The 144,179-nt window shown below is 38.2% G+C and overlaps 1 pseudogene; it reads right to left on the reverse strand.

Moving 5' to 3' along the window:
• Window positions 1–45,906: 45,906 nt before the first annotated feature.
• On the reverse strand, window positions 45,907–111,739 carry LOC123596375 (annotated as a pseudogene).
• Between the last annotated feature and the right edge of the window lie 32,440 nt (window positions 111,740–144,179).

The following is a 144,179-nucleotide window of genomic DNA, read 5'->3' on the forward strand; positions in this document are numbered from 1 at the left end:
TTCTTAAGTTTAATTTGCCTCTGCAGATCTGTTCTTTGTAAAAAATAAATCCCTTAATTTTAATCTGTGTCTCTATTTGGTCCATCTTCAAAAATTCTCAGGTTTTAACTACATACTTATTTTAAAGAGATTATTTTCATCCCTCCTGATGTATTTATTGGTTTCCAATTTATTTAATATCATTTTCGGGATTTCTAAAGGGTAATTTAAAAGTAACATTTATTGATTTTTTAGTGATTATAAATGTTATATTTGTTGGAGAATTTTGGAAAATAAAGAAAAATAGGGAAAAAAAATCCTGGAAAGGTTCATGTTTTCATTTTGATATTCTCAAAGAATTCTTTAGGCAGTAGCTTTATACTGCTGAAGGAAGAATTACCAAATTTGTGATTCTCAAAGGTGTAGATTTCCTAAGGTGTTTTTTTTCTCTTCTACCTTCTTTTTTTTTTTTTTTTTTTTTTTAATTTTAATTTTTTTTTTTTTCAACGTTTATTTATTTTTGGGACAGAGAGAGACAGAGCATGAATGGGGGAGGGGCAGAGAGAGAGGGAGACACAGAATCGGAAACAGGCTCCAGGCTCTGAGCCATCAGCCCAGAGCCTGATGCGGGGCTCGAACTCACGGACCGCGAGATCGTGACCTGGCTGAAGTCGGACGCTTACCCGACTGCGCCACCCAGGCGCCCCTCTCTTCTACCTTCTAAGGATATATATATATATATATATATATATATATATATATATATATATTTAACTGTATTTGAGCTGTATTTAACTCTAGCTCATGCTCATGCTAAGAATATGAACTTTCATTTTTTTCTTTACTCTTTCATCTCTAGCTAGATATTCATCCTTTACTCAAAAACAGTCAGAATCTCTTTAGGATTGAAAAATAATAGATCTCCAAAGTCTTTATTGGTTCAGGGCCATTTGAGGTCTATTTTTGGTCCAAGAGAGCATTAATGCAGGTGTCTTTAGATTTTCCTCTTTGCTTGTTCTTCAAAGTGTTTTGCTCTTCTAGGCGGTGTGGAACCACATAAGTCCACCCACAACTGAGTAGCTCCAATGCTTTTAAACCTGAGAGAGTTTAGATGAATAACGTTTTGTATCTTATTTTATGGCCGTATTGTTGGCTCTGCTTAGATGCTGTTAAGTGTTTTCAGTCACTGTGGTTGAATTAGACATTCACTCAATCATTTTGTTTGTGGTAGATAGTTAAAATAGAAGAAAGACATATAGGGCATTATAGCCATGATCCAAGCACCTTGAATTCCAGATGATGTCTGGTGTATCTCTAGTCTTTGGGCTTCCCTAAAACTTGGCAGGAGCTAGCCTATTTTTTTTTTTTTTTTGCCCGTGTTTGTTGCCATTTTAGAGCAGACATATTTATAGTCACCTCCCAATCAAACTTCACATTGAAAAGTTTCTATTTAAAGTTAAAGACAGTTTCCTATTTTGTGACTCCTTTGCCCTGCAGAGCGTGTGTTGTGTAACTGTAGTGAGTGGTGAAGTCTGGACAGATTGAGGTGGCTCTCTTGCGTGTTCTTCCTGTAAACACTGCTTGAGCTGGCCAAAGCCCTAGAAGTGGGAGCCAAGACAAAGCATCAGATACTTCATTAAATTGAGTCTGCTGTCCAGGCTGGAGGTTACCTGTCACACCTCAGGCATAACTGTGATGGTGGGCCGTGGGGCTGCTGGACAGCACAGTCTTACTGACCTAACACTTTGCAACTACAGACTCTATTTTGGAAATGAGTAATTGGCCATAGCTTCTTTTCCTGTGTGTCAGTGCTATGATTTCTAGATCCCTAGATTCCAAAGGGCAGAAAATAGAAGAGAGGAAAAGAATTCCCAATTATTTTACGAGGCTTACATTAATTGTGGTTAACAAACCTGATAGATATTAGAAAAACAACAACAAAAGAAAACTGCAGACTAATATTCCTAATGAATATAAACAGAAAAATCCGAACAGAATAAAATCCAGTGGTGTACATAAAAGGATAATAGAATGACCAAGTAGTGTTTATCCCAGGTTATCCTAAGGTTGAAAATTTGCCATTCAATCAATGTGATTTCCTATATTAAGAGAATAAATAGAGGCCCCTGGGTGGCTCAGTAGGTTAAGAGTCAGATTCCTGATTTGAGCTCAGGTCGTGATCTCATGGTTCATGAATTGGAGCTCCACATTGGGCTATATGCTGACAGCATGGAGCCTGCTTGGAATTCTCTTGCTCTCTCTGCTCCTTCCCCACTCTCTCTATCTCTCTCTAAAAATAAATAAATTAACAAGGACTGGAGAGTGGGCTGCACAGATCAAGAGACATGAAGGCTGCTGGGGAAGACAGCTGGCTTGGCACAGCAGGGCCTCACTGAAGTAGGGTGGGGTCAGCTGATTCCAGCTGCAGGGCACATACCTGCTCCCTAAGAATAGTGGATGGGGGGGCGCCTGGGTGGCGCAGTCGGTTAGGCATCCGACTTCAGCCAGGTCACGATCTCGCGGTCCGTGAGTTCGAGCCCCGCGTCAGGCTCTGGGCTGATGGCTCAGAGCCTGGAGCCTGTTTCCGATTCTGTGTCTCCCTCTCTCTGCCCCTCCCCCGTTCGTGCTCTGTCTCTCTCTGTCCCCAAAAAAAATAAACGTTGAAAAAAAAAATTAAAAAAAAAAAAAAAAAAGAATAGTGGATGGGGCTGGAAAGACCCCTGGGTCATGGGAGAATTGGAATTGTCACTGTAATGAGGGCTTAGCTTTTTTTTTTTTTTTAATAAAAGTGATTCCTATCCCTTTCTTGATTTTCTCAATGATAGGGGACCCTTGTTCTACTTTCTGTCAGAGTACCCTTTCACCCAATAATCCTTACCCTCTAACCCAAAGAAAAACCCTCCTGAGAATAAATCCCATTCAATTAATTATTATTGTTCTGAGTAGTATTCCATTTTATGAAAATCCCACATTTTGCTTATCAATTCATCTGTTGATATGCATATTTGGGTTGTTTCCAGTTTGGGACAATTATGAATAAAATTTCTATGACCATTTATGTAAAAAAAAAAAAAAAAAGAAAAGATCTCTACATTTAAAACTGCAAAACACTTCTGAGAGAAATCAAATAAGATCTAAATAAATTGCGACATACACCATGTTTATGGGTTAGAAGACTCAGTATTGTTAAATTGATTCCTAACTTAACCTATAAATTCAAGGGAATCATGGTCATAATCTTACCACAGTTTTTTGCAGAAATTGATTATCTGATTCTAAACTTTCTATGGAAATGCAAAGGAGGTAGCACATCCAAACATTTTTGAAAAAGAAGAGTAAACTTAAAGGACTCATATTACCTGACTTGGCAACTTACTATAAAGAAGAGACAAATAATTTAATGGAACTGAATCAAGAATCCAGAATTAAGATCTACCCTTTATGGTCATTTGATTTTCTACAAAGTATCTGAAGGAATCCAGTGGAAAAGGGTAAAAAAAAAATTTTTTTAGTTTATTTATTTATTTTGAGAGAGAGAGAAAGAACAAATGGGGAGGAACAGAGGGAGACAGAGAAAAAATTTTTAAAAAGTGGTGGAACATTAAAAAAGAAAGAAAAGAGCTTCCACTCTTGTTTCACACCAAACACAAACACATAGTTTTAGAGCTGAATGTAAAAGCCAAAATGATGACGTCTAGGGAAAAAGGAAAAACAACACATAGAAGAGTATCTTTGCAACTTGAGTTTAAAAAAAAAGACTTTTAAAAATAGCATACACAAATTAATAACCATGCAAAAATAGGTAATTAGACTTCATCAAACTTTAAAACTAGTGCTTACCAAACCACACCTTTAAGAAAGTGAACGAGCAAGCCACAGACTGGGAGAAAATATTTCAAAATATGTATCTGACAAAGGATTTGTAACTGCAATATATACTTACAAAAATGCCTCCAACTCAATAATAAAAAGACAAACAATCTATTTTTTTAAATGGACCAAATATTTGAATACACATTTAACAGTGGTATGCAAATTGCCATGGGAAAATGCTCAGCAACATGAGTCATCAAGTAAATGCCAATAAAACCACAATGAGCCAGGACTACCCAACCACCAGAATAATAAATACTGAACGAGCTGACAACCTTAGAATTGACAAGGATATGGAGCAACTGAAATTCTCACACAATATTGGTGAGGGCGATAAAATGATACAATCACTCTGGAAAAGGCTCTGGTAGTGTCTTAGACAACTAAGATTATTACTACATTATGACCCAGCAGCATATGTCCAAAAAACGATTTGTATAAGGATGTTTATAACAGGCTTATTCATAATAGTCAAAAATTGGATAAAGCTCAGGTGCCCATCAACAAAAGGATGGATAAACAAACCTTGGTATATTCATACAATGGAATATTGCTTATCAATAAAAAAGCAATGACTTACTGATACACACAAAAACATGAATGAACCTAAAAAAAGCCATCATGCATACGTACTGTATAAAGGACAGGCAGGATGCTTCCCCTGACTAGGCAGGGGAATAAAAACTTTCTAGATCTGGAAGGATGATGATGTTTTATATCTTGACAAGGGTCTGGATCACACAGATGTATATATTTATCAAAACCCATCTGATAGTATACTAAAGATTTGGGCATTTTACTGTACATAAACTTTATCTCAAGGAAAAAGTTAAACAACAATTGAACTCGAATTAGTGATCTACATACCTAAATGTTTAGGTAAAGTATACTGAGGTCTGCAAATTTAAAATGCATCATAGAAATAAAGAAGACGGAGCCTCCAGGTTGGTGAACCTGCGTTGATTTGGGGGCAGTGGCACACCTGGACAGGACACAGAAGCTCTGTGCCCTTTCCCACACCTCACCCTGTGCTCTTCCTGAGTTAAATCTTCTTATTTTAAACTACATGTCTCCAAACATGGGACTGCCTGGCTGGATGGATAATGAGTGAATGAAAGAAGGGTGGATGGATGGTTGGATGGATGGATGGATGGATCTGGCTCTTCTGGAGTTATATCCTCTTATTTTAAACTGTATATCCCAAACCATTAAAAACTATCCAAAAGAATAATCCAGAAAGAAAGAATTGAGAATCTGGACTTCATTACAATTAAAAACTGCTTTGCGAGGAGTTCATGTTGAGAGGGTGAGAAGATAAGCCACAGACTGAAAGAAAATACTTGCAAAACCCATAATCTGATAAAGCAGCATTTTCCAAAATATACCAAGAACTCTGAAATTCAATAGTAAGAAAACAAACAACCCAATTAAAAAAAAAAAAACAAACAACGAAGGCCTTTATAGACATCTCATCAAAGAAGATACAGATGTCACATAACATATGAAAAGATATTTCATATCATATATCATCCGGGAAAGGCCAATTGAAGCAACAATGAGATACCACTACACATCTATTAGAAATCCAGCACCCTGACAGAATCAAATGTTGATGACGATGTAGACAGAAACTATCATTCATTGCTGATGAGAATGCAAAAATGGTACAGCCTTTTTTTGATACAATTCGGCAGTTTCTTACAAAACTAAACATAACTCTTGCCATATGATCCAGCAACCACTCTCTTTGGTATTTGCCCAAAGAAGTTGAAAATGTATCTCGTGCAGAAACTGGCGCACAGCCTTATTTATCATTGCCAAAATTTTGAAGATGTTCTTCAGCAGGTGAATGAGTAAATAAATGGTGGTATGCCCAGACAATGGAATATTATTCAGCTCTCAAAAGAAATGAGCCATCATGCTACCAAAAGACATTAAACAGTCACCTGGGTGGCCCAGTCAGTTGAGCATCTGACTTCGGCTCAACTCATGATCTCATGGTTTGTGAGTTTGAGCCCCACGTCCAGCTTTGCACTGACAGCACAGAACCTACTTCAGATTCTCTACCTCCCTCTCTCTCTGCCACTCCCTCACTCACACACACACACTCTTGGTCTCAAAAATAAATAAACATTAAAAAAATTTTTTTCATTAAAAATAAAAATAATATTAAAAAAGACATTAAGGAACCTCAAAATGCCTATTACGAACTGAAAGAAACCAATCTGAAAGGTAACATGCTGTATGATTCCAACTACACGATATTCTGGAAAGGGCAAAACTGCGGAGATGATGAAACCATTAGTGGTTGCCAGGGATGGGGGACTAGGCAACACCAAGAGTGAACCCTCCCATAAACTATGGACTTTGGGGAATTATGATGTGTCAATTTAGGTTCATCAATTGTAACAAATGTACTACTCTGGTGGGAGAATGTTGATAATGGGGGAGGCAGTGCATGTATAGAGGCTGAGGCGATATAAGAAATATTTGTATTTCAGTCTTAATTTTGCTGTGAACCTAAAAGTGCTCTAAAAAAAATAAAAGTAAAGAACATGAATAGATGGATGAATAGACGGAGGGGTATTGGATAGTATGTGAAGAAGCCAATGCAACGAGATGTTAATTGTAGAGTCTATGTGGTAGGTATTTGGGTGTTCATGGTATAATTATTTTTCTTTTTTGTATGTTTGAAAATTTTTAACGATTAGGGAACAAAATGTCTTTGCTGCTAAAGTCCTAGATAAAAAGACTCTTAGTTGGACTTGAGAATATGAAAAGCAGCATTTTGTGTGTGTGTTTCTGTAGATTAATTGTAAATATTGCATCCCGGAGAATTTTTGCTTTTAATTGTTGATAATGTAATTGCTGCTCTGTCCCAACAGAGAGAAACCCGATGAGACCGGGTGGATTTTCTATACCTTATCACATGAACAATAGGCAACTCAATAGCCTCAGTTTGCCCCAATTTGAATTTCTGAGGCATATCTTATAACATTTTTACCTCAGAATGCTGGCTGAATATCTAGAACAAAATAATGTTGGTTACAGATTGCTATCATCAGATTTGTTACAAAAAGTCTTTAGAAATATTCAGGAGGACATGTTATCATTTATCTGCTTTTAGCCCCAAATTAAAAATAAAGAAGGCATTATTTAACTATGTCCCTCAGAAATGTTTCTCTTGAAATCGTTTCTGGCTTTCACCAAAATACAGTATAATAATTTCAACAATAGTACTTTTCAACAAAAGTACGAGAACTCAATGAGGTCCTGTGATTTAGTTTGCTTAATTCTACCTACGAAGTAAATGAAAATACATTTCTTCTAACTTGGGGGACAAAATACTAGCACAAAGAAATCAATCATAGAGAGCAAAGAGAAGAAAAATATCCTGAAAGGGTGTTCCACAAAGCACAGATTTCTTCTTCCTCTTTTTAGCCATATTTCTTTCATGCTGAAGAAAAAAATCTCCAGGAAAGAACAATAAGTGGCATTTCATATTTGTGGCAATGAAATATATTACTAGTCAATATGGACTAATTTAAACAAAGTTTCATTTTGAGGTAAAGAAAATATGAGAATTTTATAAAAACTTACCAGAAGCATTCCTGTCCCTGACAGTGGCTAGGAAGAAACCCATGAGCCTGATTCAAACAGAGTCTTCAGTGTCTTGGGGTCAGGACAGGACAGGACAGGCGGTGTCCCTTAATAAACATTTTCACTGAACTTTACAAGGCCATGAAAACGTTGGTGCTTCCTGATGCCAATTCATTAACCAAAGTTTACTAATCTACCTGGAATTTTAATTAAGATTTGTCCAAGAAGAATATGTACTTCCAAAGGAAAAAAAAAAGTCACCCCCTCCTGAAGAATCAAGAAGGAAACAGGAAACTGAATAAGTTCAGTTATTTACTTTTTCTATCACATGCCCTTCTGTAAATACTGCTAATATATACAGCTTTGAGCAAGCAAAGGCTGTTCCCTCTGCTCAGCACACTTGAGATTCAGCAGGTGGTTTATAGGAGTGACGTGTCTGAACACAGGTCAATTTCTATAGTGTTCTTTAACAATAAGTCAGGCTGAACACATGAAGAGTTTGGTAAACAATTAACTTTCCAAGGTACTGTTTATCTTGGGACTTTGTCTTGGTTTTTATTGTATTGTAAGTAGCCCTTTTGCTGTTTACTCCACCAGGAGATCTCAGTATTTTCTCCTTATTCATTATTATTTTTTTTTATTTTAGAAGCATTAACTAATTCATTAACTAATTAAGGAGTAAGAGCAACACTTCTGGAGGGACTTTAGCAATAAATGAATACTCCTGAACTGAGGCCTTTCAGTGGAGGCTGCTAAATTCGTATGTCCAGAACATTATTTACAGGTTGAAAAATCTTGCTCATATGTGCTCTTCAGTCTTTCAAACACATGAAGATTCTGTGGTTAGTTGGCCATTAAAAAAATAAGCTTTTAGAGCAACTAATGTTGCTGAGTAACATGCTTTGGCAAGTGCTATTTAACATTTCTTGTCTTGGTCATTTTTCATGGCTGTATCATTTCATGTGTGTGACTACCCAAATCTCCACAGCCAATGCTGATCGTATTTGTTCTGTACCTCCAACAATTTGCTTTCAATTGAGTATGAAATACACATTTATACTTTGAATTTCTACATTGAGATGATCATACTTTGGATGTATTGGATTAAATAAAATATATTAAAATTAATTTTGCCTTTTTCTTTTTGATCTTTTTTTCAGTTTGTTTACTTTGAGAGACAGAGTGTGGGGGAGGGCCGAGAGAGGGAAAGAGAGACAATCCCAAGCAGCCTCCACACCATTAGTGCACAGCCCGATGTGGGGCTCCAACTCACCAACTGTGAGATCATGACCTGAGCTGAAATCCAGAGTCCGACCTTTAACCAACTGAGCTACCCAGGTGCCCGTCTTTTTGATCTTTTTTAATGTGATTTTTAAAAAATTTAATATTATGTATAGACCTCTCTTATTTTTACTGAATAGCACTACTCTATTCTTCCTTGTATCTCTCATCCAGGATCAAAATCTGATACCATCTTGGATTTCTCTGTTTCTTCAAGTCCAAGGCTGTTTTTCATAATTTCTCTCAGATTCAGCCCATCCTTTCATTGCCATTGCGAGGATTTAGCCTTGTGATCATCAACCCTGGAGAATCTGTCCCCAAATTCTCATTCTTTCCCTCTTATTTTATCTCTTCTGCTCTGACATCCATTAATATATTCAAAGTGTGTTTCTCTGGCATTCTTCTGGAATCATAGCCACATGCGTATAGGAAGTCACATTTTTATATCTTCTTATTTAATAGATCTATCAGTAGATTTTCCATGTACAATTTTCTCTTCCATCTGATGCCTGTGTACTTCTTTTCTCTATTCTTCTTCTTCTTCTTCTTCTTCTTCTTCTTCTTCTTCTTCTTCTTCTTCTTCTTCTTAGGGAACTACTCCCAATATGGGGCTTGAACTCACCACCTGGAGATCAAGAGTCACATGCTCCACTAACTGAGGCAGCCAGGAGCCCTCCATTCTGCTTTTTTTTTTCTTTTTTTAAATATTAATCAATTTGTTGAAGTATTTTTATTTTATGTACAAATAATTACCATTAAGGTAGGAATGTTGGATATCTGCAGTGAATCTTGGATTCAAGGGGGTTCACTTAATCCAACCCACTGAGCCTCCATCCTTTTTGCACACTGATGGAAACACTGGTGGAATGTGTGGAGGCAGTATTTCCGGATCAGACAACGAGGGTTTGAGCAAATGCGGCAAGAACCGGAACCCAGGCGGGATTTCCTGGGAGGGCTCCAGTAGAGCTGCTGGTGTCCCATCTTGCTCTCGGGGCGCAATGAGCAAAAGCCTTTTCTTAACGATTTTTATTTAAAGTTGTATATAAGATTACTTTATTCCTTCATCTTCTAAATTGTTTCTTCCGTGTATCGGCCTGAGCCAAAATCAAGAGTTGGACACTTAACCCACGGAGCTACCCAGGCATCCCATGTATTTTGAATTTTCCATTTAATATATCAGAAATTATTCTAAGAGATGAACTTTTAAAATAAAGTTATAAGGATTTGTTCTCTTGAATGCCATGTTAAAAACAGGTTTTTGGGGCGCCTGGGTGGCGCAGTCGGTTAAGCGTCCGACTTCAGCCAGGTCACGATCTCGCGGTCCGTGAGTTCGAGCCCCGCGTCAGGCTCTGGGCTGATGGCTCGGAGCCTGGAGTCTGTTTCTGATTCTGTGTCTCCCTCTCTCTCTGCCCCTCCCCCGTTCATGCTCTGTCTCTCTCTGTCCCAAAAATAAAATAAACGTTGAAAAAAAAAAAAAAAACAGGTTTTTTTTCCTGTGCTGTGGTCACTTGCTTTAATTTTTAACTTTCATTTAATTTTTTCTAGTTTTTATTTTAATATTAAATTATTATTAAATTTCATGTTATTTTAAAGTTAAAATATTTAAAAAGCTTACGCCACTAGATGGTGCTGTCATCACAAAGAAATGAAATATATACATATTTAAAAATTAATTTGCACATTTTAAGGAAAAAACTCAACTACTATAGAACTGTATAAAGTAAAAAGTATAAACTAAACTTCTAAGAGATATTCCCCAAAGGTAGTCACTGATGACATGGGGATTTTTCTTTCTTCTCAATTAGTTTATCTATATATCTGTATATTTCTATATATTATTTTTCTATATATTCTTTTATAAAAACTATCATACTGTATATTGTTATTTTGAAACTTACTTTTTTTTTTTAACCTAATCATATATAATGGCATTCTTTCCATGTCAGTACATATGATTAATTTCATTCTTCAATAAAATTTGAGTGAACTGTTTTAAATGGTGAAAACATTGTTATAATTATTCATACTTTCTTTATTTGTATAACTATTATAATTTTTTAATGTTATATGTATTTTTTATAATTTATTTCACTTCTCATAGTATATAATTTAGATAGCTTCTGGATTTTTGCGTATCCACGCAACCACCCTTGTACATTCACCCTACTACACAGTAGGTATAAAGTCAATGTTGACATCAGTTTCTCTCAGAAATTTATAGGCATGATCTCCTATGAATTAAAACTTCTAGTATTGCTGTTGAGGACTTAAACCTAGTATTTTTAATCTTGATTCCTCTTAAACTCTTGAATCTCATCTGTTCTCTCTCTACCATCTTCCCCATTTCTCTTTCCTCTGCTTTATGGATCATTTCTTTTGGACACCCTTGATAATGTCCCTAGGTGCCATTTTTGTTTCCGAACATTGTTTTGGGCCCTCAGTGAGCCCTTCCAGTCTGGAAACATGTGTCCATCCATTCTGGAAAATGTCCTTGCATTAGTTCTTTGATAATTTTCTCCTCTGTATGTTCTCTGTTTTCTCTTTGAAGACCTCCTATTATTTGATGATCTGTTTCCTAGACAGATTCTCTATTTTCTTAAATATTTTTTTAACTTTATGATGTTTATTTATTTTGAGAGAGAACAGAAAGCAAGCAGGGGAGGGGCAGAGACAGAGGGAGACACAGAATCTGAGGCAGGCTCCCGGCTCTGAGCTGTCAGCACAGAGCCCAATGGGGGGCTCGAACTCACAAACGGTGAGATCATGACCTGAACTGAAGTTGGACGCTCAACTGATGGAGCCACCCAGGTGCCCCGACAGATTCTCTGTTTTTAAGAAATATGTTTTCTCTGCTTTTATTTTTGTCTCTGTCTCTCTTTTTTTTTTTTTTTTTTTTTATTTTTTGAGAGGTGGGGAGGGACAGAAAGAAAGGGACAGATAGAGAGAATCTCAGACAGGCTCTACACTGTCAGTGCAGAGCCCAATGCGGGGCTCAAACTCCCGAACCTCGTGAACCAAAATCAAGTGTCAGGTGCTTAACTGACTGAGTCACCCAGGCACCCCTATGTTTGTCTCTTTGTTCTACTCCTGCTTTGTGCCCTCAACTTTATTTTCAAACTCTTCTATTGATGTTATTTCTGCTGTCATATCTCTTTTTTAAAAGTTTATTAATTCTTATTTGCTACTTTATAAATGATATTGAGAATGAAAATGAGGAGAATCAGACTGCAGCACTAAAATAAGGTTAAAATAATGTTTTTGTCATTTAAAAATTTTTTCTTAATGTTCATTTATTTTGAGAGAGAGAGAGAGAGACAGAGTGTGAACAGAGAAGGGGTCAGAGAAAGAGAGAGACACAGAATTCGAAGCAGGCTGTAGGCTCTGGGCTGTCAGCACAGAGCCCGATGTGGAGCTCGAACCCATGAACCATGAGATCATGACCTGAGCCGAAACCAAGAGTAGGACACTCAACCAACTGAGCCACCCAAGCACCCTGAGCATCCAACTCTTGATCCCAGGGTCATGAGTTCACACTCCAAGTTGGGCCTGGAGCCTACTTAAAAATAAAGAAAAGAAAAGAAAAGAGAATTCTTGAATGTTATTTATGTGCTTTAGTTTCCTTATTTACAAGTATATAGAGTAAGTATAATAAATATAATAAAAATATTTTTTATGTTTATTTTTGAGAGAGATACAGAGTGCGAGCAGGGGAGGGGCAGAGAAAGAAGGAGACATGGAATCTGAAGCAGCTTCTAGGCTCTGAGCTGTCAGCACAGACCCTGATATGGGCCTGAACTCACAAACCTGAGATCATGACCCAAGCTAAAGTTGGATGCTTAACCGACTGAGCCACCCAGGCGCCCTAAAAATACCTATTTCATATGGTAGTTTAGAGGAATTCATGAAATAATGTATGTAAATTGCTTAATAGAATACCTAGCAATTTATCAGGGCTGAATAAATATTAGCTATGATTATTACTCTTCTTTTTCAAATTTTTTAGAACTTCATAAAGACTTATAATTTCATTACAGAGTTCATTAAAATGTTCTTTCTATGAAATTAACTGATATGTTTTTGTATCTTTATCCTATTGTTAAAATGTCTTTGGAGTGCTTTAATGCTCAAAATTACTTAGACTGAATATATTAAATAAATGTTTGCTTAGACCTACAATCCTTTAGAGAAAGCCCATGGGTCTGGATGTGTTTTGTACAGAAAATCTTCTGTTTCAGACATGTTAGCAGATTCAGGTACCCTGTGTTATATAACACTCCCAGAGGAGGGATAGAAGAACATGCAGGTATCAAATATTTCAACAGTTCTACAGTAATTTATGAGTATTTACACTAAGAAGAATATAAAATGACTAAAAGTAGTCTCAATACAGGTCATGTTTCATTACCAAATGAATCAGGTCAGGTCATGTTTCAGTGCCAAATGAGTTATAGAAAAACATTCAATTTTCAGAGTAGTTATTTTTTTAAAAGTTTATTTATTTATTTTGAGAGAGAGAGAGAACACAAGCAGGGGAGGGGCAGAGAGCAAGGGAGAGAGAGAGAGAGAGAGACAGAATCCCAAGCAGTTTCCACACTGTCAGCACAGAGCCCAATGTGGGACTCAAACTCACCAACTGTGAGACCATGACCTGAGCTGAAACCAAGAGTTGGATGCTTAACTGACTGAACCACCCAGGTGCCCCCAGAGTAGTTATTTGACCTCGGAATTATAAATAATGGATTATAGACCAGCACACATTCTTTGTATCAGTTCTGGGGATATAGCTGTGGAGATTGGTCCATAATTAGTAGTTGGTGTGCAGAAATGAATGGACTTGTCCAGTAAGATATGCAAAAGGACTAGAAACCATCAGCATGAGGTTCTTGCTGGGTTTCTTAGAACATTTATTTTTTAAAACTGCATGTTTGGGGCGCCTGGGTGGCACAGTCGGTTAAGCGTCCGACTTCAGCCAGGTCACGATCTCGCGGTCCGTGAGTTCGAGCCCTGCGTCAGGCTCTGGGCTGATGGCTCAGAGCCTGGAGCCTGTTTCCGATTCTGTGTCTCCCTCTCTCTCTGCCCCTCCCCCGTTCATGCTCTGTCTCTCTCTGTCCCAAAAATAAATAAACGTTGAAAAAAAAAATTTTTTAAACTGCATGTTTGTATGTTTTTCTTATTCTTTTGGTTTTATTTTTTTCATTCTTCATGAGACTGTTTTTTTCCCCCCAAAATAAAGCAAACTAATGCCTAAAATCAGTTGCTGAAGTTCTGTCTTAAAGAACAACATAAATGCGACCAACCTAGGCCCAAAAAGCCCAACCTAGGCAACCTAGAAGATTATGGACCCAATGATTTAGATAGTATCACAAACCTGAAAATAAATTGATTTAAAATATGACCCAAGGGGTGCCTGGGTTGCTTAGTCGGTTGAACATCTGACTCCAGCTCAGGTCATGATCTCACAGCTTATGGGTTCGAGCCCCATGTCGGGCTCTGTGCTGACAGCTGAGAGCCTGGAGCCTGCTTCGGATTCTGTGTCTCCCTCTCTCTGTGCCCCTAACCCACTCACATTGTCTCTATCTCTCTCAAAAATAAATAAACATTAAAAAAAATTAAGAAAAAAATAAAATGTGACCCAAAACGTCCTGGAAAAAGACATAGGGAACCTGCTGAAAATGCCAATTCAGTGATTTCTTAGTAGCACCAATCATTAACAAAATACAAGATAATGTACATTGGATAGAGGATTGTAAAGGATATTCTTCCTCAAATACCTAGATTTAAAAATATAGAGTCACAGTCTTGTGAATTTTTTGGGGGGGGAGGGTATTATTAAAAGGATGGCCAGAGCTTCATGCTTGCTTCTTATCTTATGGTTTCGAGGAAAAGTTGGCAAGAACAATCTATTCGGATGGGTGTGAATGAGGTGGGGGAAGATCAAGGGGAAATAACCAGTCAGAGAGGGAGAAATGTGATCTCTATGTTTTTAGTAACACATAGAGCTAGAGAAACATGTTATACTTATTTAGAAATAACAACAATAACAGTTGTAATCCTTACACTTTTCATCCCAGAATTTGATCACAACTATGGATCGTCTCCCTTATAAGATGTATTGATGCATGTCCGCCCAATTTTGCACACTGTTTTAGATGATTTACATATTAATTAACTCATCCAGTGACCTGGATGCCTGCTTTAAATAAAATCTGATTTTTATCCAAGCCAAGATACAAATACTTGCCTTTGCTCCAACCTTAGGATAACAAAAAGGAAAAGATATGAGAGATTTAAATGGCTTTAGCATTTAATGATAGTTTATTATGGCTTGGTTTTAGAGTGTTAGGATATCCTGATTGCTTTTAGCTATTGGAAAGAGATTAAGACGAAGTTTCTTTTTAGATTATCATTTTTGTTAAGTTATAGAATTAATATAACATTATAGGCAATTTAAGAGGATGGAAAATTACTTGATGGGATTACTGTGTCCACTCTGATGCATTTCCTTTTAGTTTTTTCCCTCAATTCAAAAAATAAACCATTTCAAAATATATAACATTTATTTATTCTATTCTAATTTATTTTTATTTTAGAGAGAAATTGAGACTGGGGAGGAGGCAGAGAGAGAGAAAGAGAGAGACAGAGAATCTTAAGCAGGTTCCACACTAAGCGTGGAGCCCAAGCCGGGGCTCCATCTCATGACCCTGGGATCATGACCTGAGCTGAGAGCAAGAGACAGATGCTCAACCAACTGAGCCACCCAGGTGCCTCAAAATTTCAAAATATATAAAAGTAAAGAGAATATGGTGACAAATCCCCAACGTCCATCATATAGTGTGGCAGATGTTATTAAAAGATGCCTGGAACAATAATTCTATCTCAAATGCTATTCTTACAATGTGACCTTGCTTGCCATTCTGCAATTAAACGGTGGAGCCTATGGCCCTTCCACTTGCCCTGAGCAGACCATTTATCTAAGATATAACCGAAGCACTGCTGAGTAACGTCTAGACAGTAACAAAGAACACACAGTTCCTGCTGGTTTCTACTGGGACACTTGCTCAAGGCTTCGGCTACTATGTAAGAAGTCTGTTTTCTCTGCAGCCACCAAATGTAGAAGCCACCTGAGAAACAGAGAACGAGAAGAGGTGGGAGAAGAGGAGAAAGGAAGGACACACTTGAAGAGTCCCAGTTCTCCCAGCCCCCATCTGCTTGAGTGAAGGAGGAACCCAGATGCAGCCACTATCTGACTGCAGCTTCAAGAGACCCTGAGGGACACCTGCCCAGCTGATTCGAGTCAACTACCAAATCTGGGAGCAAAATAATGATTGCTATTGTTTTGAGACCCTGTAGACAGTGTATTAAAAAGCAAAGGATAGTGGGAACACTTAGATATAAAATTATTAACAGATTTCCATACATTTCTATACATTTTATCTAATTTTTTTCTTTCCAGGAGAACTTTGTTTTTTACTTTTTTATTTTCTTTAAAAATTATATAAAAATATTTATTCATTTTTTTTTTTGAGAGAGAGAGAGAGAACAAGCAGGGGAAGGGCAGAGAGAGAGGGAGACACAGAATCCGAAGCAGGCTCCAGGCTCTGAGCTGTCAGCACAGAGCCTGACATGGGTCTTGAACCCAAGAGCAGCATTATCATGACCTGAGCCAAAGTCGGTCACTCAACCAACTGAGCCACCCGGGTGTGCTCTTTCCAGGAGAACTTTAAGGCAAATCTCAGATCATGATATTTCATCCCTAGTTTATTTTCTATTCCTAACAATTAAGGATGTCTTTTTCCACATCATGCAAACTGTAAAATATATTTACATAAGATAATAACTAGTCCATATTCACAATTCTGTTACTGTTCCTAAAATATTTTTTACACTTATTTTGTTTAAATCAGATCCCAAGCAAGACCCACACTTACATATGATTATAGCTCTTATATTTCTTTTCATATTGAAAAACCCCAATATTTTTTTAGAAAAAGTCATTGACTTGTAGAAAAGACCAAGTTTATATTTTAAAAATACTTAAAAATATAGTGAATACAAATTTTGCCAAGCACCCTGTAACATAATATTTTTCATATTGTTACACCTTCATAAATATACCTGTTAATGCCTACAGTATACACAATTGAATTGCTACACTTTGGTTTGCTCACTGTTCCCCTAAGTTTGGACATTTGAAGAACTACCTGTACCTATTCCTTTGCCTATGTTTTCACTGCTATCAAATTTATGAATAAATCTTTTCACTAGACTGAATTATTTCCTTAAGAAAAACTGTCAGAGATGAACTTATTAAATCAAAACTTATTTAATATTTTTAGAACTTGTCAAAGAGAAATTTCACCAGACACTTGTTTTAAAAAGAGAAGATAGGGCACCTGGGTGGCCTAGTTGGTTAAGCGGCAGACTCTTGATTTTGGCTTCAGGTCGCGGGATCCAACCCTGTGTCAGGATCCGAGGTGAGCACGGAGTCTGTTTAAGATTCTATCTCTCGGGGCGCCTGGGTGGCTCAGTCGGTTGAGCGTCCGACTTCAGCTCAGGTCACGATCTCACGGTCCGTGAGTTCGAGCCCCGCGTCGGGCTCTGGGCTGATGGCTCGGAGCCTGGAGCCTGTTTCCGATTCTGTGTCTCCCTCTCTCTCTGCCCCTCCCCCGTTCATGCTCTGTCTCTCGCTGTCCCAAAAATAAATAAACGTTAAAAAAAAAAAATTAAAAAAAAAAAAAAAGATTCTATCTCTCTATCTCTCTCCCTCTGTCCCCACCCCCACTCATGTGCACTCTTTCTCTCTTAAAATAAAATAAAATAAAATAAAATAAAATAAATAAAATAAAATGACAAGACAGGTTTTATTCGAACTATTGTAGTAGAGGATAGAGACTTTGGTATAAAGCTGACCTCGGAATGCAGCAAGGGCAGCTAGGGACTTAGAGCCAATGGGCAGAGTGGGAATCATTGGACAGAAAATTACTAAGAGGAACTTGATTAAACATTAAGGGTGAGAGGGAGAGAATCTGATTTGATGTTGATAGCAGAAGCGATGAGGAACTTGATTAGGTATGAAGGGCAGGGCAGTTCTTGCCACACCGGGTTCAGCAAGCTAAGGACCATAGGCCAAGGATGAGGCTTTATCAAAAAAGATAGCTCAGAGGAGCCTAACTAAAGTTTGGTCAAGAAGGGAATCCTTGTGGACTCTTAGTACATATTATCAAATTTCTTTATAAAACTGGGATACTAGCAATAGAAGACCATTTACCAACATTACATCATTAAGTTTTAAAATCTAATTTATTAGATAAAAATGATACCACTTGAAGTTGCTACACAGAAGAGCCTTCAAAACATTACTAAATGGGGGTGCCCGGGTGGCTCAGTCGGTTGAGTGTCTGACTTCAGCTCAGGTCATGATCTCACAGTCCATGAGTTCGAACCCCGCATTGGGCTCTGTGCTGACAGCTCAGAGCCTGGAGCCTGTTTCAGATTCTGTGCTTCCCTCTCTCTCTCTGACCCTCCCCCATTCATGCTCTGTCTCTCTCTGTCTCAAAAGTAAATGAACGTTAAGAAAATATTACTAAATGAAAGAAGCAGCCACACAAAAACCATATGTTATATGAAATGTCCACAATAGGCCATTCTATGGAGATAGATTAGTTGTTGCCCAGGGCAGGGTGGTTTGGTTAGAAATATGGGGTTTCTTTTTAGGGTGATGAAAACATTCTGAAATCAATTGTGGTCATGGTTGTGCAACTTTGTAAATATACTAAAAGCCATTGAGTTATACACTTTATTTATTCTTTTTTAAAGTTTATTTCTTTAAGTAATCTCTACCCACCGTGGATGGTCTCAAACTCACTACCCCAAGACCAAGAGTCACAAGCTCCTCTGACTAAGCCAGCCAGGTGTCCCAGATTACACACTTTAAATAATGAGTTGTGACGGGTGCCTGGGTGGCTCAGCTGGTTAAGCCACTGATTCTTGATTTCAGCTCAGGTCATGATCTCACGGTTTGTGAGATCAAGCCCTGAATCGGACTCTGCGCTAACAGGATAGAGCCTGCTTGGCATTCTCTCTCTCTCCCTCTGTCTCTGCTCCTCTCCCACTCTTGCACATTCTCTCTCTCTCAAAATAAGTAAATAAACATTAAAAAATAATGAATTGTGTGGTATGTGAATTATGTCTCATAAAGATGTTACATAAAAAAAGGTGGTATTCGCTTCTTGAGTGTTTTTGAATTTTGTTTATTATTAATAAGGTTGAAAATATTTCCATCTGCTTGCTTTCTAGCTGTATTTACACTTTATTATTTATTTATTTCTAATGTTTATTTATTTAAAAACATTTTTAATGTTTTTATTTATTTTTGAGACAGAGAGAGACAAAGCATGAGCAGGGGAGGCACGTCAGCACGTCAGCACAGAGCCCGACGCGGGGCTCGAACTCACGGACTGTGAGATCATGACCTGAGCTGAAATCGGACTCTTAAAAGACTGAGCCAACCAGGTGCCCCAATGTTTATTTTTGAGAGAGAGAGACAGAGTGTGAGCAGGGGAGGGGCAGAGAGAGGGAGACACAGAATCTAAAGCAGGCTCCAGGCTCTGAACTTTATAGATGTGTATGTTTGGAAATATTATTTGGAATAAAAATAACAAGGAACAAAAACCAGAGGCGTAGGGAGGGAGGAACTTCATGGTGTGGAAGCTTAACCTCAGAGTTCCAGTGATTGCCTTAAGGAACTTAAAACAAAATTATTTCTTTTACTTACTTTGCAGGTTTATCAAGTGGCGTCATGTGAAGACTCTGAGGGATGATATTTTTGCAATAATCAGATATTTCAGTGCTTTTTGAGGTACTGCTTGGGAATATGTAACAACTCAATCTCCTGCTTTATTAGACCAAACCCCCAGGTGACAACAAATCCCACACAAATTTCTTCAGGGTATTTTAAATTTCATTTAATTTAAAGGAATCAGGAAAAGTAAAGAATGGATATTTGCCTAATATGGGAATTAGACATTTCAGTAGTAGTTCTAGGAAAATAAGGCTTTAACAATTTGCTATTCATGTTAGAGTTCTAATTTCAGGAGCTACTCGCCTTTCTCTGCATTCCACTCCCTCCCCAGCCGAGTTCAGAATGGATGCGAGGGTAGACAGAATTCCAAGATTTCCCACCCTACTAGTGTATGCTAGTATACACTAGTATACGGGGTATATATAGTATATATACTAGTATACGGGGATACTGCATAATCCCCGGGGCCATGCATATGATGACCTCCAGTCCAATGATTAGATTATGTCATAGGGCTCTGTTGGCCTTTAAAATATGAGATTATGTGTGTTGGCCTAATCGTGAGTCTGTTAAAAAGCAGTTTTCTCCAGCTGGTCACAGAAGGGAACTTAGAAATTCTAAGTGTGCGAAGAACATGACACGCTATGGCTGGCTTAAAGATTGCAGGAACGGGGAGGGGTGGGGGAGAGCGGGACACCTGGTGGCTCAGCTGGTTAAGTGTCTGACTCTTGATTTCAACTCAGGTCATGATCCCACAGTTGGTGGGATCCAGACCCATTTCAGGCTCTGTGTTGACAGCATGGAACCTGTTTTGGATTCTTTCTTCTCTTTCCCGTCCCTGCTCATGCTCTCTCTCTCTCCTTCAAAATAAATACATAAACTAAAAAACAAAAACAAACAAACAAACAAAAAAAACTGCAAGAACCAAGTGGCACAGGATTCAGAGTGGCATCTAGGAACTGAGAGAGGCTCCAGGCCGAGAACCAGCAAGGAAACGGGGACTCAGTCTTACAACTACAAGGAACTGAAATGGATTTTCTTCCAGGGCTTCTATGTGAGAACTCAGTCAAACTGATACCTTGATTTCAGCTTTGTGATGGATGCCCTGAGTAGAAAATCCAATCATGCCATGCCAAACTTTTGACCTATCAATGTGAGCTAATAAATTAGCATTGTTTTTTTTTGTTTTTTTTTATTTGTTCTCCAAAAATTTTAAATACAAAATAATTCAAACATACAAGGAGATTCAGAAGATTATACTACTCATCACTCCGATCATTTTTGCCATATTTGCAGGAGTTCTTTTTTTTGTTTCCTTATTTATTTATTTAAGTAGGCTTCACTCCAAACGTGGGGCTCAAACTCACGACCCTAATATTAAGATTCCTGTGCTCTACTGACTGAGCCAGCCAGCTGCCCTAAGTTGTTTCCCGTTTTAAAAATTGTTGTAAAAATTGCATAATATAAAATTTGCCATGTTAACAATTTTTAAGTGTTTATTGATTGATTGATTGAGAGAGAGAGTAGGGGAGCAGGTAGGAAGAGAGAGCGAGTAAGAGAATCCCAAGAAGATTCTGCGCTGTCAATGTGAAGCCCCATGTGGGGCTTGAACTCATGAACCATGAGATCATGACCTGAGCTGAAATCAAGAGTCATATGCTTAACTCACCGAGCCACCCAGGCGCCCCCATCGTCTTAACCATTTTTTAGTATACAGCTCAGTAGTAGTAAGTGTATTCACGTTATTGTGAAACAGATCTCCAGAACTTTTTCATTTTACAATTTTGAAGTTTTATACCCATTAAACAGCTCTCTATCCCCGACCCTACCCCCCAGCCCCTGGTAACCCCTATTTCACTTTTTGTTTCCATAAATTTTACTACATTAGATACTTCATATAAGTGGAATCACACAGTATGTGGCTGGCTTGTTTCACTTAGCATTATGCCCTCAAGGTTTATGCACGTGTTACCATGTGACAACTGGTGGTGTTTGAAGCCACTAACCTGGTAATTTTTATCCAGTGAGAGAAAACGAATACAAATGCGTATCCATTTTTGCTTTATTAAATGTCTGTCTCTGATAAAAAGAAAAACGTTCCAGCAGTTTGATTTGTAGGCCACCTAACATATTTCACGGCAGGAAGCAGGCCTGGGCCAGGAGCGATACCATCTCCAACTAGAAAGAACCCGCTGCCACTGTAGGACCTCACAACGGGAGTGAGAGCACACACAGAGCTTCCAGCGTTGAAACCGGTTTTTAGACATCTTGCAGGCAGTACTGCCCTCATTAGTTACTTCGGTGTTTACGCATTTAACACATCTGTGTTTTCAGATTTGGTGCTTAAGGCATAATTCAACATCAGGATGACATAGCAATTGGTTTTCTATCCTGTAAGTACAAGTATATTTTTTCTGGACAAATTTCCAGTGATGATGGGTTTTTCCTTTAGATGTTATCAAGCATTTATTTGATATTTTTAAAATGCTTAAAATCTGGGATGAGGTATTGTATCCTTTCTGAAGAAATTCTTGAAAATGTTTTATTTATTTATTTTTGAGACAGACAGTGTCCAAGCAGGGGAGGGGCAGAGAGAGAGGGGGGGGAGACAGAGAATCCGAAGCAGTCTCCAGGTTTCTGGTTGTCAGTGCAGGGCCCTACGTGGACTCAAACTCACAAATGGTGACATCATGACCTGAGCTGAGGTCGGACACCTAACTCACTGAGCCACCCAGGTGCCCCCTAGGTATTGTATCCTGAAAAATCTTTGAAAATGAAAAAATAAATTGATGTGAAAGTGATTTTTTTGACAAAAGCTGTTAACATCAACCTAAACTATTGCTGTTTTGTGTGATAATCTGCAATGGTTTAACTTCACATTAACAGATTTCTAATAATTTACTTGGACAGATATCTACACATACTGGATAGTGAAGAGGCTCGTGTTTACTCATGAATGTCAATGTTCATGGGGCATTAATTTTGGGGTATATATGATATTCTATGTACTCATTGTTGCTCCTATTAGTTGGAACAGAAACATATGTAAATGTATTCTTTTTTTTTTAACTTGTTTTATTTTTTATTTTTTTTTAATGTACCTCCAAATTAGCTAGCATATAGTGCAACAATGATTTCAGGAGTAGATTCCTTACTGCCCCTTGCCCATTTAGCCCATCCCCTCTCCACAACCCCTCCTGTAACCCTCAGTTTGTTCCCCATATTTATGAGTCTCTTCTGTTTTGTCCCCCTCCCTGTTTTTATATTATTTTTGTTTCCCTTCTCTTATGTTCATCTGTTTTGTCTCTTAAAGTCCTCGTATGAGTGAAGTCATATGATTTTTGTCTTTCTCTGACTAATTTCACTTAGCATAATACCCTCTAGTTCCATCCACATAGTTGCAAATGGCAAGACTTCATTCTATTTGATTGCTGAGTAATACTCCATTGTGTGTGTGTGTGTGTATATATATATATATATATATATATATATATATATACACCACATCTTCTTTATCCATTCATCCATCGATGGACATTTGGCTCTTTCCATACTTTGGTTATTGTTGATAGTGCTGCTATAAACCTGGGGGTGCATGTGTCTCTTCCAAACAGCACGCCTGTATCCCTTGGATAAATGCCTAATAGTGCAATTGCTGGGTCGTAGCATAGTTCTATTTTTAGTTTTTGGAGGAACCTCCATACTGTTTTCCAGAGTGGCTGCACCAGCTTGCATTCCCACCAACAATGCAAAAGAGATCCTCTTTCTCCATATCTTCACCAACATCTGTTGTTGCCTGAGCTGTTAATGTGAGCCATTCTGACAGGTGTTAGGTGCTATCTCATTGTAGTTTTGATTTGTATTTCCCTGATGATGAGTGAAGTTGAGCATTTTTTCATGTGTCCGTTGGCCATCTGGATGTCTTCTTTGGAGAAGTGTCTATTCACGTCTTTTGCCCATTTCTTCACTAGATTATTTGTTTTTTGGGTGTTGAGTTTGATAAGTTCTTTATGGATTTTGGATACTAACCCTTTATTGGATATGTCAGTTGCAAATATCTTCTCCCATTCTGTCGGTGGCCTTTTAGTTTTGCTGATTGTTTCCTTCACTGTTTAGAAGGTTTTTATTTTGATGAGGTCCCAGTAGTTCATTTTTGTTTTTGTTTCCCTTGCCTCTGGAGACGTGTTGAGTAAGAAGTTGCTGTGGCCAAGATCAAAGAGGTTTTTGCCTGCTTTCTCCTCCAGGATTTTGATGGCTTCCTGTCTTACATTGAGGTCTTTCATCCATTTTGAGTTTATTTTTGTGTGTGGTGTAAGAAAAGTGGTCCTGGTTCATTCTTCTGCATTCTTCTGGTGCTGTCCGGTTTTCCCAGCACTTGCTGAAGAGACCGTTTTTATTCCATTGGATATTCTTTCCTGCTTTGTCAAAGATTAGTTGGCCATACGTTTGTGGGTCCATTTCTGGGTTCTCTGTTTGGTTTCATTGATCTATGTGTCTGTTCTTGTGCCAGTACCATACTGTCTTGATGATTACAGCTTTGTAGTATAGCTTGAAGTCTGGGATTGTGATGCCTCCTGCTTTGGTTTCTTTTTCAAGATCGCTTTGGATATTCAGTGTCTTTTCCAGTTCCATGCAAATTTTAGGATTATTTGTTCTAGCTCTGTGAGGAATGCTGGTGTTATTTTGATAGAGATTGCATTGAATATGCAGATTGCTTTGGGTTATATCGACATTTTAACAATATTTGTTCTTCCTATCCAGGAGCATGGAATCTTTTTCCATTTTTTTGTATCTTCTACAATTTCTTTCATAAGCTTTCTATAGTTTTCAGTGTACAGATTTTTCACCTCTTTGGTTAGATTTATTCCTGGGTATTTTATGGGTTTTGGTGCAACTGTAAATGGGATCAATTCCTTGATTTCTCTTTCTTTCTCTTCATTGTTGGTGTATAGGAATGCAACCGATTTCTGTGCATTGATTTTATATCCTGGGACTTTGCTGAATTCATGGATCAGTTCCGGCAGTTTTTTGTTGGAATCTTTTGGGTTTTCCATATAGAGTATCATGTCATCTGTGAAGAGTGAAAGTTTGACCTCCTCCTGGCCACTTTGGATGCCTTTTATTTCTTTGTGTTGTCTGATTACAGAGGTTAAGACTTCTAATACTGTGTTGAAGAACAGTGGCCAGAGTGGACATCCCTGTCTTGTTCTTGACCTTAGGGGGAAAGATCTCAGTTTTCCCCCATTGAGGATGATATTAGCATTGGGTCATTCATATATGGCTTTTATGATCTGACGTATGCTCCTTCTATCCCTACTTTCTTGAGGGTTTTTATCAAGAAAGGATGCTATATTTTGTCAAATGCTTTCTCTGCATCTATTGAGAGGATCATATGGTTCTTGTCCTTTCTTTCATTGGTGTGATGAATCACATTGATTGTTTTGCAGATATTGAACCAGGCCTGCATCCCAGGTATAAATCCCACTTGGTTGTGGTGAATGATTTTTTTCATGTATTGTTGAAGCCGGTTGGTTAATATCTTGTTGAGGATTTTTGCATCCATGTTCATCTGGGAAATTGGTCTGTACTTCTCCTTTTTAGTGGGGTTCTGTCTGGTTTTGGAATCAAGACAATGCTGGCTCCATAGAATGAGTTGGAAGTTTTCTTTCCATTTCTATTTTTGGAACAGTTTCAAGAGAATAGGTGTTCACTCTTCCTTAAATGTTAGTAGAATTCCCCTGGAAAGCCATCTGGCCCTGGACTCTTGTTTTTTGGCAGATTTTTCATTACTAATTTGATTGCTTTACTGGTTATGGGTCTACTCAAATTTCCTATTCCTTCCTGTTTCAGTTTTGGTAGTGTATATGTTTCTAGGAATTTGTCCATTTCTTCCAGATTGCCCATTTTATCGGTGTATAATTGTTCATAATATTCTCTTATTGTTTTTATTTCTGCTCTGCTGATTGTGATCTCTTTCATTCTTGATTTTATTTATTTGGGTCCTTTCCTTTTTCTTTTTGATCAAACTGGCTAGTGGTTTATCAATTTTGTTAATTCTTTCAAAGAACCAGCTTCTGGTTTCACTGATCTGTTCTACTGTTTTTTTGGTTTAAATAGCACTAATTTCTGCTCTAATCTTTATTATTTCCTGTCTTCTGCTGGTTTGGGGTTTTATTTGCTGTTCTTTTTCTAGGTCTTTGAGGCATAAGGTTAGGTTGTGTATCTGAGACCTTTCTTCCTTCTTTAGGAATGCCTGGATTGCTATATGCTTTCCTCTTATGACTGCCTTTCCTGCGTCCCAGAGCTTTTGGTAGGTGTTGTTATCATTTTCATTGGCTTCCATGAAATTTATAATTTCCTCTTCAACTTCTTGGTTAGCCCATTCATTCTTTAAAATTTTTTTTTTAAGCTCAGCAAGTGGTTTATTAAGCAACTGCTATGGCAAAGTCATTGTGCTTAGGCAATGAGAAACACAAATATCGTGTAACCAGAGCCTGTTTGTCCACAGGACCTTCTCATATTGTCTGTGTGCCTAGTGGACCCACCAGGATGCTGGGCAGCTCAAGGTAAGAATGGAAAACAAGAGCTGGCTGTTACATTTTGTTAAGGGTTATCCATTTAAATAATGATCCAAGTTTTGAAGCATCCTGTTTGGGCCTAAGTCAAACCATAACAGATTCTTTAATTTAAAAAAATAACTTAAAAATCATCCTTGTCTTCTGATAGGATATCAACATTCTCCAAGCTGCCCTTCCTTCGTTTCAGCAATACTGAGCCCAAAGGAACTGAGTGAGGACCGTTAACATAGGAACATCACTCTTTGGGAAGGCCAAGTTGAGGAGACCAATGTGTCTACAAGTCAACTAGCTTTTGTCTGTTCTGGGGAACTCTAGACTCCATGCTTTACTCCTGGAACCAGGCATTCACACACGAATTTACACAAATAGGTCGCTGCTGAGAAAATAACTCAAAGTACTTAAGTTATTAATGTTGTATCAGTAAAATCAATTCTGCATTAAGAAGCCAGAGTATTTTTCCACTTCACTTAAAACATCAAAAAAAGAAAGAAAAACAAAACCCCACACACATATATATACATGCAAAAACCGTACATATGAAGAAGTTTTAAAATTAATTCTTTTCTTTCAAAGAAACTCTTTGAACTTTAGTAACAACACATGGGTCCAAGTTAATAGCGAAGAACATAAGATAAAAATCTTATAAGGATTTCCCACAGTTCCTAGGTTTCTACACAGCAGCAAAAGTAAATTCAATTTTGGGTTTACCTTTTATTCAAAGGATAAATACAAAATTAGGAAGCATAAAAATTTTTTTCAATGTTTTTATTTATTTTTGAGACAGAGAGAGACAGAGCATGAGCAGGGGAGGGGCAGAGAGGTGGGAGAAGAGGAGGAAGGAAGGACACACTTGAAGAGTCCCAGTTCTCCCAGCCCCTGTCTGCTTGAGTGAAGGAGGAACCCAGATGCAGCCACTATCTGACTGCAGCTTCAAGAGACCCTGAGGGACACCTGCCCAGCTGATTCGAGTCAACTACCAAATCTGAGAGCAAAATAATGATTGCTATTGTTTTGAGACCCTGTTTCTAGACAGTGTATTAAAAAGCAAAGGATAGTGGGAACACTTAGATATAAAATTATTAACAGATTTCCATGCATTTCCATACATTTTATCTAATTTTTTCTTTCCAGGAGAACTTTGTTTTTTACTTTTTTATTTTCTTTAAAAATTTTATAAAAATATTTATTCATTTTTTTTTAGAGAGAGAGAGAGAGAGAGAGAGAGAACAAGCAGGGGAAGGGCAGAGAGAGAGGGAGACACAGAATCCGAAGCAGGCTCCAGGCTCTGAGTTGTCAGCACAGAGCCTGATGCGGGGCTCGAACTCTCGGACTGCAAGATCATGACCTGAGCTGAAGTCAGATGCTTAACTGACTGAGCCACCCAGGCACCCCATCCATTCTTTCTTTAGTAGGATGTTCTTCAGTCTCCAAGTATTTGTTACCTTTCCAAATTTTTTCTTGTGGTTGACTTCAAGTTTTATAGCGTTGTTGTCTGAAAATATGCACAGTATGATCTTGAGCTTTTCGTACTTGTTGAGGGCTGATTTGTGTCCCAGTATGTGGTCTATTCTGGAGAACGTTCCATGTGCACTGGAGAGGAATATATATTCTGCTTCTTTAGGATGAAATGTTCTGAATATATCTCATAAGTCCATCTGATCCAGTGTGTCATTCAAAGCCATTGTTTCCTTGTTGATTTTTTGATTAGATCATCTGTCCATTGCTGTGAGTGGCGTGTTGAAGTCCCTTATGGAATTGTTCTCAATGAGTTTCTTTGTGTTTGCGATTACTTTATTTATGTATTTGGGTGCTTCATATTTGGTGCATAAATGTTTACAATTGTTAGGTCTTCTTGGTCTGTAGACCCCTTGATTATGATAAAATGCCCTTCTGCATCTCTTGATACAGTCTTTATTTTAAAGTCTAGATTGTCTGGGGGCGCCTGGGTGGCTCAGTCGGTTAAGCGTCTGACTTCGGCTCAGGTCATGATCTCACAGCTCATGAGTTCGAGCCCTGCGTCGGGCTCTGTGCTGACAGCTCAGAGCCTGGAGCCTGTTTCAGATTCTGTGTCTCCCTCTCTCTCTGACCCTCCCCCATTCATGCTCTGTCTCTCTCTGTCTCAAAAATAAATAAACGTTAAAAAAAATTTTTTTAAAGAAATTGTTTTAAAATAAATAAATAAAAATAAAGTCTAGATTGTCTGATATAAGTATGGTACTCTCATTTTCTTTTGTTGACCATTAGCACGATAGATGGTTCTCCATCCCCTTACTTCCAATCTGAAGGTGTCTTTAGGTCTAAAGTGGGTCTCCTGTAAACAGCATATAGATGGATCTTGTTTTCTTATCCATTCTGTTACGCTATGTCTTTTGAGTGGAGCATTGAGTCCATTGACATTTAGAGTGAGTACTGAAAGATATGTATGTATTGCCATTATGTTGCTTGTAGAATTGGAGTTTCTGGTGGTGTTCTCTGGTCCTTTCTAGTCTTCACTGCTTTTGGTCTTTATTTATTTGTGTTTTTTTTCATCTTTTTTCCCCTCAGAGAGTCCCCCTTAAAATTTCTTGCAGGGCTGGTTTAGTGGTCACAAACTCCTTTAGTTTTTTTTGTCTGGGAAACTTTGTATCTCTCCTTCTATTTTGAATGACAGCCTTGCTGGATAAAGAATTCTTGGCTGCATATTTTTCTGATTCAGCACATTGAATATATCCTGCCACTCCTTTCTGGCCTGCCAAGTTTCTGTGGATAGGTCTGCTGCAAACCTGATCTGTCTTCCCTTGTAGGTTAAGGACTTTTTTTCCCTTGCTGCTTTCATGATTCTCTCCTTGACTGAGTATTTTGTGAATTTGACTATGATATGCCTTGTTGATGGCCGGTTTCTATTGACTGTAATGGGGGTCCTCTGTGTTTCCTGGATTTTTATGTCTGTGTCTTACCCGAGGCTAGGAAACTTTTCTGCTATGATTTGCTCACATAACCCTTTACCCCTATTTCTCTCTCTCTTCGGGGACCCCTGTGATTCTGATGTTGTTCCTTTTTAATGAGTCACTAATTTCTCTAATTCTTAAATTGTGATCTTTTGCCTTAATCTCCCTCTTTTTTTTCTGCTTCATTATTCTCTATAAGTTTGTTCTCTATGTTGCTGGTTCTTTGTTCTGCCTTATCCATCTTTGCCACCGTGGCCTCCATTTGAGATTGCAGCTCAGTTATAACTGTTTTTATTTCATTCTGACTAGCTTTTACTTCTTTTATCTCTAGGAAGGGATTCTAATCTATTTTTGAGTCCAGCTAGTAGTCTTGTTATCATGATTCTAAATTCTGGTTCAGATATCTTGCTTGTATCTGTGTTGCTAAGTTCCTGGCTATCATTTCTTCGTGCTCTTTCCTTTGGGGTGAATTCATTTGTTTCGTCATTTTGAAGAAAGAAAAGGAATTAATGAGGTAGAAAAAACTAAAATTAAAATTAAAAAAATATTAAAATTAAAACGTTAAACACACACACACACACACACTTGAATAAATGATGCTAGATCCTAGGTGTGTTTTGGTCTTGGTGTTGAAAGGGGCTTGACAGGTTAGAGAAAAAAGGGGAAGGAAAAAAACAGGAAGTCGTTTGAAAATTTGAAAAAAATGAATACACTGAATTAGACTAAAATTAAATGATGAGACTAAAATAGAATTTGAAAAATTTTACACAAAAGTAAAAAATATAGTAGAAAAAATTAAAATATTTTTAATAAAAATTGAAAATAAAAATGAATTGTTTTCTTTCTGTATTCAAGAAAAAGAAGAGAAACAAAAAAGAGAAAAAAGAAAAAAGAAAAAAAGAAAACTGAATAGATGGACTGGTGAACAGACTGAAATACTACTGAAATTACTTCGTTTTCCCCTAGAAGTCAAACTATGACACGCTTTATAGTCCCTAAACTAAGCAGGTGGAGAGACTTGTATTTCTGAAGAGTGAAGTTGGCCTAGTTGGGTGAGGTTTAGTGTAATGGCTCTGTTCTCCACTAGATGGCGCTGCTTAGCTTACTGGGGTGGATTGTTGTGGCACTTGTAGGTGCATATGTGCATGTGCTGGAGTGTTGAAAATGGGTCACTCAGCTACCCAGTCTCTAGTATCAGAACTTTGTTCTCCTTGATCAGCAACCGTGCACCTGTCCTTTGTCTTCGGTTTCCGTCCTCACCCTGCTTTTACACAGTCCATGACCAAGTGCCAGGCAACACCTCCCTCCTGAGTTTTGTCTCAGATGTGGCTGTTTTTCCTGACCTCTTACTTCTGAGGGACTGTGGCTTTGACCTGTTCTGCCCCTCTGCAGGAGGGTCTCACCAAGCAATGGCTGGATGCTCGCTGCACCCGGGAACGTTTGCAGGACCATGCTGCTGCCGATGCCCAGAGACTGTGGCCAGGTGCCAGCCCACCCCAGAAAAAGTTTGCAAGATAGTGTAGCAGCAGCGTTTCAGTGATTATGGAAAATCACAACACACATCTGGCACCAGGCTTCACCCTTAATGACGTTCCAGCACCAGTGAATGTGATTGTTCTCCTGGGTCCACTGGGGCCTTGCCTTTGGGGAACCCACACAGTCCCTACCAGATGTCCTTCTCTCAGGGGAACTGCCCCTCCCCATATGGCCTGAAGAACCCCAAACTCCACTCTGCTCCTGGGGATTCACCCTTCCCATCAGAGCACCTCCAGGTATCAAGCTGCAGAGTTTCAGACTCTGTGCTCCCCATGTTTATAGTCTTCATGGAATTTAAACAATCTCCTTTCTCCCTTTTTAATTCAGTCCCTGTGACTGTTTCCACTTTTCCACCCTCTCTCCAGCTGCTTTTGGGTGGGATGGTTTCCCATATCCCACTCCCCCCATCTGTGTCCTCTCTCTGCACACAAAAGCAGCTCCTTGCCCTCCGCAGCTTCTCCTCCCCCAGTTCACCTCTCCGCACCACGTACCTGCTGACTTCTGTGGTTCAGGTTGTGCAGATGGTTGTGTGAATCCTCAGATCAGTTTTCTAGGTGTGCAGGATGGTTTAGTGTTGGTCTGGCTGTATTTCATGGATATGAGACACACAAAAAACTTCCATGCTGTTCTTCCATCTTGGCTCCTCCCTTCAGGCCAGACCACTTCTTTAATTGTACATCTTGCAGTACAGAATAAAAGACATTTCTAGCCACCCCTGCAGCAAGGTGTGACCATGAGTCCATGTTATGGCCAACAAGATGGTGTGGGTGTACTGCTTGGGACTTAAGAAAAGATATCTGAAACGGTGCAAATTCAGTTGGGAGGTGTCCTTTATGTTCATTCTTCTGTCCATTTCCTCCATCTTATAACTGTTCAGGGAATGTGATGCTGGGGCTTCAGAACTTCCAGGAGCCATCTTGGATCTCAAGTCATCAGCTTGGATAGTGGACAGCAAGAGAGGAACCTGTCCCCTACTGATGCCACAGATCTGCCATAATAGCCATGAACTCTTCACCACTAGATTTCTCTTACATGGGAGAGAAACTTGAGTCTTCTAAAACAGACTAATATTTAGGTTTGTGAGAGGCACTTGTACCTAATCTTAATTACCATGGAATAGAATCTAGGCTTTACCCTGAGAAAAACTCTTCTACCTTCCTTCTTCTTCTCCTGGTGAATTGTTACTCAGCCTTCATGTCTGAGCTCAGGTGTCATCTCCACTGAGAAGCTTCTCCTGCTTTCCTCAGTCTGGGTCATGTGCTTCCAAGGTACCTTATACACATCAGTCAACACAGTGCATCAGCACTTTATTATCACTCCTTAGATGATGAAATCTTTTAAGGATGAAAATAGTGTATACACATATGTACATATATGTTTATTTTATAATGCTTAAGTATTTTTTATTAATCTTTGCTTTTTTTTCAGTTTTACTGAGATATAATTGAAATATCTGAATCTCTTTCTTTTAAATAAACTTAACACCCAATATGGGGCTCAAGTTCATGACTCTGAGATCAAGAGTTGCATATTCTACCAACTGAGCCAACCAGGTGTCCCTAGAATGCTTAAATACTAATAGGACTGAAAGATTTATTGAATTAAAGTTTTATCATTTACTATTTGCATGAATTCTGACACTAATTTCCCTCTTAAATAAAATAGAGAAGTTGATACAACAATACAATAACAACAATAAACTTACATGAAGCACATTGCCTTGCATTTGGTGAGTGTATAATAACTATTAATTCCTATCATCTTCTTTTAAAGGAGCAAAATAGTTATACATATATATGTATAACACTTCAACAAAACAAATTAAAATATAAACTCAAAAACCTCCATTTCCTAACAAAAGATTTCGGATACTATCACAAAAAACGAAGAAAACACAAGAAATACTGTGGTAAAAGTCAACCTCTGGTGGCATTTTTGGATTAGAAGATCATGGTCAACGATTGTCACATATGAGAACCTCTTAAACATATAAAATAAAGGGCAGCAGAATTCTTTCACTTAAAATCAGTGCTGAGAATATAGAACCTCTTAGAACCACATATTACATCATCCATCTGTGAGGTGCATTTGCATTGACGAAACATCCTCACAAGAGGGCACCATTGCAACTCCTATCACCTCCGCGACAGCAGACACTATTTTTGCAGTGTTAGTTGATGTTTCTAACCTTTTAGGAACTGGCACAAACTCTCAGCCTCTGAGGGGCAGGCTTTTCAGAAAATGTATCAAATTATTAGATATAAAATCAGCATTAAAGGGTACCAAAGGGAAGCCAAGAAGTTGTCTAAGACGGTTCAGTATGAAAACACTTTTCTTTCATATATATATATATATATATATATACACACACATATATATATATATATTTTTTTTTTCCGAACACCAATGCAAAATTTCTGTTTTTACCAACCGTTCAACTATCAATATGGTAGTGTTCAATCAGAAGAAAGCTGATGAAAAGTTGGTTTGAACCTTAGGCAGATTCAACATACATTATTTTCTGTTGTTATCTCCAGAAAACAGAACTACAACTAAAATTTGTAAAATGTCATATATAGTTTTAGAAAACAATTTTACTGGATGGCTTAGTCGGTTAAGCTGCTGAGTTCAGCTCATGTCGCAATCTCATGGTTTGTGAGTTTGAGCCCTGCATCGGGATATTTGCTGTCAGCACAGAACCCACATCAGATCCTCTGTCCCACCCTCTCTCTGCCCCTCCCCTGCTCGAGTTCTCTCTCTCTCTCAAAAATAAATATAAAATAATTAGAAAGCATTTTTACTTATTAATTCCTATAGTTCTAAGAAGTAGGTTTTCCAGCTATTATTTCAGGTCATTTTATAGAAAGCTTTAGATAGGTTAATTAATGTGTCCAAAGACTGACAGCAAGTTTGTGGCAGAATTAGGACCTGGGTCCAATGGAGCAGAGCAAGTTTCTGCCTTTTGTTTTGTTTTGTTTTTTAAATACATAAATTCTTCATCCTCACATAAGATGTGCATCATTGTTTCCCTAAGGAGGTTTTAGAATTCTGTAAACAGGTCTGTGCCACATCTCTTGAAAATTCACAAGGCCTGTGATTGCTCACATAAGTGTGACCTATTGTTAGCTCACTAGTCGGGCTTTCCCACTTACTCCATCAAGTGACAGTCTAATCTGCATATATATCAGTAGTATCATCAGAAAAGAACATCAATATATATATATATAATTTTACTGTAAATACATTACTTACCACTGATATAACAGGAATGTGAAAACAGTTTGCTATGGCATCCAAGAAAAAGATGAAGGAAGAATGGCACTTGACCCCCAGATCATGCAGTCTTATGAGAGAGAACTGTCTGCTGCTGGGTTCTGGGTAATGACTCTTTAAGCTAAGTATCATGATAGTAACTCAAAAGTTCTTTTGAAATTACGTCAGAGGTCACAACTTCAAATGCCTTTAGGTGCTAGATGGATAGCACGTTGATATGGGACAGGGGTTAAAAAAAATGTTTTTCCATGAAATAATCCTCTTAGTAGTTTTCATTTTCCAGCTCTCAGTGGAGATGGTACTGTGTGAGAGATTTCACTTTTCTCTTCCCTCTACTCTAAAAAGGACAGACACACAAACATCAAGACAGTGCTACCTGAACTCTAAGAAGGGGAGACAGCATGGAATGAGGGTTCTATGGTCACCTGCACAGAACAAGTCCATCTAAGAGGGAAGCTACTCCGTACGCCCTTACTCTTTCCTCACTCGAGGCAATGAATGTGGGTTTAATTTTACTACAGTTTCAATTTTTTTGAAGAAAAAAGCTGAAAATATGGATTTTTAGGTGCAGTGTCGTCATGTTTAAAAGTTATTAGCTGACACAAAAATTAGCCAGGGGTGCTGACTAAACAAGTTTGTGGGCAGGTTTTGGCATGTGATTTGCAACCACCTAATTGTGTCTTAACTTTTAAGTGATATCTCTCTCCTAAATTCCTGACCTGGGTAATCAGTGAACTTCTAGCCTTCTCTACTGAGACGTGTACAGTTCTCATATGTTCACCATATGTATTCAGCCATACCACGGTTTTCCCTGTAGACCCCACTCTTCTGCCGTTACCGCATCTAGCCAACAACAAACCTACCCACTTGTTTGCTTCGGTTCATAACTGAAGTTGCTCTTGACTTCTCTACCTTGCCACCCACACCTGATCAATATGCACATTTTATTAATTCTTTCTCCTGAAGCTCTGTCAAATTATTCCTCATTTCTCCATCTTCACCGCCCCCACCATGCCCACTGCCACCATCTGTGGTGCAGTCTGTCACCTACATATGCGCAATGACTTCCTCACAGTTTTCCAGCATGCCATTTTGCCGTTGCTTATTCTTCCGCCAGTATGATCTTTGAAACTCAAATCCGATCATGTAGCCTTCTAGCTTAAACATTTAGACTTCTGACTGATGTTAGGATGGAGTTGAAAGTTTAACCTGGTTTTACGGCCTCCATGATCTGGCCCCCGTTCAATCATTCACTTGACAAATATTTGTTGAGCACCTGGCAGGCACATTTTAAGCTTCAACACCCAGCAATGAAATAGACCAACATCTCTGCCTTCGTGTTGCTTTCTGAGCGTGACTCTGGAAGCACGGTTTATTGTACAAATACATTTATCAATTGATTTTCTATCCTTTATCTCACTTACACTTAAGACCTATTATGGCCCAGGTAGTATTCTAGGTACTCAGGAAGCGAAGGCTAATAAGACACAGCCTCTGTGGTCATTGCCCTAGTGCTATCATTTACACCTGGGACAGGAAAAAAAATATCTCCATGACCAACATTCCCATCACCAACAGTGGGCTGGTCTTCTAATATTTTCTTTTTCTATTTTGTTAGAAATGTTGGAAAATGTAGCTTTCATTAGTATGAGTCATTTCAAAAGTGTGAGTCTTTTTTTTTTTTTAAGGCAGTAAAAATTGATTTTATTTTTTTAATTTTTTAGTTTATTTTTTTAATTTTTTTTCTAAAGAACAATTTTTTTTTTATTTAAGAGGATAAGATCTGTGACACCAACAAGAATTGGTCTGCATCATATTATTTTGAATTGCCATTTTCAGCCTTAATGAGGTATAATTAACAAAAACTCTATAATCAAGGTATACAACTTGATATTTTGATATATATACATTGCAAAATGATCACCACAAACAAGCTAATTAACATATCAACTAGAAAATTTCAAGTATCCAATACATATTTTTTTTCAATATATGAAATTTATTGTCAAATTGGTTTCCATACAACACCCAGTGCTCATCCTAAAAGGTGCCTTCCTCAATACCCATCACCCACCCTCCTCTCCCTCCCACCCCCATCAACCCTCAGTTTGTTCTCAGTTTTTAACAGTCTCTTATGCTTTGGCTCTCTCCCACTCTAACCTCTTTTTGTTTTTTTTTTCTTCCCCCATGGGTTTCTGTTAAGTTTCTCAGGATCCACAAAAGACATATGGTATCTGTCTTTCTCTGTAGGGCTTATTTCACTTAGCATCACACTCTCCAGTTCCATCCACATTGCTACAAAGGGCCATATTTCATTCTTTCTCATTGCCATGTAGTACTCCATTGTGTATATAAACCACAATTTCCTTATCCATTCATCAGTTGATGGACATTTAGGCTCTTTCCATAATTTGGCTATTGTTGAGAGTGCTGCTATAAACATTGGGGTACAAGTGCCCCTATGCATCAGTACTCCTGTATCCCTTGGGTAAATTCCTAGCAGTGCTACTGCTGGGTCATTGGGTAGGTCTATTTTTAATTTTTTGAGGAACCTCCACACTGTTTTCCAGAGTGGCTGCACCAATTTGCATTCCCACCAACAGTGCAAGAGGGTTCCCGTTTCTCCACATCCTCTCCAGCATCTATAGTCTCCTGATTTGTTCATTTTGGCCACTCTGACTGGCGTGAGGTGATATCTGAGTGTGGTTTTGATTTGTATTTCCCTGATAAGGAGCGACGTTGAGCATCTTTTCATGTGCCTGTTGGCCATCCGGATGTCTTCTTTAGAGAAGTGTCTATTCATGTTTTCTGCCCATTTCTTCACTGGATTATTTGTTTTTCGGGTGTGGAATTTGGTGAACTCTTTATAGATTTTGGATACTAGCCCTTTGTCCGATATGTCATTTGCAAATATCTTTTCCCATTCCGTTGGTTGCCTTTTAGTTTTGTTGGTTGTTTCCTTTGCTGTGCAGAAGTTTTTTTATCTTCATTAGGTCCTAGTAGTTCATTTTTGCTTTTAATTCCCTTGCCTTTGGGGATGTGTCGAGTAAGAGATTGCTACGGCTGAGGTCAGAGAGGTCTTTTCCTGCTTTCTCCTCTAGGGTTTTGATGGTTTCCTGTCTCACATTCAGGTCCTTTATCCATTTTGAGTTCATTTTTGTGAATGGTGTGAGAAAGTGGTCTAGTTCAACCTTCTGTATGTTGCTGTCCAGTTCTCCCAGCACCATTTGTTAGACTGTCTTTTTTCCATTGGATATTCTTTCCTGCTTTGTCAAAGATTAGTTGGCCATACATTTGTGGGTCTAGTTCTGGGGTTTCTATTCTATTCCATTGGTCTATGTGTCTGTTTTTGTGCCAATACCATGCTCTCTTGATGATTACAGCTTTGTAGTAGAGGCTAAAGTCTGGGATTGTGATGCCTCCTGCTTTGGTCTTCTTCTTCAAAATTACTTTGACCATTCGGGGCCTTTTGTGTCCATATGAATTTTAGGATTGCTTGTTCTAGCTTTGAGAAGAATGCTGGTGCAATTTTGATTGGGATTGCGTTGAATGTGTAGATAGCTTTGGGTAGTCTTGACATTTTGACAATATTCTTCCAATCCATGAGCATGGAATGTTTTTCCATTTCTTTATATCTTCTTCAATTTCTTTCATAAGCTTTCTATAGTTTTCAGCATACAGATCTTGTACATCTTTGGTTAGATTTATTCCTAGGTATTTTATGCTTCTTGGTGCAATTGTGAATGGGATCAGTTTCTTTATTTGTCTTTCTGTTGCTTCATTATTAGTGTATAAGAATGTAACTGATTTCTGTACATTGATTTTGTATCCTGCAACTTTGCTGAATTCATGTATCAGTTCTAGCAGACTTTTGGTGGAGTCTATCGGATTTTCCATGTATAATATCATCTCATCTGCAAAAAGTGAAAGCTTAACTTCATCTTTGCCAATTTTGATGCCTTTGATTTCCTTTTGTTGTCTGATTGCTGATGCTAGAACTTCCAACACTATGTTAAACAACAGCGGTGAGAGTGGACATCCCTGTCATGTTCCTGATCTCAGGGAGAAAGCTCTCAGTTTTTCCCCATTGAGGATGATGTTAGCTGTGGGATTCTCATAAATGGCTTTTATGATGTGAGTGAGTCTTTTGAGGTTTATTTAGGTTATGGAAATATAATCCCCTACTGCCAATATGGAGATATTGTTCAGATTCGTAAAATGGCCTTTACTCCCCAAAGGGTGTTGTTTGACTAAAGGGATGAATAAAAGATTGAATCCATGAGTGCCACCTGAGCATCATGGCCAAAGAGCCATTGCTGCTCCAACTAGTGGAGAACACACATCAGACTTCTTTCAGCTCCACACTCTGCCCTGTGAGCCATTCACCCTTTCTTTCTTTTGGAATGTGAGATTCTTAAGCAAATTTTTCTGTATGCCTAGTATTGGAAAGACAGTGCTAAGCGAATCAGGATGATCATGAGCATTGGACATAAGGAGGGAGGCAGATGAGGAAGAGATACTAAGACTGCTAAGTGTGTGTAGAGAGAGGGGGAAAGGCAGTTAGATCCAACCGAGGAGACTAGAACATGTGTATTTGACCTGGTGCCTACCAAATGTATAAAATTTCAACAGGCGGACAAAAAGAGAATTCTAGCTGGATGGACTATTCAGAGCAGATCTGAGCCGTGTGAAGGTATGTCCCGTACTCAGGAGACAGCACCGTCTGTGAGATGCCTGCAAGGGCTGGGAGGGTGTGGAAGTGGAAAGGCAGTGTGGGATCCAGGCCAGGCTGGGGTCAGATCATGTTACAGAGCCTGGAGAAGAAGGTCATAACGAGAAGTGAGAACAGGAGACACATTTGGGGATTCCTGGGTAGACAGCTTCAAGCAAATCAAAGTAGCCATTGTACGTCTACAAGACCATAGCTGCCAGCAGCCCTCCTGGCCTGCAGTCCTTAGGCGTGCAGTTTTTCTTTTTGAGTTACAGCATACTGCCAAATATCAATCCGGATAGAATAAACAGAAATATCCTTCTTGACAGAAGCCATTGACATGAATCATAGGGTAGTTCCCACCCATGATCTGTGTGGAGCATCCTGGTGGTCTGGCTGGTTGGAGGACTCCGCGGAGAAAGAAGGAGAACGAAGGAGTTAATTTGCTCCGTGAGGGTTCTAGGGGCACGGGCTTTGGCGGGTTTTAATAACAGAATTTACAGCTTTAATAAAACTGATAAAGTCTTTCTCACTTTTATACGTTGAAATATGATTTGATATTCACTGGAGATAAAGCTGATATAGTGAGAGTTTCCCCAGGGCTCCTGCTGGAAACTGAAATGGCATCATCTGTAATGAACCCAAGGATTCATCTTTGGATTAGGATCTGGGTGAGTTGGAGGAGATGAGGAGTAGGTCGAGGGTTCAAGCATGAAGAGAACAAATATGAAATAGAGTTTAAGTCAGATGGCCATAAGCATTTCTTAGTTGCTCTTATGCATCTGAAAATCTGGAACAAAGTAAGAGAATGGCTTAGAGGGGCCTTAGCTGGCCCACCTCCATCACTCACAGGCTGCAGGGACTCCCACGATACCTGACCCTGATTCTAATAGGGCTACATGTTCGTTTACTGAAAACAGGATATAAAACAATGTGCTATTTCATCTTCCGTATTTATCTCTCCCAGATCCAGCGAGAAGCAAATTTGCACATAATGACAGATCGCAGGCATCTAGCCCCAAATAGAGTGCCTGGTTGTGATCCATCATCATGACGTTTCAGCTTTAGCAAACATGGCTGCTCACAGAGGGACACAATCCGTGAGTGAAATTGGAGGGAAAGGTTTTTAGGAGCCATACATCAATAGAAGAAGGGATGAGGGAATGTACTGATGGGATTCATCCTCCAGCAGTGGGCAGCTGCATGATTTCACCTCAAGCTCAATCAAAAGTCCTTTACATTGTATTTTTTTTTCTTTTCAATGAATATCCAAAGATCGTATATCTTTGTCACTTGGGAATCATATGGAGACTTACATCAGCTGAAATCTAAGTTAGTGGTTGTTTCACCAAGATAGCCAAATCTTCCTTGAGGGATAAATCAGAGAAGGGGAGCATAGGGGATTTAATTTAATTAGTTGGCTATTAAATCAAACGGAGTGGTTTTTGTTTGTTTGTTTTTTGGTGTTGCTTTGAATTTTTGTCAGGGTTTGGATTATCACTGGATCAAATTTGGAGAGAGACCACACAAAAATTAGTTGTCATATACTTCAGTTATATTTTCAATCAAGGTAGAACCATTACAAAATCTTGCTATTGAAGAAGAAAATATGAACAGATTCAAAATTTAGGCCATCTGTAAAGTGTGTATTTGACTAGCTTAAAAATAAAGACGTACATATTAAAGAATTAAGGCTGAAAGCTAAAAACTAAAAAGAAAACAGAAACATCAAAATTACGAGTGAGTAGAAAGTAATTGCAGAAAACACTTAAAATAAGGTATTTAGTCAGATCCTAACTGCCAAGTTAGGTGAGTCAGTGGATATGCAAATGACTCAGGTCTCTAACACTCAATATCCTAATCGAGGTGCACCACCTGAGTCTTTAGCTTGAATTGCTCAGATAACTGCTGAACCCTCTGGGGTACTCGCCACAGAGTTAGGAGAGAGAGTCAAACTTGAATCCAGTACTAGTGAAATCACCACCCACCTCCCCAAGTTAAAAAGCTACTGGGAGGTGATCTAGTTAGAGTACTCATTGGTTCATGCAAGAACACTGTGCCATCTGGTGAGGGGGATGGTCACTACATTTCTTCTTCAAGACACGTCATGCTGATTGATTAGTGGTTCTTTCCTATTGCTCCAGGAAGCAGTTAAACACAACCTCTCATTTTGGTAAAGTAAAAAATGAGGCATAGACAGTGTAAGCATTGATTTTATGCCATAAATGAAGACCACATTAACATGAGAGCTGTAACTTTTTCTGACTTTAGGCAAATAAATAAGCCCCCAAAGTGTTGTGCTGTTAGAATAGAAACTCCCATTTGAACAACTACAGTTAAAAGGGAAGGATACTAGGTCTCTTGAGACTTTAAGAGCAGGCATTCTGCATGGCCTTTGGAGGGCCAGCATGAACTGGAGTGCTGTAGAGACCCGTGAAACCCCTCTGTGCATCTATTTTATTCTCCTTTTGTTTCTGCAGATCACTTTTCTCTATTTCCCAGTCCCCATGGTAGTTTCAAGTACATTAATGAAGGCCCAAGAGTCAAATACAAGGACTGGTTAAAGATATACTTAAGAAAGTCCAGAAAGGTGACAGAGGATTCTGGAGGTCAGTGGATGAGAGCAACCATAATGGAAGAGGTTAACATAAATTCATAAAAAGAACTTAAAACAGCACAATTAACCAAAACAACAAATATTACAAAATCCAGAGGTGGGTAAGAGAGGGTGGTTGCTTGCTGAATTTTAGCACTGAAATGTATGCAATCCTTTTTTATTGTTTAATGCCTTAGGGATCTACTTTCACTGGAAGAGCTTAAGAGGGGACACTGTATCTCCAGGGAGAAACCAGACTTCATCTATGGTGAGGAAGCAGAGTGATTGATCTCTGATGAGTACTGTTCATAATTCTGTGATGCAAGCATTTGCGCAGACGCTATGTGGGGTTTGCATAAGAATGCAAGTAAACGAGAGACTTCTACAAACAGTTGACCTTTCCCATCAGTCTTTTTTTCTTTCTTCTTTTGTTTGATTCACTTTTATTATTAGGAGCAAAAAGTGAGCAGATTAGAATTTTATTTCCTTTCATAATTCATAAACATGATAGATATGACTAAATAGTTTGGAAATTTTCAATTTCAACAGGTATCCTGTGTTGAACACAAGAATCTTCCATTTAGCCACATTATTATTGAACTTCCATTGGTTTTTCATCCAGAAGACATGTTTGAGTGATCTATATTGTATTGTGTGTGATCCTCAGTACTAATTAGCACAGACCATGCACTGCTAACAGTGTCCGGCACTGTTCTAAGAGCCTCATCCATGTGACTTCATGTAATCTATATCCACATCCAGCCACATTGACATTGTTAGTTACCTGTTCTTTTGCTGAGGAAACTGAGGCACAGAGATATTAAACAATGAGGCCTGGGTCACACAGGAAGGAAGTTGGATGTGAATGTCGGCATGGAGTCTCCAAAGCCTTTTCCTTAACTTGGCTATCTTTCCAAAGGTCACAAATATAAATATCTACATTAAGGAGCAGTTTATGATACACACTGACAGAGTGGTTTTCCAAAAGTAGAGTAGGCATTGCTGATTTCCAGGTGTTTGACCTGGCCAAAAAAAATGTTGAATGATGGAGAATTATGAATGTTGAACTTAACTGTTAGACAATGGGGACCCACTAAAGAATTAGAGATTTTGCAGCAAAGAGGGAAAACCAAAGGTTTGATGCTTTAGTGGGAAGACAATTTGGCAGCCCTGTGAGGGAGATGGTTTCATCGGGGAGAACTGGGCCCTGGGATCTAGGGTGTTAGGGCCAAGGTGAAGGACTTCAGGAATAATCTCGCAATTGTGTAGGTATACAGGATTTGGGCTTACACCAATATGATTTTAGGAGACATGGAAAAGAGAAAAAAGATAAACCATAATACTTTCCCTTTTTCTCAGCTTTCTTTCCTTACCACAAGTACACTTAATTTTTCTGTTTTGTTTCCCTGAGAGAATTTCCTAGGGCAGCAAAATAGTCATGTTTTGCCTTTGATATCTGAGTGCTAATCGGATGTTCAATGGCTTTGTTCTGCTGTTTATGACTTGAAAGGTAACCATATGGGACAAATGAAAGCATGATCCTCAGTCTATACTCTGTTTATGGTAGATCCAGTACAGTAGCTTCAATGGCTACGTTTGAGGGACTCTGAATATTTAAACATAAGCAAAGCCTTTGAAGGCCTAGATAATGTTGATCAGTCTCTAGCAAATGACAGGGATTGACACACGCTCCCATGGATTTACATAACAGGGTAAGATGTATCTTAAGCTCTTTACACTTCTGCCCTTTATATTAGAGGGTTGCCCTCTTGAGGAAAGGTCTGATTCCTTTATATCCTTCAGTGCTTTGCATTTAGATTTGTATTGCTTGACTTTTTTTTGCTGGTAATTCTTACTAGGACCTGTTGTAGCATGTGGTTCTTTGTGTGTTTTTTGTTTTATTTTTTTCATAGACCTCAGATCATCTCTTTTTATTTTATTTTTTAAAGTTTATTTATTTTGAGACACAGAGCACAAGTGGGAGAGGGGCAGAGAGTGAGAGGGAGAGAGAGAATCCCAAGCAGGCTCTGCCTGACATGGGGCTTGATTTCACAAAGCATAAGATCATGACCTGAGCTGAAATTAAGAGTTGGACACTTAACCAACTAAGCCACTCAGGAACCACAGTCAGACTATCTCTTTTAAAAATGAGTCATCCCTGGGGCCCCTAGGTGGCTCAGTTGGTTAAGCATCCAACTCTTGTTTTTGGCTCAGGTCATGGTATCACGGTTCGGATTGTGAATGTGAGAACTGTCAGTATTTATACTGTCTGTGTGGAGCCTGCTTGGGATCCTCTCTCTCTCCCTCTCTTTCTGTCCCTCCCTTGCTTGCTCTTTCTCTCTCAAAAAATAAAAAATAAAAAATAAATGAGTTATCCCAACAACATACTAAGTGAGCTAAGTCAGACATAAAAGGACAAATAATGAGTTTTTTCATTTGCAGAAGTTAGTATAGTCAAATTCATAAAGACAGAAAGTAGAATAGTGGTTACCAGGGGCTGGGGTGGGTGAGGGGGAATGGGGATTGTTTAATGGATACAGAGTTCCAGATCATTCTATGGGACAATGGAAAATTTCTCAAAATGGCTAGTGGCGATGGCCACACAACAATGTAAATGTAGTTTATGTCACTGAAACTTACACTTAAAAATGGTTAAAGTGGCAAACTTTATATTGTATATATTTTATCATGACCAAAAAAAAAAAAAAAAAAGAGTCATACTAACTTACCCTAGTTACCCCTTTCAAGACTGATATGTTGGTGGCTATGTTCCAGGAATCTCACTAATAATTCTATATTGCTTGAATTTTGCAATCTTTTTTGAAATGTGCAATCTGAGAATTTATTAAAAATGGGGCAGACCCCATCACTTACTTCCATCCAGGTAAATAATTGATCCTGTTTGCCTAGTGGCATTTCACAAGCCATATTCTCTTGAAACTTAGATCTACAAGGTGTTAATAAATGTCACTGAAAAATAATTGAGGGAATTATAGAGCCTGAGAAGCTGTGAGTTAACAATACTAAGAATCTTTCTTACTCTCAGACTTCTCTCAAATTTTAGCATACTAATGTGAATAAAGAATATTCGAGAAAGTAGCAGAGTATGCATATCTCCCCCCAAACTTCTGGCCACACACCTGTCTAAAAACAGAAAATCTTTTGGGACTAGAATTCCTTGGATAACAGTTTGGGGGAATGGAGAGTGGCAGGATAAAGTCCAGCTATTTAGTATGGATTCCAACATCTTCCATGGCGATTCCACTAAAATTCCAGCCTTCTACATCCCCACCCCCCACTCAGATAGTGCGTAGCCATGTTATACTTCTTGATTAGTGTAATTTGCACTCTTGGCTCCCATGTACTTGTTCAAGCTCAGTCTGGTATGCACTCCTCTCCTGTTTATCCACCAGAGAAACTTGACCTCATTCAAGTTTTTCTTGGCTTTCTAAGTGTGAAGGAGTTGCAAATGTCTTATTACATCTTTTGAAGCATTAATGCATACCTTAGCTACTTACGTGAGCAATTATGACATTTTACCTTTATTATTGCTAATTGTTGACAAGTCTCTCTTATTTACTACATGTTAAGTTTCATGAGTGTAAGGCAAGGCCATGTCTTATTCATCTTCGCATTTTCCCCACCCTGTTGTCATTCACGTCAAATAGGTATTCCCTATGTATATGTTTGCAAACTTGAATTTCATTACTTAGCAGTACCTATGGTGCATCAAGCATCCGAACCAGGTTTAATTGGTAGGATTAAAAAAAATATTAGTCACAGTTTCTGTTTGTTAGCAGATAGGAAACCAACACATGCAGAGCTGAAATAATTTTAGAAAAATTATAAAGTGAAATTGCTGATGCAAATGGGGGAAAATAGAATACGTGAGTGAGGAAAAGCAAAACCTTAAAGACTAATGTAGTTGGCTGAGTTGAAGGATAGCACTTGAGCTGAGTTTTAAAGGACGTGGTGGGGGGCGCCTGGGTGGCGCAGTCGGTTAAGCGTCCGACTTCAGCCAGGTCACGATCTCGCGGTCCGTGAGTTCGAGCCCCGCGTCGGGCTCTGGGCTGATGGCTCAGAGCCTGGAGCCTGCTTCCGATTCTGTGTCTCCCTCTCTCTCTGACCCTCCCCTGTTCATGCTCTGTCTCTCTCTGTCTCAAAAATAAATAAAAACGTTAAAAAAAAAATAAAGGACGTGATGGACATGAATTAGTGGAGAGGACCAGAAGTGCTGCTTTCCTTTGCTGTCATCCTAATTTACATCATCAGCATCTTTATCAGAATTATTAAAACCCACCTTTCCTATCACCATTTTGTTATCAAAAAGCTGTCCATGGATGGTGCTGTCTGTTGACCTTTTCACATCTACCTGGTGTAACCGGGCTTCCTTGGCTAAGGCGATGTCTATTTCTATAGTTTAGCATCTCACTGGTGAAGTCATTTTTTTCCTTTGATCCTGTGGATGGTGCGTAAGTGACAAAGGGAAATGAAAGAGGTGTTTTTATACTCTAGCAAGTCATAGTATATTAACCACATGACGTAACTGTTGTTTTATGTATCATGACCTGAACCTTAATGCCATGTTGCCACCATATTCTGGTGGGGAAAAGACTCAGAGGCTTTTTCTGCTTTGGTATTATCTACTTAAATAATTCTGATTTTTAAGACTCCAAGAAAGTTGTCACAAGTCTTGCTTTATGGAAACCTATGGAAGGAGATGTTGCCTAACTGACGTCAGCCCTTGCTAATTACTTGGCAATCACTTGGCCTTCACAGGTACCATGGACGTTTCTGCCATTGCTGACAAATGGGAAGGGGCATGTAGTGACGTTCATTGTGCCACAGGCCGTCAACAGCAGGGAAAGACTGATTTGGCAGCTCCAGTGATGAAACTTCAAAAGGAAAAATTGTTGAAAAATTTAAGGTGCCTAGTTGGTTGAATTATATCACAGAAATAATGGGAACATTTAGGCCAGGCGAAAAAGAGAGACATAACTGCATTTAAAGGATTGCCATATCATTCTACAAACCTCCAGCAGCCTACTTTCTCCAAACTGAGCATGCGGCTCTCTTACTAGGTCAAAGTCCAGCCAGGCATGTCTGCTTTCGTGAGCATTCAGCATGAGAAAGGCCAGCTCTCCTTAAGATTACAAACCACTAGGGGCGCCTAGGGGCTGGGTCAGTTGAGCATCCAACTTCCACCGAGGTCATGATCTCACAATTTGTGGATTAGATCCCCGCCTCTGACTGTGTGCCGACAGTGTGGAGCCCAGAGCCTGCTTCAGATTCTGTGTCTCTCTCCCCTTCCCCGCTTGCGCGCTCTCTCTCTCTCTCAAAATAAATAAACATTAAAAAAAAATTACAAACCACTAACATTTCCTTTCATTGGGATACTTCTTTTGAAAGAGATATTAAGCTGTTACATTTAACCAAATAGTACATGGGAAGGTGCTTTGTAAACAGTAATTTCCAGCAGCAATAACAGAAGAATATTTTATGCATTATCATATACTTCTAACACTCCATTCTATATGTGAATGCTCTTATTTTCATTATTTGAGGCAATTTCTCATCCTGGAATTTAGAGCTTACTTGCATTCGGTTTATAAGACAGATTTCCCATTACCATTTGATACAGGCTTGAGAGACGGAAGGAACATCGGCAAAAAATGTTAAATATGAGCAAGGGGCAGTGGTGGTGGGTGGTCGTGGTTATGGGAGTAGAAGGAGGTCATGATAGTAAGGCCTGTCCTGAGAATCAGTATCATTCAATTGCTTGAATTTCTGCTGCCATGGGAGCAAATGTCAATGCCTCATTTCAGAGGAGTAGCTTTGAAGTACACTAATGTGCAAAATCATAGGGGAGAGGAAAGGAAACTGCAAGGGAGTAGCTGTAAACAAAACGATCGTTATTAAGTGAATCTGGCACTTTTGTTTTTGTTGCCCATATAAATAATGTTAGAAATAACTCTAACTTCAGACGTAAATTTCAGTCTATTCTTGAGATTGTATCTTGAGATATTATTTGTTAAGCGGTTCTTTCCTCTAACTTCTTTCCCCCTGGTTAATCAGAGACTTCCATATTGCCCCAAGAAGTAGGAATATTGTAAAAGGAATAAAAAGAACTAGAAAGAGTCAGTGTTCAGTTTCCTTGACTTTCAATATAGGGCTTTAAGATTCAAAAGGGAAAACCTAAACCATTTAAGGAACAATTTACACCTGGAAGTAGAATGAATGAGGAAGTAGAAAATGAGATTATGCTCTACTAGGGTCGCCTCTACCCTGCCCCCTGGTGGGAAGATAGAGGAACGACACAGGAATAGTTCTGGAGATTTCGATTAAAGACTTGGGCAATGCTGGAAACCAAATCATTGATTCTTTGCTGAGGGAGTCTTGCATGCAACTTGTATGAAGGAGGTACGACAGTGGCCTATCTTGTCCCTGAGGGTCCTTTTAATGTTAGCTGTCTACATATTGCTCTCTTGTCAGTTTGCAGAAGGATTTCAGGCTGTCCTAAACTGCCCCATGTAGATAGATACCATCCTACCCCGACCTCTTTAAATAACCCATTACAAATTCTCAAGTTGACTAATATGCCTAAGGGAATACAGCCAGTCTATTGCTAGTATTCACCCCAAAAATACCGTTAGGATTCAAACTCAGACTATTTCATGCAAGGAACGAGCTCCATTTAACTACTAGGAATTACAGAGAGATCCAAGGAACTGAGTCATAAGAACTGTCATCAGAGGATGCCGAAACTGTGACAAGTTTACCTCTGAATTGGGCAGCCTGCTGCTTAGAAGGACACTTTCCACTAGGCATAATCTTGTGAAAAATAAAAAAATCTTTATTTATATTTAGAATGGCTTTTTATAGATGTTAGTGATCATAAACTCGTATCTTATTTGTACCCTACTCAAGAAATGATCAACAACCTTCTGTCTTTTGTTTTTTTTCTGAAGTTAAGTTTTTTTTCACTTATAAAATTAAATAAAACACTACTATACAGGGCTACGAGGATTAAATTGGATAACATGTCAAATGTCGAAGCACTTAGCACAGTGTCTGACACATACAAGACCTAGAAAACTTTAGTGATTGTCTTAGAAAAAAAGAAAAAGAAAAAGAAAAAATGTTCTAGGGCTATTTTTATGTATTAACCACATAAAAAGGTCAGGTGCCAAAATAAAATATGTATCATTTCTATTTAATGGCTCTACCTCTTAATTTCCCTGGGAGATTTACCCAAAGGCACTTTTTCCCTGATATTATGATTCTGTTGAGATCTTGAGGAGGGATTTCAGTGATTTCACAGATGCAAATGAAATAAGAAGCAGGGGAGCCCATCTTCATGATCCTTTGTAAACTTCATTCTGCATGAGCTAGGGTACGTGCATATCATCCTGTCCCAAACATACCCTAAGTCTCTGTCCCCATGACAGCCAGAGCCAGAGCCCAATGCCTACCTTTGAGGAGACTGTGTTTTGAGTCTCCCAAACCCACATATCTGATTTCTTTAATCAGATATGTGCAATAAATTCTTTAATCAGATATGTGCAATTCTTTAATCCGTACAATCTTTCTTCTGAAAAACTCATGGCATTATCATTACAGAATGTTATCCCATTTCTTTCTTTGGTTTGCAGAATAGAGGAGAAACCGTTATTTGATGTTATACAGGGGATTTAGCAAAATCCTGGTCTCTCTAGAGGGTAGCTCAGAGTTCACATAGGAGGAAGTTTGATGCTACGCAAGGGGGCATCTCTGGTGACGAAGAAGGCCATTGTATGTATTTTTTTTGCTTAATTAGGATAATCACTTTTCATTACCTGCTGCTTAATTCAATGTTTCTAAAATTCAAGGCCCATATTAATCTCATTTAACACAATAGCAGCATTCATTAGAAAACATTTCTTATTTAGTCTTGATGGGTTCTTCACAATTGTCATATTATAGATAATGTAGTAGGGATAATTTTGTTTCAATGCCTGACCTATAGTCCCATCATTTTTGTTGTTATTGGTGCAGATAATAAACTGCTATTAAATCCCAATATTCTAAAAGATTGCTAAAATGACTGAGCATCTGTTAGTTTGAGCTTTTTTCCTCCAGGGCAGCAATTTGAATTTTTTGTAAGCTAACTTTTGCTTGGTTATTTGTGTTTGTTGAGGCAGGGGTATTTAAATCTTGATACAACTTTTTTTTCTTCATGTGAAGGAACTCCAAAAACAGTTTATATTCTCTTTCCACCTCCCATCTGCCCTGCCTTAGGCACCTAAAAAGATTCTGGTAAGGAAAACTAGAATCTTCTTTACTTTGTTGTAAGAGGCAAGAGACAAGCCTTCTGGGGGAAGAGAAGGGCTTGGCATTGATAATATTTTCCCAGTCTTTTGGCTTAAGCCCTCCTAAAATAAATAATTCAAAACATTAGGGATGTTTCAGAACATATCAATCCAAGGTGCGGAAGGGTGTGTCTGGTCTTTGCACAGCCAACAGCTAATCAAAGACTTGCTTATCATAAATGTATTCATGTAGGAAATAAGAACCTGATCTGTTTAAATCTTACAGAGCATATAAGACCCAGTTCACAGCTTTGAGTAAAATTCCTGACTCCCTTTGATAAGATTGTGGGGACAAATGTGAAATATTTTTAGAAAAGTAGAAACATCGTAAAGACTGCAGGTACTTCACTGGTGTGTTTCTGGAATTTTCTGTCAATAGCATTGCTAGAATTAATTGATTATATACAGCTACATTGCTGTCCCCTCAATTCACCTGCACACATGTTACAATCACCTGTCTTGATAGAAACAAGCAATTGCTTCAGGATTGTTTTCTATACCAGTGTTTAGTAGAACTACTCTACTCTATGGGTTAGAATATTTCCTTAGTCTTTGAATTTTGAGGAAACCATACATTATACTTTATTTTACCCAGAATGTCTCAAAAAAGTGAAACAGGTCATCTTCATAGTTTCTTGTTGTCTCTTAAGGTTTACAAAGTGGAGGAATTCATATGACTTGGACGAAATGTGCAGCTATTGGTTTTGAGGAGTTTGTTAATTGCTGGTTTTATCCTCCAGTTGATTTGGGGATCTATGTATTTCATATACAGGAAAGGAAAGTGGATTAGGGCACTGGTATAGGAATAGAAGAAATTGTGATTTTTCTCTTCTCAAGTGTTGAATGTTTTGTCTACATTTTCAATGGTATGCACCTTCCAAGTATTTCTCTGTCAGTTATGTATCTTTTACACTCTTATAACGTAGGCTGCAAATCTCCTCATGCAAACACAGAACCCAATGAGTGAAAATGCTAACCAGCCCAGGGCCACGGGCTGAGAGGTGGGAATTAATTTGTCTTTAGGTTTCCTCATATTGAACTTTACTAGATGGACAGTGCTGACCCTTGCTCTTATTAATTCATTGACCTTACATTATCCCATAAAAAATTACTTAAGGAAATTTTTATTTGACAATTTGAGGATGTTATATGACTGTCAAAAGCAAATTATATAATTTCTCCTTCTCTAACATTTATGCTTTCTTGCAGTTTTTAAGTTTTGTCAGTCAACACACATTTCACTAAGTTCCTTTTGTGGGTAGGAAGTTTCTAGAATTTTCTTTACAAGGAACAAGAGGATGCATGAAACATAGTTACTTCTTAGAAGAGGTTTTAGGGGGAGCTAAGGTAGCTACCCTAGAACATTAACCAGTCATTCAGGTAGGTGCGCCTAGGTGGGTCAGTCGGTTAAGCGTCTGACTTTGGCTTAGGTCATGGTCTCATGGTTCATGGGTTCGAGCCCCGTGCCCGGCTCTGCGCTGACTGCTTGGAACCTGGAGCCTTCTTTGGATTCTGTGTCCTTCTCTCTCTCTCTCTCTCTCTGCCCCTCCCCCACTCACACACACACACACACACACACACACACACACACACTCTCTCTCATCTCTCTCTCTCTCTCTCTCTCCCCAAAATGAATAAACGTTAAAAAATTTTTTAAAAAAAAACAGTCATTCAGGTATTGTTTGGTTAACTACCATGGAAGTGACATAGAGAATTCATGTTACCCTTCAGAGAGAGGGTTGTCAACAGGCTGGAGCAGTTGAGATATGGCACTTGTCCTAGGCTTTAGAAACAGTAAGGGGTGCCTGGGTGGTTCAGTCAGTTAAGCATCCAACTTCTTGATTTCAGCTCAGGTCATGATCTCAAGGTTGGTAAGTTTGAGCCCTGTGTCTGGCTCTGGGCTGACAGTGTGGAGTCTACTTGGGATTCTCTCTCTGCCCCTCCCCTGCTTTCTTTCTCTCTCTCCCAAAATGATAAACATTAAAAAAAAAGCAGCAGTTATGGTGTAGGGTAAAAAAAAAACAGTAAAATGGACTAAGCAGACCTTGGTTCTCACTTTAGACTAGACTTGAGTGAGTTGTAGAATCACCTTGTGTCTCAGTTTTCTCATCTGTAAAATGAAAAGCTTAGATACAATTTTAGTGTCTATCTAGAACTAAATGTAATTATTTGGGTGAGAAGGACTCTTCTGGGTAAGGCAGCTTCTGCAGTGTCTGCCAATGATCCCTGCCTTCTGTTATTTATGGCAACATTGAGGGAATTCACTTCAATGATTAGATTATGAACTATTGGGACTTTTTTCTTGCTAGCAGACTCCCTCTATTGCTCTTTTGGCTTGTGTGTACTTTGATAAAGCAAGTTGCTGTGTTGGAGAAGCCCCGAGGCAAGAAACTGAGGGCCACATCCAGACAAGAACAATGGATGAATTGAGGTCCTCCGCCTAACAGCCAATGAAGAGCTGAATGCTTCCAACAACTATTGAGTGACATGCTTCCCCAGTAGAGCCCACCGATGAGATTGCATTCACTGAGCCAACACTTTCACTGCAGCTTTGTGAGAGACCATGAAGCAGTGAGGACTCAGTTGGTCACGTCCAGATTCCTGACCTACAGAGACTGTGGTGTAAGAAATGGGTGTTGTTTTAACAGGCCATATTGTCGGATAATTTGATACTCAGCAATAGACAATGAATACACCCATTTAACTAAAATATATTGTTTGGTATCACAAATACTGTTTAGTTATTATGGAACTTTTATTACAATGTAAATAATGTAGTTAATTTTTATTATAACGTAGATGAGCAAAGGAGGTGTCTATATGACTTTCTACTTTGGAATAATCCCTGGTAAAACCTTGATAAAGCTGTTAACCTTCATTAAACCTGTTGGACCTCTTTCAGCGTACATGTGTGTGTGGTTTTGTCTCTCCATGTATCATTTGGTGTCATCTGTTTTCTTTCAGGAATCTTTCTTTCTTTCTTTCTTCCTTCCTTTCTTTCTTTCTTTCTTTCTTTCTTTCTCTTTCTTTCTTACTTTCTTCCTCTCTTTCTCTTTCTTTCTTTCTCTTTCTTTCTTCCTCTCTTTCTCTTTCTTTCTTTCTCTCTTTCTCTTTCTTTCTTTCTTTCTTTCTTTCTCTTTCTTTCTTTTTCTTTCTCTTTCTTTCTTTCTTCCTCTTTCTTTCTTTCTTTCTTTCTCTCTCTCTCTCTCTCTCTCTTTCCCTTCCTTCCTTCTTTACTTCCTCCCTCCCTCCCACTCTCCTTTTCTTTTTTCTCTCTCTTTTCTTTCTTTCTTTCTTTCTTTCTTTCTTTCTTTCTTTCTTTCTCTCTCTCTTTGTCTCTCTCTCTCTCTCTCTCTCTCTTTCCCTTCCTTCCTTCCTTCCTTCCTTCCTTCCTTCCTTCCTTCTTTCCAATACTGGCTGAAAATGAACTCATATTACCTTTACATATGGACGACTCAGCAGTGCACACTTAGCCTGGTTTGGTGCCAGTTCTTTAGCCTTTGCCTTTTCCAGCTCAGCAACACAAAACACTGACTTTGGACCCAGGACGATGCCTCCCCAGAGATGGTGGATCTCATCATATTTGTCATTGTCATTGGTCCTCATAGCTTCCACCTGCTTGGACAGACCTCGTTTGTCTTCTGAGTGAACCTGTGTGAGGTTTTCCTGTGGACCAGATGCCCAGCCTGGCCTTCCTCTTGATAACGCAATGGGGAACACCCACCTTATGACACAGGGCAGACAGGAAGACAGCCAGCTCAGTGGGGTCCACAGAATGTAAAATCACTATCAGCTGAGACTTCTTTTCCGTTAAGGCGGGGACAGTATTAACCCCCACTTGAAGAACAGGTGGCCTCTTAGTGGGGTCATCCCCTTTGCTAGCAACTTTGTTCTCAATTCAGGCCAAAATTTCCTGCTTCTTCTCTTGCTTGGTCTCTGGTCTGAATCTGTGGATGAACTTAAGCAATTGAATAACTGTTTGGTGGGCCAAGGCCTGGGTGAACTGGTTAATGACAGAAGGAATTTTCAGATGTTTAAAGGGAAGAGCCTTTGCCACTGCAATCAGATGCAGAGGGGACATTTCACAGAGTGAAGTCCCTTTGAGGCTGGATGTCCTGTCCCTTGTTTTAACAAGGGACTGACCACCTTTTTTGGCCTCTTGCTTCTTCATGACAGCAGGGTCCAAGACCGCCTTCTTCCCTTTAGCCTTCTTTCCTTGTGGCAGGCAGCTTTGATAGCTGGAAGAGAGAGAAAGGAAAGGGAATTATCTCTTTCAGGAATTTCTTAAAACTCCTGTTCCATTGGTAATACTTTTACAAAATACATGGATTTTTACAAAATAAAAATTATTTATGTCATTGTTTGGGTTTAGGGTTGGTTGGAAGGCAGATGTTTGTGCTAGATCATTCATTCTTGCTGGTGCTTTCTTTTCCTAAATTCCTTCTCTCCTGGGTTCAGTGGCAATTCTGTGTCTAGCTTTTCTCTGACCCTTTTAGGTCCTGCTTCTCAGTTCAGGCCAGGTTCTAGTCACCCTTGTTTACTTTTCTTTTTTGGTTCACTTCTTAAATATGAAGGTTTTATTTTTAGAACTTTCCTGTTCTAAATCTGCACTCTCAGAGTTTATCTAGCTTGTACTTATGGTTTAAGCTAGCATTTCCTGAAGTGTGGGATAGGAATCACTGCCGGAATGGAATGATTTGGGGGGTTCATGCTCATATAGGTAACTAATACTGAATCACATGTTGAGAACCTTAAATCCATTTTAATGCTTTTTCTATCCAGAGTACATCAAGTTAGGTATGAAACTTGAACACTCTTCTAATATGGGCTAACCACCCTTGATAATAAAGGAATGCAGTCCTTATGAGCAAATTTATTTTTAGGTAAATAAACCTTAAAATATGGTTTGTTTCTTTCTTTTTCTTTTTTTTTTTTTTTTTTTTTTTTTTTTTTGTTTGTTTTGTTTTTTGAGGATTTCGGGGATCTATCAGGCAAATTACTTAACTAACAATAATCAGGCAATTTCTTTCTTTCCTTTTTTTTTTTGGTCCTGTTTTATTTAATTTTATTTTTAATTTAAATTTTAGTTAGCATACAGTGCGATACTGGTTTCCAGAGTAGAAGTCAGTGATTCATCACTTATATACAACACCCAGGGCCCATCACAGGTGCCTTCCTTAATACCCATCACCCATTTAGCCCATCCTGCACCCACCTCCCCTCCAACAATCTTCAGTTTGTTCTCTATTGTTACAAGTCACTTGTGGTTTGTTTCCTGCTCTTCTTTCCACCCCCCTCACATGTTCATCTGTTTTGTTTCTTTAATTCCACATATGAGTGAAATCACGTGGTACTTGTCTTTCTCCAGTTGACTAATTCTGCGTAGCATAATACACTCTAGCTTCAACCATGTCATTGCAAATAGCAAGATTTCATTCTTTTTGATGGCTGAGTAATATCTCATTGTATAAATATCACACTTTCTTTATCCATTCATCATTCGATGGACATTTGAGCTTTCTCCATAGTTTTGTTATTGTCGATAAGGCTGTTAAACATTGGGGTGCATGTACCCCTTCCATCTGGGTTTTTGTATCCTTTGGGTAAGTACCTAATAGTGCAATTGCTGGATTGTAGGGTAGTTCTATTTTTAGTCTCTTGAGGATCCTCCATACTGTTCTTCAGAGTGGCTGTACCAGTTTGCATTCACATCAGCAGGGCAAGAGGCTTCTCCTTTCACCACATCCTCACCAACATCTGTTGTTTCTTGTGCCATAAATTTTAGACATTCTGACAGGTATGAAGTGATATTTCACCATGGTTTTGATTTATATTTCCCTAATGATGAATGCTATTGAGCATCTTTTCATGTGTCTATTAGCCATCTGGATGTCTTCTTTGGAAAAGTATCTATTTATGTTTTCTGCCCATTTCTTACCTGGATTATTTGTTTTTTGGGGTGTTGAAATTGATATGTTCTTTATAGATTTTGGATATTAACCCTTTATCAGATGTGCCATTTGCAAATATCTTCTCCCACTCCATAGGCTGCCTTTTAGTTTTGTTGATTGTTTAATTTGCTGTGCAGAAGCTTTTATCTTGATGAGGTCCCAATAGTTCATGTTTGCTTTAGTTTCCCTTGCGTTTGGTGATGTGTCTAGTAAGAAATTGCTGCGGCTGAGGTTAAAGAGGTTGCTGCCTGTGTTCTCCTCTAGGATTTTGATGGTTTCCTATCTCACATTTAGGTCATTCATCCATTTTGAGTTTATTTTTGTGTATGGTGTAAGTAAGTGGTTCAGTTTCATTCTTCTGCATGTCGCATCCAGTTTTCCAAACATCATTTGTTGAAAAGACTGTCTTTTTTCCTTTGGATATTCTTTTCTGCTTTTTTGAAGATTTGTTGCCCATATAGTTGTGGGTCCATTTCTGGGTTTTCTTTTCTGTTCCATTGATCTATGTGTCTGCTTTTGCACTTGTACCATACTGTCTTGATGACTACAGCTCTATAATATAGCTTGAAATCTGGAATTATGATACTTCCAGCTTTGCTTTTTTTTCAGGATTGCTTTGGCTATTTGGGGTCTTTTGTGGTTCCATACAAATTTTCGGATTGTTTGTTCTAGCTCTATAAAAAATGCTGGTGGTATTTTGAAAGGGATTGCATTAATGTATAGATTGCTTTGGGTAGTATAGATATTTTGACAATGTTCTTCCAATCCATGAGCATGGAATGCTTTTCCATTTCTTTGTGTCTTCTTCAATTTTTTTCATAAGTGTTCTATAGTTTTTAGAGTACAGAACTTTTACCTCTTTAGTTAGGTTTATTCCTAGGTATCTAATTGTTATTGGGGCAATTGCAAATGGGATTGATTCCTTGATTTCTTCTTCTGCTGTTTCATTATTGGTGTATAGAAATGCAACAGATTTCTACACATTGATTTTATATCCTGTGACTTTGATAAGTTCATGTATTAGTTATAGCAATTTTTTTGGTGCAGTCTTTGGGTTTTATACATAGAGTATCATGTCATCAGAGCATAACTTTTGACAAATAAGGGTAGAATCTGACATTGTATTCTTCTTTGTAGTTAGCTTTTACTCACAGCAAGTGGTACTTTCTGGTGATGGTAGTAATATAAATTTGTCCTTTAATTTATTAAAATAAAAAAGGGAATTTATTTAAGGAAAAACTTTAAGTAAATAATATGTGTGTACAATATGTGATACATGGTTGGAACAGAATTATGAAGGTAGTAACTGTGGTATGAGAATTTGAGAAGTGGTACACTAGAGATCTAGAAAACCACAAATGCATCATTATCCTCAATTGATCTATTTAATGGTTGTCAATGAACTGAGCATGGTTCTAAAAGGCACAGTATGGATCCGGATAATAAAAAAGAATAATAGATGTTATTAGATGTAAGAGCACTGAGTTGGAAATGATCCTACCTACATTCTCCTGATTGCCTCAGTTTCTTTGCTGGAGAAATCTTGTTCATGGCCCAAAGCAGTGGTTCTCAGACTTTAGGTAGGGGCATCCAATTCACATGGAAGTTTCTTAAAACATAGATTAGTCCCTTGTACCTTCAGAATGTCTGCTTTAGTAGGGTCTGAGAATTTGCAATTCTGAGTTACTAGATCTGGAGACCATGCTCAGTCTAAGCTAAATCTTGGACAAAATGCTTATAACATTTTGGGGGCTCAAATTTCAAAGGAAGCTTTTGGTTAAATAACATAGACTTATAGGGTTTTAGAAATGGAAGCAATTGATCCTATGTGTCCTAAAGTGTGGTATAGTTTTCATTGCTGGTATTTAAGAAGACTTAGATGCATTTTAATTTTAATTTATATGTGCTTATATTAAGGCATAGTAGAAAACCAGTGTATCAAACCTATTATTTTTCTGCTTAGCATGAGGCTTAATGTGAGTCAATAAAAATTACTGAGTAAAAGATAGTAGTGGGTTTTTCTTAGATTGTGATGGAGAACATGAATAATGGAATTGGGAAATGCTGATTCTTTTTTTTTTTTTTTAATTTTTTAGTATTTATTTCTGAAAGAGAGAGAGAGAGAGAGAGGGAAAGTGCGAGCAGGAGAGGGGCAGAAAGAGGGAGACACAGAATCCAAAACAGGCTCTGAGCTTTTAGCACAGAGCCCCATGCAGGAATCGGACCATCGAACCCGAGATCATGACCTGAGGTGAAGTCAGATGCTTAACTGACGGAGCCACCCAGGCATCCCAGGAAATGCTGATTATTAAAGCCTTACCTCTTGACTGCATCTCCATTTTCAACTGTAGTTGCAAATAACCAATAGTTTCTTGATTCCTTTCCATGGTTTTAGTTAAGAGCTTTGACAACTCTTTCCTTGCTCATAGTGTTTCCTAATTGTTTTTCCTTCTACTCCATTCATTGTCTACACTGTTTTCAGTGACATCTCCCTGAAACACAAACCGCAGCATGTTATCCACCTCTAGGAGGGGTCTCCTCCTCCTAGACCCCTGTGCCTTTGCACATGCTAATTCTCTGCCGTAAGTGCCTTTCCTCTGCTATTCTGTCTGACTGATTCCTGCTTAGTTATTAAGTCTCAGCTGATCCCATCTCCCATGGTTAGAAACTGCATATGTCTATCATAATATCTATCATGCTATTTTTTAAAAATCATAAAATATATGATTAGAGATTTTTCAAATATTACAAAAGTGTAAAGAAAGTCTTCCTTCCCAGCTTTCCCCAGCCTCACCTTTCTCCCTGAAGGAAACACTATTAATAGTCCAGTGTGTTTTTTACACCTTTTTAATCTGCATTTACAAACATACATATAAATAATGAAATCTATCTAAGACTATGGTTTAAGAGGTTTTTTTTGTTTTTTTGTTTTTTTCTTTCATTTCAGATCTCATGGGCATCTGTGCACATCAGGGCTTGAAAATCTACTACTTTTTTTTTCTTTTTTTAGCAATTGCCTTTTCTTTAAGGAGAGATCAAGGAAAGAGACTGACTTTCATGTCTCCAGGGTTTTTTTAATAAATGTTAGAAAATCTTCATTTAATGCAGCAACTTGTCTTATTTTTATCCTTATTTTATGTCCTTGAATAAAAAATATCTACACTGTTTTCCAGGAGTGATTTCAAGCAAAACTTAGTAACCGACATTTCTTATGTTATTTATCTATGTAGTCATTTATTTTTATCATTATTCTTATCCTATCTGAATGTTTTTTGTCCTTATAACCCTTGCCACACTTCTAGAACCCATTCTTTATTTATTTTTTTTTATATTTGAATGAAACACTTGAGTGTTTCAGAATATTATTGAATTTGATTTTCACAGTGACTCTGAGAGCTAAGCAGGACAGAATCATTCCTCTTTTACAAGGAGGAAGTTGAGGCATAGAGAAAGTGGTCTAACTATAGCCTGAGCATTCTGTCCTACATCGACAACATGTCCTCTGATTGTCCCTTGTTTGCTCAGGACTCACCATTGTGATGTCCCAGCAGATATGCTCTGAATCTATACTCTTTGAAATAAAAAAATCTAGTCTGTTTAGTTTTCCTTAGATAAATTAATTTACACTAAAATATTTGCAGTAATGGTGACTTATTGTGGTACCACTCCCAGATATGAGTGATTATCATAGGAGCTGGTGAGTTAATCTAAGTGAATGATAAATCCCAGTAGGAACTGTTGGAGAAAAGAGTTTTAATCAGAGTAGACTTTTTGGTGTACTCCAAACAATTTTATACGAAAGATCCTTTGAATCCACATCTCTGAATGAAATCATACCTATTACTTATGTTTTAGGAGGACACAGCCAGCTCTTAGCAGACTTCTTTTTTTCTTTTTGCATATTCTGCTTTATTTTTTTCACATTTTTTCCCCTCTGATCCATCTCAGCCAGTTCTTCAAGTAATCCTGAAAGGAAAGTCAGACTTGCCTGGTTTCTTTGAAAACTTTTCTTCAGAATAGCTGACAAAATTTTTGAACTGTTGGTATTCATTTTTCATAATAACCCTTCATGAAAATGACCAAAATATTTTCAGAAAGTAGACTACTGGGGGACCTCTTTACTATGCATTTGCCACTTGACTCTTGAGATCTCAATTTAATTCTGTGAATTGAGATTTTTATTGCTACAGGGTGATTGGAAAAATTAATAGCAATTTCCTCAAAGCACTTTGAGGTCCTAAGGGGCCATTTATTGTTTCAACAAGATATTCTCCTCCTAATGTGTGCGTATTATTGTTTATGAAACAATGAGGGCCCAATGAAGAATAAGATTTGTCGTTGCAAAGAGTTTGCCTTTCTTCCTTATCTGCATTGAAACATGATTTTTTTCAAGAAAGATATTAGCACTGAAATCTCTAATCTTTATTCAGAAAGATGGCTTTATTTTTTTTAATAAAGGACTAGGCTGCATCTTTATCAGCCTGATTTTTTTTCATCCCTGTGGTGCTTTTAAATATACATAGAAAGATGGTCAGAGACTCTAGAAAGAAGGCGGAGCAGTTTCCTGATGGGAGTGAAGGAAGGTCAATAACATCTGTCCTCTGAATAGGGAAAGGGAGCTGCAGGTAGTGTAGACAAGGGTCCGAGCAAATTAATTAATACATGAGAGGACATCAGGAAATGGCTTCTCTGGTTTGCTGTAAATGAGATTTAATGAACTTTTGAAAACCAACAAAAAAAGAAAATCTGGGAATTCCTTAGAAATAGATCTCCCAGTTTCCCCTATTATCTCAATCTGTGAAACAATAAATTATTTGTCTTATAATGATTTCTATTATTAGTAATAGTAGAGATGATCATATAAAGAGTATCCACAATTAGCTCTGTGCTATGCATGCTACCTACATATTGATTCTTTTGTTTTTTGTTTTTTTTGGGGTTTTTTTTTGTTTGTTTTTAGGTAGGCTTCATGCTCAGCACGGAGCCCAACACAGGGCCAATGTGGGACCCATCAAGGAGCCCAATGTGAAGCCCAAAGTGGGGCTTGAACCTATGATCCCCACATCAAAACCAGAGCTGAGATCAAGAGTCAGATGCCTAACGGACTGAGTCACCCAGGTGCCCCCAGATTGATTCTATTCAACCCTTCACATGGTCTTTGAGGTAAACGCTGTGATCCTCATTTTCCAGATGAAGAACCTGAGTCTCAGTACTAACAACCTGCTCAAAGATGAAGAGCTAGTAAGTGCAGGAGTGTGAGCCAAACCAGGTTGTAGTCAAACTAGCCAAACACATCCCCTCAAGTACTTTAATGCCTCTTGACCTTTCCAAACTGTGGACTGAGTTGCAATGTTCTTCACATGAAATGACAACAATGGAAAACCAGAGTTGCAAATGAGGAACTCCCTTGGCATGCCAGGGCTGAACACTCTTTGCAGCATTTACAGTAGTACTAATAAAATAAATATTCCTGGGGGCAATGGTTTGATGTTTTAGTATATTCTCTATGCTACTTCTCATTTAGTCAACCAAATTTAATGGACATCTGCTTTGTGAAACTGACTTAAATATTGTGTGCACTTGCAAGGGAAATTGCAGATTCCTGACCGATGGCCGGAAAGTTGTGTTGAGATGGTAATCCTGGGGAGGTGGGGAAGACGTGAAGAGATATAAGAAGATGGGACGAGTGGATCAATGCTCTTCACATTTATGTTGGTGATGATTAGAACATTCTAAAATTGGTTAGTATTGCATAAAACAAAGCAACATGTGGCAATTGCTCAGTTAATTTCACCACCATAACCACTTTAACTGAGCAAGCTTTGTGATCTGAATTACCCTGTGTGACTTCCTTATCATCTTCCCCTGCACACCCTCCCCAATTTCTACCTCCATTAGCTTTCCCTCTTCCTTCTGTTTGTTTGCCCTGATGGAAAGAACACTGAACTACAAGTGAGGGGCCATGAGCTGTGCTTCGATTGCCACATACCACCAGTGTGATCTTAGGAGAGGCATTCTAGGGCTGCAGTGGATGGCAAAGATGGCCATAGATTTATCATCTTTTACATTCACACCCTTTGCTTATATCCTCCCACACCAATTGTGGGCTGGACCATGTGACTTGCTTTGACCAAGGGACTTTAGCAAATGTGACATACACAGAGACTTGCAACATGCTCGCACACTTGGCATGTGCTTTTGCTGCTCTCAGAACTCTGCTACCATCACGTGAAGAAGCCTGAGTTAGCCTGTAGAATGATGAAATATGTGTGGCCCAGTTGTCCTGTCATCCTGGCCAGACAATGAATGAGTGAGGCCATCCTAGGTCAGCCAGTTGCTGGCTGACTCACTAGTGAGCCCAGCTAAAATTAGCTGAACTAGCCCAAACCAGAGGAAGCTGCCTAGCTGATTTGCAGAATTGGAGCTTCATAAAGGTTGCTTCACTAAGTTTTGGGGTGAGTTATTCATAGCAAAACGTAACTAATAAAAAATCCAATTAAAAAAACGCTCAAACAATGAATAGCAACATATCCACTGCCTACCCCGAAGCATTGTTGGAGATTACATGGGATAATGAAGTAACTATGCCTCTGATAGGCAAAGCTTCTGAGGAGCAGTAGCCAGCGGTGTCTTGTGTTTGACCAGCAACTCGATGTTCAGTGAAGAAATTACTGGATAATAAGCTACACAATTATAAGGTGGCAGTAGCAGCAGCAATAGAATAATACAAAATTTAGGGGCGCCTGGGTGGCGCAGTCGGTTAAGCGTCCGACTTCAGCCAGGTCACGATCTCGCGGTCCGTGAGTTCGAGCCCCGCGGCGGGCTCTGGGCTGATGGCTCAGAGCCTGGAGCCTGTTTCCGATTCTGTGTCTCCCTCTCTCTCTGCCCTTCCCCCGTTCATGCTCTGTCTCTCTCTGTCCCCAAAATGAATAAACATTGAAAAAAAAAAAGAATAATACAAAATTTAAAATAATTTTTTTAATGTTTATTTATTTTTGAGAGAAAGAGAGACAGAGCGTGAGGTGGGAGGGGCAGAGAGAGAGGGAGACACAGAATCCAAAGCAGGCTTTAGGCTCTGAGCTGTCAGCGCAGAGCTGGACTAGGGGCTCAAACTCATGAACTGTGAGATCATGACCTGAACTCAGATGCTTAATTGGCTGAGCCACCCAGATAAATTTAATTTAATTTATCAGCTATGTAGAGAGAATTGAAAAGGACAAGAAAGAGCAGGAATGGGCAGTCTAGGCCACCGGTGCTCTGGTCACAGGCAGGACAGCAGCCTGTAGCCCTTAGGGTTTTCTCACTGTTGTCGGTAAGATACTGCCAATTGTTATCCTTCCCATTGGCTTTAAAACATTCCCAGTTATTTGACTTTTTTCTTTTTTTATTATAGCTTGTCTAGATTCTATCTGGATATCATTCCCATGACAATGGTTAGTCTCCATAATGAAAAGTTTCTGAGAGCCAAATTTAGAGGTAGAGAGAAGCATTTCTAGCCTATAAAAATGCAAAGACTACAAGATAAGTAAATCGAAAAAATTCTGATGGGAGCAAGTATTTTCTGAGCTAACGGTAATTGATCCAATGGAATCTATAAGGAACAAGGTTATGTACTTTGATTCACATTTATCTAGTGGAAACATATATTTTTTTTTCCAATCTGGTTATACTGTAAAGTAAAGCCCATGTAGAGAAAAGTATGCAAAACCTAAAGGTACCGTTTATTGAAAAATTATAGGGGCACCTGGGTGGCTCAGTCAGTTAAGCGTCCAACTTTGGCTCAGGTCATAATCTCACAGTTTGTGGGTTTGAACCCCACATCGCGCTCTGTGCTGGCAGCTCAGAGCCTGAAACCTGCTTCCTATTCTGTGTGTCTCTCTCTGATCCTCCCCCACTCAGGCTCTGTCTCTCTGTCTCTCTCTCAAAAATAAATAAACATTATTATTATTTTTTTTACAGGAACAATTACAAAGCGAATACCCATGTAACCACTACCCAGGTCAGAGATGGAGCCTTGCCTGAACACCAGAACTCTCTTACTATTCTCATTTTCTCCCTCACACTTTCCCCTTCACTTACCCTGTTAAATTGACCACAATGCTTAATGATGATCAAGTCCTCGTTTAGCTTTAGAGCTTTACCACCTCTGCAGAGTTAACCACCTATGTGTGTAACTTTAAACACTACATTTTAGTTTTGCTTGCTTTGAATTTTCTATAAATGAAGTCATTCTGTATATACTCTTTTGCATCTTGCTTCTTTCGCTTAATGCTATTACTTGCTTTGTGTAGTTGTAGTTCATTCAATTTCATTGACAGGTGGTCTTCCATGTAGGAACACACTAGACAATGTACTGTTGATAAGATACATCAGTAGCTTCCATCCTGTGGATCATTTATAAGCAATGTAGCTGTGGCTGTCCTTACGTACCTCCTCCTGCACAAGCATACAAGTTTCTCAAGAGGGTGCCTTTTTTGCGTCATAAGAGAGGCATATCTTCAAATTCAGGAGAAGAGGCCAAAATATTTCCGAAAGTGGAATGACCATTTTGCCTACTGCCAGCGGTGTGGGTGTTCTCAGTGCTCCGTGTCCTTGTCAGCACCTGATACTGTCAGTGCAGTAGTCAGTCGTTTTTGCCAATCTGGCAGATGTGTAGTGGAATCTCCTTCTGATTCACGTTTGCGTTTTCTCATTATTTATGAGGCTGAGCATTCTTTCACATAGTTTTAGCCATTCAGTTTCTTTTTTATGAAGTGTCTGTTCAAGTCTTCTGTCCTTTTTCCTTTCTTCTTTTTCTTCTAATGTTAATTCACTGTTGAGAGAGAGAGAGAGAGAGAGAGAGAGAGAGAGAGCATGAATGGGGAAGGGGCAGAGAGAGAGGGAGACACAGAATCCCAAGCAGGCTCCAGGCTCTGAGCTGTCAACACAGAGCCTGGCGCAGGGCTTGAATCCAAGAACCAAGAGATCATGACCTGAGTCAAAGTCGGACACTTAACTGACTGAGCCACTCAGGCACCCCTTCCGTCCTTTTTTTCTAATGTTTGTGACTTTTTCTAATGTTTTGTAGGGTTTTGTTTTTAACATGTTTTGCATATAAATGTCTCATTTTACATGGTACAGTAGCTTTTCCCATTCTTGGGTTTGTTTGTTTTGTTTTTCACTCTATTAATATGTATCTTTTAAAAATGTTTATTTATTTGTTTTGAGAGATAGAGCGAGAAAGAGAGCATGAGCAGAGAGAGGTGCAGAGGGAGAGGGAGAAAGAGAATGTTAAGCAGGTTCCATGCTCTGTGTGGAACCTGATGCAGGACTCAGTATCACGACTGTAAGATCATGACCTGAGCTGAAATCAAGAGTCGGATGCTTAACCAACTGAGCCTCCCCCAGACATCCCTTAATATGTATCTTTTGATGAATTATAAGTTCTTAATTTTAATATATTTAAATAGATCTAATTTCTTCTCTTTTGATTGCTTTTTATGTCTTATTTAAGAAAATTTTTCCTATCCTGAAGACACAAAGAAGTCTCCTATGAGCTCTTAAAAGCTTTACAGCTTTGTCTTTCACCATAAGTGTATAACATACAAGGTATGATTCTTATCTGTGTATGAGTTAAAGCTGTAACTTCATTATTTTCCATGTGAATGCATACTTCTTCCAGAATCATTGATTGCAAAGGACATTATTTCTCCACTGCCTTGCCATGCCATCTTAGTTATAAATCAAGTGCTCAGGATGTGTGGGTCCATTCTTGGACTCCTTATTCTGCTTCATTGGTTTACTTCTCTATTGCTGCACTAATGCCATATTTTCTTTTTTTTTCTTTCTTAATTTTTTAATGTTTTTATTAACTTTTGAGAGAGAGACAGAGTGAGTGGGAAGGGGGCGGAGAGAGAGGGAGACACAGAAACTGAAGCAGGCTCCAGGCTCTGAGCTGTCAGCACAGAGCCCAACACAGGGCTCAAACCAGGTTAGAGTGGGAGAGAGCCAAAGCATAAGAGACCCTTAAAAACTGAGAACAAACTGAGGGTTGATGGGGGTTGGGAGGGAGGGGAGGGTGGGTACTCAGGAGGGCACCATTTGGGATGAGCACTGGGTGTTGTATGGAAACCAATTTGACAATAAATTTCATATATTGAAAAAAAAAAAAACCTCACAAGCTGTGAGATCATGACCTGAGCCAAAGTGGGACAGACGCTCAACTGACTGAGCCCAGGCACCCCCACATTTTCTTAATTATCACAACTTTATAATAAGCCTCGATATCTGGTAGAACAAAAGTCTTTGCACTTGGTTCATCCTCAAGAAAGAGGGTTAGCTATTGCACCAGGGAAACCAGAAAGACAAGTTTGGAATCTACTGGAATCATTAGAGCAGAAGACGATGACAGCCTGTATTAGGATCACGGAAATAGCAATGGGGAGAGGGGCTGGTTTTAGAGCAGTTCAGGAGATCGCTGGAAAGAATGCCAAACAATTGCTTCTAAATGATGTAAGGAGATAAGCTTTGGTGGAAAAAGATTATATGAATAGATCAAAGAGAAAATAATGAATGAATAGCAACATCTTCAAAACAGGCTACCACAGGCTCTGTGGAAACTTTTACAACAGTAAAATTTCAGAAAGTTAAAAAAAAATAAAGACGAAAAATCAGAAATTGTAGAGAACTTTGAAGGAACCAGAGACCTGCAATTGATATGAAACTGGTGATTGATGATAAATATATTAACAGGAATTATGCATGGCTCCACTTTGTTTAATATTATTTTTCAGTTTTTGACATTCCTTGCAATAAGTTTTTCAATTTCTACATCTGGTGCCTTTCAGGTAACTTGATTTCAGTTTGTAACATCATAAGTCTTGCTGAAAATGCATTCAATATTTCCCAGTTGATAGTATCTTCTAGGGCTTGACTCAGCCTGTGTTTTCTAACAAACTCTCTTATCATTTTTTCTCCTATACTGAATTTTTTCTGATATGTTCTTTAACAAGTTCAAGAAAAGCAGGTCAAACAATAACTAGACTAGTGTGGTTGGACTTCATATTTGGTGTCATTCCTGTTAAGAGATTAATTAATAAGATACATACTAGTTTGTGACTGCCAGCTGATTATTAGAGAATTTTCATTTGCTTTGAAATGTAGGAACATTTAATGTAGTAATTCACAGCTGAATATTTCACACTCAAGATCACACCTTCTTATTTCTATTCCTTGCCCTTCTGAATTTTGCACTTTTGAAAGAAATGGGCCCTCTGGAGCATGACAAATTTGAATTAAAGGTATTTGCCACAGGATGTTATTTTCTGTCAAAAGTTAATGTAACAGTAGGTTCTCTCTTCTTAGTTTGGAACTCATGGGCTGGGGAACTGCTAATGTAAATTCTAATCTTAGACCTGTTGGCATGGCAAATATGGAAAAAAAAAACAGATAATTGCTCAAGAGGTATAGATTAAGAAGGCTGCAGGACCTGTAATTAAGACATTTTTGAATTTAGTGAATTATAACCTGATTTTTGAAAGTAATAGTGGCATTTGCAAGTGAGAGAAGAAAAAAATGATAGAATATAGGAACAAATGCAACTAGAACTCAGATGTACCAAAATCTGTGTGTGTGTGTGTGTGTGTGTGTGTGTGTGTGTGTGAGAGAGAGAGAGAGAGGGAGAGAGAGAGATTGGTGTGGGTGAAGAAGGTCGTTTTAACTTTTTAGCTGTTAACATTTCAGAGTGAAAGATCAAATCTCTGAAGCATTGGTGATAGAATGTTTAGAGAAGAAAGAAACAGACCCTGAGTGCTCCCTTGGAATGTATGACATGTTAATAAACATGCCTACAGATCCAGAAATTCCACTTCTGGATATTTATCTGAAGAAAACGAAAACACTAACATGAAAAGACATCTCTACCTCTATGTTCATTGCAGCATTATTTACAATAGCTAAGATACGGAAGTAACCTAAATGTCCATCGATGGATGAATGGATAAAGAAAATGTGGGATATATATATGTGTGTGTGTGTGTGTGTGTGTATACATATATATATATGTATACACACACACACACACACACACACATATATATAAAATGAAATATTATGCAACCATAAAAAGAAGGCGATCCCACCATTTGCAATAACATGGCTGGATCTTGAGGGCATTGTGCTAATTGAAATAAATCAGAGAAAGACAAATACCATATGATCTTATTTATATGTAAATATAAAAAAACACCTTAGACCAGAACCCACCCCCCCCCAATACCCTGAGCTCATAGATACACAGAAGAGATTGGTGGTTGCCAGAGGTAGGAGGTGAGGAATGGGCGTAATGGATGAAGTTTGTCCAAAAGGGCAAGCTTCCAGTCATAAAATAAATAATTAATGAGATGTAATGTACAGCATGATGACTATAGGTAATAATACTGTATTGCATATTTGAACGTTGCTAAGAGAGTAGACCTTAAAAGTTATCATCACAATAAAAAATGTTTGTAACCATGTATGGAAACGGATGTTAACTGGACTTGTGATCATTTCACAATATATAGAAATATCGAATTCTCATGTTGTACACTTGAAAGTAATATAATGTCACATGTCACATGTACCTCACTAACAAAAGTAAACATGCTTACATAGTATGAAGGTGTATCATCTCAGTTCAGGTTATAGTGAAAGTTACAAAACTTAGACTCAAAGCTTGATTATGTTTTTGGATGTCTCATTTCATCTCTGTGTTTTACCTTTCATAGAAAATGATTTGCTCTGTATTTGTAATTCATTCTTTACTGTTTACTCAGCGAGGAATTGAAGGAAATTCTTTAGTCATTTAAGATCTGGTTTTGAACCTATTGCAGACCCCTATGGAAGTTATTCTATCTGCCCAATTTTCAGCATTCATAAAGTAGGTGTTTCCAAGGAGCGAAGAAGTGACATATTCCTCTGAGAAAAATGGTATTAGGAGTGGAGTTTAGTATACCAAACTACCTCAAAGAGTCTGTAACAGTCTGGGTCTAACTGGGAGATAGAAACCGCATAGTAGGTTAAAGAGGAATTTTGATATAAGAATTTGTAACTCTAATAAAGAGTAACTATAAGACAGAGGAAACTTTATATATAGTACATAAGGACGGAGGGGGAATACTCAAAGAAAGACATGTTTGGAAGGAGTTCAGGCTTCTTGGATAAAGTGTGCTGTGGCCACCTAACAGCAGGAAAGTTGGCTGGAGTGGAGTTGTAGGCAGACATCAGGCAGTCCTCCAGGTGCATGCAGGTGGGGAGCAGACGACTGGCAACGGTGGTGTGGGCATGCCGTGGGGGTCTTGATGTTAGCAGGGGCAGAAGGCGTTCTGGATGTAGGATGTGCTGGGGATGGGGGTGGGTGAGTGAAGGTTTTCAAGAGAGGACGAGTTATCACCAGGCCAAGCTGCAAGGTCGTGAGGGATCATGTTCTGGTCACATGGCTTGGGCAGGCTCCATCCGGACAAGGCAAACACCCAACTGTCTCCCCTACCTGTGCTGAGAATTTCCAGAAGCCTCTTCCTCTTGCATTGTCTCTTCAGCACCCTCTATTGGGGAGGCTTAGTATCATACTCACCCTAAAGGCAAAATGCCTCTAGGAATTCCTGGGTGGTTTATCATAAAGCGTTATATTCAGGGATGTGTTTGGCAATGAACTGATAACCAATACAGAGTCCAAGGGCAGTAAAGAAGGCCAATACCGGCATTACAAAAAAGACTTGTGGCTCTTTTCAGTCTGTGAAAGGAGAGCCCTTAAGAGAACACAGGCAAACAACCTTTTTTTCCTGTTGACAAAAGACTCAAACACTTTGATATTTTTTCAACGTGTTATGGAATATTAATTTGTGCATTTATATAACGTGGAGCAAGTTTTTACCTGTATTTTTAAATCAAAAATTTTTGGGGCGCCTGGGTGGCGCAGTCGGTTAAGCGTCCGACTTCAACCAGGTCACGATCTCGCGGTCCGTGAGTTCGAGCCCCGCATCGGGCTCTGGGCTGATGGCTCAGAGCCTGGAGCCTGTTTCCGATTCTGTGTCTCCCTCTCTCTCTCTGCCCCTCCCCCGTTCATGCTCTGTCTCTCTCTGTCCCAAAAATAAATAAACGTTGAAAAAAAAATTTTTAATGTTTATTCATTTTTGAAAGAGAGAGAGAGAGAGAGGAGACACACACACACACACACACACACACACACACACACGAAGTGCGAGCAGGGGAGGGGCAGAGAGGGAGGAAGACACAGAATCCGAAACAGGCTCCAGGCTCCAAGCTGTCAGCACAAAGCCCAGCAAAGGGTTTCAAACTCATGAACTGGGAGATCATGACCTGAGCCCAAGTCGGACACTTAACCACCTGAGCCACCCAGGCACCCCATTTTGTCTGTATTTTTAAAGACAAGTGCAAACCTTATGTCTCTTTTCCGTCTTCGGCCTGATTCTTTTTCATATCATTTTATGCTGGAGCCTCTCCTCTGTGACCCTCCACTCCCACAGAATAAATCTTCTTTTTCTCTGAACCCCATGACTTACTTTCTCTCTCCCATCATTCTCTTTCTCTCTCAATTTTGTCTTTCGCTCTCTGCTCCTTTTCCTTTTCTCCTTAGGCTTTCCTCTCTGGATTCTTAGCTTCAATTGTCCTCTGCTCATTTTCTAATTCAGCCTTGCAGGAGTCCTTGAACTAGTTTGTCAGAGAAGCTCCTCAGAAGGCAGAGGAGTGAGGGGTGCCTCATTCTCTTCAGTGAGGTGGGTGGGGAAGCTGGGAACATTAACAGATTATAAATCCTGTCCCCTTCACACTTTCTCCTCATCAATCTTTGTTGACTCCTGCAAAGAGATATTCAATGTTCAATATTTAAATGTTCTTCCAGAAGTTCTTTGAATTTACAGCCTAAGGCCACCCTGTTCTTTGTTCTCTTTACAGGGCTGTACATCATTTCTCTTGGTTCCTTGGAAAGGACAGCCAGGTGAAGTGTGAGCATGCAAGCACGTGCACACACACACACACACACACGCACGCACATTCACACATCATTCTTCCTTCTGGAAAACCTTGAACATCCATATTAGCATTTAAACTCTTTGCCCTCTAGCATCTCTGCTCCTTAAAACTTGCAAAGAAAATGTATTCCCTACATAACCATATTCACAGTTCGATGTTCTTTTTAGGTGCTCTTCTGCATAGGCAAGCATCTGTGTGAGTGCCAGGGAGTGGCCCCCGGTGGGCACTGAGACACTGTTTACATACAACCCTGCCAGATTAGAGGCACATGAGAAGGCACAAGCGTTCATGCTGAAACTTCAGGCAGCTTTTACTTACCTGCAAACCAAGAAAATAAAGTTGCTAGGGTTTAAATACATCTGAGTTCATTATTCTTTTGAGAAGTATATAGGATTTTACTGTTTTAATGGAAATCAGCTAGGATTTACTTGCTAAAGGTGGTAGTCATAGTCTAATGGTGTTATTTCATAAATACCTCAGTTTCCTTTCTCTTCTGCACATGTAATAAGATTGTGCTGCCAGTGGATCTGATGACTGGAATCTCCAAGCCAGAGCATTTCACTGCCACTGCATGACTCTGCAAAGCTGTCTTTCTTCTTTGGCATGGTGACTGGTCACATTCAAGATGGTGGCTACTCTCTCAGTAAGGCCCTAGTGTGTGAAGCAGAAAACTCAGCCACTCTGTGACGGACATGTCATCTAGGAGAGAAATAAGCCTTTGTTGTTCTAAGGTACTAAGATTTGGGGTTTTTTGTTACTTAGCATAATCTTATGCTACTTATGTAATTTAGCTCATCTTGACCAATTCCCTAAGCACAAATATTTCTCCTTGCCCTACTGGCAATATTTTTTTGTCTTGGATAAGTATCTTGACTTACTATAGAACATTGGAACTGTTGTGCCAACTTCTCCATTTTGTGATATTTCTGTCAGTGTTTTTTGGAAGAAACATTTATGAACTTAATGAAAATAAAGTTATTTTTATAACAAAGATTCCCATATACAGGTCATGAATTTAATGTATTAAAATTATTGGAAAGAGAGAGATTTTCACTAGTGTAGGTCTTATCTAATTTTCTATATTAACTTCGGTGTGATTTCCTTCATTTGCTCTCATTCACTCATTCATTCATGTATTCATTTATGTTTTTGTTCAATAAACTATATTGAATGCCAGGCACTGAGCTAGGGTGGAGATATCAGTATGAATAAGAAATATTCCCTAATACCATTTTTATACTCAATAAATAATTCATTTCCTGTTTAGAAAAAACTAAGGATAGTTAAAAGTAAAACACAAGGTCACTTTAAAATAATTTTCCTTTTAATATGTGAATACTTTCTACATAATGAGCAGGTTTAAAGCTGTTTCAAACTATTAAGAAACTGTTGTATATTAAACAGGCAAAGAGCCTCTTATTAGTTCCACCTACTTTTAACTCTTACAAATTTAAGATAGCTAACTTGAATTATACTCTATTTGTGATACTAATTTGTATGTGTATTTGGTATAAGTGAAATAACTGATCTAGAGATACATCAAGAGTGTTGTGTATCCACAAGTAAGTTGTGGAGGTGGATGACTTCTATTGTGAATTTATTTCATTTGCACAGACCAAATGAGATGATACTGCATATTTTCCCATATGTAAGGGTGCTTTAAAAATGGTCCTACAAGTGGAGAAGTGGTGTGTTCCAGTGGTTGAAATTATTCATTTAAGGGGTCTTTGGCTCTCATGGGATTATCTTGGGAGTATCTGGTGTATTCTGTCACTGGATAGCTTCCCACCATTGAGTATTGAGTTTGGTTTAAAAAACTGCAGATGGTGTTTACCAAGATAAAAAAAATATGAATTACAGAAAAGCAACACAAAAAGAGTAGAGCCCTTCCAGGTTGAGCCCTAGTAGGGAAGAATATACAGAAGAAAATGTATTAGAAGATGTTTATGTGTAGGGGAGGAGTTTTCAAGATAAGAAATGAGGTGGTTGGGTCAAGGGCATGTGATAAGAAGTCTCTCTCAAAACATGCATCCTATCCTGAGAAACTTAACAGAAACCCATGGGGGAGGGGAAGGATAAAAAAAAAAAGAGGTTAGAGTGGAAGAGAGACAAAGCATAAGAGCTCTTAAAAACTGAGAACAAACTGAGGACTGATGGGGGGTGGGAGGGAGGGGAGGGTGGGTGATAGGTATTGAGGAAGGCACCTTTTGGGATGAGCACTGGGTGTTGTATGGAAACCAATTTGACAATAAACTTCATATATTGAAAAAAAATTAAAAAATTAAAAAAAAACATGCATCCTAGGCTGATTTTTAGGGAAATGCTTCTATTGAGGCTGTCATCATATCTTCAGTGAGGTATATTGTGTGTTATGTGTGTGTGTGTGTGTGTGCATCTGTGTGTGTATCCCCTCATCTCAATGATAATCCTAAAACTTTCTGAAATATGACATAATATATTCTATAATGTATACCTCAATGTCATATTAACATTTGGGAAGAAAATATCATTCTATAGTACTACATTGAAACATTTATATGTGAAATAAAAATTTATTACTCTTTTTCTACATTTGCCACCAGGGATGCTCTTGATTTTTCCAGTGAGTTTTTAAATGACTTTTTAACTCACATTCCTGCCAGTACTTCATGTAACAGTTTGTTAGCTCATAAGTTCAGGAATATCACAGGGTAGACTAGGTCCTCAGGGATGTAGCAATGAAATACAGTCTATTATATTGATGTGAATCTTGTCCACTGACACTAGAATTATAAAAGCATTATATTACAGTAAATTTGGCTCATACCAATAAGTACAAGTGGGAAACATAGTATAAAGGTCATGCTGTTTCCTACTTATTTTTTTGTCTAATAAGCCTATAGAGAAGCAGTTTTGATCAATCATGGAGAGTGAGAAAGATGGGGAGAAGGACAGAGGGCCATGGCAGAGCATTGGTAATATCACTCTTCTGATGGATGGCATTTTGTAGAAACCAAGAAATTGTTAATATTTCAATATATATATAATATTTACTATCTACTAAAAGTAGGATTTAATTATATTAGAGAAATATAAAACTATCAGGAAGATCATGGACCTTTTTAGGGGTTTTGGATACACACTGGTAATGATACCAAGTGAGAGCCACAGATGAATGAAAGAATTTGATTTAATTTCTGGCTTCTTTTTAGAGAAAGCCATTTGAATACACACACATACACACACAAGCACATTCATTAACCATCTGCTCTAAAATCAAGCAGCATAAACATAAGCCTTTAGCCAATATATCCAATAAATGCTAAAAAGCACATTTCAATCCTCTGTGGGTACCATTTAAAGGCGAGAAAGAACATCGGAAATGGAGAGAAGACACAAAGCTCTGTGGTGTCTAATGAGCAATGTTCTCATTCCAGCTGGCTGGGCTTGGAATTCAAGCATTACCTAGTACCAATGCAGATGGAAATTATGGCTTTCTCATTGAACTTTGCTCATGGTTCTTTAACTAATATTATTATTTTTTTAATTATTTATTGTCAAGTTAGCTAACATACAGTATAGTCTGGGCTTCAGGAGTGGATTCCTGTGATTCATCACTCACATACAACACCCAGTGCTCATCCCAATAAGTGCCCTTCTCAATGACCATCACTCATTTTCCCTGCTTCACCAACCCCTCACCCCATCAACCCTCAATTTGTTCTCAGTGTTTAAGAATCTCTTATGGTTTGCCTCCCTCTCTGCTTGTAACTTATTTTTCTTTCCCTTCCCCTATGGTCTTCTGTTAAGTTTCTCAAATTCCACATATGAGTGAAAGCATATGATACCTGTTTTTCTCTGAATGACTTATTTCATTTAGCATAATACCCTCTAGTTTCACCGATGTTGTTGCAAATGGCAAGATTTCATTCTTTTTCATTGCCGAGTAGTATTCCATTGTGTGTGTGTGTGTGTGTGTGTGTGTGTGTGTGTGTGTGTATACACATACATACCACATCTTCTTTATCCATTCTCAGTTGATGAACATTTGGGCTCTTTCCATAATTTGGCTGTTGCTGCTAGTGCTGCTATAAACATTGGGGTACATGTGCCTTTACAAATCAGCACTCCTATATCTTTTGGATAAATTCCTAGTAGTGCTGTTGCTGGATCATAGGGTAGTTCTATTTTTAACTTTTTGAGGAACCCCCACACTGTTTTCCAGAGTTGCTCCAGTTTGCATTCCCACCAACAGTGCAAGAGGGTTCCCCTTTCTCCACATCCTTAACTTATATTATAAAGCTAAGAGGCTACCTTGAAAAGGATAGTTTCAGTCAGCCATCACTCATGGAATGTCTTTCTTGTATATACTCATTTTGATACAGGGATACCATGTCACTGGACACTTGCAAACGGTGGTTGACCTCAAAATGAAGGTGGGAAAAGGTGGATAAGCTGAAGATCTCTCCTAACCCCCTTCCAGACCTGCCCCTTCTCCAGTCTATGGACTATCTAATGGAAAATTCTTGCCATAAGAATGAAAAATTTTGCTGTGTCCATGTTCCAGCAACGTCACAGTCACTCTTGGGGGTGAACTGGTCTATTTATAGTATAAAAAATGGAAGTTAATAATGGTGCACTTTCTGGCTTGCTGTATCATGTTGTTATGTTAAAGCACTCTGAGTAGCTTTAGAAGTCTTTAAGATGCAAGACCATTCCTAAATCAATATTACCTATGTACATTATTCATAATTTAACTATCCACAGATATATACTGAGTGTCAAGTATGTGCCGGGCACTCTGTGAACTGTTGGGATAAATGAGTGAGCAAACATAGATGTGTACATTTTTACCTCTGTGCTTTTCCTAGGCTGGAAAGCCTTCCATCTTTCTCCCAGTATTTGTTCTATCTGAACTCCAAGCCCAAGCTAGAGTCTCCATCTACCCTATAAAGCTTTCATTCACTACTGCTTCTTAAAGCACTTTCTCTACCACATATTGGTATTTAATTATATGCTTTCTGAGCTCCCTTCATGTCTCCTACTTCACCTAGCACAGTGTTGGCCATGTAAATAGCTCCATAGTTACTGGTGATTGATTACTTTCTTCTCTACCCCATACTATTATCATAGACAAATAAGATAATAAAAAAAAGAAGGTGCTTTGGACACACACAGATGAAAAAATGCAGTTACAAATCTGACATCTGGTAAGAATTTCATGATCTATAATAGGAAAGAAAAAATAACTTGCCTGTCAAAGCAAAGTAACAAAGGTTCTGCAAGCTGCTACAGTTTTGTAAGAAAGATAATGGTCTTCTCTAATTTGGTTTGAAAATTCTACGTTTGTACCTGAACTGTGTTTAGTTTAGTTGCAGCCTCTATGCGTGAAAGTAGACAGTATCTCCCAGCCTTACTCTTTGTCTTTTGACTCTTTTACTAAATGACTGCTGCATGCAAATATGTTTTCTGTGCCCAAAGCAATAACTAGATGTTTAAAAAAAAAAGATACCCCTGCCAAAAGAATTCTGCTTGGCTGTCTATCACACAAATTAATTCCTCTGAAAACAGGCTATTTTCTCATTTGTTTTAATGGTGCTCAGAACAGGTAGTTGTGATTTTTTGCTAGGTCTTATGCTCATGCAACCTATGAGCATTTTGTTTTGTTATGGACCATTAAAGAGTGGGGATGATAATGTTCCATCATTAGGCAGTCATGCAGAAGATAAATTTCTCTTTCAGGCAAATGGAGTTAAAAGACTATTATTCTTTTCCCACTTTCTTCCCCCAGTCATAGATCATTCAAAAGCCATAGGGGTATAACACTTTAAAAATCTCTAAGAAAATTTTTAACAGCGATAGTATATTCTTGGCCAATTTATAACCAAAAAAAAAAAAAAAAAAAAAAAAAACCCCAGAAAGAAAAGAAAAGAAAGGCATAAGAAATCTTAGGGGAAAGTTTTCACGTTAGTGATTTCTTCTTTGTTCTTCCCCAGGGTGTGGTTCTGCCACAGCATTCCGTGGAACCCATGCAGGCTCTCCAGTGTTGGGAGAAGAATTTACAGATTTCTGATTGGGTATTACAATCATTAAATCTATAAAGATAAGCCAGACTACTTGAATTAGAATGAATAAAGTACTGCAATTGTCAGACTTGCCCATTTGTATTTAAACCAAATGAATAATAATGAATTAGCATAATTCAAAAAGATTGAAACTAAGAAAGATGATTTGGCCGTTTCAATATTTCCTAAATGAAATAAGTCACTTTCAGGACAATACTTTGCATTCATATTCAATGGTTTTGAACTTAGTGTGTTTTAAGAAAGGTTAAAAATAGTATTTTCACAATGCCTTGCAACTATAATATATTAGACGCTTAATATATTTCTTAACTCAGGAATATTCTCCTTGGTGAACATAGAACTTGTCAGAGAGAAGTTTTGAATAGTAATGCTGTGAAGAGCACAGATGCTGGGGTCAGACACCAGGAATTTGCCCCTTACTACCTGTGTGGACTGGGGGAAATTGTCCAGCATCTGTAACGGGCTGACTGGTGCCCCCCAAAAAGATATGTCCACGCCTTAACACCCGGAATCTGTGAATGTGAGTTAATTTGGAAGAAGAGTTTTGTGGAGGTACTCAGATTAAGGATCTTGAGATGAGATCATCCTGGATTATTTGGATGGTCCGTAAATCCAATGACAAATGTCATTATAAGAGAAAGGCTGAGGGATATTTGAGAGCGACACGTAGAAAAGGTGATGTGAAGACTAAGGCAGAGATTGGAGTTATGCATCCACGAGCCCAGAGCCACCAGAAACTAAATAAGGCAAGGAAATGTTCACCACTAGAGTGTTCAGATGGAGTTTGGCCCCGCTGACACCTCCGTTTTGGACTTCTGACTACCATATCTGTGAGAAAAAATTTCTGTTGTTTTAAGCCATAAAGTTTGTGGTAATTTGTTACAGCGGCATTAGGAAACTTCCCTAAACTGGAGTTTCTTTAGCTACAAAACAGGGATAATCCTAGTATAATAACAACCTCAAAGGGTTGCAATGTGGACTGAGTGAGATTTGTAATGTAAGAGCTCTGCACAGGGTAAGGCATATAGTCAGTATTCTTAGAAAGTACTGTTGCTACTGTTCAACGAATTGTTGTTCAAGTGAATTAATTTCACACCAACTAAATCTAATAATGACTAAAATGTACAAACTTTGATAATCTTAATTCTCCTTGTACAAAATATTCAGAACTTCTTGGTCTGACATTTCTTTTAGAAGCCATTGCCCCACTTATGTCTGGAGTGTACAAATAAGTAATATCACTATTCTCCGTTATAGCCCTCCATTAATATTAGAGGCCCAGAATTAGGAAGAAAATATTAAAGTTTTCTGACTCCCTTCTACTGTTATAGTCTATAGATTTTGTGATAATCAGGCTCAATGGGAAAAAAATTTCGCCCATTTTTCCTTTACTTCTCTTCTTGGAGCAACAAGTTTTTTACCTGTTGGAGTATGTATATATAATATATACTATTGGAGTGTGTATATATATACACATGTATATATATGTATATATGTGCTATATATGTATATATATGTGCATATATATGTATATGTATATATATGTGCTATATATATATGTATATGTATATATATATGTGCTATAATATATATATATAAATTTTAACTATATAAAATTATAATTTTATATATGTCCCCTCCTTCCAGAGATGCCATTTACTAGAGGAGCTTTATTTCATTTCATTTCATTTCATTTCATTTCATTTCATTTCATTTTTTTTAAGTTTATTCATTTATTTTGAGGGAGAGAGTGCATGTGCAAGCAGGGGAGGGACAGAAAGAGGGAGAGAGAGAATACCAAACAGGCCTTGTGCTATCAATGCATGGAGTCCAACCTGGGGCTCACTGGGGTGCTTGGTGCAGGGTTCCAACTCACAAACCACTCATAAACTGGAAAATCATGACCTGAGCCTAAATTGAGAGTCCAATGCTTAACCGACTGGGCCACCCAGGTGCCCCTAGAGGAGCTCTGTTTTTGTTTTTGTTTTTTAAAGAATATTTAATGTTTATTTATTTTTGACAGAGAGAGACAGAGAGAGATGGAGAGAGAGAGACAGAGACAGAGGGCATAGGCGGGGAGGGGCAGAGAGAAGGGGAGACACAGAATCTGCAGCAGTTTCCAGGCTCTGAGCTATCAGCACAGAGCTAGACCCGGGGCTCCAACTCACGAGCTGTGAGATCATGACCTGATCCAAAGTTGAACACTTTGTCCAGCATCTGTAACAGGCTGACTGGTGGCCCCCCAAAGTACCCCAAGGAGCTCTGTTTTAAAAGGAGGCTATTCTCAGGGCATCTGGGTGGCTCAGTCACTTGACTCTTGGTTTCAGCTTAGGTCATGATCTTGGTTCGTGAGACAGAGCCCTGCATTGGCCTCTGTGCTGACAGTGTGGAGCCTGCTTGATATTCTCTCTCTCTCTCTCTCTCTCTCTCTCTCTCTCTGCCCTTCCCCCTCTCTTTCTTAAAAAACATAAACATAAACATTTAGAAAAACAAAGGATATTCCCAAGCCATCACACAATACATTTGCTAACAATCACTGACCAGTAAGAGATATTCTCATCTACTCTTTCCATTTGAGTTCCTGGACAGGATACAATAAATCTAATATCCCAAGATTGAGAGCTATGTAATCTTTGTGTTATATACTCTGTACCCACAATATACAGCAAGGTATCTGGCCACTCCATAAATGTTCTTTGAATAGACACATTTGGGAAATCTTTGGTCTGGTACAAGAAACCACTGTTTCTTTTACTGTTTTTATCTCTAGGGAAAGCATAGACAGGTTTCCTTTTGCTTTTTCTGCTTGTGGATTATGATCAATATCCATGTCTTCTTCAACAAAATGGGAACACGTATGAGCTATGTTAGGACAATTAGTTCTTAGGCTTACTCTAAGAAGAAGGAAGTGGATTATCTTTGGCCATCTCTTTATAGATGTGTGGAAGAGAGCATTCCTATGAAGGGTCAGCTGACTTGGGGATTCAGAATTGAATTCTGCGGTCTTTTCACCTGGGGGCTGAAACATGGAAATCACAGTTATGAGGGTGCTTTGAAAAAGATAGGAGATCAGTCTTGTCTGTGGGACAAGCTGAGCCTTTATCTTGGTGCCTAAGGCCATGCTTTCTTCCTTACTTTTCAAGTCCAGGCCAAGATGCAATAGAGAACATGGACAATCATCTCTTCTGGATTTGGGTGTATAAAAATAACACTCACATGGGTGCTAAAGGATAGTCCAGCTTGATGCAAGTCAAGAGAGATGCTACTAAATTGAGGGAAACCACATGTTTGTAAAGTATAAAAGATTCTGCATTTGTGGAACATGAAGATCTAAAGTCCCTGGGAGGTGTAGAAATAGGTAGGTAATCAATTAATAGAAACATCCAAGGTGTCCCTCAATAGATGAAAAGTTTTAAAAAATGTGATAAATCCACACCATGGATTACCTACTTAGCAATAAAAAGGAACAGATTATTGATAGATACAACTTGGATGAATCCGCAGGGAATTATGGTGAGGAACAAAAGCCAATTACTAAAGTCACATATTATGTGATTTCATTTATGTAACATCACTGAAATGACAAAGTAATAGAAATGGAGAACAATTTAGTAGCTACCTGGGCTAAGGAGAGGTGGAAGGAAAGAAGGTGTGCCTACAAAAATGCAACATGAGAAGTCCTTAGGGAGATGCAAATGTTCTAGTTCTTGACTGTATCAATGTCAAAATCCTGGTTGTGATATTGTGCTATAATTTTGCAAGATGTTGCCATTGGGGAAACCTGGGGAAAGATTACATGGAATCTCTTTATTATTTCTTATGATGGATATGAATCTAAATGATCTCAAAATAAACAGGTTACTTCTAAAAATTAATAATGATGGGAGAATGTGAAGAAGAAATACCACCAAATGGAGTAACTAGATTGTCCTCTGCTTCTTAGCTATAAGTAAAGGTGATAATTGTATTAAGCATTGCTTTACAGTTAAAACAATAGATGTGAAATGGTATAGAGTGGGAAACTCAGGTGTCTGATCATATTGATTCTGGCAGGGACAGAAGCTTTATATACATAATTTCAACTGTAGCCGAAGTAAGACAGGACCATAGCATGATTAAATAGCATAATTATTGTGCCTTATTGTGGATTAGCGGTATTTTTAGCTGCTTAATACTCTGCCATTTCTCTTCTTCACTTTATATAGATAAAAAGCACTAGTGGTCCTATTGTACGAGAGGAAATCTGAGTTTGAGGTATATTAATAATAGTACTAAGTCAAACTGAAATGATGCAGAACTGGGGATTATTTCTAAGACACTTCTACAAAACTGAGGAAAATATAATTCTATTGATTAAATATGATTCTATTTAATCAAAAGTCAAAATGATGTGAAGCAATTTGAATTTGAAGGTTATTGCTAGTATAAGTGATGTTGCTGGTTACATACAGTTTAGGGTGCGGGGATGGGATCTGGCAATACAAAATGCGCTCATAACCTGCAACTAACTTTTGGGATATATGATACTTAAAATTTATTTTTCAGATAGAAAATAATGTATTTAAACTTTAGTCACAATATCATACACAAACATGCACTCAACATAGAAACATCTATACATCAGGGAGAGATTATTTGCATTTATAAGATACTTGGATCTTTCTAGGGCAAAAATTAAGAAACTCACATGGTATGATTGCTTACAATATAGAACATGCAATGTTGAAACATACCAGTGTCTGAACTCAGAAATAAATTTCCCTACACGTGTGCAACATTTTTACTCATTTTTCTTTCCTTCTAGTATATAATCAGTTAGCTTGTGGTTCTCTCTCTCTGGTGGCAATTTTATATGCCACATATATCCTACTCAGCTGCATAGAGGCATCAGACCAAAATAGCAGGTCAAAATAGCAGGGCATATTTATTGCCAGGCACTGTGCTCAGCATTCACATGGGGTTATCTCATTCAATTTTCTCAGCCTCCCTATGAAGAGGACACTATTATTATCCCCATTTTCCAGATAAAGAAATGATGACAGTTTCAACTTTGGTAGCTTACCCAAAGCCACGCAGCCCCTTGATCTAATAATTCGATGTGTGCTTTAATGTGGCAATTTATTTTCTTTATACCTATTTCTTCAAAAGAGAGGAGGAGGTTATTTATTATTACCTGATAGTAATGTTGGGGTCACAGGTCTGGATTAGAACCCAAACAGGTCAGCCACACTCATCTTCACTTCAGACAGTACCCCTCCAAAAGTAAAAGGAGCTATGGAATATCAGTTATTAGAGAGAGTGTGACTTAAATATCTAAGAACTCCAGTTATGGTGACAGTCACATGGAAGTCGTATGGGGGGGGGGAGTTGTTGGTTGACATTTTTTACTTAGTTTTGCAAACGGAATCTCTGAAGTCTTAGGAGAGAAACAAATCAGAAATCATGAATTCTATTTTCACCATTATAAGTGATTGAACTATATGATTATGGGAAAGTTAATTATGAATAGTCTAGCAAGTCAGTTTCCAAAAAGCTTTAGGGACAAAAACTACATGCCTACAAACCGAATGTTACTGACCACAGTCTGGTATTCAGACATATTTCATGGTTGACCTTGTTAAAATCTTGCCATCTGAAATGTAGACTCTTCATCAACGCTTATAAGACTAATTTTCATTTCTCCTGTACAACTACTCTGCATTTCTATGAATCAGTCCTGCTTTGTGCTATTTATGTCACACTGTAAAGCTTTTCCACCTCCACATCATTCTTTAAATCGTTCCCTCTGCTTATTTCTTAAGACTCCTTCCCAATGCTACACTTTCTTTCCTGTTTTCTGGAATACAATATCACCTTTCTTTGAAATACAGCAGTTAAATCGAGTGTCACTAACAATAGTAACATGGATTGTTTCTAATGTGCCAGTATTGAGTGTACAAGTATCCATACATTTAATCCTCACACAGGGCCTGTGCTATATATATTCTATCATTGCCCCCATTTTCCAGAGGAAGACAGGGAGATACCGCCAGATTATGTAATTTACAAATTACAGCTAAGGAATTAGAACCTCTGACAGTCAGGCTCCAATTGCACTAATTACTTTCTACCTTGTAATATGATTACCCTTAAACTTTTTATACCTCCTTCTGGATCACACAATCTTTGACAAGTAAACTTCCCTTATCCTTCTCTGTGTCCCTCTGGAAATTTATAGTAAGGGCCTCACAGATATTTGTTGAATTAAATTGAATTTCTTTCAATGGCTATGGTAATAGCTCTTTAGGAAGTAAAACAAATAAAAACTGGATGTCTTCTTTAGAGAAGTATGGCCAACAGACACATGAAAAGATGCTGGACGTCACTCCTCATCAGGGAAATACAGATCTAAACCACACTGAGATATCACCTCATGCCAGTCAGAGTGGCCAAAATGAACAAATCAGGAGACTATAGATGCTGGAGAGGATGTGGAGAAATGGGAACCCTCTTGCACTATTGGTGGGAATGCAAACTGGTGCAGCCGCTCTGGAAAACAGTGTGAAGGTTCCTCAAAAAATTAAAAATAGATCTACACTATGACACAGCAATAGCACTGCTAGGAATTGACCCAAGGGATACAGGACTGCTGATGGGTAGGGGCACTTGTACCCCAGTGTTTATAGCGGCACTCTCAACAATAGCCAAATTATGGGAAGAGCCTAAATGTCCATCAACTGATGAATGGATAAAGAAATTGTGGTTTATATATACAATGGATTACTAGTTGGCAATGAGAAAGAATGAAATATGGCCTTTTGTAGCAACGTGGATGGAACTGGAGAGTGTTATGCTAAGTGAAATAAGTTATACAGAGAAAGACAGATACCATATGGTTTCACTCTTATGTGGATCCTGAGAAACTTAACAGAAGACCATGGGGGAGGGGAAGGGGGAAAAAAAGTTAGAGAGGGAGGGAGGCAAACCATAAGTGACTCTTAAAAACTGAGAATAAACTGAGGGCTGATGGGGGGTGGGAGGGAGGGGAGGGTGGGTGATGGGTATTGAGGAGGGCACCTGTTGGGATGAGCACTGGGTGTTGTATGGAAACCAATTTGACAATAAATTTCATATTTAAAAAAAGTTATGTTTATACTTTACTGTAGTCTATTTAGTGTGCAACAGCATTATGTCCAAAAAATAATGTACATGCCTTAATGAAAACTACTTTATTGCTAAAAAATGCTACCTATCATCTGAGCTTTCAGCCAGTCATACTCTTTTTGCTGGTGGGAGGGTCTTGCCTTAATGTTGATGGCTGGTGACTGGTCAGCATGGTGGTTACTGAAGTTTGGAGCAGCTGTAGAAATTTCTTAAAATAACACAGCATTGGGAGTGCCTGGGTGGCTCAGTCAGTTGAACCTCCGACTCTTGACTTTGCCTCAGGTCATGATCTCACAGTTTGTGAGTTCGAGCCCCCTATAGGACTCTGCACTGACAGTGTGGAGCCTTCTTGGGATTCTCTTTTTCCTCTCTCTGTCCCTCTCTCTCTCAAAATAAATAAATAAAAATAACAGCAATGAAAAAAACAAAAAAAAACAAAAAAAAACTTTCAGGTACTTATAATAGGTAAAAAATGTGTCTAGAAACACATAATTCACACTGCATGAAAACAATTTCTTCTTCCTCACAATGCTTTCCTCTTTCCTGCCACCACCCCCACTTCCCACATGGGTACAAATAAATACCACCTTGATCTTTGGGAGAGTGTGATCCTACATATTGAAATAAAGTGGAATATCAACATAAAAGATAATGCTTTCTATTCTTTCCTTGTTTTTCATTGTCTTCTTTTAGAGCCAAGGCAATTACCTGGCTTTGGTCCTACCCAATTGCTCAGTATGATTGTTCTTATCAAATATAACTGTTTTGTATAAAAGAATATGAAAGAGTGTTTTCATATTCTTATATAACAAACAGACTTGATCTTTGGCAGGTGTCCCCTCCCCCATTCCCCAATTTCTAACTCTCACTTAATAAGGGGCAGAACTCTACTTAGCAGCCTGAAATTCCCTGCTGGTCTTTACCATCTGGCACATTTTCTTGAAGCTCATGACATAGATTTTTGAATGTCAGCGCAGGAAAACTTTTTGCTTAGAGAGAGAGGTTAGATGTCAATCATCATTAAAATAAAGATCTTTAGTGACTTAAGTCAATTCCCACAAATGGAAGACCACTTGCCAATCGGTGATGGTGTATACAGTTAGTATGGTGAGAGGCAGGATGGCTTCTGATACTGGCGCACCCCTGTGGGGGTTAATGTCAGTCAGGTTCTCATCTTCTCTGTGATCTCTAACCTCGAGCCTTCACTACTGAAATTCTCATGAAATTCTTGTATTAGAGGACTACTTAGGAATTCATAGTTAACTTTCTATTACCACTGTCATTATTAGAGAAATAACTAAAATGTGTAGCATACCTAAAGGTGTATAATGGTGTTCTAATCCCAGCAATTTCCCACCCCAAACCTAGTCATGAAGGAAATCATATCTAACATTTTCAAATCTACCAGAAGATGATTAAAGGATATCCACTCCCCAAGGAGTAGCTGCAGTCATACTCCTTACTTCTTACTGAGAATCTTCTATGTGCAAGATTTTCCGCTCAATGACACAAGGGGCCACTACCCAGGATAATTTGTGCAGGGTCCCTGGCCTCCAGAGAATGTAATCTTACTAAGGAGTTTAGAAGTATATACATGTTAGCATGTGATAATTTTGTAGATTTGAAGTGATAGAGCAGTTGTTTTGGTTGACAAAGTTGTTTGTTTGTTTGTTTGTTTGTTTAGTGTATTCCACTCGTTAAGGTCAAAATTCTCTATGGCCCACCTAGGTCATTGATTATCACTTTCCAGGAGAAAAGAAAAAGGGTAAAATAAAGGGACCAGAAAAGAACTAAATAAAATCTTTTGATACCAACATATGTGACTCACTTATAAGTAAATTTTTGAGGATATAGGTTCATGCTTTTAATTTTTATAAAGCAATGCTCTAAAAACTAAATAACAGTTTTATTGCATTCCATTTGGCAATATATTACAAATTATTAAAATAGAACAAGCTCACAGATGACAATAATGACATATCAGTGTAGAGGCAAATTTTGAGGAGATTATAAAATCATCTATTTTAACAGTGGTGTAATGGGTGAATAAGAAATAAGGTCTTCAGTTCCAGTTAGTAGATCATTAAAGACCCAAACTATTCATGCAAATATCTTTACTACCCACTATAGACTTAACCAAATAATAGTACAAAAGCCATATTAAAATAACGATAACGGACATTTATTAAGAAGCCACTATGTTCCAACCCCTACTCTAAGTGCCTGACATGTCCTTTCTTTAATTCTATGAGAAACTGCATAAAGAAACTGGGGATGAGAAAGGCTGACCAATGTGTTCAGCGCCATAGCTATAGGTGGCCCACTCTAGAGCTGATACGCTAACTTCTGTTGCTAATGTCCAAGGATGATAAGGAGTTAATAAAAGAAAAGTGACAGCTGAAGACAAAGGTATAGGCAACAAAAATAAGATCATAGTTTTCAATGACCAAAATCGCCTGACACCTGGAGAAATTGAAAGAATGGTTAATGATGCTGAGAAGTTTGCTGAGGAAGACAAAAAGCTCAAGGAGTGCATTGATACTAGAGATTAATTGGAAAGCTATGCCTATTCTTTAAATAACCAGATTGGATATAAAGAAAAACTCCCCTCTGGGTAAGAAGACCATGAAAAAGCCATTGAGGAAAAGACTGAATGGCCAGAAAGTCACCAAGATTCTGACGTTGAAGATTTCAAAGCTAAAAAGAAGGAACAAGAAGAAATTGTTCAGCTAATTATCAGCAAACTCTATGGAAATGCAGGCCCTCCCCCAACTGGTGACAAGGAACCAGCAGACCAACATGAGTTGTAGACATTGCTGTGCTAGTGCTGTAATATTGTAAATACTGGGCTCAGAAACTTTCATTAGGAGAAAATTGAGAGCTCGAATGTCATTGGAATCGGAGGAGGGCACCTGTTGGGATGAGCACTGGGTGTTGTATGGAAACCAATTTGACAATAAATTTCATATTAAAAAAAAAGAGGAATACAATAAATAAATAAAGAAAGAAAAGAAAATGCTATAGCCCAAGTGGCTGTTTACTGCTTTTCATTAGCAGTTGCTCACATGTCTTGCGGTGGAGGGAAAGAAGAACTGGCTCTTAAAAAGTGGGTAAAAAAGCTGGGTTAGGGCATATGTTCACCTTGGAAATGTTCTATTTAAAAATTGGGTCATGAGCATCTGGTGTAGGAACTTTATCTACTATAAGTGACACCACCAATAAATGTTTGTTATTTACAAAAAAAAAAAAAAAAGAAAGAAAGAAAAGTGAGAATTGCACTAACTAAATATCATGACCATATGAAAATGCTCTGATGATGGGTTAATAACCAAGAACATGTAATGGTGAAACTTCCTACTATTTTTGAGTGGGTGTTCATGAACAGGCTTGGTGTGGCAGTTCAGCTTGAATAGAACATTGAATTAGAGTTCTCTGCACACTTTAGTAATGCATTTATTTTAATTTATCAATATGAAATTTTAGTACTTGTATCAATTCATGAAGTCCCTATACCTTAGTAGCAAGTAAAAATAAAAACACTTTTTTGAAGAAAGGCCTAGAACTTCTGGTCCAGTGAGTGGTACAGCAGAAGGGCCCAACAGCATCTGTGGATATTTTTATTTATTTATTTTTTTAAAGTTCAATTTATTTAAACTAAAAAAATAGATAAATAAAAGCAATTCATCCATTTCTCCTCTCCTTCACTTCCCACCTCTGACAACTACCAATCTATTCTCTGTATTTATGAGCTTGGTTATAAATATATATGTATATATTTTTTTTCTTTTTGATTATACATATAAGAGATATCAAATGGTATTTGACTATCTCTGTCTGACTTATTTCGTTTAGCATAATGCCCTTGAGGTTCATCCATGTTGTCTCAAATGGCAAGATGTCATTATTTTTTATGAATAATGTTCCATTATATTTTATGAATAATATTTGATTATATATTATATATATCACATATATATCATATTATCACAGTTTCATATATACAGAATCATATACTACAATTATATATATATTTATATATATAGTATCATATATCACAATTTCCATATCTTGGCTATTGTAAATAATGCTGCAATAAACGTAGCATATATCTCTTTGAATTAGTGTTTTCATTTTCTTTGGATAAATACTAGTAGTGGAGTTATAGGACCATATGGTATTTCTTGTGTGTGTGTGTGTGTGTGTGTGTGTGTGTTTTATTTACTTTTTAATTACATCCAAGTTAGTGAGCATGTAGTGCAATGATGATTTCAGGAATAGATTCGCTAATGTCCCTTACCCATTTAGCCCATTCCCCCTCCCACAGCCCTTCCAGCAACTGCCTGTTTGTTCTCTGTATTTAAGAGTCTCTTATGTTTTGTCCCCCTCCCTGTTTTTATATTATTTTTGTTTCCCTCACTTATGTTAATCTGTTTTGTATCTTAAAGTCCTCATGAGTGAAGTCATATGATATTTGTCTTTCTCTGACTAATTTCGCTTAGCATAATACCGTCCAGTTCCATCCATGTAGTTGCAAATGGCAAGATTTCATTCTTTTTTATTGCCGAGTAATACTCAACCATATGGTATTTCTATTTTTAATCTTTTGAGGGAGCTCCATATTTATTTCCATAGTGGCTGTACCAATTCACATTCTCACCAACAATGCCTAAGTTTTCCCTTTTCCACAACCTCGTGCTGTTAATTTCAGCCATTCTGACAGGTGTTAGGTGGTATCTCATTGTGGTTTTGATTTGTAATTCCCTGACAATGGGTAAGGTTGGGCATTTTTTCATGTGTCTGTTAGCAATCTGGATGTCTTCCCTGGAAAATGTCTATTCATGTTTTCTGCCCATTTTTTAACTGGATTATTTATTTTTCGAGTGTTAAATTTGATAAATTCTATATAAATTTTGTATACTAACCCTTTATCAGATATATCATTTACAAATATTTTCTTCCATTCCATAGACTGCCTTTTAGTTTTGTTGATTGTTTCTTTCACCAAGCAGAAGCTTTTTATCTTGATGAACTCCCAACAGTTCATATATACTTTGGTTTCCCTTGCCTCTGGTGAGAGGTCTAGTAAGAAGTGGATGTGGCTGAGGTCAAAGAGGTTGCTGTCTATGATCTCCTCTAGGATTTATTCTTTTGCATGTTGTTGTCCAGTTTTCCCAATACCATTTATTAAAGAGACTGTCTTTTTTTCCCATTGGATATTTGTTCCTACTTTGTTGAATATTAGTTGGCCATATAGTTGTGGGTCCATTTTTGTGTTTTCTATTCTGTTCCATTGATCTATGTGTCTGTTTTTGTGCCAGTACCATGCTGTCTTAATGAGTACAGCTTTATAATACAGCTTGAAATCTGGAATTGCAATGCTACCAGCTTTGCTTTTCTTATTCCGGATTGCTTTGGCTATTTGAGGTCTTTTGTGGTTCCATACAAATTTTAGGATTGTTTGTTCCAGCTCTGTGAAAAGTGCTGGTGGCATTTTTGTTTTTACATTTATTTATTTTTGAAAGACAGAGAGAGAGCACAAGTGGGGGAGGGACAGAAAGAGAGGGAGACATAGAATCTGAAGGAGGTTCCAGGCTCTGAGTTGTCAGCACAGAGCCCGACGTGGGGCTCAAACTCACGAACAGTGAGATCATGACCTGAGCCAAAGTTGGACCCTTAACAGACTGAGCCACCCAGATGCCCCAGGTTATATTTTGAAAGGGATTGCATTAATGTGTAGATTGCTTTGGGTAGTATAGACATTTTGACAATGACTCTTCCTCCAATCCATAAGCATGGAATGTTTTTCCATTTCTTTGTGTCTTCAATTTTTTCATAAATGTTCTATAGTTTTTAGAGTACCAATCTTTTTACCTCTTTGATTAGGTTTATTCCTAGGTACCTAATTGTTATTGGTGCAATTGCAAATGGGATTGATTCTCTATTTCTTTTTCTGCTGCTTTATTATTGGTGTATATAAATGCAACAGGTGCATATAATACATCAGGCTGTCTGTGAAGAGTGAAAGTTTGACTTCTTCCTTGCTGATTTGGATGCCTTTTATTTCTTTTTCTTGTATGATTGCTGAAGCTAAGACTTACAGTACTTTGTTAAATAGTTATGGTGAGAGTGGACATCCCTGTCACATTCTTAACCATAGGGGGAAAGCTCTTAGATTTTCCCCATTGAGGATGATATGAGATGTGGATCTTTTATATATGGCCTTTATGATGTTGAGGTATGTTCCATCTACACTTATTTTGTTGAGAGTTTTTAATCAAGAATGGATGCCATATTTTGTCAAATGTTTCCTCTGCATCTTTTGAGAGAATCATATGGTTCATATCATTTCATTTATTTATGTAGTGTATCACATTGATTGAGTTGAAAATATTGAACTGACCCTGCATCCAAAGAATAAATCCCACTTGATTATGGTGAATAATTCTTTTAGTATACTATTGAATTCGATTTGCTAATATCTTGTTAAGAATTTTTGCATCCATGTTCATCAGGGATATTGGTCTGTAATTCTTTTTAGTGGGGCCTTTGTCTGGTCTTGGAATCAAGGTAATGCTGGTCTGGTAAAATGAATTGGAAGATTTTCTTCCATTTTTATTTTTTTAAAGAGTTTGAGAAGAATAGGTATTAACTCTTCTTTAAATATCTGGTAGAATTCCCCTGGGAAGCCATCTGGTCTGGACTTTCGTTTGTTGGGAGACTTTTGATTACTGTTTCAATTTCTTTGCTGATTCTGTTCAAATTTTCAAACAGAAAATTTCTGTTCAAATTTTTTATTTCTTCCTGTTTTAGTGTTGGTAGTCTGTATGTTTCTAGGAATTTAACCATTTCCTCCAGATTGCCCAGTTTGTTGGCATATGATTTTTCATAATATACACTTATGATTGCATTTCTGTGGTGTTGGTTGTGATCTTTCCCCTTTCATTCGTGGACTTATTTTTTGTAAAAAAAATTTTAAATGTTTAGTATTTATTTTTTGAGAGAGAGAGAGAGAGAGAGTGAGCAGGGCAGGGGCAGAGAGAGGGAGACATAGAATCTGAAGCAGACTCTAGTCTCTGAGCTGCCAGCGCAGAGCCCAATGTGGGGCTCTAATCCATGAATTGTGAGATCATGATCTGAGCCAAAGTCAGATGCTTAACTGACTGAGCCAGCCAGGCACCCCCTCATTTGTGGATTTATTTATTAGGGTCCTTTCTCTTTTCTTTTTGATAAGTCTGGCTAGGGGCTTATTTTATTAATTCTTTTAAGGAACCAGTACCTGGTTTCATTTATCTGTTCTACTTTGTTGTTTTTGTTTGTTTGTTTGTTTCTGTTTTGTTTATTTCTGCTACAGTCTTTATTACTTCCCTTCTGCTGGCTTTAGGCTTTGTTTTTCATTTTCTAGCTCCTTTAGGTGTAAGATTAGGTTGTGTATTTGAGACCTTTGTTGCTTCTTGAGGTAAGCCTGTATTAAAATATACTTCCCTTTTAGGACTGGCTTTGTTGCACTCCAAAGGTTTTGGACTGTTATGTTTTCATTTTCATCGGCTTCCACGTACTTTTTAATTTCCTCTTAATTTCCTGGTTAACTCATTCATTCTTTAGTAGGATGTTCTTTAACCTCTAAGTATTTGTGGTCTTTCCAATTTTTTTTCTTGTATTGACTTCAAGTTTCATAGTTTTGTGGTCTGAAAATACTCATGGTATGATCTTAATCGTTTTGTACTTGTTGAGGGTTGATTTGTGACCCAGTATGTGATACATTCTGGAGGATATTACCTGTGCACTCAAAAAGAATGTGTATTCTGCTGCTTTCAGGTGAAATGTTCTGAATATATCTTTTAGGTGCATCTGGTCCAGTGTGTCATTCAAAGCCATTGTTTTCTTGTTGAATTTCTGCTTACATGATCTGTCCACTGTTGTAAGTGGAGTGTTACCCAATGGTAACAATTGGGTATAAATTGGGTATCAATGTCAATGCATTTCTTTATGTTTGTTATTAATTGAGTTATATATTTGGGTGTCCTCCAGTTGGGGGCATAAACATTTATAATTGTTAGCTCTTCTTGATGGGTAGATCCCTTAAATATGATATAATTCTCTTGTTACAGTCTTTGTTCTAAAATCTAGTTTGTCTGATATAAATATGATTACTCTGGCTTTCTTTTGGCATCCATTAGCATAGTATATAGCTCTCCATACCCTCACTTTTTTTTCGCTTGTCACACAATTTTTATTAAGTCAAACACTTATTTATATCTGTTTTGATTCATGTATACATATTCTGTACATTACTTTATTTTATTTTTTTAAATTTACATCCAAATTAGTTAGCATATAGTACAACAATGATTTCAGGAGTAGATCCCTAATGCCCCCTACCCATTTAGCCCCTCCCCCTCCCATTACCCCTCCAGTAACCCTCTGTTTGTTCCCCATATTTAAGAGTCTCTTATGTTTTGTTCCCCTCCCTGTTTTTATATTATTTTTGCGTCCTTTCCCTTATGTTCATCTGTTCTGTCTCTTAAAGTCCTCATATGAGTGAAGTCATATAATATTTGTCTTTCTCTGACTAACTAATTTCGCTTAGCATAATACCCTCTAGTTCCATTCACATAGGTGCAAATGGCAAGATTTCATTCTTTTTGATTGATGAGTAATACTACATTATATACAAATATACTATCTCTTCTTTATCCATTCATCCATCGATGGACATTTGGCTCTTTCCATACTTTGGCTATTGTTGATAGTACTGCTATAAACATGGGGGTGCATGTGCCCCTTCAAAACAGCAAGCATGTATCCCTTGGATAAATACCTAGTAGTGCAATTGTTGGGTCGAAGGGTAGCTCCATTTTTAATTTTTTGAGGAACCTCCATACTGTTTTCCAGAGTGGCTGCACCAGTTTGCATTCCCACCAGCAGTGCAAAAGAGATCCTCTTTCTCCGCATCCTCGCCAACATCTGTTGTTGCCTGAGTTGTTAATGTGAGCCATTCTGACAGGTGTGAGGTGGTATCTCATTGTGGTTCTGCTTTGTATTTCCCTGAGGGTGAGTGATGTTGAGCATTTTTTCATGTGTCCATTGGCCATCTGGATGTCTTCTTTGGAGAAGCGTCTGTTCAGGTCTTTTGCCCATTTCTTCACTGGATTATTTGTTGAGTTTGATAAGTTCTTTATGGATTTTGGATACTAACCCTTTATCTGGTATGTCATTTGCAAATATCTTCTCCCATTCTGTCGGTTGCCTTTTAGTTTTGTTGATTGTTTCCTTCACTGTGCAGAAGCTTTTTATTTTGATGAGGTCTCAGTAGTTCATTTTTGCTTTTGTTTCCCTTGCCTCTGAAGACGTGTTGAAAAAGAAGTTGCTGCGGCCAAGATCAAAGAGGTTTTTGCCTGCTTTCTCCTCAAGGATTCTGTTGGCTTCCTGTCTTACATTGAGGTCTTTCATCCATTTTGAGTTTATTTTTGTGTATGGTGGAAGAAAGTGGTCCAGGTTCATTTTTTTTTTTCAGTATATGAAATTTATTGTCAAATTGGTTTCCATACAACACCCAGTGCTCATCCCAAAAGATGCCCTCCTCAATACCCATCACCCACCCTCCCCTCCCTCCCACCCCCCCATCAACCCTCAGTTTGTTCTCAGTTTTTAACAGTCTCTTATGCTTTGGCTCTCTCCCACTCTAACCTTTTTTTTTTTCCTTCCCCTCCCCCATGGGTTTCTGTTAAGTTTCTCAGGATCCACATAAGACTGAAAACATATGGTATCTGTCTTTCTCTGTAGGGCTTATTTCACTTAGCATCACACTCTCCAGTTCCATCCACGTTGCTACAAAGGGCCATATTTCCTTCTTTCTCATTGCCATGTAGTACTCCATTGTGTATATAAACCACAATTTCTTTATCCATTCATCAGTTGATGGACATTTAGGCTCTTTCCATAATTTGGCTATTGTTGAGAGTGCTGCTATGAACATTGGGGTACAAGTGCCCCTATGCATCAGTACTCCTGTATCCCTTGGGTAAATTCTTAGCAGTGCTACTGCTGGGTCATAGGGTAGGTCTATTTTTAATTTTCTGAGGAACCTCCACACTGTTTTCCAGAGTGGCTGCACCAATTTGCATTCCCACCAACAGTGCAAGAGGGTTCCCGTTTCTCCACATCCTCTCCAGCATCTATAGTCTCCTGATTTGTTCATTTTGGCCACTCTGACTGGCGTGAGGTGATATCTGAGTGTGGTTTTGATTTGTATTTCCCTGATGAGGAGCAACATTGAGCATCTTTTCATGTGACTGTTGGCCATCCGGATGTCTTCTTTAGAGAAGTGTCTATTCATGTTTTCTGCCCATTTCTTCACTGGGTTATTTGTTTTTCGGGTGTGGAGTTTGGTGAGCTCTTTATAGATTTTGGATACTAGCCCTTTGTCCGATATGTCATTGGCAAATATCTTTTCCCATTCCATTGGTTGCCTTTTAGTTTTGTTGGTTGTTTCCTTTGCTGTGCAGAAGCTTTTTATCTTCATAAGGTCCCAGTAATTCATTTTTGCTTTTAATTCCCTTGCCTTTGGGGATGTGTCAAGTAAGAGATTGCTACGGCTGAGGTCAGAGAGGTCTTTTCCTGCTTTCTCCTCTAGGGTTTTGATGGTTTCCTGTCTCACATTCAGGTCCTTTATCCATTTTGAGTTTATTTTTGTGAATGGTGTGAGAAAGTGGTCTAGTTTCAACCTTCTGCATGTTGCTGTCCAGTTCTCCCAGCACCATTTGTTAAAGAGACTGTCTTTTTTCCATTGGCTGTTCTTTCCTGCTTTGTCAAAGATGAGTTGGCCATACGTTTGTGGGTCTAGTTCTGGGGTTTCTATTCTATTCCATTGGTCTATGTGTCTGTTTTTGTGCCACAGGTTCATTCTTCTGCATGTCGCTGTCCAGTTTTCCCAGCACCAGTTGCTGAAGAGACTGTCTTTATTCCATTGGATATTCTTTCCTGCTTTGCCAAAGATTAGTTGGCCATACGTTTGTGGGTCCATTTCTGGGTTCTCTATTCTATTCCATTGATCTGAGTGTCTGTTTTTGTGCTAGTACCATACTGTCTTGATGATTACAGATTTGTAGTATAGTTTGAAGTCCGGGATTGTGATACCTCTTGTTTTGGTTTTTTTTTCAAGATTGCTTTGGCTATTCAGTCCATCCCCTCACTTTCAATCCACAGGTGTCTTTAGGTCTAAAATGAGTCTCTTGTAGGCAGCATGTAGATGGATCTTATTTTTAATTCATTCCAATCCCCTATATCTTTTGTTTGGAGCATTTAGTCCATTTATATTCAGGGTGATTATTGAAAGATATGAGGTTAGTGTCATTGTGCCACCCGTAAAATTGGTGTTTTTGGTGATGTTCTCTGTTCCTTTCTAGTTTTTGCTGCTTTTTGTCTCCTCTTCACCCCAACGCAAAGAGTCTGCCTTAATATTTCTCACAGGGCTGCTTTAGTGGTCACAAACTCCTTTTGTTTTTGTTTGTCTGCATAACTATTTATCGCTCTTTCTATTCTGAACAACAGACTTGCTGGATAAATTATTCTTTGTTGCACATTTCCGCCATTCAGTACATTGAAAATATCCACCATTCCCTTCTGGCCTGCCAAATTTCTGTGGAAAGATCTGCTGTAAACCTGTACTGTCTTCCCTTGTATGTTAAGGACTTTTTTTTCCTTGCTGTTTTCAGGATTCTTTCCTTGTCTGTATATTTTGTAAATATGACTATGCTATGCCTTTGTAATGGTTGGCTTTTGTTGAATTCAATGGGAACTCTCTGTGCTTCTTGGATTTTGATGCCTATGTCCTTCCCCAGATTAAGGAAGTTTTCAGCTACAATTTGCTCACATAAATCTTCTGCTCCTTTTTGTCTATCTGGGACTCCTTTGAGACGAATCTTATGTTTTAACAAGTTGCTGAGTTCCCTTAGTCTACCTTCCTGATCCATTACCTGTGTTTCCCTCTTATTTTCAGCTTCATTATTTTCCATAATTTTATCTTCTATATCACTAATTAATTCCTCTGCTTCTTCCATTCTCACTCATCCACCACAGAAGAATAAGGGACATAAGGCATTTGGCAAGAAAGTAGTTAAAACTACAGACTATGGATTTGAAAGTAAGCTCTACTGAAGTATACACAAACAGAAAGGTGAACATACCATAGAAATACAGCTTAGTAAAGTTTTACACACTGACAACCTGTGTAACCAGGACTAGGAGAGTAACATGAGTTATGGAAATAGTGCAGAGCAGATAAGAGTGAGGACAGAAGAGAGAAAAGTACCAGGGACTATAGGATGAAATGATATTCTGATAATATTAAAGAACTGAGGCAAAAGTTGAATGAGAGGAAGGATAGGATGTTGTGACCACAGAAGAATGGCTACTTAAGTGTTTTATCCCCGGTTCCAGGTTTTAGTAGTAAGCTTGATGTGGTCTTGGGGGAGGGGTGGCTCATTTGGTGTCATTGAAGCCAAGTCATTTGACAGGTTATATGCTCAAATATTTTGGGCATCCAGGACAACAGAAAGAAGGACTTCAAAGTCTTAAGAACATATGCAGGAGTGACCTGGAGTCAATAGATAATGGCAAGGAAAAGTGGTAGAGGGTAGAACAATGGAGGCAGATCTTAAAAGTACTGAAAGAATGAAGAAAGAAAGATAATGAAGGACAAGGGGACTTGAAGCAGCAGTAGGGTTTCAGGAGGATGTTGACCTGACCTTTAGATTCTGTGGAGTTGGGTATAAAATTCAGTCTCTACTTGAAAGGGCTGTAAGGGAGGAGGAACACTGGAGCAGAGGTAGTTGCAATGAAGGCCAAGTAGTGAAGGGCATTCTCTGCATAAAGGTTGGAGTTGGGAGAGTTTGGAAACCTTTGAGTGGATCTCCAGTGAATATAGGGGTAGGTTGGGGTGGCACGGAGATAGGGAGGATGTGATAAGACATTTTGTCATTTTGGTCAGGATTACTGTTCACTTCTGGACATTGTTTCTGCCCCTTTGATTTTCTTATGGTAGGCCTTTTGTGCCCTCTCTTACCTAGGTGGCCTCTCTCTCACTTCATCCATTTTCTAAGTGTTCCTCAAGGTAACTTTCATTTCTTTCTCTGAGAGTCGGCATTTTTTGTAAAATTTTAATTTCTTCTATCTCCTTAGTTTCACCTCTAAATTTTATTTGACTTTTAATGCCTTGCTTGGGTAAATGAGTAAATTTCAGACAGTTCAGAGGAAGATCTAGGAAAACTTGGTTATCTCAATGAGAAAAAAGGGAGCCATTATCTCTCTTCAGTTTTTTGGGGTAATTTAGCTCCTTCCTTCTTTCCTCCCTTCCTCCTTTTCTTCCTTCCTTCCTCCCTCCTTCCTCCCTCCTTTCATTCTTTCCTTGCTTCCTCTCTTCTTTCTTCCTTACTCCAGCTGTAACATTTTGGCATAAGAACTACGTTGTCTTTCTGCTGTTCTCTATGAGTGGTTTATTATTTTAATTGCTACCTTATCACTCAACAAGTTAAAATTCTTTTTTTTTTTTTAATTTTTTTTTCAACGTTTATTTATTTATTTTGGGACAGAGAGAGACAGAGCATGAACGGGGGAGGGGCAGAGAGAGAGGGAGACACAGAATCGGAAACAGGCTCCAGGCTCTGAGCCATCAGCCCAGAGCCTGACGCGGGGCTCGAACTCACGGACCGTGAGATCGTGACCTGGCTGAAGTCGGACGCTTAACCGACTGCGCCACCCAGGCGCCCCAACAAGTTAAAATTCTTACATCATTCTCTTTGCACAGTATAAAGATCCTCATGGCTATAAACTCTGCTTTGACAGAAGGTTGGCAGTTTAACTTTTGAAACTAAAAGGTGAATACCACTAACGAAGAACTTAAATTCATGTCCAGGATTCTGGTTTGAGGGAGAAAGCAATGCTGAACTAAATGAGGTAAATGGGGCCCTACTATCAAAATGAACCAACTGTTACAGGGGCAGGATGATAATGTTCAATAACACCTCCTGGTTTAATTAAGCATAATAAATACACATGAAATCTAGGTTACTCTTTCCTGTATCTTATCATTATATGATATATTCTCATTTCTAGAGGAGTATTTAAGATACTTGCATTCATGTGCTGCAGATGGTGTCTAATCTCTCAAATCTTCATGGAACATATTTATTTAACATCTAATTGAGTAAGGCAGCATGCTGGGTGTAATGTCAAGAAAAAAAATATCTTATAAGGTTATAATGTAGGAGGAGAATTATGGAAGCATTTTCACATTTCTTTTCCTCATATAATCTTACCTTAGTTTTTAAATATACCTTAAGGTTTTAAAACGTGTAACTTATTTATTGCTCTGTTTTAAATAATGGTAGAATTTAAGAAACTTAATTTTTAAAGAGTCACCACTTTAACAGAGTTTATGCACTTGCTGCCTTCAAGACATCACGTACATTAATGCATTCATGAGTAGCATAAATAAACAAATATAAAGATGCATATTATAGACACATTAGAAATGTGGATTTATTATAACAGAGTATAAGATTCTTGAAGAGGCAGTTCTGTTAATATTTTTTATGTTCTTTACTTGTGGCATGGATGATATTTCAGCTCCTTATGAAGTATTAGGAGTTGTCTTATGTGAACAAATTATGCTCAAATTTAAGTTCCTTCCAAGTTTGGCCTTGAAGTTATTAAATAAATATTGAATTATTTTAATGTGAAAATGTCTCACATTTTGAAAGCAGGTATTCTTTTCTCCCTGAGTTTCCTATTTTCCAGGTTAAACAGTGCCAGGTTTCCCAATGGCCTTTTTACATGACACAGTTTTTATATGGCATCCTGATTCTCTTTGACCCAGAAACAAGTATAATACCTTTAATAAAGTCTGATCAATGAAAAGCACAAGTTTTACTTCCTACATCTGATATACTCAATTATTATTATTAATGGAGTAGGACTTCTATTAATTGGCTTATTTTGTCGATATCTCATCATTTATTTATATTTCATTCATTGTCAACTAGAGCTCTTAAGGTTTTACAGCTCATGTTAATAAGTAATAACCATAACAGTTGTAGTTAATTGAGTGCTGAATAGCTGACAAACACTGTTTTAAACACTTTGCATGTCTAATGATTTTTATCCCTCAGTAACCTTATGAGTCAGGTATGTTATTCTTTCTTCTTTAAAGATGAGTAAATTTAGACATTGCAAAAGGCCATGGAGTTAGCAGGTGGCAGATCCGGGATTCAAAGTTGGGCGGTCTGGATCTGGGCTCACACTCTTATCTTACTTTTCCTATACGATTTAATTTACATACTCAGGAACTGTAGACTCAATTATTACTATCTTTAAATAAACATTTTATTTTGGAATAGTTTTAGGTTTACAGGAAAATTGCAGAGAAGTAGTTTTCCATGTACTGTTCATCCAGTTTTTCCTATTTTAACATTTTACATAACCACTTGTAGAAACTAAGAAACCAACGGTGCATTACTATTAACTAAATACCAGCTGTTCTCTTAATATCGTTAGTTTTTTCACTAATGTCTCTTTTCTGTCCCAGGATGTCATCTGGGATAGCACTTTATACTTAGTCGTTCTTGGGGCGCCTGGGTGGCGCAGTCGGTTAAGCGTCTGACTTTAGCCAGGTCACGATCTCGCGGTCCGTGAGTTCGAGCCCCGCGTCGGGCTCTGGGCTGATGGCTCAGAGCCTGGAGCCTGTTTCCGATTCTGTGTCTCCCTCTCTCTCTGCCCCTCCCCCGTTCACGCTCTGTCTCTCTCTGTCCCAAAAATAAATAAACGTTGAAAAAAAAAATTAAAAAAAAATATACTTAGTTGTTCTGTCTCCTCTGGGGTATAACAGCTTTCCAGCCTTTCCTTGTTTCCAATGACTTTGACAATTTTGAGGAGTGCTTGTCAGGTATTTTGTAGAATGTCCCTCAATTTGGGTTGGTCTGATTTTCCAATAAATAGACTGCGGTTGTGAATTTTGGGGAACAATGTCACAGAGGTGAAGTGCCCTTCTCATTACATCACACGTGGACACATGCTGTCAAACTGATTTATTACTGCTGATGTTAACCTCAATCATCTGTCCAGGTAGTGTTTGCTAGGTTTCCCCACTGCAAAGTCACTTTTCCTCCCTCTTTTTCCTATATATTTTTTTATTAGATATTTTGGTTCAGTGTTTCCCAAAGTGTATTATACAAAAAATACTAGCTCTGTGAGAAGTTAATTAGTATTACTTGACTTAAGGAATCCATTACCAAATAAAAGTGGAAAATATTGGTAAAACAAAGGTAATTTTTCTTTATTGCATTGCTTCTTGGAGCATTTTTAAACGCCTATATGCATTATACTTCTCCAGGAGAAAATAATATGCAGTGTTTCCAAATTTTGTATGATATCATAATAGTTAAAGCATCACAAGGACGAGCATTTTGTAAAAAACGTTTTAAGAATAGCTGTTTCAATTTGCCTTCTTCTAGTCTAAATGAAGTTCATTTTTTAAAAAAATATAATTTATTGTCAAATTGGCTAACATACAGTGTGTAAAGTGTGCTCTTGGTTTTTGGGGTAGATTCCTGTGGTTCATCGCTTACATATAACACCCAGTGCTCATCCCAACAAGTGCCCTCCTCATTGCCTATCACCCATTTTCCCCTCTCTCCCACCACCCATTCACCCTCAGTTTTTTCTCTGTATTTAAGAGTCTCTTGTGGTTTGCCTCCTTCCCTCTCTGCAACTATTTTTTTCCCCTTCCTTTCCCCCATGGTCTTCTGTTAAGTTTCTCAAGATCTACATATGAGTGAAAACATATGATATCTTTCTCTAATTGACTTATTTCACTCAGCATAATACCTGCAAGTTCCATCCACGTTGCTGCAAATGGCATGATTTCACTCTTTTTCATTGCCAAGTAGTATTCCATTGTATATATAAGCCACATCTTCTATATCCATTCGTCAGTTGATGGACATTTAGGCTCATTCTATAATTTGGCTATTGTTGAAAGTGCTGCTATAAACATTGGAGTACATGTGCTCCTATGAATCAGCACTCCTGTATCCTTTGGATAAATTCCTAGTAGTGCTATTGCTGGGTCATAAGGTAGTTCTATTTTTTTATTTTTTTGAGGAACCTCCACACTGTTTTCCAGAACAGCTGCACCAGTTTGCATTTCCACCAACAGTAAATGCAGCTTATTGATGTCTTAGAAGACATTGGCAGAGAGTCACCTGTAAAAGGGCAGCTACAGGAATTAATTTTACTATTTTGTAGTGTGTAAAGCAAATTATTTATGAGATGTCATGTGACTTCATCTTTAATGATTATTACTTACATTAACATTCCAAATGAATGAACTGAGTTCCAAATGAACATGAACTGAGTTCATGTTTTCCAAAGTTGTTTATTTATAGGCCATATAGCATTACAATAGTGTAGTCATAATTAAAATATATTTTTGGAACTGTTATTTTGGAGTTTCACATAGTTTGCAAAATACCTTTCATAAACTCATTGGCAACAAATTTCCATTCATAATTTCAGAAGCAACGAGTAACTCAGGGTAGGATGAATGAAGCCAGTGATCAAGAAGGGTAGTAAGTTTTTAATTTAAAAAAATGCAACTGTAAAGTAAGGAAAGTGATTTCTGTGCGTGTCTTGAAAATTATTTCTGATGGTTATTTCAGGAAAAAAGTCCAAGCACTTTTGGATCATGGGAATAGTTATATAACTTCTAAGGTTTGAAACTTCTAAAGATTGAGAGGTCATTAAATTGGCATGTGAGATAGACTCTTAGATAAGTTCACCGTTCAATTTTGACAGAGACTGACAATTCTCATGGACTGGGTGGGTAATTTGTCAAGTCATATAGTTACTTGGGGGTAGTGCTTCAATCTACTCTACAGAATCACTTTATGTATTACTACTGTGATATCATCTCTTGGTCAACCGTGGCACATAAAGTAAGGATATCTTTCCTCTCCAGCTAATTCCTGCCACACGTACTGTATACACTGGTGGCAGGTAGAAAATCAGGCAGCAATGAAATTGTCAGAAGTGAACATGTGTGAGTGGAGTTAGGGGTCAGGGTAGGACTGTGTTGAGGGTAAATGTTGGGAAAACGAAGCCATTTCTTGTGTGTATCTGAGAGAATGTTGCTGGAGTTGAGATTCTGAACTACCTCTGCTTTCTCCTCCAAATTCCTTTCACCTAGTTATCCTAAACATTTAATTCTAGTGATCACAGAGGCTTTCTGAGTTCGCTAATTTTTAGTTAGTATCTTTGAGTTTTAAAGTAACCCTAATAAGCACAGATTACCTCTTTATGTTTACTTTCAATATTTTTTTGTCTACTGAGGAAGTTAATATAGCTACAAGTAATGCCATGAAATTCACTGAAACGACATAATTTCAGTGAAACCAATGTGATTTCATTCAAAGTAGGTTCATTCTGGCAGAGAGAATTACATTTTCCTCACATTTTCTTTTCCTTTCTTAAGGCATTCCTCTGCCTCTGGTCTAAAACAGTTTCTCAGTTTCTTTGCAGGAGGTCTCCTTTAAAGGCCTTTTTCTGCCACGGACTATTTTTATCCCTCTCTTTTGTATTTTTATATTATAGCACTGTTCCGCTTCTCAAATTATTCAGAAGAATAAATCCATTTAGTTTAACATGGCTTCTCAGAAATACTTCTTTCCTTCGGTCTCACTTTGTTTTGTCTTTTCTGTTTTTGTTTTTGTTTTTGTGTTTTTCATGGATCGCTAGGATGACTAGGACAACTTGAAGCCAATAAAGAACTGTGTTTGACATCAGGAGACCTGGGCCATGTTATTGAACCTCTCTGAGTCTCAGTTACCACATAGATGTCCCATGGTTAACAGTGAGGTTGGCTTAGATATTATATTCACAACATAGCCCATAGACTTAGAGGTTATTATTATGATTCTAGGAACCATAACCGTGAATATGAAAGACAATTTTAAAACAAGTGTTCCCTTCTGAACTATGAAAAGATTGTTAAGCAAAGATGTTTTCTCATACTAGCAGAAGCATGGACTTCATGGCCCAGCTTTTTCAGAATTTGTTATTCTAAAAAGAGATACTTCTCTCCCCTCCCCCAGCATTTCTATACTGATGGGTACATTCATTCACAAAACTCCAAGAGTTTTTAGATAATTTTGTTGGATAGTTTTAGCTATTTGAAATATAATAATTTTTATCTATTCAAAAGCTATCAGCCAGTCTTAGAATTGTCCTCAATACTTCCATATTCAGTTACATATAATTGGTTATTGTAGGTATTTCTGTAATTTATAAGCACACCAACTACTACTCATCGGTGTTCACAGAGTAATCATTTACTAAATTACTTTACAAGTATCTTTCCTTCAGATAAGTCTTTTTTTAAGTTCATTTATTTATTTTGAGACAGAGCAGGGGAAAGGCAGAGAGAGAGGGAGAGAGAATCCCAAGCAGGCTCTGTACTGTCAGCATAGAGCTTACCTTGGGATTCCAACCCAGGAACCATGAGATCATGACCTGAGCAGAAATAAAGAGTCCCATGCTTAACTGACTGAGCCACCCAAGTGCGCCGTCTAAGTCCAAGTGCCCCTTATAAGTCTAAATAAGTTTTGTTGAGGGGATAGTTCCTTCAAGCGGAAAAAAAACCTACTTCTGATGAAAACTATAATCTAAGACTGCCAAAATTTTTAGGGCACTTTCAATGGCTGTTATGTGACTATAAAACACTTTGTCATGTTTAACTCCCCATACCCCACTGGCATTACTTTCAGCAAAACTGAAAATTCCTGTTGAAATCTTTATAGGGGGATCCCTCTTACTTAGCTGAGATCAATCCTTCAGGTTCATGGGACGGGATGTAATGAGACACACAACCATGATGCACTTTCAGGCATCTGTAAAAGCAAACTGAACACAATACCCAGAAAATGGCTGACAGGGGCTGGAGGAAAAACCCATTCAGGGACACCCCACTTTACCTACAGAATAACAGAAGAAATTCCGATGCCACTCAGTTTCCTTATTCAGAAGTGGAAAATTGCTTTCTGTTAGTTTGTAGATAATAGTAAACTAAACAGCTCCCTTGATTTCAGCTCCCTTGAATTCACTCTGTTGTGACACGTTTAGTTCCATATGGCACCCCCATCTCTACCCCCTTCACTTCCTGCTTGAATTAGTAGTATATTTAATACTACCTGGAAAACTATGGTGCAAATGTAGACAGCCTGACTTCTCAAAGCAAATTCCAGCCCATTATATTTCCTAGTTTTTGGCACATTAGAAAGTCTATTCCTTCTGAGGCATTTTGGTTGCTTTTCTTTATTTTCGAATAAGGGAACCAGGAGGATACTGATGCAGATTCTTTGCCCGACTCCCAATGAAGGGGAGGGATCAGGACCCTTTAATTGTTTGGGCAGATTTAGTTTACAATTTAGCTAAGGGTTATATAATTTCTAGGCTCTACGAAAAACAAGAGTGAAAAATATTTGTGTTTTTTCAGATGTTTGTATGTATTTGGGCATGTTTTAGTTAAAGTCATACTTACCTTGCTAAGCAGAAACAAGTTGCCTAATTTTCCCCTAAAACATCTGTCAGTATTAGTTTTGGTGGTTCTTTTTGATTCATTACTGTGTTTCTCATTACTCACGCCCATTTTCATGGGAACTGCTCTGACACCTGTCATAGCCCAAAGATCAACTACCTGAGTGTTTGGATTGCACATCATAAATTAACCTTGAACCTAGGAGAAGGTTAGCACCCAATGCCACAAAGATGCGGTTGGTTTTCCTTTTCACTCTTCATTTCACACATCTAGCACTCTGATCATAGAAAAGGAATCAGTGTCTTTCTTGTTCTATATGGGAAATGTTCTGCCTTTACATTAACACCAAGGGCTTTCTGAGTCTAGGAGATAAAAGGGGATAATTTCACATGGAACATCACTGATCAAGTGATACCTAAGAATTAAATTTTAAGGATTTTTTTCATGTACTCTTATCAGTAGATAGGAGCCAAATATCTATTTTACACTAACTCCCATCTCTACAACTGTTTCTTGATTACCTTATTGAGCAGCATGAATTAGATACTATTAGCTCATCTAATTTCCTTTTTTATGTGGTAAGAATTATTATAGTTTTAAATTTAAGTAATTCAAAATTAGAATTGAATTTAAAATGAGAGAGTTGAGATTTCTGGAAATTTAAAGTTGAAGTCAATGTCAGGTAAGCACCAGTGCTCTGTAAGAAGGAAAACAGATCCATGCTCAGACCTTTGGATTCCCATTCTAGGATTCTTTTCTACTCTCCAGACTGAGAAATATCTAGGGTCATTAGTGTCCAGTAAATGCAAGTCTGTGGGACACAAAAGGAAACCTCATTCCATGTTCTCTCCTAGAACAAGGCACACCTTCCAGTGAGACTGGAACTATGCCTCATTAGAGAATACTCTCCATCTCTTCTCATACCACAGCTCTCCAGTTAATATGGTCTACAGCTATATTTCAGTACAGAGAAAAATGATTCTATATTCATATATATATATTATATATATTCAGGTGTCCTCATGCTATTCTATGGGGTGTATAATTATCTGCACATCTTTTTCTTATAGATGAGAAAATTGAGGTTTGGAGTAATTGAGTAATTTTCTTAAGATCAAGTTTCTTTTTTTTTCACATTTACTCATTGTCCCAATGTCTTTATTTCATTTATTGATTGATTGATTGATTGATTGATTTTTTAATTTATGTACAAATTAGTATATAGTGGAAAAATGATTTCAAGAGTAGATTACTTAGTGCCCCTTACCCATTTAGCCCATCCCCCCTCCCATAATCCCACCAGTAACCCTCTGTTTGCTCTCAATATTTATTTATTTATTTATTAAAAAAATTTTTTTTAGCGTTTATTTATTTTTGAGACAGAGAGAGACAGAGCATGAATGGGGGAGGGTCAGAGAGAAGGAGACACAGAATTTGAAACAGGCTCCAGGCTCTGAGCTGTCAGCACAGAGCCCGACGTGGGGCTTGAACTCAAGGACCGCGAGATCATGACCTGAGCCGAAGTCGGCCGCTTAACTGACTGAGCCACTCAGGTGCCCCTGCTCTCCATATTTAAAAGTCTCTTCTGTTTTGTCCTCCTCCCTGTTTTTATATTATTTTTGTTTCCCTTCCCTTATGCTCATCTGTTCTGTCTCTTAAAGTCTTCGTATGAGTGAAGTCATATGATTTTTGTCTTTCTCTGACTGACTAATTATACTTAGCATGATACCCTCCAGTTCCATCCACCTAGTTGCAAACAGCAAGATTTCATTCTTTTTGATTGCCAAGTAATACTCCATTGTGTGTGTATATATATATATATATATATATATATATATATATATATACCACCTCTTCTTTATCCATTCATCCATCGATGGACATTTGGCTGTTTCCATACTTTAGTTATTGTTGATAGTGCTGCTATAAACCTGGGGGTGCATGTGTCTCTTCCAAACAGCACACCTGTATCCCTTGGATAAATGCCTAATAGTGCAATTGCTGGGTTGTAGTGTGGTTCTATTTTTAGTTTTTGGAGGAACCTCCATACTGTTTTCCAGAATGGCTGCACCAGCTTGCATTGCCACCAACAATGCAAAAGAGATCTTCTTTCTCTGCATCCTCGCCAACATCTGTTGTTGCCTGAGTTGTTAATGTGAGCCATTCTGACAGGTGTAAGGTGGTATCTCGCTGTGGTTTTGATTTGTATTTCCCTGATGATGAGTGATGTTGAGCATTTTTTCATGTGTTGGTGGGCCATCTGGATGTCTTCTTTGGAGAAGTGTCTATTCATGTCTTTTGCCCATTTATTCACTGGATTATTTGTTTTTTTGGGTGTTGAGTTTAATAAGTTCCTTATAGATTTTGGATACTAACCCTTTATCTGATATGTTGTTTGCAAATATCTTCTCCCATTCCATTGGTTGCCTTTTAGTTTTGCTGATTGTTTCCTTCACTGTGCAGAAGCTTTTTATTTTGATGAGGTCTCAGTAGTTCATTTTTGCTTTTGTTTCCCTTGCCTCTGGAGACGTGTTGAGTAAGAAGTTGCTGCAGCCAGGCTCAAAGAGGTTTTTGTCTCCTTTCTCCTCGAGTATTTTGATGGCTTCCTGTCTTACATTGAGGTCTTTCATCCATTTTGAGTTTATTTTTGTGTATGGTATAAGAAAGTGGTCCAGGTTCATTTTTTTACATGTGCTGTCCAGTATTCCCAGCCCCATTTGCTGAAGAGACTCTCTTTATTCCATTGGATATACTTTCCTGCTTTGTCACAGATTAGTTGGCCATACATTTGTGGGTCCATTTCTGGTTTCTCTATTCTGTTCCATTGATCTGAGTGTCTGTTTTTGTGCTAGTACCATACTGTCTTGATGATTATAGCTTTGTAGTATAGCTTGAAGTCTGGGATTGTGAAGCCTCCTGCTTTGGTTTCTTTTTCAAGATCGCTTTGGATATTCAGGGTCTCTTCTTGTTCCATACAAATTTTAGAACTGTTTATTCTAAAATAATAATTTTAGAATATTAGCTCTGTGAAGAATGCTGGTGTTATTTTGATAGGGATTGCATCGAATATGTAGATTGCTTTGGGTAGTATCGACATTTTAACAATATTTGTTCTTCCTATCCAGGAGCACAGAATCTTTTTCCGTTTTTTGGTGTCTTCTTTAATTGCTTTCATAAGCTTTCTATAGTTTTCAGTGTATAGATTTTTCACCTCTTTGGTTAGATTTATTCCTAGGTATTTTATGGTTTTTGGTGCAACTGTAAATGGGATCTATTCCTTGATTTCTCTTTCTGTCACTTCACTGTTGGTGTATAGGAACACAACCAATTTCTGTGCATTGATTTTATATCCTGCGACTTTGCTGAATTCATGAATCAATTCTAGCAGTTTTTGGTGGAATATTTTGGGTTTTCCATATAGAGTATCATGTGATCTGCGAAGAGTGAAAGTTTGACCTCCTCCTGGCCGATTTGGATGCCTTTTCTTTCTTTGTGTTGTCTGATTGCGGAGGCTAAGACTTCCAATACTATGTTGAAGAAGAGTGGTGAGAGTGGACATCCCTGTCTTGTTCCTACCTTAGGGGGAAAGCTCTCAGTTTTCCCCATTGTTTGGAAAAAGTTTGGAACTTTTTCCCCATTGAGGATGTTATTAGCATTGGGTCATTCATATATGGCTTTTACAATCTTGACGTATGCTCCTTCTATCCCTACTTTCTTGAGGGTTTTCATCAAGAAAGGATGCTGTATTTTGTCAAATGCTTTCTCTGCATCTATTGAGAGGATCATATGGTTCTTGTCCTTTCTTTTATTGGTGTGATGAATCACGTTAATTGTTTTGTGGATATTGAACCAGCCCTGCATCCCAGGTATATATCCCACTTGGTCGTGGTGAATAATTTGTTTAATGTATTGTTGGATCTCTTTGGCTATTATCTTGTTGAGGATTTTTGCATCCATGCTCATCAGGGAAATTGGTCTATAGTTCTTCTTTTTAGTGGGGTCTCTGTCTGGCTTTGGAATCAAGGTAATGCCAGCTTCATAGAAAAAGTTTGGAAGTTTTCTTTCCATTTCTATGTTTTGGAATAGCTTCAAGGGAATAGGTGTTAACTCTTCCTTAAAATTCCAGGTAGAATTCCCCTGGAAAGCCATCTGGCCCTGAACTCTTGCTTTTGGGAGATTTTTGATGATTAATTCGATGTCTTTACTGGTTATAGGTCGGTTTTAATTTTCTATTTCTTCCTGTTACAGTTTTGGTAGTGTATATATTTCTAGGAATTTGTCCATTTCTTCCAGATTTCCCATTTTAGTGGCATATAATTGCTCATAATATTCTCTTATTATTGTTTTTATTTCTGCTATGTTGGTTGTGATCTCTCCTCTTTCATTCTTGATTTTATTTTGGGATCCTTTCCTTTTTCTTTTTGATCAAACTGGCTAGTGGTTTATCAATTTTGTTAACTCTTTCAAAGAACCAACTTCTGGTTTCACTGATCCATTCTACTGTGGCTTTTTTGTTTGTTTGTTTTGTTTTGTTTTTGGTTTCAATAGCATTAATTTCTGCTCTAATCTCTATTATTTCCTGCCTTCTGTTGGTTTTGGGTTTTACTCATTGTTCTTTTTCCAGCTCCTTAAAGCATAAGTTTAGGTTGTGTATCTGATATCTTTCTTCCTTCTTTTTTTTTATTTATTTTATTATTATTTTTTTTTTAATTTTTTTTTTCAACGTTTATTTATTTTTGGGACAGAGAGAGACAGAGCATGAACGGGGGAGGGGCAGAGAGAGAGGGAGACACAGAATCGGAAACAGGCTCCAGGCTCTGAGCCATCAGCCCAGAGCCCGACGCGGGGCTCGAACTCACGGACTGCGAGATCGTGACCTGGCTGAAGTCGGACGCTTAACCGACTGCGCCACCCAGGCGCCCCTCTTTCTTCCTTCTTTAGGAAGGCCTGAGTTGCTATATACTTTCCTCTTATGACTGCCTTTGCTGTGTCCCAGGGGTTTTGGATTGTGATGCTATCATTTTCATTGACCTCCATATACTTTTTAATTTCTTCTTTAACTTCTTGGTTAGCCCATTCATTCTTCAGTAGGATGTTCTTCAGTCTCCAAGTATTTGTTACCTTTCCAATTTTTTTTCTTGTGGTTGATTTCAAGTTTCATAGCATTGTGGTCTGAAAATATGCATGGTATGATCTCGATCTTCTTGTATTTACTTAGGGCTGATTTGCATCCCAGTATATGGTCTATTCTGGAGAACGTTCCATGTGCACTGGAGAAGAATGTATATTCTGCTGCTTTAGGATGAAATGTTCTGAATGTATCTGTTAAGTCCGTCTGGTCCAATGTGTCATTGAAAGCCATTGTTTCCTTGTTGATTTTTTGATTAGATGATCTGTCCATTGTTGTGAGTGGGTGTTGAAGTCTCCTACTATTATGGTATTACTATGGATGAGTTTCTTTATGTTTGTGATTAATTGATATATATGTGTGCTTTCATATTTGGTGCATAAATGTTTACAATTAGTGGGTCTTCTTGGTGGATAGACCCCCTTGATTATGATATAATGCCCTTCTTCATCTCTTATTACAGTCTTTATTTAAAGTGTAGATTGTCTGATATAAGTATGGCTACTCTGGCTCTCTTTTGTTGACCATTAGCATGATAGATGGTTCTCCATCCCCTTATTTTCAATCTGTAGGTGTCTTTAGGTCTAAAGTGGGTCTCCTGTAAACAGCATATACATGCATCTTGTTTTCTTATTCATTCTGTTACCCTATGTCTTTTGATTGGAGCACTGAGTCCATTGACGTTTAGAGTGAGTACTGAAAGATATGAATTTATTGCCATTATGATGCTTGTAGAGTTGGAGTTTCTGGTGGTGTTCTCTGGTCCTTTCTAATCTTTTGTTGCTTTTGGTATTTTTTATTTACATATATATTTTCTCATGTTTTCTCCTCTCAGAGAGTCCCCCTTAAAATTTCTTGCAGAGCTGGTTTAGTGGTCACAAACTCCTTTAGTTTTTGTTTGTCTGGGAAACTTTGTATCTCTCCTTGAATGACAGCCTTGCTGGATAAAGAATTCTTGGCTGCATATTTTTTTGATTCAGCACATTGAGTATATCCTGCCACTCCCTTCTGGCCTGCCAAGTTTCTGTGGATACGTCTGCTGCAAACCTGATCTGTCTTCCCTTGTAGGTTAGGGTCTTTTTTTCCCTCGCTGCTTTCATGATTCTCTCCTTGCCTGAGTATTTTGTGAATTTGGCTATGATATGTCTTGTTGATGGTCGACTTTTGTTGACTCTAATGGGGGTCCTCTGTGCTCCCTGGCTTTTGATGTCTGTGTCTTTCCCCAGGTTAGGAAAGTTTTCTTCTATGATTTGCTCACATAAGCCTTCTACCCCTATTTCTTTCTCTTCCTCTTCTGGGACTCCTATGATTCTGATGTTGTTCCTTTATAATGAGTCACTGATTTCTCTAATTCTTAAATCGTGCTCTTTTGCCTTAATCTCCCTATTTTTTTTCTGCTTTGTTATTCTCTATAAGTTTGTCCTCTATATCACTAATTCTCTGTTCTGCCTCATCCATCCTTGCCGCCACGGCATCCATCTGTAATTGCAGCTCAGTAATAGCATTTTTAATTTCATTCTATTTTTTGCTTCTTTTATCTCTGCAGAAAGGGATTCTAATCTATTTTTGATTCTAGCTAGTATTCTTATTATTGTGATTCTAAATTCTGGTTCAGACATCTTGCCTGTATCTGTGTTGGTTAAATCCCTGGCTGTCGTGTTTTCATGCTCTTTCTTTTGGGGTGAATTTCTTTGTTTTGTCATTTTGAAGGGAGAATAGGAATTAATGAGGCAGAAAAATTAAAATAAAAAATTAAAAAAATATTAAAATTAAAAAATTAAACACACACACACACAAATCAAATAAATGATGGTAGATCATAGGTGTGTTTTGGCCTGGGTGTTGAAAGTGGTTTGACAGATTACAGGAAAAAGGAGGGAGAAAAAAAAGAAAATCGTTTGAGAATTTGAAAAAATGAATACACTGAAGTAGACTAAAATGAGATGATGGGAGTAAAATAGATTTAGAAAAAATTTACACAAAAGTAAAGAATATAGTAGAGAAAATTAAAGAAAAATATTTTTAATAAAAATTAAAAATAAAAATGAATTTTTTTCTCTTTCTGTATTCAAGAAAAAGAATAGTGTAAAGGAGAAAAAAAAAGAAAGAAAATTGAATAGATGGACCTGCTAACAGATTGAAATAGGACTGAAATTACTTCGTTTTCCTCTAGAAGTCAGACTATGAAGCGCTTTATAGTCCATAAACTAAGCAGGCGGTGAGACTTGTATTCTTGAAGAGCCAGGTTGGCCCAGTTGGGTGGGGCTCAGTGTAATGTCTCTGTTCTCCACTAGATGGCGCTGCTAGCCTACTGGGGTGGATTGTTGTAGCCCTCATTGGTGTGTATGCGCATGCGCGGAAGTGGGAAAAATGGCGTCACCCAGGTACGTAGTCCCTAGTATGGGAACTGTTCTCTTGGATCAGCAATTGCTCACCTGTCCTCTGTCTTTAGCTTTTGTCCGCTCCCCACTTCTTCACTGTCCGTGCCCAAGCCCTAGGCAGTACCTCTCTCCAGAGTTTTGTCTCAGATGCAGCTGTTTTCCCCGGCCCCTTACTTCTGAAGGACTGCGGTTTTGACCCGTTCAGCCCCTTTGTGGGAGGGTCTCACAGAGCAATGGCCAAATGCCGGCTGCACCCAGGAATGCCTGCTGGACCCTGCTGCTGCCGGTACCCTGTGACTGTGGCCAGGTTCCAGCCAGCTCCAGAAAAAGTTCGAGAGATAGTGTAGCAGCAGCGTTTCAGGGATTATGGAAAATCACAACACGCATCTGGCACCAGGCTTCACCCTTAACGACCTTGTTCCAGCACCAGCGAATGTGGCCATTTTCTGGGATCTGCTGGGACCACGGGGTCTCAACAGTCGCTACCAAATGTCCTTCCAGCAGTGGAACCGCTTTTCCCCGTGTGGCCCAAGAACCTCCTGGACCCCACTCTGCTCCTGGGGATTCGCCCTTCCCATCAGAGCACCTCCAGGTATTGAGCTGCAGAGTTGCAGACTTTGCGCTCCCCTTGTTTGCAGTCTTAATGGAATTTAAACTCTCTCCTTTCTCCTTTCTCCCTTTTTAGTTTAGTCCCTGCGGCTTTTTCCAATTTTCCACTTTCTCTCCAGCTGCTTTTGGGGTGGGTGCTTTTCTCATATTATCCCCCTCACCCCCACCCCTGTCTCTGTCCTCTCTCTGCCTGCAAAATCACCTCCCTGCCTGCTGCAGCTTCTCACTCTCCAAGTTCACCTCTCTATGCCACATACCTGCTGAATTCTGTGGTTCAGGTTGTGCAGATTGTTGTGTTAATCCTTAGATAAGTTTTTCTAGGTGTGCAGGATGGTTTAGTGTTTAGGCGGTATTTCATGGACACAAGACACACAAAAACCTTCCATGCTGTTCTGTCATCTTGGCTCCTCCAAGATCAAAGTTTCTAAAAGGAGGAGCCAAGATTTGTACACATCTGTCTGCTTTTATAGCCCCTCCTAACTTTACTGGTATCTCCATCACCATAATATGCACCAGATGAGACAGAACAGTAATAGTTTTTTGCTACTGTCAAGTAAAATAAAAAATTAAAAATCAAACAAATTAAAGCGAAGTCCTGTATCTATCAGCATCTCCTCCATTCACTTACTCTCAAAACCAGGTGATTGCAGTTAACATCAACAAACTTAGAGAAGTCACTATTTACAAATGATTTTTAAATTTTAATTGTCATTATTGAGTCTGCATTTCTGGACATCAGAATGATTTATTGCCTTGATTACACATGTTCCCCACAGATTACAAATTCTAGTAATTAAAGGATAAGATCAGAATATTAAAAAAAATTTTTTTAATGTTTATTTATTTTCGAGAGAGAGACAGAGAGACATAGAGACAGAGAGCAAGCAGAGGAGAGGCAGAGAGAGAGGGAGACACAGAATCTGAAGCAGGCTCCAGGCTCTGAGCTGTCAGCGTAGAGCCTGACGTGGGGCTCGAACTCATGAATTGCAAGATCATGACCTGAGTCGAAGTCAGATGCTTAACCAACTGAGCCACGCAGGCACCCCAGAACATTTTTGTCTTTTGCCTATTCTGCATTTTTTAAATATTAGTTGAGGGAAAGCAGTGAATCGGTTTTGACCTACCAAATCATGGGAGTTCCGTAGGTCTCTTATTATCATTAATTCATATTTTCACTGGGGATTGAAATTTTTCATTTGGTTGGCTGAGCAAAGTATGTTGTAATTCTTTTTATCTTTTTATGAGTTTATTTTTCTCTGGGATGGTAACTTAGATCAGATGCAGGAAACCTCTTTGGAAAAAGAAGAATGTTTTTATTCATTCTAACTTGAGTATTCTGAAGTCTGTCATATTTGGAGCATTAAAATATTATGTGCTTGACCAACCAAGAATGGCAACTGTTCAGCTACACAAAAATCTGTATGGCAAACCTTGTCCCTGTGGCTTTTATAAGCGCACACAGTGTAGTCAATATGACACAGTTCAATATTTGTTTTATGTAATCAAATGAATAGCACATTTATCCAGAGAGTGCTAATGTAATAGTGTGATTATCAGCAAAGCAGAAGACTTTTATATCCATGCTATAGTACAATAATGTATGTGAAATTTCAATAATGGCCTTCTCATTCGGGAAAGGGTGGTCATTAATTGAGCTGGTTTCCCATCAGAGAGTGGTAATCATCAGTTTTCCAATGATGTTGATTTTTATATGAACACAAAATACCAATTCATTCTTAATGACATTTTCAGTAATAATAGGGATATTAATTCAAATTCCTTTTTCATTTCCCAGATCTTTATATTTACTGCTCAATCACTCTATTTCTGCTCTAAAGGAATATGTGCAGACCTTGAGGGAGACAGACATAAGACAAAGACAATGCCCTAGAAGGTTTACAGTCTCTTAAAGGTGACACATGTCAATAGATAATTGAAATGCAGTGAGTTAAGTGCTATGTCCACTTCTCACCTCCCTTTACTCCTCAGTCAAACCTACCATGTGATCAAAGCCACCAATAATCTCCCTAAAGCTAAACTCAATACATTTTTCTTAGTTGGCTTCCTGGAAATGTTTCCCATTGTGAGCCATTCCCACTCTCTCAAACATCTCTTGGCTCTGGGTTTCCATAGCATCACTTAATCTTGGTGTTGTTGTTGTGTTTTTTTGTTTGTTTGTTTTTTTCCTATCTCTACAAATACTATTTTTATCCTTTTTTTTTTTTTCAACGTTTATTTATTTTTTTGGGACAGAGAGAGAGACAGAGCATGAATGGGGGAGGGGCAGAGAGAGGGAGACACAGAATCGGAAACAGGCTCCAGGCTCTGAGCCATCAGCCCAGAGCCTGACGCAGGGCTCGAACTCATGGACCGCGAGATCGTGACCTGGCTGAAGTCGGACGCTTAACCGACTGCGCCACCCAGGCGCCCCTTTATCCTTTTTTTTAAAGAGGGTTTTTCTGTCTATCCTGTGGTGGTCTCCAGAACTTTCATTTTACTATGCACATTTGCCACTATTTCAGTTATTATCTTTGAACTAATGGTAAAATCCGAACAGCCACAGTTGTGAGGGCAGGTGGAGCCATGGGAATGGCGGGCCAGGGGACAAATAAGAAAGAGAGGAGAGAGAAGGGATTTAAGGGCTAAAGCCAATATACTGTGGGGGAAGGGAGTCTCCCATAAAGAGCCTCAGTCTGTGATTCAGTTGGCCCTATGATTTTAAGGTCAGAGATCACAAAGCTGCTTCCAAATTGCTTTCTCAGAGGACTGTCTAGCTGGCTCAATCAGTACAGTGTGTGGTTTTGAACTCAGGGTTGTTAATTTGAGCCCCACTTTGGGTTTAGAGATTATTTAAAAATAAAATCTTTGAAAAAAATCATTAGCCAAATTGCTTTCTCAGATATGCTTACACACTTGTACTTTGATACTAGCTATCTTTTCCGCAAAAACTTTCTTCTATTTATGAATTCTGCTCTTAAATTTAAAAATGCACAGTTCCTGGGGTGCCTGGGGGGCTCAGTCTGTCGGGCATCTGACTTGATTTTGGCTCAGGTCAGGGTCTCAGGGTCCTGGGATTGAGCTGCAAGTCAGGGTCTGCGCTGAGTGTGGAGCCTGCATGGGATTCTCCCTCTCTCCTTCCCTCTGCACTTTACCTGCTCACACTTACTCACTGTCCCTCTGAAAATAAATACATAAACATTTAAAAAATAAATAAATAAAACAAAATCTTTAAAAAACGAATACAGGGGCGCCTGGGTGGCTCAGTCGGTTGAGCGTCCGACTTCGGCTCAGGTCATGATCTCACGGTCTGTGGGTTTGAGCCCCGCATCGGGCTCTGTGCTGAGGCTCAGAGCCTGTGCTCAGAGCCTGGAGCCTGCTTCGGATTCTGTGTCTCCCTCTCTCTCTGACCCTCCCCTGTTCATGCTCTGTCTCTCTCTGTCTCAAAAATAAATAAACATTAAAAAAAACATTTTTTTTTAAATGAATACACAGCTCCTCTCTTCTTTTCCTGTCAGACAAAATAAAACTGTTTTTATTCTGAAAGGAAAGACAATGCAACACATATTTTTCTTTTTCACTTGAAACTTGTGCAAAAAATGCCACCCAGGGTTGGTATGGAATCAGCAACTGCTGATTCAGGGAGCTGCAGAAGAGGGGTAGTGGTGAGCCAGGTAATGTGGGCGCCTCTACCTGGGGGAGCATCTGGAAAATGAGTGTGTATGTGTGTAGGTGAGTGTGTGTGTGTGTGTGAGAGAGACAGACAGCCTGAGAGAGAGAGACAGAGAGACAACAACAGTGATTCTTTTACCACTAATTGCAGGGATTCTCAAGCATTCCCATTTAGGTGTCTCTAATGAGGGAGGAGAGGGGCAAATGTGTAACCTAGGAGAATCCATAGCATTGTGCCCTTCTCAGATGTGAAGGTGAAAGTCTAAAAGTTCTTTGAAAGACTATGTTTCATTTTAAAAAAGAAATCAAAAGTATCTCAGTCCCTATTTTAGCCATGCTTGTTTTCATATAAAAAGGATGTTTCAAGTAACTTGCCAAAAAGATGCTATTGCATTAAGTCAAACAATTTCAGAAAATGGTGCTGAATTGATAAAAGCAATCCCATCTGATAGGTTCAGAATCCTGGCAGTTTTGAGAACCCAGTTTCACACGAACATAAACCTACTAACGGCAACAATTTTTATCATTGCTTTTCAAGCTCTGCTGCACTGGGGAGACATATTCTGAAATATTCTGCCAAAAAAGCAGCAGGGTACAATGCTTTCAGTGCCTCTTGGTGGAAATTTTGGTAAGTGTTATCTTCTTGTGTGTGCTATTTGGCAGATTAAAAAGACTTTGATGGTACTCTCTTATTGCCCTAGGTGATCATTTATTGATTTATCCCAACAAATACTTTTTCATCACCTACTATGTGCCAGACATTGTTCTCTAACTATCAGTGAATTTGGCAATGAGTTTTTATAGGGAAGAAAGACAACCAAAGATACTACAGATTATTTTAATTCCAATGCTATAGTTTTTAATTTCACGTAACTGACAAAGGTGACTGTATTTCTAAAATAAATCTCTTCATTTAATGTTCAAACATTTTCATCATGTTATGTGTACTGAGATCACTTATTTATTCTCTGCAATCATGGGCTGAGATATTCACTTTTAAAACACTATCTGATAAAAAAAGTCAATTTTGAGAGTTGTTCCTTGTCATAGGATAATAGTGGTTTTGTTTTTCTTATCTAGATCTTTAGCTACGGGTCAGAATGAGATCATCACCTCTACTCAGCCCCTCCAGCATACATTTCTGTGATAGAGCAAATTTTCAAAATCACTTCCATTTTCACTATAAATTTAAATAAAAGTAAAAGGCATATTCTTTGCAGTGAAATATTTCTGGTGAATGATTCAATGTCTGTCTTCCTGGGCCACAGGGTCCCTTGTGAGGGCCACTGCTCTCCTGGTTCAGACCAAACTGTGACCATCCATGCATATCTTCTAGTCCAAGCCTATGAGGGCTTATGAAATATCATTTATCTAAAATCTGAGCATGACTTTCTACAGGCTCTCTCAGGGCTAGAATATTCAGTCTTGTGCTCTACTGACGGTATGAACTTGGATACTTGAATGAGTGGACTCACCTCCTTTTGTAAAAAGGGGATCACAACCACTTTACAGTGTTGTCTTAAAAATGCCATAAGCTTCTTACTATAAAGTGCTGAGCACACTGTCCAGCACATAGAAAGTATACATAGAAAATTTTAGTATTATAGAATATATTAGCCTTTTTAATAATTAATTTTAAGCAAATCTCTTTCTTCATCCACACAAACTGAACATTCCTATTCTTGATAAAAACTGCTTTCCAGGAGTGTCTGGGTGGTTCAGTATGTTAAGTGTCCGACTCTTGATTTTGGCTCAGGTCATGATCTCACAGTCATGAGATCAAGCCCCTCATTGGGTTCCGCGCTGGGAGTGGAGCCAGCTTGGGAATCTCTCACTCCCTTTCTCTCACTCAAAAAATAAAAATAAAATAAAAATAAATTGCTTTCTAAATCCCTCTTTCTTCTTTTCCCTTATTTTGCTCCACATTGTATGTTTAGAGATGATATTTGGTTAAGTAGTCCATATGTCAGACTACAGTGTAAGACCTAAGAAGACTGCTAAAACAGAAAGCTGAATGCTGGGACAGAACCAAATGGCTGGCCCAGTTCTGGGAATTTTATTTCAAGGAGTTTTTAAAATGTGTCTGAGTTGTTTATTCCCGCACAACATTTGCTAGGCTGCAATCTAGACACTTTGCATACTCTCTAGTTTAATTCTCCCAACCTCTTGTGAGGTACATTTTATTATGTATATCTTACAGATAAAAACAAAGAATGAAACCTCGGAGTCTTGGAGAGGTTAGTGGCTTTTTAAAGAACTTACGTTTAATCAGTGGCTGAACCAAGATTCGAATACAGGACATTTTGGGTTGAAGCCCCAGATAAATGTTGCCCTATTAAAACAGAGCAGAGAAGTTCAGATATTTTGACAACACTATCACAAACCTGATGAATTTATTCTTGTTCATTGAATTTTTAAAAAGTATTATCCTGTTCAAGACTAGTGAGAATCAAGGACAAACAATAATAAAGAGAAATGTATCTAGGCATTTCAATTGCCATGGAAGCTCTTTGATTTGAATGAATTATGGCTCAGGAAAAACACAATTTGTCAGAGATCATCTGGGGATGAATTAGTTTGGAAGGGGTTAGATGCTAGTAGATAGATTCAGTCCACTGAGCCATTCATTTGGAGTCTGAGACAGTTTTTACTGGGTTGGTCAAAAGGCTATGTGGCTCTTGCCAAGGTTGACTTAAATCCTCTACTTACCATCTCGAAAGTGTTCCAGAGTTAATTTAAAAAATAGCATCCATATCTTTAAACTAGAAAACAATATATGTTTATTGTAGAAAGCTCCTAAAAGAAATATACAGAGAAGCATTTTTCAAAGTTGTATCTAAATCATGCTGTTCAGAGATATTTCCTTCTAATTTGTTTCGGTGCCTGTGTAACTTGTACAAAATTCAAGTCATTATATACTTTTTCCATATAACCACTATAACACATGCATTTTCAATATCATTCAAAGATTCTTTGATATAGCAGGTCTTAGTTTATCTTATAATAATATTGTTTTTCTCATTTTATACACATTCTAATTAATACTTATTGCAGACAATTTGGAAAACCCTAAAATGCAAATAAAAATTACCAGTAATCATACCATCCCAAGATAATCATAGCTAATTTCTTCCCTTGGAGATTTCCCCATATATATATATATATATATATATATATATATATATATATATATATGTTTTATTTGTAATAATAGCTCATTTATGGACTATGTCCTATGTACCAAAAGCTATTCTAACAACTTTCAGTCCTTAGGGCATCCCTATGACATGAATATAATTGTAATCTCCATTTGCTTGGAAAAAAACTGAGGCACATTAGGTTAAAAAACTTTCATAAGATTACATACCTAATAATGACAGAGGTGGGATCTGAACCCAGGAAATCTGCTCCATGGATTATACTCTTATTTCTAATATGATACTGCCTCTCTCAATTTCATAATTGATTATATGGAATAATTTAGAGACAAGCCTTAAAAACTTAGCACCACTATATTTCATTTAATCTGAGATATCATTTATTCTGTTACACCATTATTTTACGTATGACTAAGGAAGAAAAAAGGCTATCAATTTTTGTTGTAAGATGCCATTGATTATAACATACATTTCAATTTCAGAGATGTTAAGATGTAGAAAAAATGCCTTTAAGAAAATATAAAAACCCATGTGATGAATATTTTCTGTCACCAAAAAAGCACCATTAAAAAGCATCCTTTAGGGGTGCCCTACATGGCTCAGTCAGTTGAGCATCTGACTCTTGATTTTGGCTCAGGTCATGGTCCCAGGATTGTGGGATCATTATTTAGTTATAAATAAGTAAAAATCAAAATAAATAAACGCATTCTAAAAAAAAAAAAGTACCATATAGCATTGCATCATATACATATACTCCAATTTGTTACTCAATCCCTTAGTTTTTACCTATGTTTTCCCAGCTAAAAATAATGCTGTACTTGTGAATAATACTCTGATTGTGGATCTAATATTTTTGCACATCTCCTGTCAGTTCCTTAGAATACGTTTTTGTTGTATAATTTTTTGTCAAAAGTGTCAATATTTTACTATTTTCATATTGTGAATTTTGGGTAGGAGATTTTACTAGTTATCATTCTCATCTTCAACATATATATACTCACTTTATCTTACTTTTATGGTGGGATTTTCCTTTCATTTGAACATTTTCTTCTCCTGATAAGCTCAAGTGGTCTCCCCAAAGCCTTAAAATGAATGCATTCTAGAGTTTACACTGGAGGCTAATGAAGAAATATCTTAAATAAATTTTAAAAAGTATATAGTCTAGGCTACATTTGTTAAGAAAGAAAAAAAGTTCAGTTAATTGAAATCCCAGGCCCAGTTTTCATACTTTATCATGCCGTACATGCTTTCTTTCTTTCTTTTTTTTAATGTACACTTTGTTTGTTTTAGAGAGAGAGCACACACGAGTGGGAGAGAGAGAATCTTAAGCAGGCTTTACATTCAGTGTAGAGCCCAACTCCAGGCTCAATCACACAACCCTGGGATCATGACCTGAGCCCAAATCAAGAGTCAGACACCAAACCGACTCAGCCACCCAGGTGCTCCTATTGACCTTTATTTTAGAAGCCAGTTCATTTGCTGAACACTTTGAATTGGTCTAGACTCTGTCTTGTGCTTTGCTATTGCATATTTGGGGACAGCTTAAGTTATCTCCTTTGACTTAGAAGGACTCAACTTCCAACATCTGTCTCTTCTGCAGATCTCGTTGGAACTTGGCTTTAGACTTTCACAGGCATGTCTAGAGTAGGTCTTATGAGGGCATGATCCTTACTTCTAAGGTGTGGTGTTTCTGATGTTCCATCCATGTAGTGTCTGTTAACAAACTCTGTCCATACTGCTGGGACCAAACTCTGGTTGTTCAATGGAGCGGCGGTTTCTGTAGCATGGCTTCACATCTTGTAAGTCTCTTCTACTCTAAAACACAAAACAACCAATATCTCCTCTGCCCTGTGTGGCCTCACCCCACATAGACAGCCCAGCTTCCAGCCATGGACTCACAGAAGACCCATTGCTTCAACATGGACTTCATGGCTCCTTTTACACAGTCCCCATGTCTAATTCCTGCAGCTCTTAGTCATTTCACTGACTTTAAATTCTATTCTCTGCCTCCTCAGCTCATGCTCTGCTAGGACTCCAGCTCTTTGTTGCTGTGACAGGAAATTGTCTCCAGGCAGAAAGTGGGGGGCAATAGTGGAGTTGCCTTGTGAGTTTCACTTCTTTCTGGGATTTCAGTCTTGTAACGTCTGTTGTTTGCTCTCTGAAACAGTGACTGCATATATTTTGTCCAGTTTTATAGTTGTTTACCATGAGAGATCTAATTCAGTACCAATTAGTCCATCATGAATGGACATTTTCTGCAAAGGCTAATTTTACACCTCTTCTCAAATGTACTCGTATTTCTCTAGGAGACACAGGAGGACAGAATGAGGAGTAACTTATGTAAATTCACAGTCAGACTATTTTTAAGCAGATTTATTAGTACCATGAGTTAGTGTCAGGGAATGTAGAAAAAGAATAGATAGGTATCCACAGTGACAAAGTCTTTTTTGACCTAAATGTGCATCCCTTAGAGACCTGTCATGATAAGTCTTAGTTCAGAGCCACTCATTCTGTTCACTTACTCCCTTGATGTTACAATCCTCACCACACCATCCTATAGCAACTGATTACTAACCTTTGTTTAATTATTTCCAGTGACAGGGAACTCAGTGCCTTGTGAAGCAGCCAGAATTCCTTTTTTTTTTTTAAGGTTTATTTATTTATTTTGAGAGAGAGAGAGCACGTGAGCAGAGGCAGGGGTGAGAGAGAGAGAGGTGAGAGACAATCCCAAGTGGGCCCCGATGCGGGGCTCAATCTCATGAACCGTGAGATCATGACCTGAGCTGAAATCAAGAGTCAAAGGCTTAACTGGCTGAGCACCCCGGTGCTCCTAACTCAGCTTCTCCTATGTTTGGATGGTGAAATTTAAAGCCAGATATTGTTTCATTTTTTTGAGCTGAACTCTGTCTCCTAAAGCCATCCTCCGGTATCTTAGTTTTATTGGCTACCAATGACCGCTAAGACTCATCTTTCATGACAGTTCTTCAAATATTAGCAGACAAGGAGACTGTTCCTACTGAATCTGCTGCTCTCTGTGGTTGGTTGGGAAATTGTTCCCAGGCAGAATATGGAGACAACTATGGATTTTCTTCTTTCTGGAATTATAGACTTATATTGTCTGTTGTTTGTTTCCTGAAAACAGTTATTTTGTATATTTCTTCAAGTTTTATAGTTGCTTACTGTAGGAAGTCTAATTGAGTATCAGTTACTACATCATATGGGGTTAACATGCTTTACAAAGTCTAATTTTGCATTTTGAGAACTTAAGGTTTGAGAGCTTAAGGTTTGAGACTCAAGCGGCGGTCTCAAACCTTGGAATCATGCCAGTGTCAGTGAGACTTTATTAACTTAATAAGTGCTCTTAAAATCTCTAGGAAGTAGGTGTAATTTTATCCTCATTTTACATAGGAGGAATCTGAGGCACAGAGAGGTTACGAAACTTGCTTAATATTACACAGCCAGAAAATGAACATTTCTGGACTATATAGACTGAGAAGTAATGTGCATTCATTGCAGATTTCTTTTTATTATCTCTTGCTGAGTGAAAGTCTGATTACTTTCTGGCCTTTTGATAGCTCTGGGAAGCTTGTATCTGATATCTCTTACTTGTCATTATTAAAAACATAAAATTACAAAATCATTTCATTCCAAACTACTCATAGAGAATAGAACTGATTACAATTTGAAATCAGAAACCATTTTGGGGATTGTAAACTTCTGTACTGGGAATGCCCAGTCCAAAGAGCCACTAGTTTTTGTCTGTTTTGTTCACTGCTACACCCTCACAGTTAGAAAGAGCAGCTGGAAAGAAATGTACCCTTCATACATATTTGCCAAATAAAATTTTATATTGTTCAATTTCATTGAGAATAGGACCACATTTTCAACCTTCTATTACTAAAAATCTATGTTTATCTTGCAATTACAAAGGATAACTGTATTACAAATTTTTCACTGCAAGAATACTTTCTAAGACTAATGATTTTTTGCCTTGTGTCAGGCTCCATGCAGGGCATAGAGTCTGCTTAATAGTCTGTCTCCCTCTGCCCCTCCCCCCATTCACATGCATGCTTGTGCTATAAATAAATAAGATAAAGCTAGTGACTATTTCTGTTTTTTTTTATTTACTTCTTTTCATACATACATCTTTTGCCTTACACAAATGTTACCTCTCATGTTAGAAGGTGTCAATAACAAGGTTTGGTTTGATGATAACTTGATATTGGTAGAGTATTAGAGAATTCTCATTGCTTTGACATAAAGTAATACAGATGCAGAGATAGGCATATTTGGGTGCAGCATGTTTACAAGGAAGACACTTCCCTTAATGAATTAGTCTCTTGGATAGTTCTGGATTACAAAGATGAAGAGTACATTATTAAAATTATTTATATATTTTTTTAACTAAAGAACTATTGCACTTTCTCCTATATGCCATATCTTTTCACTTCACTTTTCATATATTATCATTGTTCCATGGAGCTTGCTGGTGTGACTTCCTCATGAAATCTAATTTTCATAGCATGAAATGCCAAAGGCTTCATTCCCCAGGGATTAAAGGTACCCAGCATATTTCATGCAGTCACCAAAGGGAAAGCTTTGAAATATGGTCACATGGTGACCTTTTGTACTTGAGAAAATTGGCCAAACAAGCCTGGGCCTGACAGAGAAGAATGGCAAGTAAGATGAACAGTGTGCCTTTGTGCATTTATCCCGTAAGAGTGGGGAATCTTGCAAAAATATACATACACAGCAATTCTCAGATTCTGGACCACCAGTTCTGGAAGCTATCTTTTTATTAAAGATAGCTTTTCATTTTCTTCTTCTTCTTGTTTTTTAAAACAGCTTAATTAGGGTATAGTTAGTATACAGAAAACGGCACACATTCAAGTACACAACCTGAGTTGTCTGGACACAAGTGGGATACTGAAACCATTACCAAAGTCAAGGTACTAAACATACTGTTAGTAGCTTTTCTTTAACTTTTTTTCTTGGTGGGAGGAATGTTCTTTGGTTAGTCATTAGTAAGGACTATTGGGGTAGTAAATGGCCAAAGAGCAAGCAAAAGCTGCTTAGTCAATAAGAAAACAACATAAAAGAAGAGATGTTTCTGCTTAACAGCAGAGGCATCTCACAAGACCGTTTAGATAAAATTTTTCTCACTCAAGAAACAAAATATCTGTTGTGGAAAATTATATACAACTTTATGCCCTTTTATTGTGTAAGGTAAATAAGAAGATATGCCAAAGGAACAGACATTAATGAAAACTCTCAACTATAACTGGCCTCATTGGAATAAACAATTTGTGCAGAAAATAAAATAAAATAAAAGCAACAGCAATCATCTGTCTTAGGACAAATAGCTGCAGGCAATCTTCTTCACCATGGAAGCCTTTTGTCGACTAGCATTCTTTATTATTCTTTTCCACCTTGCACTCATTTTGTAGAAGTTGCGTAAAGATAGCAGGTAGAGTGTCCAGGGTTTATGCTGAAGGATTGGATGAACTTTGAACCCTCCTTGGCTCCTCTCTCTCCACCTCACGCCAAGGAAATCCCAGGGGGTTTTACTCAGATCCGGTCACTTCTCAGCATCACCATTGCCATGACAGGGCACATCACCATTTCTCATCCGGGTTCTGTGCTAGCCTCCTTCAAGATCTCTCTGTTTCCATTCTTTGTACAATCTATATTTTTTCTTTCCAAAGTTTTGTTTAAATTCAAGTTAATTAACATATAGTGTAGTTGGTTTCAGGAGTAGAATTTAGTGATTCATCACTTACATATGACACCCAGTGCTCATCACAACCAATGCCCATCACCCATTTAGCCCACCTCTCCACCCACCTCCCCCCAGTAAACCTCAATTTGTTCTCCTACAATCTATACTCAGTGCATCGGTTGGAATGCCCTTGGATAAGTAAAACGAACCACATCACTCCTCTGCTCAAACTCTGTAGTGGTTCTGCTTCACCTAGAGTAAAACGCGGTGTCCACAGGAGGGCACACAAAGTCCCAGCCCAGGGGATCTGGTCTTGGTTATTTCTCTGATATCATTTCCTACCCTCTCTTCTACAATTATTCCACACCAACCCCATGGCCTTCTTGCTTCTTGACCTTATCAGGTATCTTTCTACCTCAAGGTCTTTACTCTAGCTGTCCTTTTTGCCTGAAATGCTCTTTTCCCAGATGCCCACCCAGTAGATACCTTCTGAAGGTCAAATCTTTGCTCCAATCTCACCTTCTCACTGAGGCCTTCCCTTCCACCCTAGTTAATATTGCAACCTAGTCCTCATCTCCTACCCTGCATTTCCTGTACCCCAACTCCTTTTTCAAGTAGGTATCACCTTCTACCATACTATATACTCTTTATTATATTTACTGCTATCGTTAGTCTCTGCCCTGTAACTGCTTCTTCCCCCCAACCAAACATAAGCTTCATAACGGGCAGAGAATTTGTCCGCTTTATTACCTGATATATGCTAAGGACCTAGAACTATACTTGGCACTTAATAAGGTCTCAATAAATGTTTGTTGAATGAGTGAATAAAAGTTATCTGGTTCTCTGAATGAATTGAATTCTATGGCTGCTATTTAAAGTTTCTTATCAAACTTTAACATTATTTTAAATTAGTTTTTTGAATAAGCAATACAAACACATGGCACACAATTTAGAAGGCACAAAGGATATGTAATAAAATTAAGTCTCCTTCACACCTCTCCACAGATCATCTTTTGAGAGGAAACAAATTATTAGTTTTTTTTAATACATCTTTTCAAAGATATTCTATACATTTAGAAGTCTATAGGCATTTGTAACCTTTTATGTTAACATGAATGGTAACATTTTATTTATCTTGCTTTTGGTGTCTTGGTGATTATGTTATTATAATACACAGATAAACTCTCTTGCTCTTTAAAAAAAATTTTAATGTTTATTTATTTTTGAGAGAGATACATATAGAACATGAGCAGGGGAGGGGCAGAGAGAGAGAGGGAGACACAAATCTGAAGCAGGCTCCAGGCTCTGAGCTGTCAGCACAGAGCCCCACGTGGGGCTTGAACACACAAACTGGGAGATCATGACCTGAGCCAAAGTCAGACGCTTAACTGACTGAGCCACCCAAGAGTCCCTCTCTTGCTCCTTTTAACAACTACATCGCATTTCATTTATTATGTACAATTGGGTAGATATTGTTTGCTCTTACATATAATCATTGCAATGACTGTCATGTGCCTGTGTCAGCATAACTGCCAGATAGAGTTCTAGAGAAGGAATTGCTGGATCAAAGAACATGTGCATTTTAATTTTGAAATATACTGCCAAAAATTCCTCCCTGGAAATGTTACCAGTGAACGCTTTCTCCAACAATGTATGAGGATTTGTATACTATTCTTCATGCTGTGTTATGAAAGATTTTTGTCCTTAATTAATTGTATTTCAAATCAATATGGCTAATAGTAAAAAAATAAAAACACTACAATAGTACAGAAGGTATAAAGTGGTCGATGAAAGCGCTCGAGTCTTTCAGAGTCTTCCTTTACAAGCTCCAAAGATATTCATGGTTCACAGCATTTTGCATATATTTTCAATACATACATAAGAATTATATACAAATGTATAAAATTCTTTTGTACACAAGTGTAAATACAATGTAGTAATGCTCTATGACTTATTCATTTGACAATATATCATGGGTAACATTACAGTTAATACATATAATGCTGCTTTATTTTTTTTTAATGATTACACAGTAGAATATGTACCATGGTTTAGTCTATACAGATGGAAGTTTAACACATTTTCATTTATTTATTTATTCATTTATTTTAAAATATTTATTTTGAGAGAGAGAGAGAGAGAGAGAGAGAGCGCCTGTGTGTGCCATGCACATGCTTGCATGTGGGGGAGGAGAACAGAGCAAGGAAGAGAGATAATCCCAAACAGGCTCCATGCTGAGCATGCAGGCCAACATGGGACTCGAGGTGAGGCTCCATCTCACAGTTGTGAGATCACGACCTGACACCTGAGCCAATATCAAGAGTCTGACGCTTAATCAGCTGAGCCAACCAGGCACCCCTGAAATTTAGCACATTTTAAGGATTTTAAGTGCAAACCGTGCTGCAAAGGATGGCTTTGTGTATGCATCTTTAATTTGTTATCTGTTAATGCAAATACATTTTTAACAGCCAAGAGATATGTGTATCTAAAATTTTGATAGTTCTTTCCAAGTTACTCTCTAAAAAGTTGGAATGCTATTCTTTAAATTAGAGATCTTGCTTCTCTACTTACTGTTGTCCTTTACCACTATTACGTGTGTGCAGAATCAGCATTTGTTCAACTGATGTGGAATGGTGTGTGTTCTAATGGGATGTGACACTGGGAAAGGAAACAACTTTTCCACTGCCAGTGGGCATCCTCCCCAATTCTGAGACTTCTGCAGAATGCCATGTATAGCAAACTCAGTATATTTCAGATCTCTGGAGAGGCCTGCATTACAACTGGCTGCCTAGAAGGAGGCGATGCTACTGAAGTTAACAGAGAACTTTGTTGCTGGTAAAATTTTGTACACATAGGTTGCCATCCTACTAAAAATGTTTCCCATATGTGTCCTCAATTCTTCATTGTGACTAAGAGTTGCTATTACAGCAAATGAATTGTCATGAATTTTGCATTATTGTGATCATCCTTAAACATCTTTGCATGCTGCCTAAACTCGGGAGACACAATTATTTACATATATTTTCAATCTATTTAAAAAGGATATATACATGGTAATCCAACAGCTCATTTATTCTGTGGTCTTGATAGGAAAGCTGGGCAAACATAATGCAATAGTTTGCTAGTTGATTGCAAGTATACAATGGAATGAACTACAAAATAAATTACTTCTTATAAAGATTTAAAGGTTGGCAGGAACGAAATCCAGAGAAGTTGTTGTTGTTATTTTGTTTTCCCCGAGGTAAGCAAACTATTTATTGAGTGTTTGTGCCTGACCTATTTTATCTGTCAAATGATTTCCCTTTGTTTACTTTGGAAATTGTTTTCTTCCATCATTTTATAAGGAATAGCTAGCTATTTAAAGCACCCTACTTTGTAGATTCTAGACTCTAAGGCATTGCTTGTGACACATAACAGGGCAGTTAGTTATTTCAATACCAGGCCAGAGAATGGAGAACAGAAGCAATTATAAAGTATAGTCACCTTGTTATGCTAGAGATCGGGCAGCAATGGAATAGAGCTAGCCAGAAGACATGCATATCTGGCATTCTGGTAAGACCCAAAGTTCCAGCAAAGACAGGGGTCAAGATCAAATAAGGTGAAGCAGGAGGACCTATGGCTTAAGTCTAAGGCAGTGCTTCCCAAGTTTGAATGATCATAGAATTGTACGATGATGTTTGTGAATAAACAGATTCCAAGATCTCACTTTGAAACTCCAATTGAGAAGTCAGCGGCAGTGGGAGGGGCAAGAGGAGTCTACATTTTCACCAATGATCCTACTGCAGATAGTTTACCTACTGCATGTTGAGACACAGTCAACTACTGGAAAGTTGTCTCAGTCTAGGGGTCAGAGATTTAACCATTACATCACTGGTAGGCAGGGTTGCTGTGCTCCACTTCTACGCAGAAGGTGTTTCTTCCATTTTGTTGAATTTGCCTGATGGTGTGAATTATCCTTGCACAAGAATCTGAGCTCTCATGGAGAGATAGACAGAGATCTTAGGAGAGTGCACATCTTATACTAGACAAAAGTTGTGTCAAATTAATAGTTTTATTTTAGTTGTGCTACTGTCCTTTGACATTTGTGACCTGGAGTCAGATCTTACCTTTGACAGCTTGTGTAGTGTTCACTTTTACTCAGTTTTTCCTGTTTAAGAAGTTATTTTGCCTTTACATTTAAATTCTTCCTGCCCAAGGGGTCCCTGGCTGGCTCAGGGGGTTAAGCAGCTGGCTCTTGACTTCAGCTCAGGTCACAATCTCATGGTTTGTGAGTTCAAGCTCCATGTCTGGCTCTGTGCTGACAGCTCAGGGCTTGCTTGGGATTTTCTCTCACTCTCTCTCTCTGCCCCTCCCCTGCTTGCATACTCTGTCTCTGCCTCTCTCTCTTTCAAAATAAATAAATAAATAAATAAACTTTAAAAATAAATAAGAATACATAAAAATAAAATAAATTCAATAAATTATTCCCACTCGAGCCTCCATTTGAACAGTTTCTATATGTTTTCCTTTTTTTTCATTCTCTTCCCCATGAAAGTTCATTTTCCTAGTAGGAATTGTGAATGATTTTAAATCAGACAATCTAAAGAATTACTGGTTTCCATGGGCTTATGATTGGCCTTAATCAGGGCGTCTAAACTCAAATGCATCAAAAATTGTGGGGAAGAGTGTATGCGGAGAACAGGGGTGTGAATCAAAAGGGAGTCACTTCAAACTGACAAGTGTACCACCTGCCTAAAAACATCAAAAATTCAAAGCAAAGCACTGTGTTGTCAAAACAGAACAGGTTTTCAGACCAAATTCTGACGTCTGGTCTCTCATCTATGCCCTTGACTTAAAGACTTATATTGGTCAACGTGTAGGTCCTATCTCAGTTGGTTATGACTTCATGTTGATACAATATAAGTGACACTACAATAAAATGTTGTATGCACATTAGAGCACAGTATGATACAACAGAAATTTGGGGGATATATTGGGAAGAGCAAGAATAAGGAGGTGGGGAGTAAAGAGAAAGAGAGAGAATATGCAAACTGTGTCAAACACCTACTGCCTACATGAACTTGAATAAGCTACAAAGCCTCTCTGAGCCTGTTTCATGTGTAAACTGGGGATAAAATATCTGTCTCAGGAGACTGTCTTAAGGTTTAAGTGAGATAATACTTGTTAAACTTTATACACTGCTTGATACATAGTAGGCACTAAATAAATAGAGTCCCTTAATTGATTTACATGACAGAATTTGCTGAGAATATTCTGAAGAAGATGGGATTTCTCTAGAACTAATACATATATACTTGGTGATATGATATATGATGTGGACCCATCTCCAAGGCTAAGCTGGAAATATTGGATGGAGATTGCTCATAGCTGAGAACAAGGCAAACTACATTCTCTGGCCACTAAATTCAAAGTCACACTCCTACTGTTCTTTGTTTTTCTTTTTTCTTTTCCCATTCCCCCTCACTTCTAGCCAAATCCAGTAATGGTACCTAGTCCTTTTCTTGAGTTTTCTGAATGGCAATCCCCTCCAGAGGTTATGAAGTGAACCATTGCTCTTGGTTTGGGAATAGGGTAGGTGGAAGAAGTCAATCTCTGTAAGATGACAAATAGCAGGCTTCAAAGAGGGCTTAGCCGGGCACCTTAGACCCTCTCTTATGCCCACACAGAAGAGCCAGGGTCAGCTTTTTCTGGGAGAACAGAGCTTGAGTTCCTCAGCTTTGGAAGACTCCTGCAGCTTTGGAGCGGCTGCATAGCCAAATAAGGAGTGGCCTGAACCATTCGTCTTCCACCAATGTCCCATTACTTCTCTCCCACAAACGAGCATTGTGAAAAAGGGGGTCACCAACAAGAGGGTGAAGAGAACTCTGGGGAAGAGATAGTTACTCAACTGTGATAGGATTATCTGAACTTGATTATCTGTAGGAGATAAGGTTTTAAATTATAAATGAGGGAAAATTTGTTGGGTTGGATTGGACATACCGAAACGGGGAGAATAAGTGTTTTGGTCTGGGCAGGGGTGTGGGGATGGAGTAACGCATGCAGTTTTAAAAACTTAGCAAGCTTCAAGCAGCACATATCCGACGTTTTACTGTTTAATTCATACATGACATGCATATTCTCTAGCAATTCCCCATTACGTTTTTGTGTTTACCCTGGTCTGTCTCCTGTTTATTGTCCTAATGTCTTTACAAATGCATACAGGTTAAAGTGAGGGGACCACAGTGTGGGACTGGTCTATGGTACTCATTTCTGCTTGTAACTGCTAATTTCTATGGTTATCACATCAGCAACCTTGGCTTGATTAAGCTGAGAGTCAAAAATATTGGCTGAGTACCTAATGTGAGTCAAGTACTGTACTACACTAATTTTTGTGTTTCTTCATTCAAGAATAATATTTATTGAAAGCCTGTTTTGTTCCAGATACTCTTCTAGGTGCTGGGAACACATCTTTGAACCAAACAAAGCCCCCATTCTTATAAAGTTTACACTCCAGTAGAGGAAAGCAGACCACACCTCCCCCACCCCCCGAAAAAAACACCACCCCAAAACTTGCTATATTCTATGTCAGAAGATGTGATCCAGTGGGGGAGGTAGCATTTGAGCAAGGACCAGAAACAAACATTAGATGAAGCCATGTAAATATCCACATAAATATGCAAGGTAGAGGTAACAGTTCTACGATGGCTTTGAGACAGAAGAGTACCCAGTGTGTTTGAGAAACAGCAAGACCTACGTGGCTGGAGATGAAATAGTGGTGACACCGAAGTAGACATCAGAGGGATCCTCAGGGAACAATCACCGAAGGCCCTAGCAAGGGTTTTGGATTTTATTTTGCTGAAATGGAAAGGCACTGGAGGGTTTGAATATACAACTGGCATTTTAAAAAGATCATTGCTACCGTGTGTGGAAAATGTTGATTTTGCTGACTATGCTATGATTAATACATTACCATTTTGTTTGCATGTAGGATGATAATGTACAAAATCAACCCATAGACTTTGTTTTCATATTTACAAGGCAAAGTGTGTTTCAATTATTATTCCATGGTATGATATGCCTCATATGAAGATATGCCTTTTAAGAGGCAGCACTTGGATTTTCTGTTGTGGTGGTTGTCGTAAGGGTGTCTCTAGTTTGTCTGTAAAGTAGTTTATCCTACTTCAAAAGTTGTCATGATACTGAAATCTGGAACCTATCCCTCTGTTCCACCCTTTCATTCTTAACATCTCATAAATACCGTAGCAGACCAGAGTCTGTCTGCCAGAATTAGGAAGTGGTGGTAGGTATCTTAGCTCAGTAGGTTCTAGTTTAAACTACTATGACTTAAGGGGTGCCTGGGTAGCTCAGTTGGTGAAACATCCGACTTCAGCTCAGGTCATGATCTTGTGGTTTCTGGGTTCGAGCCCCCATTGGGCTCTGTGCAGACAGCTGGAGCCTGGAGTCTGCTTCAGATTCTGTGTCTTCCTCTCTCTCTGCCTCTCCCCCACTTGCACTCTGTCTCTCTCTTTCTCTCTCTCAAAAATAAATAAATGCTAAATTTTTTTTAAAGTATTATGATTTTAAAAAATTGTATGTATAAAAACTGGGATGTTTTTCAAGTCATTAAGAAGATTTGCATAATGTCAAACTGACTAATAAATGAACAAGGCACCTTGTTTCTGCATAATTATAAATTAAAGTGCCCCACAGATGAGCAAAATCAGATAGTTTAGGAAAAAAGAAAATAAACTTTAAAATAAACAATCTTTTAAGAACACTGTAAGAAATAAATTACATTCAAGAGAGAGCGAGGATCAAAGGCAAAGAGAAATATGTAAGCCAAGAAAAGGGACTTCCAGGAGACAACAAGAAACCACTTTTAGACCTTTTTTTTTTTTTAAATGTCTTGGTGATCCTCATTAAATACTCTTTATTTTTAGAATAAGCTGAAATTTTCCTGGAAACTGTCATGAAATGGCTAAAAAATAGGATAATATATTCACCATACAAACTAAGAAGGCCTTAGAGAAAGACAATATGATGTTTTTCCCCCATAGCTGAGTTTCTTGGTGAATTAGGCTCAATGTCTACAAGAAATTATTACTGAAAAATGAGATAATACCCAAATATTAAATAGAATATATTGTCACTGAAGACAAACTTGCATATTTTATTCTTCCCTATAAAACAATAAATTATACCCATTTTGTCAGTAATGAACTTAATAGCAAGCTAAAATTTAATTAAAAATGAGGGAATTAAGTCAATATATTTTATTCAGGGAACACTAAACTAGAAATATTAACTTCCCCACTTCAAGAGGTGAAAAGTTTCGATATTCTGATTGATGCCTTTTTAAAAGATGCACAACTTTTAGTGGTTTATACTGTTGCACACTATTTTTGACCCTTTCCGTTAATAAGTCAAAATATTTGATAATGAATAATTTTTATACATTTCCCCCAAATACAATAGATATGTTAGTTTGTCCATACAGTTATATTTATTTGTTTTAAAAATATGAAACTGTATCTGGAATGACTTGCTACTATTGTGCTCCAAGGTGGTAGAGTGATTCCAAACCCCCAAATAACTGGGTTGGTAGGGCTAACTGGAAAGAAATCCTTGTGCAAATCAAGTAGATGGAAACCCAGGAACATATGTGGCCTCACGCGTTTGGTTTAACCTTTTTAATTATAATTTTCATCTATGGAAAGGAGGTTACAGAGAAATAAATGAAATACTATCTACAAACATCTAGTATAGTAGGTGCTACATACAATTTGCATTCCTTTACTATCCAATGAATCAGTTAAGGGATATCATGATGGTAGTTATATATAAGATATAAGAAATGGCCCTTGATTGGTAAATTTGCCCTATTTCATGAATTTAAAGCAACAGGAAATTGAATCACTATTTCCTCAACTATAATCTTGCAGCTGACATGACATAAATTTTAGCTCCAAGCACAGGTTCATTGGGAGTAAATGGCTTGTTTTGGTACCTTCAGCTTTTTAATTGTGCCCTCATTTTCTTGTTCTGTTGTTCTTTCTCTTGTTTGCTTTTTGAGCAACATATAGATTCACACAATCCTAGAGTATGAAAGACTCTTAGATTAGAACATGAGAAACCGTTGTTTTGATGTAGTAATTCCTTTGACAACATGCCTAATAGGTGGTCATTCGTCCTCTACTTGCATACTTTTAACAAAAGTGAGTTGAAACCTGTCTCAACACACTTATGTAGAGAAGTAATTGTTTCCTCAGACTCCCTTGCAGCTGGGTGTTTACTGCTTATTAAGTTTATTCCAATGGAATGTGAGCAAAAGTGATACACACTGTTTCAAATCAGAGATTTAAACTATGGAAGCATCCATCCTCCACATAATCCCTATGAACCAGAATGTGGGGATATGCCCTCATTGCAGCTTCAGTCAGGCAGACAAACAAACAACAACGAGAAAATGAGAAACCTCAAAACAATATTGAAGAAACCTGGCTCCAGAATGACAATCACCCTCTGTCTAGAACACTAACTGTGGATTGTTGTATAATAAAAAAATAAACTCCTGTCTTCTTTACACAGTTGAATTACCATTGAGTCTCTGATATATTATTATTAGGAATATTCTGTTATTACCCTAACTCATGCAAGAGACACTTCACTTTTTCTATTCTCTGGAAAAGGTTGCTTAAGATTGGATTTATCTATTTCTTGAATATTTCATAGAACTTGCTTATAAAATCATTCAAACTGGGGCGCCTGGGTGGCTCAGTCGGTTGAGCGTCCGACTTTGGCTCAGGTCACGATCTCACCGACTGTGAGTTCAAGCCCCGCGTCGGGCTCTGGGCTGATGGCTCAGAGCCTGGAGCCTGCTTCTGGTTCTGTGTCTCCCTCTCTCTCTGCCCCTCCCCCGTTCATGCTCTGTCTCTCTCTGTCTCAAAAATAAATAAACGTTAAAAAAATTAAAAAAATAAATAAATAAAATCATTCAAACTGATGTTTAGAGTTATCCATCATATTCTCTAAAGTTTTAAAATCATTCCTACATAACTAGAAAGTAGTTACGTCCCTCTTTTTACTCTTGATGTTGTTTAGTTGTTTAACTTTTTCCTTTCCCATTCTTACCAGTTATGATTTTAAATTATCTTTGTCATTTCAAAGGAGCAACTTAGGCTTTATTGATTCTTTATTTAATTGTTTTTTAATTTAATGTATATTTATTTTTAACAGAGAGAGAGAGAGAGAGAAGGGGAGGGGCAGAGAGAGAGGGAGACACAGAATTCAAAGCAGGCTGCAGGCTCTGAGCTGTCAGCACAAAGCCCAATGCTGGGCTCAAACTCCCAAACCGTGAGATCATAGATGAAGTCAGACACTTAGCCAACTGAGCCACCCAGGTGCCCTGAATTGTTTTGTAATTTAATTCAGGCTTTTAAATTTATTATTGTATTCTTATTTGGGGGTGGGTTAATTCTATCCCTTTTATTCTAAGTTATTAAGTGAGAAACTTAACTAATTTTTAACTAGAAAGCCATAAATTACATACAAGTATGTGTTTAAGTTTCAAAATATAGAAATGAAGCAGTTGGGGTGCCTGAGTGGCTCAGTTGGTTAAGTGCATGACTCTTGATTTCAGCTCAGGTCATGATCTCACGGTTCGAGGGTTTGAGCCCCCTGTTGGGCTCTGTGAAGACAGTGTAGAGGCTGCTTGGGATTCTCTCTCTCCTTCTCTCTCTGCCCCTACCCCCACTCTAAATAAATACATAAATATTCTTTAAAAAAAGAAATGAAGCAGTCATTTAAAGGAATTAGTATCAATTACTGAGAAGGACATATTAAAATCTCCTATTCTGATAATAAATTTGTCAGTTTCTCCTTAAGGTTCAATTCCCTTCTCCCCTTTTTTTTATTTTATGTAATTTGAAGCCATGTTGTTTGGTGCATATAAAATATATATATATATATATATATATATATATATATATATATATACATTTACTATATTTGATCTGTTTTGACTTATTGCTGTCTCCTTTTATTTATTCTAGATTTTCCATGTTTGTTTCTCTTTCTTCTTGCCTTTTCTTGGATTAAATTTTATTTTGCTTTTGTTCTGTTTTCCCTTCTTACTGGTTTGAAAACTGAACACTCTGTTATCCTAAAAGTTTTAACATGCATATTAAATACAACAAAGTTTAAAAGACTTTCTAAATGTTCTAACATCAACTGCTATTTCATATAGTCAATGTTTATTCATATTTCAATATGTTTACCATTTTCTGTAGAGGCCACTTTTAGGCAATAGGCTTGAGCAATGGAAACGATCAAGGTAAAAGAGCCCACAGCTACCACCAAGCTGAATGCAAATAGGCTCATTAAGCAATCCGCTTTGAAATAGCCATAGGCTTTAACTAACTAATGTGCTACTTACAACCTGGCACAGTTACCAAAAACTGGAAAATTCCATAGTTCCCATATTCCTTCACTCCATGCTATAACTGTTACCCCTCACCCCCACCTTGTGGCAGTCTCTGCTTTGCTGTTCTGCCCACAGCTCCCTTGTGCTGTATTCAGTAAACTTCTATATCCCTTTTTCTGTATCAGGTGAATTCTTTCAGCCCTGGCACTATTGGTCTCTACCCAGGTTGCCCCACATTTAATGGTCCCCCATCCTATCAGGAGACCCCCACATTTTCTTTGTTTATTTGTCTTTTTCACATTTTACTTATTCCTTCTGGAATCATATTCTTTATCCTGAAACATTTCCTTTTATGCTGCAAAAAGCGTTATTGTTTCCATTTGGTTCATGGCTTGAGAGAGGGCTCCAGGGTAGTTAAAAAGCTGTCTAGTGGCTGCAGGGAGAGGCTCAGGCACAAGCCTTGGCACGAGAGGGATGCTAGAGGGGTCCCTCCAAGGCCAGGAGGCTTCAGAAGCTCCTAATTGTGCTTGAGGGGGAGCTTTTGGAAGAAATACTCCCCCAGCCCAGCCTGGAGGGCCAGCCAGCCTGCAGTTAGTCAGATGGTCACCATCCTCTGGGTGACTTTTACCTCCTTATCAGGAAATGGCTCTCCAGGAAGTCACACAGATGGGGGCTTGCATGGGCAGAACCCAGGTGCATGCAGATCCAAAAGGACTAGGTTCAGGCTCTTCTCTAGAACCAGGGCAGTTCTCATGGCATCCAGGGTTTTACCCCACTCAGTTTGGGATGGGTTCTGCACTGAGGAGGACGCTCCCCACCTCCCCCCCCACCCACTGGGTTGGGCATCTTCAAGAGACTAAGTGCCCTCCCACTTCTCTTCAGCCAGCTCCTGGAAGAAATGGCCCATGCCCTCCAGAGCCATATGGTTTGGGTCAAAGTAGAGGCTTTGCAGAAGGCTTGCAGATACATGTTGACCAGGCAGTTGATCATGGCCTCCACATCAGTGGAATAATTCTGATGAATCTAGGAGCTCACGAGTGATCGGTAATAAGGAGCTAAGCTTAAAATAGGGTGTTGGCTGGTCCCAGAAGCAGAGGGTCACAACTGGAAAAAAGGTGGGACCGTGATCAGAGGTTGGTGGAAGGGGCAGGCATCCTTGGGTCTGTTCTGTCCAAACACTGTCGAAGCAAGAGACAGATCTGCAGGACCGCTGTGCACACTACTATCCTGAAACATATTTTTATTTTATTTATCTTTTTCCTGAAACATATTTTTAAAAAGTTTAGTGGAAGTATCTTAATTGTAAGTTGTCATTTCTTTAACTGAAAAGGTATAATTTCATTCCTTTTTGAAAGGTAGTTTTGCTGTGTATAAACTTCTAAATGGTGTGTTATTACCTATCAGCATCTTGAAAATATAATTCTAAATTGTGTTGTTGTTACTGAGAAATCAGATGTCAGTTTCATATTCCTTCCTATGAAAGTAATTTCTCTTTTCTCTTGAGTTGACTTTAAGATTTTGTTTCTTTGTTATATGTAGTCATACTGGGATATAATATTTTAAAAAATGTTCTGCTGAGAGTTCATTTGGTTTATTGAATCTATGTCTTGGAATGTTTAGTCAGTTCTGGATTTTTCTCAACCATTATCTCTTCAAATATTTGCTCTACTCTGCCCTCCCATGGAGCTCCAATTTAATGAAGGCCAGGTGCACCCCCCTATTCTCCATATCTCATCCATGTAGAGATTGCTAACACCATTTCTCCCTCCGTTTCTCTCCTAGCTAAGGAAACCCAGCTTTAGAGGTAGGCAAGAAGTTTCTGAGCAAAGATAAAGGCAAAGGTTTGTTAGTTGGAATCTCCTCATCTTTGTTGGATGTACAGACTCTTTAGCAGATACTTCCTTTTTTCTTATCTTTCCTTTTCTTCTCTTCTCTTGTCTTCTCTTCAGATGCTTCCTTCTCTTCTTCTCTCCTCTTTCCTCTCCTCTCCTCTTCTATTTTCTTTTTTTCTTTCTAAGTAGGTTTCATGTCCAGTGTGGGGCTTGAACTCAAAACCCTGAGATCAAGTGTTGCATACTCTATCTACTGAGCCAGCTAGGTACCCAAATGCTTCCTTTTCTTGATGGCTGTTTCCAAATTTGCCAATGATGAAGTTTAGACAATCAGTGCAAATACTTTTATATCTACTCTACTTTATTCTATTAATTCCCTTGCTGTCATATTTTTAGCTACTCTTAGTCCATTTTTGCCCAATTCTGATGGTTTCTGTACTCCTAGTTAAACAAGGTTCTTTGGCTTTCTTTGCTTGCTCAGATTAAAAGGGTATTAACTGCCCAGAAGACTCAGCGAATTAGACACCAGAGTACCTTTGAATAACAGGGTGTCATCTCCTTTGTGTGTTATTAAGATAGGTTCCTAGATCTTTGTATGTTGTAACCATGTGCAACTATGTATTGATTAAAGTTAAAAAAATGTTTAAGAAAGTCCTAGAGAATTAGGAATAATGATTTGACATGTATAAAGAGTTCTATTTTTAATGGTCTTTGGTGGGGGGATGGTATATATATATTTGAAAGAGAATGCATGTGTGAGTGGGGGAAGGGCAGAGAGAGGGAGGATGGTATATTTAATATATCTCTACTTTCTTAAAGGACAATAAAGTTGGATTCTCTACTTTGTTTTGGTAACTTTTGAAGGTAGTAACCCATACTATATGAGGGGACAAGACCAAATGAGTTAGCAGGACTTTAGTTTAATTAGGACAAACAGGCACTGAAGGAAAGGAGGCCTGTGCCTTTTGAATAGATTCCCTATTATTGGCTAATGAGGGCCATGAGAATGCACGTTTATTCACTAGTTTTGGCATCTTAAATTTTAACCTATAATTTTATTATCAATTAATTATAACTTTTTACTGGTTTTGTAGACCAACAATTTCATCTTTTTTTAATTTTTACTTATTTTACAATGAGTGAAGTTAAACATCATTTACAGATCATTACCGTGGTATTTCAAGGTACAAGAAACATGCTGGACGCATACTTTAGAAACAGCTTTTTGAGTACCTGCTATTTGTCATTGACTTACGGGTTCTTTTAGGTGCAGAAGTTAGTAGAAGGAACAACTCAATGTAAAAATCATGGAATGCTTCATGAAGGAGATAGTAACGTGAAAGATGAAGATTTATGATCTGTATACTTGGTTCAGCGTTTGGATGCACCTGACATTGATTCACTAGTAAGTAGGGTCAGGATTTTTTTACCAGAGCTGTTGGTGTGACCTTTGTTCAGAATGGGAAAGAGACTATAGTGAAAATTTTGATACAGGAAGTAATCATATGTGAGCAAGAAATCTACAGCCAGCAAGTCAGCAAGCTGGGTCTGACAAGTTCCAGATAATCTGTTAAGTCTCAAGTAGCCCTGACCATGAGCTCCATTTGTTTAAAGGAGTCAGCCTAAGGAATTAAGTCTGGCCAAGGAGCATGGAGTTTCCCTGGGTTGTGCATTTGCTTCAATGTCATCAGAAAGACTAGCAAAGTGGAGTAGATGGGAAGGGGTTTACTCTGTCAACAGACAAGTCCTTTCTGCTCAGCCAGCAGAGCTCTTGTAGGAACAGGGTGAGAGGATTTTCAATTTGGAAACTGTACTTCTCTTGTCCCTTTGATATATATAGAAAATAGCTCAAATCAGAGTGAAATGTTATTCTTGAAGTGGCTAGTCAGAATACTCAGAAACACTCAGATTTGGGGCATGACTCCATGTTAATTTAAGGGAGTAGGGCCTTGGGAACCATTACTTAGAATTCTCTTTATGTCTCTTGTACCTCTGGAGTTTCTATTGCATGTAAGATGAAGGGTGTTTGAATACAGTGCTTGATCTTCTGATTACAGTTACCCTGCCCTGCAGTATTCTTCCTTTCAAAGGCAAGGGAGGCAGCAGGGCAGGAAAAGAGAACTTTCCCAGGTAGACATAGGCAGGTAGAACCACACAATTGGAAATAAACCACACTTTGAACATTTGCCATCAAGGTATGGTAGCAAATAGAAAAAGAAGTGCAAGCAAAACATCATTTTCTATGCTTAAGGGAACTTAGGCCATAAGACAATGTTAGAGATAACTATAAACTTTATACACCTTTCCATCCTTGTGGGTTTTTTGACAGCCCTGGTTAAAAACTTTTTGTTCAGCTTTTATCAAGGAGGGAGATTGAACTTGTTGGCCAAGGCAATATTTTTAGTCAAGTTTCTGACATCCACAATGATAACAGGTAAGCAACTTCCTTTATGGAATTTTCCCTTGCACATGCCTTATTCTTCTGTGTGTGTTATTCTTATAGGCATCACCATCGTGTATGATTCATACATTAAAACGGCTGATGGAAGGAAATTTGGTCAAGGAAATGATTTTCTTTTTTTGTATAATGAGAAAAACAATAATATATTCTAGGTTTTTTTTCAGTTGGTATATTGCACTCTTCATGATTCTACTCCATTAAGTTTTATCTCTCTCTCCTTTTCATTCTAGTAAACTTTTCTTTATCTGCTCCTACCTATCCTGTTATCTCTTTTCTGCCTCTGTCCTCCTAAGTACTACTTTTATTTATTTAGATTTAGTTTTCCTCTCTTCTTTAAAACTGTATCTCAGGAACCACCATGGGAGTCTGTGTTGCTATTATTGACCTACTGACATTGTTCTTGATCAAAAGTCTGAATTGTAGTTTCAATTACATTGTTGAAGATTTACCTACTAATTGATCTGGGATGTGAATTTATGCTTCAGCTGAAAGGCCTAAATATGGCAGGTGAAAAGCCTCTAATGGAGAGGGAAAAAAGCAAACAAAACAACATGGAATTCTTACTTGTTCATTTCTAGAGCAGTGTAGGCAAGATATGTAAATAATGGAGCTATTTATATCAGCTGTCACTCTGCTTTCCCTGAGAAGTAACTCTGCAGCTTTAAACAATTCTGCTTGGCATCTATTTGGATGGGTGATAACTGTAAAACATTTTCAGTGTCAAGAACTATACATTTTAATGTCAATTTTCATTTTAATGGAGTCGGAAGCTTTGAGAACAGTTCTGATGGATAGAAATCTTCAATCAGCCCTGAATCCACTGTTACATTAAACAGTTAAACAGAAAACAACAGTTTTGTCTCAGCAAATACGTAATCATATGCACAACCAATTTGTAATTGAGAGTGAAAGAAGAAAAATAACTTTAATGTTTTGGAACTGATTGGATGTATTTCCCACTGGATATAGAATTCTTTCCTGAATTTTAAAATGCAAACATTTGGAGTATTTAAGACAAGTATGCTGTTGTTTTGCCAAATATTTGTTAAAACACTTATTTTGCTTTTCTGGAAAACATCCTCTGCTCTAGGGTATGTGATCCTTTCCAAAGTTTCTTTTCTTTCAGTAAACGTTTTTATTGAGCTCATGGATCCTATGCTTGAGAACATATGTTTTTACAGTTTTAAACTGATTCATTTCCTTTTTCCCATCTTTTATATGTTTGACTGTATTTAAAAATCCAAATCACATTAAGCTAGCTCACTGACTATGTATTTAGAGATAATGGAATATAAAAATCAGATACTTAATTCTTTTCTTTGGCGTACTATATTTAAAAACTTTGTAAATAATTTTTGTTTTCTTTTGTTTCCATTATACAATTCCGTGTTAGAAAAATTGATATGCTTTGTAAATCATTTGGTTTTCTTTTGTTTCCATTCCACAGTTATGTATTCTGAAAAATTGATACAATGCCCCCACGAGAAAAAGCTCTCTTTTTCTTATCAGGACCAGGAATACTGGTTTAATTCATTTTTCAACATGCATAATACAAAAAAGAACCATTCTGTCACTTTGAAAGTTATGCTGTGGAGTCAATGTTATGTCTTGAGAAACACACAATCTTTAGTGCACAGAATACATATAAAATGGTAGTTCTGTAAAACTGTATAGTAAGATTCCAGCCCTAGCTTCTTCAGCTGGGCATCATTTTATTTCTCTGGGTCGCATTTTCCTCATTGGTAAAACTTGAAGCCATATTTGCCTTAATTTGCAGAATTTTGAATATAAGATGAGGTGATCAGTGATAAGTGCTTTGCAGTACATGGCTGTTTCCTAATGCAGGACTCAGGATTGTCTTTGACTTTGCAGATCTTCACACAGTAGCCCTCCTGTGACATGCAAAACCCATGTGAAAATAAAAGCTGTCTGGTAACCCAGACACAAAAGCGTTTATACTAGCTTTCACACTCACCTGCTAGTAATGCTAGCAGTTTATTTCACCTTGCTGTTTGTCAGTGGATTCAAATATACTGTCAAGATTAGAAGATTGACTCATCTTACAGTACCACTGTGAGGCATAACCAATAAAAAAGAATTTCTCATTTAGCAAAATCACAAAAGACATGGTAAATGCTATGAAACAGTGTTATAATTCCACCTCCCCAGCATGACCTCTGGCATTAATGTATTCATGAATCCAAATAACGCACTGACTTTAGTACAGAGTAAGCAAATGTAATTTTCCTGCCCATTTTTCCCATCAAAGTGCTCTTACTTCCTGAAATGGTTCATCAGATTTTTCAGAATTGATGACAATCAGTCACATCTTCATTGTATCTGTGTAAACTCTATTGCTTAACATTTTCATAAACCCAGAGAATTCACAAACATGTCATCCGTAATCACTCACTGCTGTAGGAATGAAAATAGAAGGCAAAACACAAGGGAAATGGTGTTTGGAGAACATTCTTGGAAATGACCTCTGATCATGGGGAGGTAAACAGAATCTTGCATGGTCAAACTACTTGAAATACCTCGCTTATGGTATATCATACAATAACATGAGGTAATTAGAAGGCTTAAGAGATGCGCAGGTCTACACTATAAATCTCCTAAAGGGCTAGGTGAGAAGCGGTTTTATTCATACTCTTACTGGAGTTGTTGGATGTATCGGAATCGCGGTGAAGTGCTTTATTCCTATCCCGCATCCACCTTGAAGTGGAGCTCAGCAACTTGTCTCATCCTCTTCCCCCATGCCCCTGGCCAAAGCGGATACAATTTCACCACTCATTAGCAAGCTAAATATATTTTACTTAAGGTTTCATGGGGGAGTTAGGGAGAATAATTCAGACAATGAGAACAGCACAGGCAAAGGAGAAATATGAGTATTCAGGGAACTGAATGGAAGCCAGTGTGACTGGGGCATGGCAAGTTAAAAGCATGGTGTGAGATGACGGTCAGGCAACGGCCTGTCTTGGCAGGTCCTTGCAGGCCAGTTTGAGGATTTTGGTCTTTAAGTCCTTTGAAGGTTTGTAAATTGGGACAGGGCAGAGAGAAAAGGGATGTTTATATTTTGCTGCAGCAGCTCTGAATAGAATTAGAGAATGAATTGAAGTGAGGAGCAGAGGGCATGTAGGGATGGACAAATAGTTAGAAAGCCCTGAAGACATCCACTTTCAACGTAATTGGACCTTGCACCTGAGTGGTGGCAGCTGAGATGGAGGAAAAGGATTACTTATGAGTGTTAACTGGGTTTGGGAAGAAATGGCAGAAGGGAGGTTTTAGAGATCCCTGATAGGCTTGAGGCTCACAGAACAGGTTGAAAGAAGGTGGCACCTTTTACTGAGATAGAGATACTGGAAGTAGATAAGATTTGGGAAGGAGGCCGGGATCTCTTGTTTCATATGGTGATCTGGAGATGCATTTGAGGAATATATATGGAGATTGGCTATATGAGCCTGGAGTTCAGAGAAGAGGTCTAAGTTAGACATAAAAGTTTGGATCATTTCCATATAGTTGGTTTGCCATTAACTTTTTTTTTTTTTATTTTATTTTTAAGT

Source organism: Leopardus geoffroyi, chromosome B1 (genome assembly GCF_018350155.1).
Source record: "Leopardus geoffroyi isolate Oge1 chromosome B1, O.geoffroyi_Oge1_pat1.0, whole genome shotgun sequence".
NCBI classification, from domain to species: domain Eukaryota; kingdom Metazoa; phylum Chordata; class Mammalia; order Carnivora; family Felidae; genus Leopardus; species Leopardus geoffroyi.